The sequence below is a fragment of the Euprymna scolopes genome, chromosome 1 (assembly GCF_053919585.1).
Source record: "Euprymna scolopes isolate OS-2025 chromosome 1, ASM5391958v1, whole genome shotgun sequence".
Lineage (NCBI taxonomy): Eukaryota > Metazoa > Mollusca > Cephalopoda > Sepiida > Sepiolidae > Euprymna > Euprymna scolopes.
The window spans coordinates 100,730,953-100,837,821 of record NC_136482.1 but is presented as its reverse complement, the minus strand read 5'-3'; the positions used below and the strand labels follow the sequence as shown (position 1 = coordinate 100,837,821).

Sequence of the window (106,869 nt, the reverse complement as noted above, 5' to 3'; positions counted from 1 at the left end):
GTAATGTAATTTAAATGTTGTCCGTAGCTGAATATTTGATGCTTCGCCAGGGCTATCAAAGGTATTTTTTTATTATGACACCATCACTAGATTGGTTGTTTACTACAGCTTAAGAGAGGCCCATCTACCCTTGAGAGAAGGATAGGCTGCACCACCTAGGTATAGTAACTAATAAAAAAAAAAGGAACCTTCAAGTCACCCTCAAATATGGTCAATCACTTTAACCAATACAAATTTAATCATTTTATTTTTCTTTCACATTTGTCGTCATAAAATTACACATAATATAATTCAATACAGGATCGAGATGAAAAGAAGCCCTGATCTTTTCCATTTGTGAAGCTTCCCTCAGTCTAAGAGATAATTTATTGTGTAATTTGTTAGAAGAATTTAATAAAAACAAGTTTATGGTGATTTTAAAACCATCATTATTCAAAAAGTATAAGAATAAATCAAGCATCTTAATAAGAAATATTTTTTTGAAAATCCTTATTCAATGTTATTAGCCATTTATTTGCAACTAGCCGTCCCTACCCGGCACTGCTCAGTAGTGTATTTATTTACAATTTGTTTGGTTTTATTTTTTAAAATTATGTCGTTTCATCTTTGTTAAGTTGGCAGGCATATTGAAAAAAAATTACGACCCAAACAAAGTATTTTCTGGAAGGACTTTAATTAAATTTCATTTTATTTTTTTAACAATATCTTGCAATAATCCACAAGAAAAACTGACCAGAATCAAATATTGATTTTATATGGAAAAAAACTATAGAGAAATGATAAAGAGACCAACTTTATATATTAGTGTCAGAACAAATTTAACCATTTAATAGTTTTATTTTTCATATTTAACTAGCTTTACAAATTCACATTTTTCTAGATTCAAACAATCTAACCAGAGCTGAATGGGTGACTCAATAGTTCCCTTTTTTTCTCTCTAGAATATTTTTTTAAATGTTGATTTTGTATTATGTCACTTTAAATTTTTGTACCTATAAAACTTATTAAAAAAGAAATAGTTTGAAACTATTATTAATTAAACTGGGTGTTATTTTCATACATAAATTACAGTAAACAATGTGAAGGAGTAATCCGTGTCACTCCCAGTCTAGTATTTTAAACTATACTACACTATGTTCCTCCTCCTAATACTTTTTCAGACTAAGTACAAGAGTCTTAAATAGTATAGGCATATATAATCACCATTACGGTATAAATAAAGAATGGATGTCACAAACGGAATCTAAAATAAATGTTTAATGATATGACATTTCTCAACAGATTATGAATTAATGTATTTATATAATGTAAGGTTTTAGTGTGAAATGTTAAAGATGAAATACAAAAGTGTTAAAGTAATGAAATATAAAAATTACTGAACATATTAAAGTGCATATCACAAAGTTCACTAATAGTTTTACACATACAATCAAAATAAAATTCACATGCAAATATATTACAAAAAAGTTTGTTAACTTTTGATATTCTTCAGAAATTTTTGGCATTTGTTTTAGCATTTGTCCAGAATTTTTCCCTTCATAAAAAAAATAAAAAATAAAGAATTTATATGATGAATGTATCAATAGCAGAAAGAAAATATCATACACTAAAAATCACATAAATTGATCAGGTAGTTTTATTTTAAAAAAGAAAATCATTTTTAAGTTATTTAAGTGATTTTTAGTTTTTACAATGCCTCCTGTTTCCCATGTTAATGACTTTCTAAAATCTAAAATTATTTGGAGTTATCTCCCTTGTTTCTACAGACTGTTTTCAAGATATCACAAGCATTGTTTAGCCATAAAATTTGATTTTTTTTCTATACAAATAAAATTAGTTGGTCTATTTATGATTTTCCATTACGGGTATGTACATCATACAAATTTTTCTTAAATTTTTGTTTATTGAGAAAGGGGGAGGGAAGAATTCTGGACAGATACGTTTTTTTATATGTTATTGAAGATTCATTAAAAAACTGCAACACAGTTGAATAGCTACCACATACCAGAAAGGTGAACGGCCTTCAATATTACAACATTTAGTACATAAAAAAAAAAAAACGAAATTAAATACAAGTCATAAAAATATAGAAACATCCAAGATCTGCGAACGTTAATCGTTTACAAGCAATTCTAAATTGAAACAAAATTATAAAAATTTTCTTTTCTAAATTTCAAAACTCTCCACGTATGCCATTAGGTTCATTCATCATTTTTGGGTCATTAATGAAAGGGGAAAGATTAAAAGCCCGATTGGAGAAAAGATAAATTGAGATCCTGCTGAAGTAGATAATACTGGTCTTCATTGTATCAAGCATAATGTGGAACTAATTCACTAATTCACCATCCCATGTAGTCACGAAGAGTTCAAAGCAAAGCAAAGGCATTTTTCACCGAGTGAAAATCTTCAGAATCCATCTTCTTCATTGTCTACTATAGCTTCTTTTACTGAGTTATAGTGTTCTCCGAGACCATATTCATGTCGATGATATCTACAACATAAAAAAAGAATTGGGGAAAAAATTGCATAGAATAAATCTGTAATTTTTATAGAAAGCATTTGAGAAGAGCAGATATGTTATCTATGTCTGTTTAAAAAGTTAGATATGTGTATATATTTTTATATTTCTATATGTATAGAATTCACTCCTAATCTAATAATCAATCATTATCAATTTTCGAACTTAAGGGTGAGTAAGGTGGGCTATATTTAGTTTAATTTAGTTTCATGTAAAGGTGGCAAATAAGGAGTGGAAGTTCTTCATGAAAATTCAGATGCCTGCTTAACCATAGATGTTTAGATATCAATAAATTAAATATTCTTCAAATTTCAGTTCCTTTTAAATATTCTAAATGGTCTTTAGAAGGCAAAACATTGGCATAATCGCATATATTATTTTCAGATTTGCATTAAATTTGATTCATGGTTGTTAGAAACTAATTATGCACGATCACCTAAATTTCAATTTCTTTTTAAGACACCTTAAGCTTGACACCTTAAGCTTAAACCTTAAACTTTAGACATTTTCTAGAATTAAAATCATCTGATGGACTCTGATCAAAATTGGAATAAAAATTCCTGACATAAGTCTAGTATCATTATATTTTCATTTTAATCATGGTAAGGAGACATAAAAGTGGCGCAAAACTATTCTGTTCCATTCTGGGATGGGTTGTAGTTCTTTTCTGTTTGTTCACAAACTCTTTCTCGAGTTTAGGAGGAAATGTGTGTGTGTGTGTGTGTGTGTGTGTGTGTGTGTGTGTGTGTGTGTGAGAGATGATAGTGGGGGGGGACCTTATAACTGTATTTATATATCACTAATCATGGATACTTAGTGAAATGGATGGTACTCCTGCAGTATTTTACCCACCGATTTCACGATCTTAGCCGAGCGACGAACGCTTTTGGCGTTAACGCCGACGAAAGCCGAGAATTCGGAGCTACGGTGCAAGAACGCTAAAAGTATGTGAATAGCAACAACATTACAAGGAAAAGATATTACACACACACAACAAAATGGATAAAATTATTCACAAAAAATTTGGATAAAATAAATCACAAACACTTACCGTAAGTTTTTTTTAAAGTAAAATAAATTTATTTTGTTGAATATTTTTTTTTTTTTTTTTGGTTCATTTTGTTTTCCGATAGCTTTTTTTTTTGGGGGGGGGGGGGTAAGCAACAGTAATAAAGACTTCAATGTTTTTTTTTTTCTTGTTTGTTTTTAACAAAACGTTATTAAACAGTAACAACAATGTTTTTTTTGTTTTTTTTTCCCCAGTAATGTTTGTAGGGGGGGGGGGGACAACAATTACTGTTTATCTTTAGTTCCGACTGGAAGATTTTCTACTGACTGTAGAGGCAAAGTAGGGAGCAAAGGGTTTTCAGAGGATGTGGAAAGAAGCTCCTTCCCAAACCGGGTAGCCTTCCGCGATTTGATTTATTATGGAGACAAAAGGGTTGTGTCCAAATTTTTGTCTCCACATAAATTCGCATAAATATGTTTCCAACAACTCCCGTTTTTTTTTTTTTTTATCGCTAAATTAAATAGCTGAAATGAAAGGCTGTGTATTTTTACTTTGAACAATAAAATAACTGAAATGAAACGCTATGTGTGTAATTTCAATGAAAATTATTCGTCTGCTGCGCGTTCGTTTGAAGCGCCCTGATTGGCTGATAGAGTATCGTACCGCTCGCCATGTTCCGGCGTTTTCCGACGGATGTCGATCAACGCTCGGCTAAGATCGTGAAATCAGTGGGTAAAATACTGCAGGAGTACCCAAATATGGACTGATAATCTAAATGTGCCAAGTTTGAATTCTGTTCATTTCATAACACCATTTTCAATATGAATGTTAGTTATTTTCACATGATCCCTTCCATAAGTATCTGCATCTAGAAAGAACTTGAGAAAACCAGACCAATAGCAGAATTGAGCCAGTCAAAAGTTGCACTATGTTAATTCATACAAAAATTTTTATTCATAACTTAAAAATTATAGAAAAAACAAAAAAAAAGTAAGGTTCTAGACTTATTTTTAAAAACCTTTATTCACCTCAAACTGCGAATTATGTGCCATACCAGAGCCCACTCATAAATATGACCCCACATGTCACATCAACAGGCTCATTCCTAATAGACTGATTAAAATTTAAACTAAAAGCAGATTGATCGCTTAGGTAATTAAAAAAAATTTTAAGGAGTGTAACTTTAAGAATTACATTTTTTCTAACATAAATAAATTATTTATAAATTTCAAGACAATTCATCAAAACCTATTTTAATTTCTAAACATACTTTCAACACTGAAATGCATATTTACACCTTTGTTTTAAAAACTCAAAGAATAAATAATTAGCAATCAATCTCACTTGAATGCTTTTCAATTGCGCAAGCTATGTTTTTGTTTTTGAAACTATATATTATATATTTTTGCCAATGCTGAGAAATATAATGCGTTTTGTCCCTCTCAAATTTATCAAGTAAGACATTAAAGATATCCACATTGGCCTAATGATTATATGCAACAAATGTCTTAATAAAAAATCCAGGATTTATCAGTTGAAAAATAAATTTTTCACCATTTACTATTACTTCAGGACAAGCTTTAACAACTGATGGTACTGTTTATTTGGGATTTTTTTTTTTTTTTAGATCAGTAACTATGAATCCTATTTTTCCTTTGTCATTTTCAATTGCAGCAATATACCCTCCACCATAAAATTGTGTTTCTTTGTGAAGATACATTTTATCAACTAATAAAATCCAATTTTTAGAAAGATGACCCTTTTTCAACAATGATTTTACTGCTGTAATTGATATCACATCACCTCTTTGAATTCTTTTCAAATAAAGAAAAAATATGGTAATGAAAATTTCTCCAGAAGTAATTTATAACTTGCCTTGATGTATAGTGCAGTAGTAAGGCATCACATAATAGGTCTGAAGAAAATGGACGACGACCTTTTGGTGTTGTCTCTTTTGTAACTGGTTTAAAATTGAGTATGGCTCTTCTTCCACTAGGTTTTTGATATAGGTTGAAAATTTAACATGGTAAATTTTGTAAGTTTAGCATTATTTCCATTTATATATCCATTGTGGTAATCGTATAGAGCTTCCGGTAATGTCACTAAATCGAGTATTGAATTGATTGCGAGAAAAAGAATCTGTGTAGGCATTAAAAAATATTTTAGGTTAAAAATTATTGCATGAGGAATCATTTTGAGTTAATATTTATTTTATTTTAAGCATCTAAGCATGAGAAATACATGATTTAAATATGTAAACATTGCTTACAAATTAATAAATGCTAAGAACTGAAACTTTTCGTAGGGAACCAAATATTTTATCCATTTTCGTTAAGATCAGATTTTCCAAAAGGAAAAAAAAAAACGTGGAAACTTTTTTATGATTGGTATCATATCTGCTAGAACAATCAAATGCCATACATTTATTAACCATTTTTTGTTATCCAAAAATTTCCCCAAAAATCTTTAAAATTCAATAAATGCAATTAACATGTTAGCAAAAATATATAGTTTCAAAAAAGAAAAAACATCACTTACGCAATTGAAAATCATTCAAATAAGATCCCTCTTGAAAACTAATTATTTATTCTTTTAATTTTTAAAACAAAAGTGCAAACATGCATTTTAGTGTTAAAAAAAAGTTTAGAAACTAAAATAAGTTTTAATAAATTCTCTCGAAATTTATAAATTATTTATTTAAAAAAGTGTAATTCTTAAAGTTAAACCCCTAAAAAATTTTTTTAATTATCTAAACGGTCAATCTGTTGATTGTTTTTAGTTTATATTTAAATCAGCCTGTAAATGTGACATGTGGGGGCCATATTTATAAGTGGGCCGCAGCCATAACTACAGGGGCATCCACATGGGGAGTTCTGCAGCAAGATGTTTGTTCACATTATATTTAAATTTCAGCATGAAGGGGTTAATTTCCTGAGACGCCCTTACAGGGAAATGCCGATGGGGTTGTATAGGTATTTTTTGCAGATGACAGTACTTTTCTTCTAGGGTACTGATTTTTCAAATCCTATTTCCCGATCTTGTGTCATATCTTCCTGCCGTGGAAGGGCAATAAACATACACCTCTAGGTGATTGCTCATCAAGACTAATCGAGTGCTTCACCTGCACTCAGGTGGAAAGATAAGGAAAATATATAACAACATATTACTGAATTTTCTTTTTATTAATTCAAATTTATAAAAAAAAAAAAAATGCAAAAAACTTACGTTAAGACAATAGGCAATTGTTCATAGTCTTCGCCAACCAGTAAAATTGCTCCTTCAGCTTGAATTACTTTGATTGGAAGTTTCAAAACATGAGATAAAGCTGTAATCTGAAAGATGCAATATAAAAAAATAGTTTTTAGGAGTACAACATTTTCTATATTTAACATTATATATGTCAGGCACGTTTATATATTTCTATGAACACAATTCACACCTAAACTAATTAACCAATTATTATGAATTTTTGGACACAACAACTAGATATAAGTGATCAAAATGTGAGTTATATTCAATTAAATTTAGCTTCATACAAAGGAGGGGTAAAAAATGGAGTATAAAGCTCCTCATAAAAATTCAGACACCTCTGATTTTTTGTGAAATTTTAATAATAATAGGTCTTAGATATCAATTATAAATATTATCAGAGTTTCAGTTTCTTTGGCATATTTTAAAAGATTTTTAAGGAACATAATATAGATATAAACTTATATTTTAAAATTCAAATATATGAGATTTTCATTGAATTTTATCCATAGTTATTAGATATCAATTAAATTAGATTCCCTTGATTTCAATTTCTTCTTAATGTAACTCCATGTGCACCCCACGACAAATCGCAGACTCCCAATGTCGTGTACCGTGGATTTTTCGTTCATGGTCGGATCGTCATTTTCTTGCTGGCGACTGTCGGTGGAGACACACGCGTGGTTTCACAAAAGTACAAATATGAACAAAGAAAGGAAAAACACAAACGCCAATTTTCACATATAAATTGACTCTTGGACTTGTGAGTGTAGGTGTGTCTTCTCCCTGTCCTATTGATGTTACATTCGTCTATCTCTGTTTCACAGTCAACTCTAAAATTGTCCACGACTCTATTTCACAGTCAACTCTATAACTGTTCAACTGTAGTTGTTATCAACTCCCATCCATCGTCTAGCGCATCTAGATCTCAATTGCCTGTCTCCTCTGTCTTGGTCTCTCAGGTCGCCCACCCCACCCTGGCTACCGGAAGCTGCCCTTCTCTGTTTTATCAGTAGATTTCTATTGTTATTGTTTGCTATTTCCTATCTATTGTTGATTGTAGGATATTTCCGATTTCTTTGTTTATTCTAAGCTATTTCCTATCTATTGTTGATTGTAGGATATTTCCAATTTCTTTGTTTATTCTAAGCTATTTCCTATCTATTGTTGATTGTAGGATATTTCCAATTTCTTTGTTTATTCTAAGCTATTTCCTATCTATTGTTGATTGTAGGATATTTCCAATTTCTTTGTTTATTCTAAGCTATTTCCTATCTATTGTTGATTGTAGGATATTTCGATTTCTTTGTTTATTCTAAGCTATTTCCTATCTATTGTTAATTGTAGGATATTTCCGATTTCTTTGTTTATTCTAAGCTATTTCCTCTCCCTTTGTCTATTCCCCCCCTCTCAGCACTTAGTGGCTCAAATCCACCCCAGGACCACTTTATAGTATCACCTTAAGACCCCTTAAGCTTATGTAGTAATTTTAGATATTTTCTAGAATCAAAATGAGGTAATGGATTTTGATCAAAATTAAAATAGAATTCTAGACATAAGGTTTAACATGTCTTGATTTTAATCTTTGTTCTATTCAAGCAGTTGATAATCTTATTTTCATAATTAGTTGCTTATAGGTGATTACATAATTATATATATATATGGCACAAACACGTTGACACACCGGTTCATGCCAGATCACAGAAATTAAGCAACGTTGAGCCTGGCCAGTATCAGATGGGTGATCATTTGGGAAGACTGGGTGCTGTATGTACCACGCCAAGTTGTAGAAATCTCCAGGTTGGTATCTGAGGGTGCATTTATTAACTGGAAAAGATGCACCCCCAGTCTTTGTTAAAACATGCATCTAGGAGAAGGAAACTTTGATGTAAAAACCTGCAGTTTACTGTATATTCTGTCCTGTGGCAGTCATCTGCACTGACAAAGGTTAGCAGTAATACCAAAAAGTATAGTTGGTTCTACACAAAGTCTTCACTTCTCTAAACAAATCATCTGTGTGGATTTCCGAGCAACTTAGTTGTTGTGGTGGAAAATCATATGTCAAAATCGACGAGAGAATCCATCATATATATATATATATATTTTATATATATATATATATATATATATATATATAAATAAAAGGCACTTTGTGCGAGTTCATTTTCTATGTACATCGAAATGGCTGGGCTGATATTTTTAAATTTCACACAAATGTATTTATGTGTCTGGGAGTGTTCTTAGATAGGCTTTGTATCAGAATGCCTCCAATAAGTATTAAAAATCGATAATCAAAAAAATCCAATTAAAAAAATGAATAGTCTGATTTTGACTAAAATTAACACTCTTATTCAGCTTAACATCACAAGTTTATTTGACAAGGTTTATTACCACATAAGCAGCAGGACCTAGTGTATAAAATCAACAGTAGGTTTTTTTGATAAGACAGGAATGCATTGAAAATTAATGTTTCTGCTCAAGCACAATTGTACCATGATACATGACTTTTGTATTTTAAACTTTAATTAAAGCCATTATATAAAAATAATTTTATAAAATCAATAGGTTCTCTACAGTGCAATGTAGACTACAACATATTGTGGACTAAGTCACTACGGGGAGGCATGTGAAGCTTACTCTTAGAACACAGCGGTGGGTTCCAGGCAATCAATCGATTTGATTGAAAAATGGTCGACTTCATCGATTTCAATGATAATAAAAGTATTGGAAGTAAGATACATTCATTGATCCTTATTTAATTTTGAACAACATTGGGTCTGCTTGCTAGTATTATATTAAAAAAAAGAAAATATTAAATTGTTAAAACTATATGAACAATATATGTTTGTGAAAGTCATGTCAAGATAGCAGTGAAGTGGAACATGTCCAATGACTTTGAACATCCAGCCAAAAAGAGGATAATATCCAGATTTCTATTTTCCACATGAGGTGATTTGATTTTTGATTTACGAACAGAAGAGCCACTGATAATTCCAGTGAGAGAGAGACAGAGAGAGAGAGAGCTTTTGACAACATTTAAAAATATTGAAGCAACTATTTTGACTTTCATAACTTTAAAAACAAAATAGAAATAGAATCTAAACATAAGATCATTTTACCACCCTACAATATTAGAAAAGAATTATCATGATTTTTCATAAGAAAAGAAAGTTCCTAACAAAAATATATAAAAGTAAAAAAATAAAAAAAATTTTTTTAGCAGAGAGTTGATATGCAAGGGGGATAACTCACTTCCATTTGACCTCCCCAAGTAGTTGTTGACGCAATGTCCTGACAGTATTTCTTGTACTCTTCTGTAATAAAGTAATAAACAAAAAATAAATAATCATACTAAATAAATAATAGATGAGCTCGAGTAGAATCATTATAAATTAACAAAGAAAAGAAAAAGATGATTGTCACTGAGATATAACTTATCATTTCATAAAGATATTTATCTCTTCTTTTGTTTATTTGAAACATAATAGGCATTTATTTATGAAAATTAGATGTTTTAATTCTAAAAGTGTTATGTCTGACAATAACCACTATTAGCGATTTAATTGCACAACAAAAAAGATTAAGTATAAAGTATGAAGTATGAAACTTAACATTTATTAAACAAACAGGTTGAATGATGATTTTATCTGCTGCTGGATATTGTGGTTGTTCTATTCCATAGTCTAGTAATTTAAGAGAAGAAGTTATTAAAGTAGAAAGCTTTCCGGCATCTATGAATCTCTACATTGAAGGGGTGGAATTCTGCTTGTCAGGTTAGCCAGGGGTATTTACGCTAAGGGGACACAAGTGCTACGAGTTCGCAGAGCACATTCCATTAAAGTACTTGTAAAACAGGTATAGGAATGCAACATTATGGCGATGGGACAGGGGTTAGAGCTTGGTTGATAGTGCAGAAACTATTAGATTGGAAACTCTTTTGGGGATCCTTTCTACAGATGTGGCAACAATACTCCATGTAGCTTTGGTGGCTTTATATAGGTACAAGATACTGGCAAGTGTGAGTAGTTTTCTAGCATAGTAGAGGGAGCCCACTGTCTTTGCAGCAACCTTGGCAATGTTTTCAATGTATTTATTCAATTTCATCTTTCCTGTAAATGTTAAGCCAAGAAGTTTAAATGATGAGCTTTCAGGTAACGTATTAATTAATGGCAATCGGTGGTCGAGAAGTTTTCTTGTAAGTGTTAAAGAAAAGAAGCTGAACCTTAGTAGCACTAAATGTTACCATCCATTTATGTCCCCATTCCACTACAAAATGGATATCATTTTCTAAGGTTTTAGCCATTGTCTTTGGTATATCGATGTAATAAATAAAAAAAAGAAAGAAAATTCAAACATAGGCAATTAGAAAAAAGTGTGACCCATTGGGTCAGCCAGTCAGCTCAGGTTAGATTGTTTGAATTAGGATAAAACAAGCTGTAAAACCAATTAAATTTTAAAAAGTAAAAAAGTAAGACAAAATCCAAAGTTAGTTTTTATTTTCTCACTACATCTGTCACTCTGTTTTCAGCTACACATTAAATAATGCTATTACTGTGGTGCTATTTCCTTTTGGACTATTCCAATCTAAAGTTTTATCATTAGTTTTATTATCTTTGACTATTACTAGAGAGATAGAGAGAATTGGAAGCTAAAGAGATAGACAGCATATAAAATAAGAGGAGAGGTGGGAGTCAACACAACACATGGTGAGAGAGGGTGGAAGGAGAGAGAAACGCAGTAAGAAATGAGTCACCTGTTGAGTTAATTGAAAATTATAGCTGATTATTATGTTTCAATATCTCCAATTAGTCTAGATTGCACACAGATATGAGTATTCTTGTGATAGCATTCTTAGACTAACTACTTCCATGCTGGCTCATGATAAATTGGAAGTGAGTGTTTTGATTGTGACACTATCACTACAAAGCCAATGAGCCCCCTTTATTCAGTTTGGTTTGATATGATCCCGCAAAAGGAATATATATCATTTGAAGTAGCTGAGCAGTCTTGCTTTAGTTTGAGTAATAATCTGGAAAGTTGCTGTACTGAACCATTGTCGTATTCACAGCTGGATTGCTAGTGTGAGGTTTGTGTAGCTTTCAACATCTCTCACCAGATGGTTCCACCAGTCGGTACTTATGGCTTAACGAGACAATCACAATCTTGTAAGACCTGGATGTACTCATATTCATTACATTACTTTCTACTGTGCTAAAATTTCCTGTGAAATTTAGCTTTAATATCTTCTCTATTTTCTTACTCAACCTTTACCATTCATGACATTTGGCACACTAATATTTCTAGTTCAGGGATACTGCTATTGGAGAATGAGGACTTATCAGGACAGGAATTTCAAATGATTCATATGGGACTTTCACAGGAATGTCTTTGGTATTTTCCATGATCTCTGTAGTGTGTTTGGATCTCAACTGATTCCAATGTCTTTTACATAGATATTTCACTGGAAAAGGCAACAGCCTATCAAACAGAGTATATTTTTCTTGCAAATATTAACTCTGCAGATGATAAACATGATATATTCAGTTTGGCATGCTTTTGTAAACTGCCAAAAATTTCTGAATACTTCTTTCATTTGTGTCCATGCCTTGATTCTTCTTCAGAGTTCATTCGAATGTATCCACAAATTTTTCTGCCATTCCATTCGATCTTGGATGACAAGCTGATGTTGTCACATGCCTAATGGATAATTATTTACAATATTTCTTTACCCCCCCCCCGAACTGGGTTTCATTTATGTAAGTGTAAACGGAACGCTCTAAATTAAATCGTTGATGAACGACACATGAGGCGACTCATTCTTTTACACTGTATATCCCCATGATGGCTGCTAAAATAAATCCACAGTAACCTTGTGAATTCTGAAGATACTATGACTACAGGAAAATATTGTCAGCAAATCAAGTATATAGAGCAAAAATGTTCAGTATTGTTCAACAGAAAAGGATTGATCCTACTGTAGATCAATGCTCCACAACACATCACTTTATGGAAACTTAAAAAATTGGGTTATGAAATCCTGCATTACCCACCGTATTAGTCTAATTTTATCAACCACTGACTACCACTTTTTGTGAGACCCCCCCACCCCACCCAAACAAAACAGAAACCAATACAGTTTTCAAGAATTTATTGAGTATTGGAATGTTAGAATTTTATACACCTGGACGTATTTCAATTTTTGAGATGAGGATTGATAATTTGAATTATTAAAGCTACTATTCTCAGCTTGGTTGTTATTTTCACAATGTTCCAGCAGATGAAACCTTTGTTCGGCCTTATTGTTAAACTCGGGAAACTATAAGGAATTTCAAACTGAAGCTGTTTAAAATTTCATATAGTTTCCCTGAGTTCAACATAATGATTCCCAAGTTAGAAAAATCTGAAAAGCTGAAAAGTCAGAAGTTACATAGACCAAAATGTTGTGAAAATAGCAATCAAGATGATTTAGTTGCTTTGTTTTATGGCATCTCAACCATTTTTAGGGTATTTAATGCCGAATCAAGTCATTTGGAAGAAAATTTTATATTTCAAGCTTTTTTATATTTTCAAATATTTATTCATTGTGCTTGATTTGGTTGTTTTGCAGAGGTAAATTGTTTTTGTTTTTGACTGTGCAGAACATAATTGAGTTTTGCAAAAAAGATTTGTAAAATCAATGTTTGATGCATTTTAGGTCAGAAAGCCAAAATCTTCAGATCACCTGATCTGGTGGCACCAGTAACTATCAAGACAAGAATACTCCAAATAATGCAATGTTTTCAGTTTGATTAATGAAGTTGATCTGCATTTAAAGTTAGAAATCAAAAACCAACATTATTTTCTTACCAATGATTAAGGTTTATAAATTGATTCCATGGGTAAACTATGATCATCTTTATTCGCGGATAATTATATGAGAATAAAGAACAGAAGATTTTAGATTTTACCTTCAGTATAAAGCGAATCTCCATCAGGTTTTGTCAAAAAGGGCATAAAGTCATCAGGATGAGCCAGCATATAATTGGCAGCATCGCAACGAAGACTTTCATTTGTGGCCTGAAATTTAGAAATAAAGTATAGATATTTGTTGCATCAAATAACAATTTTTTGTGTTATTATGGAAAATATATAAGGTCAACAAGAACATTCTTGCGGTTTTCAACATATCTCAGCTCAAACAAAAATTTATTGATCGAAATAAGAACCATCGAAATCGACACACTTTTGTCAACGCAAAACAAATGTATTTATGCCAGTAACGTAAAAAGCTGGTATTCTGATTCCTTTGAACTGCAAGACTTTGGAATTCCATCCTTGCTTCCTGCTTCCCTGGCTAAACAAACATGCAGAAGTTTAAACTTTACATAGTCTCCCGTAGACATAATCCCAAATAGTATCCAAGTGGCGATATGTCTTGTTTGGGGTGAACAATTTAAAAACAAAAAGAAAAGAAAGAAAGAAGAAAAAAAAATTATCATAAACCATCTTATAAGTAATCAAAACAATTTATTCCATTGATCAAATCTAGTACTTCCATAGTGTTCTTAATTCCATCCCCTCAAAGTGGCTCTTGATTTTGTCGGGAATCGTCAGGCTAAAATGCATTTTATGATATGTTATTGGCTTATTGGATATTATAGTTATTCTGATTTTGAATACTATCAGATCTATTGTAGTCATCTTTGCACTAATACCATTGAGAAAGGTATGCACCTGTAATTTATCTTCACCTATAGGTAAAATAGTATAGCAAGATTAGATGTTAGATGTGTAAAAATAAGTTTAAAGAAATGGAAAATTCCATGCCTGGTTAGTTTAAGCAAGATGAAATTTTCCATTCAAAGTAAGGTTAGAGCTAGGAGGTCAGGAAACTGCCTTACAAACAGGAAGCTAAAGAAATATTTCTTTTCTGCTCCACATGAGAATGTAGTCAGTGTTTGGGACAATTTCTACCATCTATTTTATGTCCTTTTATACTGGAGAAGAAAAATAAAAGCCCAAAAGCAGAAAAGTAAAATGAGTTTGTGTTGCTATTATTTACAACTGCTGCTTTAAATCAACATACATCACAACAAGAACAATTATGAAAAAGAGGAGAGAGAATGAGCGGCTGCTATGTGTCGTCTATGCAATACAACTCCAGCTACCTACATGATAAACAATCATCCAGATAATTTGCTGGGATCAAAGAATTAGTCCCCATAGGACTAAACCTAAATAACCAATAAATATTAACTACCCATGCGGGGTCGCAGAAATACCTGGATTAGGACCCAGGCGCGGGGCGAACCCCCTCGGAGCTGATGGACCCGTAGGCCTTCCCAGGCCATCCGTCTAGGAGAAGGAAAACTCTGAAACTAAACCTAGGGGACGACAACCTTCCTAGAGCTGGTGACTCAAACAAATCACCGGTTGGCAAACCTAAACTGCTTAAGGAGGAGATAGACTCTGTCTATCGCCCGGCTTTCATACTTCTTCTTTGCCTATTGGCCAGGCGTAGAGGTACTATCAACAGGGACTCGTCTGAATCCCCCAGTGGTTGACCTTGTTTCCTGACTAGGGCAATGAACGCCGCTTTTCCCCACTCCCGCCACATCCCATCCCCCTAAACTGGACACAGTGGGGTGCTTCAGTGCCATATATGTCGGTGCAGTTGGACTGGGCTGGCTTTGCCTAATGGATTGAGGGTACCGGATTGACAGTTCCTGGCTGCTGTTTCCGACTGATAGTACAGGTGCCCTAACTCTTTGGTAGCGCTTAGAGCGGCTGCTCCATCAACAGTTGTAAAATATCGGGATGTTTGTAGTGCCATGTCGCGCATGGAAAGGGACCCTGCACTCATCCCCGGTGGGCTTTCCTGAGGCCACAATCCTGTGGGTGAGGACAGCTGATGGTCTACTTGTATTGCATGTCTGGTATTCTGCACAACTACTTGTCCAGCACCCCCTCACTCATCCACCCTAACTGAAACTTTTAAATAAAATAAAATGAAATGACAGCTCAAGCAAAAGTTACGTTTAAACCAGGACCAAACTCAAAGAAAACCAACCTGCCTCCTCCCTTGAGGCTTGCATTTACTAATATCCGCGGGCTTAGAACTAACTTAGATGATGTTGAGTCATTTCTCCTTGTAAACACCCCGGATATCTTAGCATTAAGTGAAACTAACCTTCACTCCTCCATTCCCTCTAACCACTTTAACATGCCTGGTTATCTCCCACTCTACCGTAAGGACTCGGACAGACATATGCATGGACTTGGAGTCTATATTCGAAACACCCTCCCCCTAACTAGAGAAATAAAACTAGAATCAGAGGGCCAGGCCTTTATGTGCTTCAGACTAAATATGCAACACAATATTAGCTACTTGTATTTTCTCTACCGCTCTCCCTCAAACCAAGACTGTACCCTAATAAACAAAGTCTCAGACAGCATAGATATAGCACTCTCCCTCGATACTAGCGCACAAATACATGTATTTGGTGACTTCAATGTCCACCACAGTAACTGGCTAGGATTCTCAAATCACACAGACGTAGCTGGTAGCGCAACTCATAGCTTTTCTATATCTCATTCCCTATCTCAGTTGGTTACATTTCCGACATGTTTCCCAGACCAGCACGATCAACATGCCTCACTTCTAGATCTCTTTCTGACAACGGTTCCCAATGACTGTACAACAAATGCCCACAGCCCACTCGGGAATGCTGATCACGCTGTGATAATGGTAGAAATCACCCTAAATTCTCGCCCTAAAACTGAAGACCCACTTCTCAAAACAACGAGGTATTACAAAAAGGCTGATTGGGAAGCCATCAGGGAGCTCATCAGAGATGCCCCATGGCAAAATATCTTTACTCTTCCAGCGGAACAGTGTGCAAATGAGACAACTGAATGGTTCAAAACTGCTATTGAAGCACATGTTCCCGCACGGAAATACTATAGCAAGCCCCACTCTCCCCAATGGTTTACTTCTGCTTGTGCAACTGCCATTTGTCAAAGGCAGCATGCGTTCCGCAGATTCAACCGACATAAGTCCAGCTCAAATAAATAGAAGTTTATAGAAGCTAGAAATAATTGTAAGAGAGTGATAGACACAGCTAAGACAGATTACTCTGAAACCACCAGAAAGCGCATCGAAGCACAGAAATTAGGAACCCGGGATTTTTGGAAAATCTACAACAGCGTAGTTAATAATGGACAGTCAATTATTCCCCCACTAACAAACAATCATGAGGTTGCTTGCACGGCAACTGACAAGGCTAATCTGCTTGCCAGTCGGTTTGCCTCAAACTCCACACTGAACTCGGTACACCACTCACTCCCTGATTTTCCTCTGCGAACAGACGCCACACTTGACGATTTGAAAATCACCCCTTCTCAGGTACATGCTATTATAAAAAACCTAGACACCTCAAAAGCATGTGGACCAGATCTCATCCCGGCTGTGCTATTAAAAAAATGCTCTGCCGAGGTTGCTCCAGTTCTGTCCAAACTTTACAATAAATGCCTTAACGAATCTTGTTTTCCCGACTGCTGGAAAACCGCCTCTGTGGTACCAGTCTTCAAGAATTCTGGTGAAAGAACTGACCCACTAAATTATCGCCCCATTAGCCTCCTCCCACTTTTCGCCAAAATATTTGAGTCCTTAGTTAATCAAGCCCTAGCCCAGCACCTAACAGCTGCTAAACTCCTGACTGACAAACAATATGGATTCAGGCAAGCCCGTTCAACAGCAGATATCTTAACTGTAGTTTCTGAACGTATATACCGTTCATTGGATAAAACAAGGGAGGGTAGAGCGGTAGCCCTTGATATATCTAAGGCTTTTGACAGGGTATGGCACGATGGTCTTCTAAGGAAAATTAGATCATATGGAATCACTGGAAGAATTCATAATGTAATTAAATCCTTCTTAAGTAATAGAAAAATCAAAGTTGTCCTTGACGGACATACATCCAAACAATATGACATAAATGCGGGAGTACCTCAGGGGTCTATCCTTGGACCTCTATTATTCCTGATATTCATAAACGACCTCCCTGATAATATTGTTTCGGAGATGGGTATATTTGCCGATGACACCACTCTCTATAACAGATATGAGGGGAAAACAAATGAACACATATCCAAGGCAATGGCAGAAACACTAGAGGACGACCTCCAATCCGTAGTGGAATGGGGACAAAAATGGTTGGTCACATTCAATGCTGCTAAGACTAAGCTTGTTTCCTTCAATAACTACAAGAAACCTTCTCTACCACCAATAGCAATGGCCAACAACACATTGCCTGAAAGTACTTCTTTTAAACTCCTCGGCCTAACGTTTAGAGGGAATATGAACTGGAATAGATACATTGAGAGCATTGCCAAGGCTGCTGCAAGGAAGGTTGGCTCCCTCTACCGTGCTAGAAAACTACTTACGCCTGCCAGTATCCTATACCTCTATAAGGCAACCATACGCCCATGTATGGAGTACTGTTGTCACATCTGGGCTGGTGCATCTGCTGCTTGTCTCTCGCTCCTGGACAGGGTTCAAAAAAGAGTCGCCAACCTGATAGGTCCTGAACTGTCATCTAGGCTTCAACCTCTGTCCCATCGACGAGATGTTGCATCCCTCTGCCTGTTCTACAAATACTTTAATGGTGAATGCTCTGACGAACTGCAAACACTTGTACCTCCCCGACGTAACTACCCCCGACAAACCCGACAAGCTACTAAGTCTCATCCCTTTACAGTAGAGATCCCTAGGTGCAAGAAAGCCTTTTACTCCAATAGTTTCTTCCCCAGAACTGCGTGTCTTTGGAACTCACTTCCGGGATTCTGCTTTCCCAACTGCAATGATATGCAGAAGTTTAAGTGTAATGTTAACAAACATCTTTCTACTCTTCTCCCCTCGTAATGACCCCGCTAATTAATTCCCTAATAGTAGCCCCCTGCTTCAAAGTGGCACTGTGCCTTGTTTGGGGTGAAAATTGAATAAAAAAAAAAATTTTTTTAAAATAAAAAATAAAAAAAGTCACAACTTCTGTTTAATTAACAGTATACAATAAATCACTTGCGTTCTAGTGCCATTAGATAACTCAAAGGGTGCAGATTTTCACTTAAATAGAAAAACTGATACTTGTACAGTTTAATCAAGACATTAAAAAATGAAAATATTGAAAAAAGGTTATATTGTACGTATCCGTTTTTAACTGAAGATCTCTGAAAAAAAATTTCACTTAGTTTGATAGAGTAGTTTGTTTTTTTTTACAGCGGAAAAACACGCTTTTATGACAGCACGTTGAAGGCAAAAATCTTGGAATTTAAAAACTTTGTTTGAATTTTAGAAACGCCACGGGGAGATAACTCAGTTTAAAGCACTGACACTCCACCCCTATCTTTAATACTAGCTTTTCTTCCTAAAAATCGAACCTTTTGCTCAGTATCATAACAAATTGTTTTTTCGCTGTAAAACAAAAACTACTTGATGCAATTAAGTGAAAATTTTTTTTTTTTTTTTGGAAAACTTTATTCCATAACGAATACGTACAATTTAAACTTGTTTTGATATTTTTCATTTTTTAATGTATTGATTAAACTGTACAAGTACCGAAAAACTAAACTCATCATTATCATATTCAAATTATCGTCTGTTTTACATGCTGGCATACGTATAACAGCTTTAAGAAATTGACTTCCAAACTAACCTAGTTCTACCCAAGTCTTTATCTCGTTTTCTCACAAGTCTGTCCATGTTTTCCTGAGCCTGTGAACTTAACCTGTTATCATAACTGTTCCACATCTACTGACCTCTAAGAAAATTTTCAACCATTCTTTTAACATTACCACACCATCAAAGTCTTTTACTCTGCATACATCTTATTCTGTCCAGATGCAATCTTTCTTCCCAGTAATCAGAACTAAGCTAATCTTTGAGATTCACTAACAAAACATAAATAATGGTTAGAATAAAACAAAATTAATGAAATTCTCAAATTAAAAATGAAATCCAATTGAAATGAATCAGGATTATATGTGAGGGTGGATGGTTATTTGATATAATCAAACTGTGATGAGGATATTTGTTAACACTTGGCAGGACTAATAAATTTGACCTTGGAAAGTTTTCATACTATTTTATAGCATTAATATTCGAAATAGTTCATATGTATTTATAAAGGACTAGCATGAATACCTGGCGTTACCCGGGTGGACATGAAGTTTGGTTTGAACACAGCTGCTAACTTCATCGTTACACCCACAACAATTTCAAAAACAAAAGAACGGATAAAAACACAAAAATGTAATTGCCCAGAAAAAGAAGTGCGTGAAAATCCCCCCACCAGATATTTCAGAAGAAGGGATACAAAGATAAGAAGTTATTCTCCAGATATTGAGCACTATTTGATGACTATGTACAGTCTCTTGCAACGAAAACAAACTGAAAATAATTCAGTTTTAAAAAATAACAAAGTAGAATTTTTTTTAACCAAAATAACCTTTATAAAAATGATTAGTTATGACTTTATGTGTTAAAAGAAAAAAATTAGCAGTTACGATGTCAAAAAATCACATTACATTAGTTATTTCTAAAAGCATTGACAATCGATTGCATTCCTGGGATTTTAATTTCCATTAACTTTTAACACTTGCCTACAAGGTTCAACTCTAGCCTTTTCCTAATATCATTTTCACTTATCTAGTCTGCCTTACTTACATGAGAAGGGGACAGCCCTTTTTATGTAACACTAACAGACGTTTGAGATTTATATAATAGATTAGTAAAAAAAGATTATTAACAAATTACTTACTTTAATGTTACGCTGAGAGAGTTGATGACAGACAGCATTGTACAAACTGAAAACGGAAAAGAAATGAGATTCAGGTAAATGTTGAGTAAACAGCATTAAATAAAAAAATAAGTTTGGAGATGTAGAAACAATTATATATTATAACATACTATTAATGCTATATGCTATTAACTATTGATAGTTTTTCATTTTTTTTTAACTAATCAATGAACAAAGTATCTTGCACTTCTCAAAATAAATAGGCCAAAACCTTGCCTGCTGATATTTGTCTTGGACCAGTTTTTGTTTGCCGAGTGATGCATCCAAGTTTCATCCATTGTCACATATTGTATGCAAAACAATCTCCTTTTTGTTGCATTGAAATAGTTGTAAACAATGCTTTGAATCATTGACATGTTATTGTTTTGTGATGGACACTGAGCAAATGCAATACCTACTTTTAAGAAAACTTTGTTATTAACAAATGTGCATGCAAAATGGTAATATCTTCAACTCTTCCGCTATTTCATGCAACTTTTATTTAGGATCGGTAGGTACCTCCACGGTGATGTGTAAAACGTCAGTAGTACATATTTTAATAGTGACATCATCATTTCATGTTTGTGTTAATTTCTATGGATAAGCATTCGTGTCATAATTATTAATGGAGTAAGGGTTTTTTTTTTGCTAGGGATAAAAATAATATAAAACTTATCTTTTGTAAAACAGATACATTTTTATTAACGAACTACACAGACTAGAGTTAATAAAATAAAATTAATTTTAACGTATTCTGTTGACACATGTATTTAAAAATAATGTTCTTTACAAATCTCCGTACATTTTTGAAAAAAAGCGCCAAACATCAATTTAAATAATAAATTTAATTTAATTTAATCATTTAAATAATAAAATCAAAACAAATTTTTTTAAGGCTGATTTTGGATTTACAATTTTTATTATCTCAATAGTCTTATATTCTTTTATATATTTTTATATATTTTTTTATTATTGGAAACATGTTATTAAAAAAATCCATTTAAACTTCATATCGCAAAATATTTGAATTTAATATCATTTAAAGCTTTTTAAAAATAATTATTTTTTAGAATTGTTTTTTTTTTTGTTGTAATTTGAATAATTATATTACTGAGAAAAAAATTATCCAGAAAGTGTTGTTTTTTTTTTTAACATAATATTGAATTTATGTCCAATTTTATTTACAACTTTGAGGTAACAGGATTTTATATATATATAAAAATTACTACTTTTTAATTATTTGATCTTTTCAGCTTTAAAACATGTTGAAACTTATCAACCCACATTTATTTTGCTTAGTTTTCGGACCATGAAATATGGGGAGGTGTAGAACACCTAAAAAAATATATTTCCGCTAATATATTTAAAAAAAAACTACTTTTAATATGTAAGTTTATTTAATAATGATTGAATATTGAAAATTTCAGGAAAATATGATTATTATGTGATTTTTACTAAATTTTTAAAACATGGTGTGTGAACGGCTTAAAAAACGTCACTATATAGGAATGTTGTTTTAAAGCGTCGATAATGTAAAAACGATTTTTGTCTCGCATTTTCATTATTTTTGTATGCTGTAAAAAATTTAAAGAAAATATTAGCATTTGATTTGAAGCTTTTTCTATTAAATGGTAAAAAAGTTAGGATGATAATATTAAATTAAATTACAATTACATCGTGTTACATATGGGGTGGGGGGTTAAAACTGTGGCGCACGTTGGAGGTACCTAGGGATCATTTTTTTTTTTTTACAAGGTAGTCACCACATCAAGGCTAGGAAGCCACTCGGGGATAAGGGTTATTGTGTGTACAGTACGTTAGTGTTGGAGATTTGATAAAGTGTCTTACTTAAGGAGGCGGTTCATCAGGAATTTGTTTACATTGAACTTGAAGACATCCAGGTTGTAGTCAGGTGGGAAACAGGCAACCGGAACAGAGTTCCCCCAATATTTCCTCTTGTATCAGAAAACACGCTATGTGATATACGTATATCTGTACGTGATGTTGCCAAGCTAATCAAAAACCTTGATTCCAGTAAAGCAACTGGCCCTGATGGTATTCCAATTATAGTACTCAAAAAACTTCAACCTGAACTAGCGCCCATACTTACAAAACTGTTTAAACGTTGTCTTAAGGAGAATAGTTTCCCATCTCCCTGGAAAATCTCATCAGTATGCCCTGTATTTAAGAATTCAGGTGATCGCTCATCCCCCTCTCAGTACAGGCCAATAAGTCTCCTGTGCGTCATGAGTAAGTTGCTAGAATCTGTATTAAATACAGAAGTAATCAAACATCTCAACAAAAATAACCTTCTTAGTGACACTCAATATGGTTTCCGTTCTGCTAGATCTACAGCAGATGTCCTTACAGTTATATCGCATAGGATTAGCAAATCTCTCGACGGTGGCAATCTTTCTAGGGCAATTGCTCTTGACATATCTAAAGCCTTTGATAGGGTATGGCATAAAGGTTTACTTCATAAGATCGCTAGCTATGGTATAGCTGGAAAAGTCTTCTCAATTATTAAATCATTTCTTTCTGATAGATTCATAAGAGTAGTAGTTGAGGGGCAAAAATCAGAAGCTCACAATATTAATGCCGGTGTCCCTCAGGGATCCATCCTGGGCCCAACTCTTTTCCTGATCTACATTAATGATCTTCCAAATCATATCCTTACATCATTTGTAGACATTTATGCTGACGACACTACCATTTATGGTACCACATCTAAGACAGTAAACGAGCAAGTTCTCTCCAATTCTCTCTCCTCTGATCTTGAGCACGTAGTACAATGGGGAAAGGAGTGGCTGGTTACTTTTAATGCATCTAAAACCAAGCTTCTCTCTTTACATCATCAACATTCTGATCCACATTTGTCATCAATTGAAATGAATGGCTCTCGTCTTCAGGAGGCCTCAAGTTTTGACAAGCTTCTGGGCTTGACCATTACTCCTGATCTTAGATGGAACACGTATATCAAGTCTGTTGCCAAGGCCGCTGGAAAAATGGTGGGATCTTTCTATCGATCCAGTAGATATCTCACTGCTGATGCTATTCTCTATCTATATAAGAGCCAGGTACGTCCAAGGATGGAATACTGTTGCCACATCTGGGCAGGAGCTGCTAGAAAGAACTTGTCCTGCCTTGATAGAGTTCAAAATAGACTTCGTAGCCTCGTAGGAGATGTCCTTTTCTCCTCCTTGCAACCTCTATCTCACAGAAGAGATGTTGCGAGTTTGTCTCTGATGTATCGTTATTTTCATGGAAAGTGTTCAACTGAGCTTCAATCTATGGTCCCCCCTCGCCAAACTTTCACAAGAAACACTCGTCTAGCTGTAAACACTATCAATAATTTCCCCCACTCTTTATCTGTGCCTAAACCTAAACGTAGATTCCATGAACAAAGCTTCTTTCTTAGAACTGCACGCCTGTGGAATTGTCTTCCGTTTTCCTGCTTTCCGGCTGACTACAATATGGTTTTGTTCAAGTCTAAAGTAAATAAGTTCTTGATGAGCCGTTCCATATAAGTTATTAAATTTACCAAATTTTCATTACTAATGATTACTATATTGACCAACTTCTACTGTACACTCTTTAACCCTTATCCTTGAGTGGCCTCTGGGCCTTGATAATGTGGTGATGCCTTTGTAAAAAAAAAAAAAAAAAAAAAAAAAAAAAATCTACGTTTTGATTTTGGCACAGATAAGGAGTGGGGAAAATTTTTCACAGTGGTTTCAGCTAGGCGGGTGTTTATCGTGAAAAATTGGCGAGGGGGGACTAGAGATTGGAGTTCAGACGAGCACCTGCCATGGTAGTAACGATAAAATAAAGACAAGCTTGCAACGTCTCTCCTGTGGGAGAGAGGTTGCAGGGAAGAGAAAAGGGCATCACCCACTAGGCCACAAAGTCTATTTTGTACTCTGTCAAGGCAGGATAGGCTGTTTTTAGCAGCTCCTGCCCAGATGTGGCAGCAGTACTCCATCCTTGGACGTACTTGGCTTTTATACAGATAGAGAATTGCATCAGAAGGTGAGATATCTTCTGGAGCAGTAGAAGGATCTTACCATTTTTCCAGCGATCTTAGCAACTGACTTGATGTACGTGTTCCATTTCAGGTCAGGAGTAAAGGTCAAGCCCAGAAGCTTGTCAAAACATGGAGCTTCCCCCAGACGAGAGCCACCCATTTCAATTGATGCCAGATGGGGATCAGAGCGTTGATGATGTAAAGATAGGAGCTTGGTTTTAGATGCATTAAAAGTAACCAGCCACCTCCTCCCCCACTGTACCAGGCGCTCAAGATCAAAGGAGAGAGAATCTGAGAGAACTTTGTCATTTACGGCCTTTGATGTGTTGCCATAGATGGTCGTGTCATCAGCATAGATGTCAACGAATGATTTAAGTATGTGTTTTGGGAGATCATTGATGCATATCAGGAAGAGAGTTGGGCCTAGGATGGACCCCTGAGGGACTCCAGCATAAATATTGAGGGCCTCTGATTTCTACTCATCAACCACTACTTTTATGAGCCTATCGGAGAGAAATGATTTAATGATTGAGAAAATATTTCCAGTTATACCGTAGCTGAAAATCTTGTGAAGTAGGCCCTTATGCCATACCTTATCGAAGACCTTCGATATGTCAAGAGCAATTGCCTTAGAGAGGAAGCCTTTGTCAAAAGATTCGCTAATCCTATGAGATATAACAATTAGCACATCTGCTGTAGATCTGGCAGAACGGAAACCATATTGCATGTCACTAAGAAGGTTATTTCTGCTGAGGTGGTTGACTACTTCTCTATTTAATATGGATTCCAGCAGGTTACTCATGACACACAGGAGACTTATTGGTTTGTACTGAGAGGTAGATGACTTATCACCTGAATTCTTAAATACAGGCCATACTGATGAGGTTTTCCAGGGTGTTGGGAAGCACTTCTCTTTAAGGCAACACTTAAAGAGTTTTGTAAGTAGGGGGCAAGTTCTAGTTGAAGCTTTTTCAGCACAATGATTGAAATGCCATCAGAGCCAGTTGCTTTACTGGAATCAAGGTTTTTGATTAGCTTGGCGACATCAAGCACAGATATTTGTATGTTGCAGAGCGTGTTCTCCGTTATATGAGGAAATACAGAGAGTTGATGGCCTTCGTCGCATAGGGTAGAATTAGCTGCAAAGTTCTTGGCAAATAGTTTGGCCTTATCTGATGCTGACGAGATGCCCTCAGGTCCATTGATGATGGTTGGGATAGAACGCACGCTTCTGTTCAGGATCCTGTTTGCTATTTGCCAAAACTGGTGGGAACCAAGCTGCTGCTCAGCTACTTTGGATTTAACGGACTGAGCATATAGCTCTCTTGCATTTTTTATTACTCTTTTGCAGTGGTTGCTGGCAGTCCTGAAGGCAGCTTTAGTCTCAGTCCATCTATTACGTTGGTAGCTATGGAAAAAGTGATTTCTGTATGCGATGGCAGCAGCACATTCTGGGGAAAACCATGGCTGGCTGTTAGGTTTTTGTTGGAATTTTTTGGATGGTATGAATCGGTCTATGCCTACAATTAGTCATTCGGTCAGGACTGATACTATGGAGGATACATCCTTTTTAAACATGGAATGCAGGGGTAAATAAGTGTACGGAAGCTATCCCAGTCAGTGGTAGAGTATCGATATACAGTACGGTGGAGAGGTACATCTGAAGACTTATTGCATTTCGTTTTATCTTAACTGATACAACCGAGTGGTCGGAAGATCCCAGAGGAGACAGAACGAAACTTGAAAAGGTTAAAAGTTTGTAGACTTTCTGATGTTTTTCACTAACAAAACATAAACAAAGGTTAGAATGAAACAAAATTTGTGAAATTCTCAAATTAAAAATGAAATCCAGATTAGTAAGTGATCAGGATTATATGTGGAGGTGGATGGTTATTTGATATAATCAAACTGTGATGAGGATATTTTGTTAACACTTGACAGGTCTAATAAATTTGATCTTGCATCATTTGTGTCTGTATGATTGGGTTTCCATTCAGTATACCACCACTTAGCAGTTGTTTCTGACAGAGCAAAGTACTAATCACGCTATTGTTTTTGCTTGAACCTTACTTTTTCTACTAGAAAACAAGGTTAGTTTAAAAGTCAATTTCTAAAAGCCATCCAACACATGCCTGCATGTAAAACCAAATATGATGATTCTAACAAGTAAGCAATTCTTCATTAACACACAAAATACAAATTTTTTTCAATCTTTTGATAACGTGCAACAGCAAATTCACTTACATTAGCAATACACATGAAAAAATTTAAATGGCTCAAAATATTTCAATATTGGTATATATATAGAAAGAGCTTGATAAGGTAAGAAAGAATCTTTTTAAATTTTTAAAATCCAATTAAAATCAAGGAAGTTATGACTATTTTTATGCCCTGTGCGTTTGGATATTTTCCCCTCTTTAAGACCATATGCGTTTTGTCACATTTTTTGCACTACTTTTTCAGTAAAAATGCTATATCTTTGTTAAAACACAAGACTAAGCAATGAAATTTGCCATATAAATGTATTTTTGTGCAAGGAATCTGAATATGCTACTGAAAATCTCCAGAAATGAATGGTTTCCAAACAATCTGCAGTAAATTCACATAAATATGCTGCGATTGCTTAAAAATGCCATGTATTCATTAAAAGAAAAGAAGTTAGAGAACTCAAAGTTTAGTTGTAATGCATTTTATGTGCCAAAAACTGAAATCGAAATCTAGGATTGGTTAAAAATGAATATATTGCAATATTTCTTTGGTATTATTGTAGATTAATACCTTCTGTTATCCCTCCCCATCTGACCACCTCTCCAAAATATGTGATTCTACCTTTATAGAAAATTGCATGTGAACAACTTGAAAAACTTTAATAAAAGATAAACAAAAATTATTTTAGAATTTAATGTAAAATTATTTCCCATTTTGAATCATTCGAGCGCTTTAAGGCAGTTACCCCTTTTTCCTATGATAGATAAATCCTGGGTGTTTTTTTTTTGTTTGTTTGTTTGTTTTCTAAAAGGCGATTATGCATGGTTTTAAGAGGGTCTTTGTGCAATTATAAGAAGGTAGGGAGGTTGCCACTCTGACTTTGGGTCTGATAGGGCTAAGGAAAATTATGTGTGAACATCCTGAAGACTTGATAGAAACAAAACAAAAACAATTTTAGAATTTAGAGTGAGGGTTGGTTTCACATTAATGTAAAATAATTCACCATTTCAAGACGATCCTAGTGTTTTAGGACAGTTGACCAATTTATTTTTTTTGGGGGGGGGGGAGATTAATCATGTGCACTTTTCTTCAAACGTTTTTATGCTTTTTTTTTTTACGTTTATATGAGCTCACAGGGGAAGTTTGTTTAGTGGGGAGCTCTGCCACTTGTACTTAGCGTTATTGTTAAGGCTAAAGGTTTTAGGAGGAGGCTTGCCACTCGTACCTAGGATTAGACATAGAATTAAGCGTTTTTTTTTTAAGAGGGTGTTTGATACCCATTGTAAAACTTTACAAGAATTATGACAAACAGACAAAAATAAATGTTATTTAAAAACGTGACGTCCCTCTAACAGAAAACATGATGCTTGGAAAAATATCAAGTATTTAAATTCTATTTAAATATAAAAAAAGAAACAAGTTTTTGCTAAAGCTGACAAATTGTTAAAAATTTTGAATTAATGTTATTTTGATTTTTAATTGCATTTCATATTCTTTCCTACCGTTGTTATTTTTGAACTGAGCACCTCCTACAAATATTTAAATATTGATTATTTTTATTATTTTTTTTTTTTAATAATCGGGTAGTTTAGTTTCCATTTGATAATAATTCACTGAAAACATTTTTTAAAGGGACGAAAATTAGAAGTGCGTTACCGTTCGTAATCGTACACGTAAACCAAAACATCATATTTCACATTTTCACTTGTTAAAATATTTAAAAATTTACTACTACCCAATTTTTTAAAATATTTGTATTGTTGATAACAAAATAGCTCTAACATGTAAGAATTTTTTTTTATAACAAGATTTTCAATTAAAAAAAAATCGATTTGGAATAAAAATAAACAACAAAAATAAACGTCTGTTTACGCCATGTTATCGCTGCTGCTGCTTATATAGCTACCATCACTAATACTAGAGAAGTCTTGATTCAAATTCATAATGATTTTTTCGGATATTATGCTTTTAAATTGCTACATACCACTAGAGAAAACACTGTCCAATCATCTTTTTAACAAACATAGTAAAAAGATTGTTTTATTTAATAGTGAGTGTCCGAAGAAATTTTTTTTCAAAATTTTCAATACTCACCATTTTGAAATCTTTTTTTTAACACAACAAAAAAACGAGTGGTCAAATGAATTCCGGACACTCAAAATTATTAAAAATGACATCTCTTTTGGCTAATTTCCAAATTTCATTAAAATATTCTTTACAGAAACACGGTACGAATGTTTAGAAATCAGGGGGGGGGGGTCGTTACAAAAACTTACCGAAAATGCTGATTTATGATGTTCAAATTTTTATCACTTTATTTGCTTAAAACTCTAAAAATATATAATGTGTGTTATTATTTACTAATTCATTTGAAAGTATATTCATTTCTGAACAAAACGGTGGTATTTTGAAGACTTAAAGTGCTTTGTTTTTAAAATATGACTATTTTAGCAGAAGCCCCTTGAAATCTGTGATTATCCAAAGCGTTTTAACGGCCATGTGTATTGCTACTTAAATAAATATAATTTGTAAACTAACAATTTGATCGGGCTCACATTTGGACATGTATCATTTGAAAGTTTAGTACTTTAGAAAATCATATAGAGTTTTTACTATTGGAGCCATCTACATGTCAGATTACAGCATTACTTTTTCCAAGTTGTATATATAAAATCTCTTTGGACTATTGTCATTATCAACATCACTTATATTCATATTATTGTGAAATAGAGGTGAGGTGGGGGAAAAAAATGTAGAAATTGACCAGGACCATATGTTCTACTAGGTGTGGTCCAGGATCAATAATTTTACATGTACAGTATGATTTTTGGTAAGTGATATACATCAAATCTCTTCAGACTACTGTCGTTATCAACATTAATTATCCGCATATTATTGTGACTTGTGTGTGTGGAGGGGGGGGGGGGAATTAGGAATTGATCTGACCATTTGTTCCATTCATTGTTATCCAGGAGCAATAAATGTAAGACTGATAACTCTGATAAATAAAATACATTCTCTTATTATTATTAAACACTAAACATATTAAAACATTAAAACAAGATAGCGGAATGGACTATGCAGTTGTTAAAGTGAGGGCTGGAGGAGAGAGAGAAAGAAACAAGAAGAGAAAAAGATTGAGAGACCAAAAGAGGTAAAAGTTTTAAGATGTTACACACACAGTTTTCTTCTATTTTGTTTTTTATGGGCCTTGGAATTTGAGGAAGGGGTAATATTATAGTATCTGTTCTATTGTCATGAGACTATATTCTCAGCGACTACTTTCTTTTTTTTTGGGGGGGGAGTATTGTAGTATCATATTTGCGAGGAGGTGACTGTCGTTCATTAGTTAAAGATATGGACTGACGACCTAGATGTCCCAAATTCGAATCCAGTTAGTTCCACAAAAATCACTTTCACTTAGGATGTTGGCAACTTTCATGTGGCCCCATCTATAAGCACCTGATGCCTTTCTGGTAATAATTCTGATTGGAAAATTATCAAGGAAACCAATTCCAACAATAGAATCTTCAAATTCATACCATATGATGATGATGAGCATACTCACAGGCATTACCTTAATTTTAATTAACAGTTAACACAAGATAATCACAAAATAATATTGATTGAATGTACATTTATTTGTGGTGTGAATTTAAGGAAAAGATGTAGTAAAAAATTAAACAGATCTTACCAATTTCCATCTGAAGCAATCTGAAAATTAAAAATATATTTTTTTAAATTGACAAATAAACAAATTTCAAAGTTGTTATTTTTATATTAATTTTTTCTGCTTATTATATAAATGAGAATATTCAATTTGATATGCTTATATTATGTATATAATTATTATCTATAGTAATAAAAATTACCCATAAAATACTACAATCAAATCTCTCTCTCTCTCTCTTATTTAGTGTCACTTTTCCTTTGTCCGGGGTTGAGATGTATTTATGATATTTCGCAAGCTCACTCTCTAGTTCTCATGGTTCAATTGTGTCCAAATTTCACCATGAATGCTTTTGTCTAATCATCAGTTTCCAAGTCTTCCTTGGCTAGCCAGCTAGCATTCTTGTAATTCAAGACATATATCTTTATGCTTCTTATATGGTTTATCCAGGAGGTTAAACATTTCACATGATCATATCAGTGCCACCAATTCATCCTTAGGATAACATTTATACAGAACAAATGTAGTGGTTTTAGCAAATACTCTAACCTAAAGTGTTGGGTTGAGTCAGATTTCACATTGCAGATACATCTAATCAAGGAACTTGCATTCTGCTAATATCATAGACTAGTAGGACCAGCAGAAATTCCATGGAATAAGAAATATATTTAATCAACAAATGTTTTGATAAAGCTGATACTTTTTTGCGTTGTGCAAAAAATTAGTTTGTGGACAGAAAAAACAATAACATGCAGCAAATATAAGTTTATTAACATTTCTATGAATATAATGTCCATTGTATTTTAAATATAGAACTGACCCAAATGGAATAAATTAATAAGTACGAATAAATACTCAGAAAGTAATATTGTGCTACTTAGTCAAATACAAATAATAAAATAACATTGTAAGAGACAATATTTAATTTACTCCTTCAGTTAACATTGTCTGGCACCTCTTGCCAGATAATGTTATTCCCTTCTTTTTTTTTCCTCCAGTTTCTTTCAAATGTTCTCTTTTTTCATGTAACGTTTTGCTGATTTTTTTTCGGTGCAGACCCGCTGCAAGTTTAAATTACAAGTTTTGTTTTTTTCTCACATCATTACAACAAAGAACATATATTATGATAATAATATTCAAATACGAGGCTATATAAAAGGGAGGTCACTCTCATATTCTTATCCAAGGTTGCTAAATTGACCTTTTTACAACCAAAGTTTGCAAATGTGACCTGTTTTAAAGCCTTTAAAAATTGTATTCAGCCTTTTTCAAATCATAATGGATAGACTAAGAAAGGAACAAGCAAAATATTATAATTCTGATAATAGATATTATACTGCTTTAAAATCAAAATGAAAGAGAAAGATTAGAGACAAAATAATTCCGCTATTTATCATGCAATATTCCTACCTGGTGAAACGTTAAACCAAGTTTCTTCAAGATACTTTTCAACTTTTCACTTTCGATATGACGCACTCCATCTAAATTCTTAATCTCTTGTTCTTTAATACGACGTTGGCGCTCTTGTTCTTGTGCTATCTTTTTTTCCTAGAAATTCAAAAAGGAAAGAAAATTAAAACAAAAATTAAACTGTTCATAGAGCTGCTTTCTTTTTTTTTGTTTTAAATTTTGGTTGTTTTGTTTCTTCGAAAAAAAAAAAAAAAAAAGTTTTTTCTTCTTTTCATCTGCATTTGACCAATAGTGGTTCCAATGGCATAATAGTTATCACTAGACACTTTTAAAAAAGCTGATTAAGTTCAAGTCCTTTAAGAACCTTAACATTTTCATACTTGATAACTTTGGGAAAGGTATGAATCAATTTTGTTACATTCAAACTTTGAAGAGAATAAACAGGATTTTTTAATTTTAATAGAAATGGCAACTCATACTATGTTGTGGACTGAAGCAACCCATAATTTTTTTCACTATCTTTACATCATCAATGCTCTGATCCCCATGTAGCATTAATTGAAATGAATGGCTCTTGTCTTGGGAAGGATCCATGTTTTGACAAGCTTCTGGGCTTGACCTTTACTCCTGATCTAAAACGAAACACGTACATCAAATCTGTTGCCAAAGGTCACTGGAAAAATGGTGGGGTCCTTCTACTGCACTATTAGATATCTCACTGCTGATGCAATTCTCTACCTATATAAAAGCCAGGTACATCCAAGGATAGAGTATTGTTGCCACATCTGGGCAAAAGCTGCTCGGAAGACCTTATCCTGCCTTAACAGAGTTCAAAATAGACTTCGTAGCCTAATGGGGGATCCCCTTTTCTCTTCCTTGGCAACCTCTTTCCCACAGAAAAGACGTTGCAAGCTTGTCTCTGTTTTATTGTTATTTTCATGGCAAGTGCTCGTCTGAGCTCCAATCTATGGTCCCCTCTCGCCAAACTTTCACAAGAAACACTTGTCTAGCTGAAAACATTAATTTCCCCCACTCTTTATCTGTGCCTAAACCTAAACGTAGATTCCATGAACAAATCTTCTTAGAACTGTACGCCTGTGGAACTCTCTTCTGTTTGCCTGCTTTCCAGCTGACTACAATTTTGTCTTCAAGTCCAATGTAAACAAATTCTTGTTGAACCGTCCCCTTAAGTAATCTAATTTACTAAATTTCCACTAACGATTACTACAATATTATATCATTGACTACTGTACACTCATTAACCCTTATCCTCGAATGGCCTCTGGGCCTTGATAAGTGGTGACTCCTATGTAAAAAAAAAAACAAAAAAAAAACCTACTATCTAAGTTCAATGTTCAATTTATTTATTTATACTTATGTAAATGTGCACAATAATAAAAGCCTAGTGGGATTCTAAAGCCCATTGATAACAAGTCATTTATAGGAAAAATGTCTAGCTCAGGGTTTGACTACCCAGAATTTGATTTCTCCACTGGAAAAAGTTACTGAGTCTCTAAACAGAGGTTCATGCTGAGAGATGAAATCACTCAAAGTACTTGAAAAATTGATGTCTGTCCAGATACAGAATCCCCTAGGCAGTAAGTTTTTTTTTATGTCCATAGATAAACAATTTATGATTTTCTGATAGTCTACTTCAAATGATTGCAAATATCTATATATATTCCAGCAAGGAAACAGAGGAGTGGAGTTCAGTTTCTGTGGTTCCCAGAGGCAGAAAGTTCTTTGATCACTAAGCTAACTGGCTGTGTTCAGTTGCACTGCTGTCTTGATTCAGTAAAGATTCAGTTCTGATTGCAAAGTCTGTCATTCGATGGGGAAGTATCAATGCAATTTTGAAAAATAACATTTTGTTAATTGCTTTAAGCTAGAGTTGAGGTTTTGTTTAGAAGGAGAATCCTTTTGTTGCAGATTATATATGTTGATAATTGTTTGTGTGCATATAGAACCACAATAGTAAATCAAATATGGCAATTCAAATTGGCAGCTGATTTCAAATTAATTTTTTAGTGAACGTATTCATAAGTTGAAGCAGGTTTTCAAGTGGATTTCTAAAACTGTTTTATATCAACTTATGGTTGAGAAAATTTAGTAATCCTCTAATTTCTAGAAATAAAAACAGCTACATTGCCCCAAACAGGATTGGAGTTAAGACATTGCTGCATTAGGGAGAGTAGAAAGTGGCCCTCGTATTTACTTTTGGAAGCCTTGTAACTTCTCTTATTTTTTCCTTTAGTTCTCATATTCCATAAGCGATGTTTCTGACAAAGTGGGAAGAATTGCTGTTTTCTGGGCCAGAATCACTCCATATAACGGTTATTCTTGGCTAATTTTTGACCTTGAAGTACTATTTTTGTTTTAGTATTTTACATCAAGTAGCTTCATGCCTTGCCTGGAGCAATTTCTATAAAAAAAAAGCATATTGAAACTGTATTATTATTAAGGTCTTTCTAAAATGCTAGGATTTTAAAGTGAAATATTTAATTTTGAATTTTCTAATTGTCAGATACTACAATAGAAATATCATGCTCCATTTCAAATGGCTACTTACAAGGCGCAGCTAAACTTACTTTCACTTGAACAGCAAAAACTGCAGAGCAGCATAATTTTAACATACAATGCCATGAACGGAAAGTTAATCTACCTCTTGATGAATTTTTCACCTCTTGTTATTAATGATGATGATGATGACAATGATATTACTATTAATATATATTCACACTACTAATATTATTACAAGGGTCATTCCAAAAGAAAAGCCTATTTATTTTCTCAACTTAAAAAGGTGACGAGCTATAAAGATGAGAATGGTACGATTAAAACAAACAACCTCTTGTGCTCCAGAATTTATTTTTCCATATAGTCACCGCCATTCTCAATACATTTTTGCCAATAATGAACAATGCTTGTGCATGGGTGTCTAGAGCAGGCTTTCTCATACAAGGTTCATTTCAAATGTAAAGTCTCCTATTCTTTTAACTCAAAAAGTTGAAGAGCTACAAAAATGAGAGTGGTACTAGTAAAACAAATGTTTTTTTTGTGCTCTAGAATTTATTTTTCTACATACTTTTGCCAGGAATTCAATGACACATTTCTTCTTCTGACACACATCTGTGATAAGGGTTGCTTTCTTAGAGTCTCACTCTGTCAATATCTGAAACAAAGAGATGAAACTTTCAGGTCATGAATGCATAAGTTCAGTCATCATAACAATGCAATTTGTAATCCCCTTTGATCCATTTGGGTAGAATAAAAAAATAGGAGGCATTACTTTTGGAATGCCCCCTTGTATTATTAAGAATGTCATTCCCTTTTTTCATTTTCAGATAGATTGAAAGTCATACAGTGGCATATCATAATAATAATAATATTCATAATATTAGCAATAGTATTATTATTAATAACTAGCATTTCAGCCAGCATTGCCCGGGTGTTTGGAGATGTATGTTGAGCAAAAAAAAAAAAAAAAAAAGCGGTCAATTTTTTCAACTTTGACCCCTATTATGACCCCCTTAACATTTATTGTTTTGGGCTCAAATCAGGTTAAGTTAGATCCATGTCCAAGGAACCTAAATCTAAAATATCTAAAATTTCAAGTGTTTAAACCCAAAATTGTCGGAGGGGTTTGGTAGAGTCAAATCGTTGAACTTTGACTCCTTAACAGCCAAATTTCTGGCCGAAAACCGATCACAAAGATTTTCCCAAATCTCAGTACCCTGTATATCAAATTTTGAGTCTGTAGACTTAAAATTGACAGAGTTATTGCATAGGAAAATGTACACACACACACACACACACATTCACTTTTATATATATAGAGATAATAATATCGACGTAATACCAATAATTGTAAGAGAACTAAGTCCTGAAGAACTTGGAAAAAAGACTAGGAGAAATTGGAATCAAGAAATTAGAAGACTGAGACTATTCAGCGGATGGTAATGCTAAAAACAGCTTAAATTTTAAGGAAAACCCTCGAATGCAGAAATGAGGAAGAACCATATTTTGACAAGATTCTGAGACTGACCTTCATTCTTGATCTAAAATGGAACATATACATCAAATCTGTTGCCAAGATCGACAGAAAAATGGTTGGATCATTCTACCGCTCCAGTAGATATCTCACTGCTGATGCAATCCTCTACCTGTATAAGAGCCAAGTACCTCCTAGGATGGAATATTGTTGCCACATTTGGGGAGGAGCTGCTCAGAGCATCCTCTCCTGCCTCGACAGAATACAAAACCAACTTCGGCATCTGGTGGGTGATGTCCTTTTCTTTTCTCTGTGTCCTCTTTCTCATGGAAGAGATGTTACCAGCCTCTCTCTACTGTTATTTTCATGGCAGGTGTTCGATTGAGCTTCACTCTATGGTCCCCACCCTCCTGATAAGTCTTTCGTGTCAAACACCTGACTAGCTACAACAGCTATGAGAAATTTCCCTTACTCTCTGTGTCTAAGTCTATGCGAAAATTCCATGAGCAGTTTTCTACTTGTCTGTGAAATACAATACCACAAAGCTGCTTCCCAGCCAACTATGACATGGTTGTTTTCAAGTCTGTGAACAGGTTCTTGAAGAGCTGTCTTCTAAAATAAATTATAAAATTTCCATTACAGTATGTGATAACCCTTATCCTTGAGTGGTCTCCAGGCGTTGATGAGTGATAACTATATGAAATTATAGAAGACTGGTGTTATCAATCTTGTAAATAATATAATGTGTGTTCAAAACTCTGAGCTCAAAATAAGATAACAAATACAGAGTTACAATATATACAAAGATTATATTTATTTATGAACAATGTAGAAAAAAACAAGAGAGCATGTGTGTGGTGTACACGTATAAGCATGCAAGTTCTTGAAATGTTTGTTGTATGTTCATTGTGTGTAAATGCGTATGAACAGGTAAGTTACTAAATAATTCATTGTGAAAGCATGTGTACCAAGTGTTCAGATAAGTTCGTTAATGTTGTAGGCATGTGTAGTCTTACCTTAAAACGAAGGTAACGCATGTTGAGACAAATAGAATGTGCGTTTGATTACATTTGCGGTTTGAGCGAGAGAGAAAGAGAGAGATACAAGAATACAAAACAGGAAGTACAGATCCCCTCTATCGGATAAATTGAGAACTACAGTAAGAGCAAATAACCATTGCGTTATTGATGAATGTTTGTGTGTGTGTGTGCGCGACAAAGTAAAAGAAAAAAAAACCTAAACTACAAACACTAACCAACCACATGGAAACTACAACAGAAGTAAAACAAAATGATGGAAAGAACACCACATGGAACTGAACCAAGAAAAATGAAACCACAAAATTAAAGACACCTCACCCCCCCCCCCCCAAAAAAAAAAATGATGGTGTCGACACTGACTGGTGCCACACCAAAAGACCCAGGAAGGAAAGCACTAACTAGACCTCTATTGGATGAGTGCAAAGAGAACTGGAACCTTAGAGGTGTATTACCACCTAAATTCCAGTAAAGACTAATAGCCATTGCCAGCAGGAAGTTAATGGCAAGTGGCTGTTGCGATAATGCAAAATTATTTACAAAGGTTATCAAAATAAGTAGAGAATACTGGAAATCTGAGGAGATTGTTGTCACCCAGACTCCAGAGAACACTACCGGTTGTTGTCAGTGAGTAATCTTTGATAATGGCCTGTTTGAAAACTCCTATTGAGTACAAATACTAACAATATTAATCATGTTACCAATTTTTTCCAGGGTAAAGCCAGACATGTATCTGCTAGTACAGACATGTATACATACCCTTCTTTTTTGAGCTTTCGAGCATCTTTTCACTTCTGTTGACTCCACATCATCTGTACTTAAGTTTTCCATCTTTTTTTCCAGGTCATCATTTGGTTTTTCTGATGAAGAAACTTCATTAAATTCTGCTAATTCCTTTTCATGTTTCTCTTGAAGTTGCTTTTCCAATTTGGCAATTTGTTCTGTGGACTCTTTCTTTCGCTTTTTATCACCTTTAGGAACGCCATGTTTGATTTTCTGAATCTCAGCTGTAATAAATAAGATTAAGATTAAATTAGACATTAAAAGAAAAAAAACTAAGAAAATTTAGGTGCTTGTGCATTATAATTAGATATCAAAATTATATATATATTAAATAAAAACACTATGACGTAATTACATGTCATGTCGAAATCAGTAAAAATTTCAAAAAATTACGAAAACTGATCAAGTATAAAAATAATTGCAAGAAAAAATAAAATTAATTGAATAATAAAGTTTTATCAGTTTTTTTCCATTGTAGCCAATTCCATATGACAAACTGATTTATCTCCCCTTGTTTTCAATCAAATTAGAAATAGCAGATCGAGAATATACAATAATAGCAAAGTTTTCTAAAAAAAATAGTTCTAGAAGATCTTCTACATATGCAATTTTCATAATTTTTTAAACTAATTTCAACATGGCACACCAGTACGTAAGTGTTTTTACTTAAAATAATTTTTTTTGATATCCAATTATAATATGTAACAGATTGAGGTCCTACGACAGTGTGAGATTCTAACAAAACAACCCCTGTCATAGACTTGCATTAGAAGTAGAGATGCATCATTGAATTCCTGGCACAAGTGCATCAAGAATGATGGTGACTATGTAGAAAAATAAATTCTGGAGCACAAAAGCGTGCTCATTTTACTAATACAACTCTCGTCTCCATATCTCTTCAACTTTTTGAATAAAAAAAAAAAAGGTGACTTTACTTTTGCAAATATCCTTGTATATACAAGTTTTATTTATTTTAATATTATATTTCTCTTAAAAAAGTCTAAATATGTTATTAGTTTTGAAAAACATTGCAACCATTGTTATGTGATCTTCTTCAGGCGTGTCGTTACATTTTAACATCAGACCCAACACGTTGTATCTGAGACAGTCGCAAAGGAACAAAAAAAAAGGAAAGAAATTTGACTTAACTTTTTTTTCAGTTTAACAAATGATACTATTCAAACCACATCTGCATCTTGTTCTTTAGAGTTCCTCTCGCACTGACGTGCTTACCAAAACTGTCATGTTGAATATGTGCTTTAAAAGTCTCTCATATCACCATGTGGTGGAAGGTAAAATAGTTGTATGCAAAAATGCAAGGTTCATTTTTAAATAGTAATGAAAAAGTAAAATTATTGGTTTGCATAGGTTGTCTTTAGACAGAAAAAGTCAGAACTGCTTTGCCTTTCTCCGTTCATAGTCAGAGCTGCTTACATAATGACTGCAAATCTATGCGCACCTATTTCGAATTAGTACCAACATTCAATATTGTTTCCACACATTATTTTACTGTGGAAAAAAGAAGACTAAAAGAAATACCCGCGACACACATTGGGGGGGGGGGAAGAAAAAATGTAAGCTAAAACTTAATATTTGTGTATGTATTTTTTTTATAGAAAAAAAATTTTTAAAAATGTCCCCACCCCCAAAAAAAAACAAAAATGAAATAAAAATATAAGCTTACTTAACCCACATCTTCCTATCAGGTTGACAAGAAAATTCTTGCAGTTTTTAACTTTTAAATTTAGACGAACATATCTTGGCTAAAACAAAATTTATTGATCGAAATTAGCACCATCAGAATCGATACACTTTTGCCAATGCAAAACAAATGTATTTATGTCAGTAACATAAAAATCTTGCATTCTGGTGACAATAAAGTAGCTGAAGGAGTTTTTGATATTGCTTAAGTTTTTGAAGCATTTCTCACGCAGAAAGTTTTCGAGATGCTTGAAAAAGTGGTAGTCAGTAGGTGAGAGGTCTGAACAGTTTGGTGGATGAGGCAGAGTTTCGTAGCCAAACTTGCTCAACTTCTGCAGGGTTGGTTTAACAACGTGCAGTGGGGCATTGTCATAGAGAAGAATTGGGCCTTTTCTGTTGACTAATGCTGGGTGTTGTTGTCAAAGTTTCTAATCCATTTCATCTATTTGTTGACAGTACTTCTCTGCTGTAATGGTTTTGTCTGCATTCAAAAATTGTAATAAGACTGGTCGCAGACTACCAAACAGTCAGCATGACCTTCTTTCGGTGTAACTCTCACTTCGGAAGTGTCATGGAGTGTCGTCAGAGTCTAATCACTGAGCTTGAACATTGCCAGTTGTCGTAAAGAACCCACTTTTCATCGCCAGTCACAACCCGATCAAGAAATGGGTCATTCTTATTGCATAAAAAAAAAGGAAGATGACAATTCATAACAGTATTTTTTTTGGTTGTCGTTCAATTCGTGAGGCACCCATTTATCAAATTTTTGTCTTTCAAATCTCTCAAGTGGTTGAAAATAGTCGTATACGTTACGTCTAATTCAGAAGTAAGTTCTTAAACAGTTGCGCATGGATTACCTTCAACTAAGGCTCTAATTGATCGTTGTCAACATCCAATGGCCGACTACTATGCTAATCACTTTCGCTGCCACAAAATTTTTGAAACCACTATTGTGCTATGCATTTAATAGTGGTTCCTGGGTCAAACGCTTCATTGATATCGCGAGTTGTTTTTGCAGCTTTTCGGCCTAGCTTAAATTGAAATGAGAAAATTATGCAAATTTGCTTTTTTTAAATCTTGTATTCAATATTCTGAAAAGAAGACATAATTGTTTTAAAACGGTTGTAATTTAAACAATTACATTTAAAATGATATATGGAGGAAAAGGTATTATTATTAAAAACTTATTCAAAAATACATCATTTGAAAACAAAATTAAAAATTACGCAAGAGCTTTTTTATCAACTTAATATTTTGATTTTCCTTCAAAATAATGCAAAAAAAAAAAAAGAAGAAAAATGCCCCTCCCCGATAAAAAATAAGAATAAAAAATATAAGCTTAGTTAACCCACATCTTCCTATTTTGATTTCCCTCCAAAATACCGAAAAAAAAAAAAAAATGATTCCACGTCTCTCTATTTCTGCTGTCTCGGGAGTAGGCGCTCATTTTATCTTAAATTTATACAGGAAAGTGATCACCCACTCTAAAATCTAAAAGAAAAAATCTTATTATTTTAAATCCCTATTTTTCAGATATTTTTTTAGATTGTGTAAATGTAATCACCTCCAAAAAGTAGAATCTGATATTTATTTTTGTGTAAAATATGATGGATGTGACAGTAAAAAAAAATACTGAAATGCATGTGTAGGGTAATTGAAAAGATGTTTTTTTTTTTCCTATTTCATACATAATACTCAATTGATTATGGTGTTCAGCATGTCATAATCGTTTTTTTTAATTAAAATTTTTGAACTACTGCATGCCATCCTTCTGATAAAATTACATGGGTTGTGAGACCATGATGTAGCAGCCGACACCCGCTACCAACATAGGCAATAGCTACTTCTCAAGACTTCGAGATTTGAAATCCATTTTCTCCCTGGCTTGTCCAATCACATGTGACAGAGAATATAAAGGGCAAAATCTGAAACCATTAACCCTCTTTGGTCCTGACCCTGCTGGGCAGTAGACCAAAGAGGGTTAAGAACGCGAGTACAAGCTAATATGGCTCTCTTCAAACTCACATTTGTTTCCACGTGAGGTACCCAAACGAACATTCTTTAACCTGCTAAAAAACATAAACCAAACACACACACCTACTCTTTCTTACTATGGAGACTAACCCTTTGCCCTGTCTCTACTATCGGATGCACACGCCTACACACGTATATACACTGAACACCTGTCTCTTTCTTTCTCCTTCAACAGGCCTGACCTTATATCTAATTGTCGGATATCTAATCTTTGTCTCCACATAAGGAACTCTTCACGACTACTATAAAAACATGCGCGTACGAACACTGAACTCTCATACTAATCCGTTTTTCTCTTGTACGCATGTACACGCTACTAACGAAAATGACAAATAAAGTTGTTTATTAATATAGAATGAAACATCATCTTGTCAAGTTCATAGTTTTCTACAAGGACAAGGAACCATTTTTTTTAAGCATAAATACAAGAGTAAAGAAAAACAGGATTTTTATTACTATACACACCAAACCGAAAAAGTGGTCAACAAACAAATATATAACAAATAAATGTTACCAAAGGCAAGATAAGTTACTCTTCTACTTAACTGAATAAGTTTTTAGTGTTTTAACTTATTTTAAAGCGTTTATTAAGAATGAAATTGACGATTACTTTTTCCATGCTAGTTTTCATTTTTATGTTTCTCGTGCATGGTAAAACTAACTTTAGCTTTATTATTATTATTATTTTATTACCAGAATAAAGTTTGAGAATAAATGATGAGATATCGCCATCCTAAACAGTTTCTTTGAACATGTGACTTAGCATAATGTATAGTCTATTATATAAAAGGAACTTCTCTTCTATTATATAAAAGGGACTTTGTCTGTGTGTCTTTGAGTTCGTTCCCTATGGACTCAAAAATGGCTCGACCGATTTTTATGAAATTTCACATAAATGTACTTTATGAACTTGGCGGTGCTTTTAGATAAGTTTCGTGTTGACATGTCTTCGATAAGTAACGATAATCGCTAATTGAAATAATCTGATGAAAGAAGGAACAGGCGATTTTGACCAAAGTTAACGTCTTACACGGCCTAACATCACAAGTGCATTTGAGAAGTTTTATTATCCCACAAGCCGAAAGGCCCAACATGTAAAATCAACAGTAGGTTTTTTGATATGCCAGGGGCGCATTTGAAATTAATGTTTCAGTTTACAGCACAATTTCACAATGATGTTTTCATTTTAAACTTAAATTCAAGACGTTATGATCACACAACTAGTAATAAAAGGCATATAAAATCAATAGTAGGTTCTTTAATAAGTCAGAGGCGTGTTTGAAATGAATGTTTCTGTTTAGAGCAGAATTGAAATATTATACTTGACTTGTGCATTTTAAACTTTAATACAAGCCAGAAAGTTATAAAATCAACAGTAGGTCTTCTATAGTGCAATGTAGACTACAATATATTGTGAACTTAGTCACTGTGAGAAGCATATGAAGCTTCCTCCAGGTGCATTGCGATAGGTCCCTAATTAGAGCAGAAAATCAATCAATTTTATTGAAAAATAGGCGGTTTCATCGATTTCGATGACAAAAAGAAAATATGGGAGTATGAAACAATACATTCGTTAATCATTATTCAATCCCAGACAACGTTACACTGCTAGTAAATTTTTAAAAGATTATGATATGAACATTTGAGGTAAAAACAATGTAGTATTATGCTTTAATAAGGAAAAATACGTTTTAACACTTTTTCGTCTTGAACGATATAAAAATCAATCATGGTTTCATAAGTAATACAAAAACATGGAACGTAAACACTGCAATGAAACGAAATAAGTCTTATGGTGAATTAAAAATAATTTATTAATAAAAAAAAAAGGCATTTATAATAACTGCAACTTACCATCGCCGTCGACATTTAAAGGTTTTCGAGTATGCAGAAAACGAATATCACATTTAAATTTGAGGCAGACATGTAATTTTCTGGATATTAAGACGCTTATTGTCCAATGTAATCTATTGTTTTCACTGGCACCCATGTTTTTCCCCCAACCGAACAAGTACTAATGCGCATGCGGGTTACAAAACACCGCCTCCCTGTGTTAAAAATGGCGATGGCCACTGAAATTCATTAATACATTTGAAAAAAATGTCTCAATATCAAGAAAAATACTTGTCTGCTCCAAATTTGAATGTGATAATCGTTTTCAGCAAACTCGAAAACCTGCAAGAGTCGTCAATTTAAAGGCGAGTGTTAAGTTGCAATTAAAGTAAAAATTTAGGAAATATTTGTTTACAATTTTTTTTTTTTTTATAGATAATTTATAAATACCTCTTTATGTTAGCAATACTATTCTGGGGATTATTAAAATTGGTTGGAAATCCTACAGGGAATTTAATGTTCAGCAAATATAAAACTAAAATTTCCCTCCAGCTAGGACGCCATCTTGTAAAAATCTCGATCATGCTAGCATATTTACACATTCTAAACGTGTTGTTCTTCAGATTTCATGCGTTAACTGTTAACACGAAATGGCGGCGGACCTGAACGAGAATCGCCCCATACTTTTAACCGGCATTTTATAGTTGGTATTTTTGTTTTTTTGTTTAACGATCTAACTCAGAGTAATATAAACATCCCAACCTCCCCATGTTAAGAACGGCCTTTGGAATAAACACCAACCTCGAAAACTATGCTACATACTAAAACCTACTAAAAAAATTGGGTAAAACTATACAAACACCGTGACAGCGAATTAACCCTAACCCTAAACCTAACCCTAACCCTAACCCTAAACCTAACCCTAACCCTAAACCTAACCCTAAACCTAACCCTAAACCCTAATCCTAACCCTAACCCTAACGCTGTCACGGTGTTTGTATAATAATACCAAAAATTGATGTGGAGGAGTGATTTTGAGAACCATTAATTCTCGTTCAGGTCCGCTGAAATGGCTTATAATTTAAAAATCTTTTTAAAAAATAGAAAGCCATGTTATCGCATTATGCACATTTTTTTTTATTGTATTCTGTATAGGATGGCGATATTATCATTAACCCGTTTGAATAAAAACTAATTTATTTTAAAGGGGTTGAGAGAAATGATGAAAAACATTTCACTCTAATTAATTGACGTAGGGTTAAACCTCTATAGACCTACCGATGTGCAGTAAATTATAAACACCGGTTTGAAAATCATTCAAATTAATTTAACAGTGCAACACGTGCGATGGGAGTGCGAAAAATTGTTTTCTACTTGAATATCTTTAAACTAAATCGAAATCATGATACGGCGGACGATTATAAGTAATTTAGAAATAATGAAAATAGAACATTTCAACGAAACCTTGAAGCTCTTTCTTCTCTTTTCGATGTTTGTTTAGTAATTCTTCGAGGGATTCTGGTTGACGATCTTCCATGAGTGTTTTGACAAAACAAAATAAAAATAACGCAGGAGCTCTTATGTGGAAGGTGAACAAAAAAGGATTCACCCAGCGATCAAGCTTGGTTTTTTAGTACCAAAGAAATACCCGAAATGGTAAGTCTCACTCCCCTCTTTCATTCCGTGAAACAACCAATATAACTTATCTTTTTCTTGTTAATTAAATGTTTAATATACATCAGTTGCGTATTCCAACATACGTAATATATATTTAATTAAAGTATAATTTATTTTTAATAGCATATCCGTTCGTTTCTTTCATATTAGAAAAAGATACCACTCAATATAGTTCGCTATTTTAAAGATGGGACTATCGAAAGCTTATATTATTATTAAAGATGTATTGATTTTTTTTTTTTTTTTATTCACAACGTTTTGGTTGATGTAACCTCATGCCTTTTTAGGGTGCGCCTTTTCGAACTTTAGAATCTTTATATATTGATAGACTTCACTTTTTCGGTGTGTATTTTCTTGGGGAGGGGCAGGGTGAAAATGAAAGCATTTACGCAAAAATAAATAAAATCCTAGAGTAACTTGTTTTATTTCACGTCGTAAGTAGTTTTCAAAAATTTATTTATTTCACATCGTATTACGTATGGTCTGTAAGCTATATTTAAAAATGTGTAAAAATTTACTACGCCAACATATTTGCAAAAGAAAAAAATATTTTTAATGTGCGTAGATCAGTTAATCACCTGTTTTATAAAGACTGCGAAACCTTGTATATAAATGCGTGAAACCTTTTTATTTATTGACCCAACCTAGGTTTGCTTTTTAAGTCGCAGTAAAGTGGATTCTCTTGTATTGCATTTTTAACATGCATAACTCGAATGACGAAGAAAATATTCGAAGATCAAGGGTGGTAACTCTTTCATTCGAACGAAAACTAATTAATTTCTTCTCTCAGAAGAACAATTTGATTGTCTCACTACATGTAATTAATGATTACCACCTAGAAGATTTTTAGTATTTATGGAGTGAGTCCCGATTATTGACAGAGAATCTTGAGTTAGCCCCAGAAATAGCCGAAGAAGTTTACAATTTGATAGTCGCGAGAAAATGGCAGACGACACTAAATGTATGAATGGTTAAGGTTTTAAAATTTTGGTACGCACGTATACGGACTATACTTTTTATTTTATGTGATTTATTTTCAAATTAAATTCAATTTTTAAGGTATCTTTTGTTCATTAAATTGTAAAGTGCAAGTACAGGCAAAAATGTTGGAATAAAGATAGGGGGACCTAGTTTTGAAAGCCGATTTATCATAATTATTTTGTAGGTTTCCAACTACTTTTTGATTGTATTTGAAAGATTAAAGACTAAATTTAATTTCCAAAAGGAAAAAATATTTGTACACGTGGAAAAAAAAAAAATGAAAAATGTTTTCTCGGCGAGCTAATTCAGCTAAATATTGAAGTTAAATTAATTGTAAAAATCCTTTGAAAGATAAATATTAGTTTTCTGGGTTTATTTCAAAGATAATTAGTAAAATCCTAAGATATTGAATTAAATTTAAAAAAAAAAAAAACACTTTGTACAAAAAATAACTTAATTAGCCCCCAAAAGCGAGAGATTCTCGCTTTGTTCAACCAAAAGAAAACAAAGTCCTCGTCACGTGGATTATACGGAAGCCTAGCATCTTTAGACAGTTGAAAGGTTGTCTGAAAATGACACGAAGTAGTTAAAGGGAGGTAGGGGGTACTGTTTTTCTTTTCTTTTTTTTTTTTGTCTTCCAGATAATGATATCCTCTCATGAACGTTTGTATAATTTTTACCATTTTTTAATTTCATTCTTTTTCTATGTTCCTGCTTTTAAATTTAAAAAAATTATTTTTCAAGATTATATAAAATTTATGTTTGAAAGTTTCACATTCATGCAAGCAATGAAAATATTAGAATCGTACATATAAAAATCATGCAAAATCGGTAATTAAAAAAAGAAAAAGGTAGAAATATGTTTTGCAATTATAACTTTTTTGTGTGAAAATATTAAATAAACAATGTTTAATTCAATGATAATATAGATAGTTCAAGAAATTAATTTTTCTCAAAGTTATACTGAATTCATTAATACAGACTTTAGGGTCTTTTTTGTAATGTTCCTGTAAAAATGAAATTTGTTAAAAAAAAATTTTACAATTTACGATGCTTTATTTTCATAAAAAAAAAAAAAGCAAAAATAAATTTGTGCATTTTTTTTTCTACTGAAAACCATAACTTTAGTATAGGTATTTTTGTTTAAACAAAATAATAATTTCTACTAAGATTTAAGTAAAAATAATGTATTCATTATATTTCGTCATCATTATTTGATAAATACTGAAAATTTCATTAAAATTGGTTTATTTCCTGATTTTTGGTGATTTTTTTTTTAAGTAAAGGGAGGGGTCAAAATGTTTATACATTTTGAGCATCGGCATTCATTTTGCACGTACCTAGTAAAGTGAAAGTACAGAATAGTTACTAAACTCCTTCTCCCCCCCCCTCCCATGTTAAGAATGGGCGGTAATGTTGCTAAATAGGGTTGCGGTGATATGAGAAAAGTAAGGCATTCAAAATATTTCCTATCTTAAACATTATTACATGAGCAGTCATTTCGTGTAAAAATTTAACTTATTTTACCCATATAAACTAGAGAAAGGCACAATTAAAATATGTAAACATTTTAATCATGTAAGAATCAAGATGGATGCCATCAACAATTTCGTAAGCATGAAGCAACCTTGACCTTGCGATCAAAAACTAAGATCGAGTGAAACGAAACAAAATGCAAGAAAAAAAAACATGACAAATCATTTAAACAACTTTTATTTTAAATTAATTTTTTTTGTATATATATATAGATATATATATAATTTAGAATGACAAAGTTAAAGGTTTTAAAATTTGATTAAATTACTCGTCATTCTAAATTATATATAAAAAAAAGTAATTTAAAATAAAAATTGTTTAAAAGTTTAAATTGTTATGTTCTGACTAGTCAGCTTTGCCTCGGTTCGTTTCGAAAAAAATGTTGTTTAAATCATTTGTCATTCTAAATTATAAAAAAAAATAATCTAAAATAAAAAAATTGTTTAAAAGTTGTTTAAATTATTTATGTTTCTTTTTTATTTTTTTTCCTTGCATTTTGTTCTGTTTCACTCAATTTTGGTTTTTGATCGCATGCATGCTTACAAAATTGTTGATGGCATCCATCTGGATTCTTACACGATTAAAATGTTCACATATTTCAATCATGCATTTCTCTTGTTTATATGGGTAAATTAGATTTTTACTCAAAATGACTTCTCATGTAATAATGTTTAAGATAAGCAACATTTTGAATGCCTTATTTTTCTCATATCACTCGAAAACCCTATTTAGCGACATTACCGAATGATCTTCTAAATAATGTTTTAGCACGGTTCGTATTCTACATAAGTGCCACCATTTTTTAGTCCCTCCAAAAAACTAAAGTTGAAAAAACTTTCTCCAAAAATAATACTTGCTTAATAATACTTAATGGTTGCTTTCAAATCCTGGTACTTTTACAGAATTTGAACTAAACTATTTGTTTAGGTTAAGTTTGACGAAAAATCAGTTTGATTCAAATTCTGTAGAAGCACTCAAATCGTAAGCTATTTTTGAGACTAACTGGGAGATAATTCGTCAATTCTCTGGACTGATTCCTTACTTTCCATTTCTGTTTGTCATAACTGAAAATAGTCAGTGTCTCTTTCTCTCTATCTAAAATTTTATCAGAATGATTAAGTAAAATCCACTAAATTTTCATAATTAATCCTATGAATCTTTCTAGAGATCACAAAGAGAACAAAATAAACAAATTCAAAGTGTGTTTTGGTTTTTTTAAATGAAAAATTTTTTAAAATTGTTTTAAATAACCTTATAGCAAAGGTATGCAGTTTTATGTTTCTTTCAAAAACATGTGGTTTGGGGTTCAAACAAGTTTTGTGAATGCTGATATTTTTAAAAGAAACTTTAAATATCTAAATTAGTGCTACTAGATCAGGTGTTCGGAAACACCAGCTTCTTAACCTAAAATGCACCAAACATTGATATATATTTTTCCTTTCTCACAGCTCTATGACATCGTTTCCTATCTTTTCAAGGATCTTGATATTTTTTTAAGTATAACCAATATACTGTCTCCAGGATGCATGCATTTTACAGAAGACACACAATCCTCGGACAGTTGGCATAAACTCGTATCAACAATCAAGATTGTATATTTTACATACACCTTTATTGAGCATCAGCAGAGATAAAACAAACTGAAAAGGAATAAAAAAAATCAACAAAAACATTGCTTTAGAAATACATAAATACAAAATGAAGACAGCGCAAAGACGTGAACTTTAGTAAGATAAGACCATAAAGAGAATTTTTTAATCAACTTCCAGAATAGAAAGTATTTGAGAATAAAAAAAGATACTCCTAAAAAGGAAAAAATTAGAAATTATTCTGAGTAACAGCCAAGCTACAAGATGAAGGTTTTATACATGAGGCAAAAAAGTAAACAAAGTCTGTGTAGATAAAAGAAATAATACTAAAAAAATAATACAGCATTATTTAATTCCATCCTAGGAGAGAAGAAATGTATTAATTTTTATTAGTGATTCCCAAAAGATGTTAAAATTTTAAAGGGATAGAAAATTATGCCATAGAGCCGTAAAATAGAGTAGGGACAAGCACCAGAAAACCTCTGCTTATATTAAAACTGGAAGAAACCCCTATGTAAAAAGGGGTCTGCAAGGAGATATAAATGCTAAGGAATTTGTTCTACACTAGACAGAACAGTCCTCATGTACCACCAGACCCCTTCATAATGGCACACATCAACTTACTAGGATCGCTATTGATGATCTGTTTGACTTCTGCAACAAACTCTAGCATTATGGTGTAAAATCATCTAACACGTGTTTTCCTCTCTGATGCTAAAGAACTACAAAGTTTTCTTCATTTTCTTTTTATACTGATTATACAAACAACTCCATGCTCCTCCCACAAACTTGAAAATTCGAAATTATTGTTATATTTTTAATTTTTCTTGTTAATCGTTTTATGTTTGAAAACACTGACGATTTTTTCATGGTTTTTTTTTTTTTTTTTTTTTTTGTGAGGGAGTGGGATAGATAATCAATTATTCCCACACACACTAAAATAAAATGCAAAATAATCAGTGATTTTTAAGCAAAAACAAACAACAATGTAAAATTTAACAACTAAAAATGGTGAAGGAATACTTTCCACTTCCTGTATTTTGTGGCAGTATTAAAATAGCATTACAAGCGTATGCTGTATTTTCGTGGACATCAGCAATATTACATACCTAATGTGCTTCAACAAATCATATCTTTTTTATTTGTTGGTCAATTTTTAAAAGAATTATATTGATAGAAAGAGAATAAAATAAGCATTCCAATGATGTTAATTAATTTCTCTTTTATGCGTTCAATATTTTTATGCTCCAAGTTAAAAATGAAAAAAGCAGTAAAAAATGATGACAACAAAATGGGAAACAGTTTTTTTCAATGTTTACATTTTATATGTTATGTGTGGGGTTAAATTTGATTGGATATGGCTGAAATTTTACAGGCTATATAAACATAGAAGTCCATCTCTACTAGTGTTTGATTTTCATTTGTACAACCACAGGAAGCAAAGTTATGACCAAGCAAAGTTGACAAAGAATATTTCAAAATTGATAAGATAAATTGGCATATATCATCCATTTTCATAAAGATAATAGTTTCAGAATTATTTTCATGTATGATATGTAAATATTTGATAATTATTAATTACGCAGAATTTTCTTTAAAATGTTATCTTTTATAGAAATCAAATCCGCTTACAGAAAAACGGTCGCTAAGTGCATCGTGCGCTGAGCTTACTAAAGTATTCTCTTAACAATAGAAAACTGTCTTACTAGACTAGTCATTTTTATTCTGAGTTTGTCAATTTAAAAAAATTATTTTCAAGTTTTTCAAATTTGATTTCCAAACAATACTATTTTGTTGTTTTTAACGCTTTTAGTACACATGCACTAAAAGCGTTAAAAAACAACAAAATGTACTAAGTACATGCGTTTAACTTTTTACTTGTACTTAAGGTAGAATTGTGTTTTTAGTGGTCAAAAAAACGAAACAAATATATAACAAATAAAAAGTATTTATGCACTTATGCTACCATGTTGAAATAATGTTATTATTTAGAAACCTTAACATGGAGAAGGAAGGGTGTTTTTTGTTAACTATTCTGTACTTTCACCAAACAATTAAATAAAAAAGATATCGTGAAACTTGAATTTATTCTTAACTCATTGTCAAGACCATTTTTTCAATCTGTAAAACAAACCAGTTTCTTTTTTAACTGAGAATATCTAAATAATAAGAATAATAATAATAATTAGGCGTTTGTAAATTTTTACCTTGTTTCCACCTTAACATATTCGTTTTCAGCATATCCTAAAACCTATAGAAGTAATCATTTTAAATGTTTAGGTGGAAACAAGGTAAATTACCATTTTATTTCTTTGTTTACATAATTGAATTTTCAGTAAAACAACAGAAAGAAATGACCAAAATTATCATCAACTAGTTGTTGCTTATCAGGATTTCTGGTACTGTGAAAGTTACATTGAGGATTCGAGTATGATTTATGGTTGCATCTCAGAAAACAGGGGTATATTTTGGTATGCACGTTTGTGCATAGTTTCTCGGGATTGCGTTTGCGCATACCAAGATGGCACTCAACGATAATATAAGAAATGACATTGCTTAATATCCAGAAAATTACTTATTTGCAGAAAATTTAAATGCGATATTCGTTTGCAGCATACCCTAAAATCTAAAGAAGTAATCATTTTCAATGTTAAGATGGAAACAAGGTAAAAAATTACCGTTTTCTTTCTTTGTTTACATAATTGAATTTTCAGTAAAACAATAGAATAGAAATGACAAAAATTACCATCAACTGGTGAATATATAGTTGTTGCTTATCAGGATTCCTGGTATCCTGGTACTGTGAAAGTTACATTGAGGATTCATGTAGAGTACGATTTATGGTTGCATCTCAGAAAATAGGGGTATATTTTGGGCCAGATAGAGAGGATTTACAAAATTGAAAATTGGACTGGTCCCAAAATGCACAAGTTCTGATCAACTATGGGAATTTCCATCTTTTACAGAAATCCAAAATCTATATGAAAAATTTTCTTTGGTTTATTTCTGAGGTTAATTCATATCTACTCAATTTTTTTTTTCTTTGAGGGGAGTAGTAAATACCGGCTATGAATGCTCTTTAGGCATTCAATAGCTACACCCAAGATTAAATTTTCCTTTGGTGAGGAGGCAGGAAAATGCCTATTCTCAATAAAGCTATATTTAAATACCACTATAATACTTAGTTTTGTTCATAAATAGACACCCACTGTATGATACCGTGCCCAGTTTAAAAATTGAAATTTGTACATCTGAATTTATAATTCATGGCTTATGGTAAAGAGGAACATCAGATTTGATTGCATAATCAAAAAGAGCACACAACTTTACATAAGACTACCAAGTTTCATGAGAATAGCTTGAAAGATAAATAAATAGTGGCGTAATTACTTAATTTCTTGAAATGTTGAGGTCCGTAATTATTAGTTATTAATTTAGCCCAAAATATCCACGGAAAAGCCTAAATTTTGACACTTAGAATTCTCATAACTTTTGAACTATTGATGGTATTTGTATAATTCAAACGGTTTTAAGAATCTTTTACATAGCTCTTTTCATGCAAGTTGATAAAATAACAATTATCGAAAAAGAAAAAAATCAACTTGTAATGCTAATTAAAATAACTCAAAACGATTGATATGCCATAATCACCCTATATTAAACTGAACATAGTAAATATTTGTATGTATTTTTTTTCTTTCATTGTTTTTTAATACTAGTGTGTCTCAAGGCCAAAATCTACTCAAGGATAATAGTTGATGAGATTATCAGTTGGATTATAAACAATACTATGAGAGGATTGAAAATGATGGATGGAATGAACAACATTTGATTACCTAAGAGGACTATTCAATAAGTATTGACATTGGACTTGAAGATGACTATATTGTATTCTGTAGGAAAGTAGTCTCATGGCCTTTGAACCAGCCTTTTTTCAGGGTTGGAAAAAACAATGCAAAGACCAGCTGAAAACCTAACTCAGCATGATAAAATAGGATATCAACTGATCCTGGACCATTGCCTTTATTGTGTTCACCACTGGAACCATGGTTGATTAACACTCATCTTTGCTACTGTGACAGACTATAATACCTGATCAGCATTCGTTCAGGACACAGTAAATTCTCTGGATGGAGCCAGTCTAACTGCTCTAGGATGAATGTCAAAACAAGTACTTTTTAAGATAAATTTATTAAGGAGAGACTGTGATATTTTATATGTAACCTTGTTTTTAATATTTTCACAAATTAATGAATAAAATTATCTGCTCTATTGCATTCTTCTTTCTTTAAGAAAAAATAATCCTCCAATTCTCTTTGTCTTTAATAGCATGGCCGCGTGAAAGTTCGAACAACAGCTGAGCAAGCTGAAGTTAAGAGGAAAGAAAAAGAGAAAAAACTTCAAGCCTATAATGCTGCCTTGGAGAAAATATTTGAAAAGGTAAGAACCAACAATTGAGTTAGAATTGGCTGGGCGAGAATGTGGCCTAATGGATATCCTTTCTGCCTATGGAATTAGTTATGCCAAGTCAAATCTCATCAAATCTATTGTAGTCATTTACGTTCAAAAAACTGTTAAAAAGGTATGAATCCATGACACTCACCCTTAGATATGAGTAAAAATAACTTAGTTCTTATTTAGAATTTGACTTTAAAAATAATACAGAAAATACCAACAAATCTTTATGATGTACATACCAGTCATGGAACACAGGTGTCATATTCCAAAAATTAAGTAAATTGATCAAGTATTTTTTTTTTTTTTCACCCTAAATAAGGCATGATGCCACTTGGATATAAGAAGCTACTATTTGGGACCAAATCTATGGGATACTATGTAGGGAATCTCCTAACAAGATGTCTGTTCACACTTCAATTGAAAATGTCAGAGAAGCAGGGACCCAGGAGAGAATTTCAAAGTGTAGCAGTTCAGGGGAAGAAACTTTTAGAGTAGAAGGCTTTCCGACATCTAGGGATCTCTACAGTGTAGGGATAGGATTTTGCAGCTTGTCAAGTTAGTCAGGGTGTTTATGTTGAGAGGGTACAAGTGCCTTGAGTTCATCGGAGCTCGTTCCATTAAAATACTTGTAAAACAAGCACAGGGCCACAACATTTTGGCAATGGAAAAAAGGTTAGAATTTGGTTGATAATACAGGACATTAGGTTTTAAATTTTTTTTCTTTTTTTTTTTTTTTTTTTTAAAACTTGTCCAAGAGCGAGAGATTAGTGGCAGATACACTAGCCCCGATGTGGTAGCAATACTCCATGCATGCGTGAATGGTGACCTTTAGAGATATAGGATAGTCTCAGGTGTGAGCAACTTTCTAACACGGTAGAGAGAACCCACCTTCTTTGCAGCAATCCTGACAATGTCTTCAATGTATTTGTTCCAATTCACGTTGCCTGTGGATGTTAAGCTGAGGAGTTTGAACAATGAGCTTTTAGGCAGTCTATTATTAGTCATGGTAATTAATGATTGAGAAGGTTTCTTGTAATTGTTAAAGGGAACAAGCTTAGTCTTGGCAGCATTCAATGTTACCATCCATTTATAGCCGCATTCTACTAGACTGGAGATCTTCCTTTAAGGGTTCAGCCATTACCTTAGATTTGTTTTTGTTTTTTTTTGTTGTTGTTTGTTTTTGTTTTTTTTAACTAAGAAAATCAAATTTTATGACCAGCGACACCATACAACTGTCAATCACCATGTTCTTAAAAGAAAAAAAGTTCAAGGGTGGACAACTCAATTTGACAACCGAGATTTATGGACTATGCTATGGCTGCCAAAAATTATTAATGGCTAAAAATTGTAATATTTTATTTTTTTAATTAAAAACCTATTTAATCAGTTTACGTAAGTTTTGGAAAAATGACATCTTTGTTACATGACAAGTACATACATGAGAAAGATTTTTCTGTATTTTTTTTTTTTTTTTTCAATTAAGTATAATTCTAATTCAGCACCAAGAATTTGTATTCAACAATAGGTATTGTTGCTAAATATCCATGCCGGGTGTACAGAAAGGGTCATTTGACAAAGTGTGTACGTGACATGAACACACACCTGGTCAGAAGAAAACAATATGATTGATTATCAAAAATAAAATAATCTTTGGTTGAAGTTGAGCCATCTGACTTGAGGAAAACAAATATGGTGGGTTGTTCAAAATGAAATAATTGTTGATTGGAGCCATCTGACAAAAATTAGTGACAGAAGTAAACTCCCATGTCACCAAATAAAACATTTTGGTGATGTGGTTACATTTACAGGGAGAAGAGGGATCATAAATTATTATATAATAACAACCCAAAATAGATATCAGCAGTTGGTTGGTGATTTGGGTCCAAGAAAAACCACCTGTTAAATTCCTGTATGTGTTTTCCTTCCTCACTGACCCACACTTCTTCACTAACATGGACTATAAAGATGTACCATTATATTCTTATATTTTAGTGTGTGATTATTATTTGAAGCACAGCAGAAATACTACATTGTTTCAGCATTAAATAGCACAGAAAAGGTTTAATTTTAATCAAATAATTTGAAATAGATGAACTGTAATACAAAAAAAAAACAAGGTCAAAATATGCTTGAAATCGTTAAAGATTTGAAAGAGTAAAGAATAGTAATCTTAAAAAATGATTTTTAACTAATAATTTTTCAAATTAATCAACTTAGAAGATTTCTGAAAATTATTCTTTTGTTGTTTATATATATTCAGTCATTGATTGTTTTATTTTGTGATACCAGAAATAATCTGCTGGAAAAATGAAACTTCTGATTAGAGTTGACTTAAAAAAAAAAAAAAAAGACAACTTCAGGAAATAATAAATAAACTCTTGCTTTGACTTTTAACTCCTACAAAAATTGCTGACTCTATTTCCTCACTTCAGAAATGGGAATAAGCTGAAAAAACATTAGACTCACAAGTCGGTTAGAAAAATTTAAATCTATCTATTTGGTATTTGTTTTCAAAATAGTAACCACTATCAGAATTGGATTAACAAAAACTGATACCACACAAAAATATGGCTTTAAATTAATAATTTATTCATTCAGTAAACATTATTATCATGTTTTATGTTTTTTGCACAAAAATGAAACTAAATTCTGTACAATTTAGCATAAAAAATATGGATGTGTTGAAAACGAGTTTATATATATATATTTTTTTTATTTTGAGAAAAGAATGTGGTTAAAAGATTAGGTAAAATAAATTATTTTTTTAATTGAATGTATGTGGAATTGCTTTAAAATTTCAAATCTTTTATTTTACTGAAAGATTAATTTTAAAGATTTTGAATAAAATAAGAATAAATAAAAAATTACTTAAATTACAAAAAAAAAAAATAATTTATCAAAATCTCTATATCTATAAAAGTGAAATTGTCTGTGTGTGTACATTTTCCTACCAAACTACTCTGTCAATTTTCAGCCTACAGATTCTAGATTTGACATAAGGTGTATTGAGATTTAACAAAATCTTTTTAATTAGTTTTCTGCCAGAAATTTGGCTGTCGACTGGTCAAAGTTCAACAATTTGACCTTCGAAAACTATACCAAACTCATCCGCTAATTTTGGGTTTAAACACTTGAAATTTTAGATGTAGGTTATTTGAACATGGATCAAACTTTTTAATTTGATTTGAGCTCAAAACAATAAATGTTAAAGTGTCAAAATTGGGGTCAAAGTTGAAAAAAATTTGACCTCTGCGGTCTCTACCAAATTACTCTGCCAATTTTTGATTTAAACATTTGAAATTTTACATAAAGTGTATTCAGACATAGGGCAAGCTTTTTAATCAGTATTTGGGCGAAAATTTGGCTGCCAAGAGGTCAAAGTTCAAAAGATTTTAGCTTTATGGTCTCTAGCAAACTATTCAGCCAATTTTGTGTCTACATATTTGAAATTTTACATAAAGGGTATTCAGACATGCAGCAAGCTTTTTAATCAGTTTTTGGGCAAAAATTTGCATGCTAAAAGGTCAAAGTTGAAAGAGTTGACCTTTGTAGACTCTATTAAACTCCTCTGTCAGTTTTGTCTAAATACTTGAAATTTTAGATGTAGGTTACCTGGACATAAGTCAAACTTTTTAATATATATATATATATATATATATATACATATGCACATAAAGTTATGAACAGTACATAGGTCCAAGCAAAGCTGGGCTGAACTGCTAGTATAAAGCAAATAGATTAATTTATTTTCAACATCCTCAGTCATAATAGCCATTAAAAGGAACAGACTTAACACGGTACTGCATTTTATGTTACATATAGGTATTGTTTGAACTTGGCAAACAAACAAAACACATATTTTCAGATTAACTTAGTCCCAGAATAATGATTTGCTCATTAAAAATTCAAAGCAATTTATATTTATTTCTTTAATCCATTAGTAGCCGAATTAATGGAAACTTTTAGATGTAAAAATGTAGATAGTTTTGAGCATCCCATTAATGGAATGCTGGCAGGTAATAGGTTAAAAAAATTCATGTAATTATTTTTACAGGAAAAAATACAGAGAAATGTCTAAATGACTAAAAAATCTTTTTTCTATAAAAAAATAAAATTGTTTTCAACGGCAATTGAAAAATAAAACCTAATACAACATGATCAGTATTTTCAATATGGTAAAACCAGAAATAAATTTATAATTGTATTTGTATAGATGTAATTTTTATCTAGAAATTGTTTGGTAAATTAATTTGAACATTTATTTTATTATTTTTTTTATATATTCTGACCATTACTTTCCCTGTTTGGAATAAAAATGAATAGTTATACAATATTATACATTCAGTCCTCTGCAAAAGATGATATGCTAGTGGTGAATTAATTTGCATATGCCATATTGTTGATAAATGATTAAAAGCAATTCATTATAAATTAAAACTTTTATCTGAAGGGGGAAGTGTTATTAGAGCTTAATTTATTTTCCCTAAATATAGATAGAGGTTTTATCTGTCAATAACAGAAAAAGAAATGGAAAGATATAGGAAAATTCAGAAGGTCAAAGAACTTTTCAGAAAGAATGAGAGGGTTTCAGAATCATGCTAACTTAGCAGTTTTTGGTTTGTCAACATGGTGAGTTCAACTTTAGCGCTGGTGTGATTCCAAGGTTATAAATCAAAACAAAAGAATCCTCTTTAAAACCTCCTAATAAAAAAGGTAACTTCTTTTGAAATATCTCTTTCACCAAAGATACCATAAATTAAAAATTTGGAGATTTATTTATGTAAGTAATTAAACTACTTTTCAGTATACTCTGACCTCCTCTTCTTCCTCCTAATACCCTTATCCATTTCCTTGCCACAAGGTTCACCAACTATGTTGTCAGCTTAAGCAAAAGTATATTTTTTTTTTGTTTTTCGTTTATATTAAATGTTTTATTTGTTTTCATGTGTGTTAAGTAAAGATTATATTTAAATTTATATCTTTGTCGTTCTCATTTAATTTCTTATTTTGTCACATTTAACACACACGGTTAACACTTTTTCAAAAAAATTTTTGTAAGACATCTCTAAATATAAAGGTATAGTCCTTGTCTGCTTGTTGTTCATAAACTCCTATGTTTTTTTTTTTTTATGTAAACCCACAAAGCCATATATATTTTGAAAATACATTACTCAGGCTACTTGAATAAATATATTTCATTTTGATCAAGGGGGTGTACAACATTATTGCTTGGTCTGTGTTTGAAAGTTGAATGACCCAAAATCAACAAGGATCTTAGTGGAATTTGAATGGAATCAATCCTCAAGATCATTAACTCATTGAGTCTCGGGCTATCTAAATTTTTTACTATTGAGTTAAAACTTTGTGTAATGACTAAAAATGGGTGAGAATGCATAAATTGAAAGGAAAAAGTTATTTATTTTATTTAAAAAACAATATATTAGCTCTCCTATAAATACACTGGATACATGTGATATCTTTTAAAAATCAGGAGGTTTTCCATTCAAGATCCACATTATGGTAAGAAGTAATGTAGTTCACACCAAGTTACATTAATTTTTTTCGACAATAAGTTAGTGGATTACTATTGCAAGATTCATTTCTATAATATTATCAAACAAATAGAATTTTAGCAAATTTCACAAGAATTTTTTAGAGGGTTCTAACAACTCTCACAGAGAAGTTGATGATGAATATAGGTGAATTTTATCTAGTTGGATTGCTGAAAATACATTTGGTCCCAACAGACATATTATTTATCTCATTGCCAGGACATTAGACACAAAGTCAGGTGTGGTTTTAAGAAGCCAGTGCACTCTGGCCTACAAAAATTGACTGAGCAGGCCTGTCAGCATTCCCTAGCATTTCAGGTGATTAGCTATAAACTAACTGCTTGTTAGACAGAAGGTAAAGCTTGGGAGAATGAGCTTCCTGAGACTGATCAGAACAATACATCAGTATGACAGCAACAAAGCCACTGTCAGACTTTATATAAAAATTGTCTGATATAACATTCCAACAAACATTGTATTAGAATTATAAATCATTATTTTATTTTGTCTGAGATTATATTTATTGTCATTTTTGCCTTTAAAATTCAAATTATATACCAAAATTCTACATTTCTTTATATCGCATCATAATTAGTAAAAATTGGATATTAGATTTGTGGCCTTTATCGATTGACGACATCATACATTAATATTTTTTGCTTGTAAAGGCCGTTGTTTTGATCATCCAGTGGTAGCAGGTTGGAGCTGAACTGTTGAAAATGCTGAAATCAAATTCATCAAAAGTCAGTTCTTTCTAGCTGAATGAAATTCAACTCTATTTTTAAATAAATAAAACTCTGTGACAATTTGCAGCAGGACAGTTGCTACTTGACAATTTACATACAGAAGATACAGTGAGAAGGCAAGAGAGAACAATAGACCCTTATTTTCTGTTCTATACGACTATGTCATTTTGTGTGTCCAATTGGTTTCCCTGTTGTGGACTCGTCTAAGCATTTTCTCTTTTCTGATGGCAGCATTCTCCATCTGGATGTCTTTTCTTTTCTTCAATTCTCACATTTATCATGATCTGATTTTTTTCATCCTGCCAGAAAGTACATTCTGCCTTGGAAAGTACAGCTAAACCAAAAATAGCCATTATAAAAAAAAAAATAGCTAATCTATCTGACATTCAATATATAACAATTTGAATTCTAACAATTGTGACTTGAAAAATGTTTTTTCCGCTTTTTTTATCAAACCATGTAAATATAATTTTTTGCCTTCTATTAATAATTTAGATCCTTTTTATTGACAAATATAATGTGTTGTAGGTAAACAAATACAAGCGTTACCATTTCTGCAGACGTGGAGGTACAGTATTTAGATTTAATTTTCTTCTTGTAGAATCCCTTTCTTTTCCTTATTTATTTATGAACTTGGGATAAACAAGTTTGAAATGTCTCTGACTTGACAAATTGGTTAATTTTTTTCTGTAGTTACTATTTCTGTGTTGATTGTTTTTTTTTGTTTTTTTTGTAAAATATTGTAGAATTGCAATGTGTTCTATTTGATTGATTCAAATGTAAGATGTTTTCTGGGCAGTTAAAATGGCTGATCTGATTGTCTGATGTTTTCAGAAGTTATCGCAATGCCTCTGTTAACAATTCGCCAATCCTAAAAAGTTGAAATGTTAGCTAATTATGTCCACTATTACTTACTGCTGCTAATTTTAAAGAGTTGATTTTAATGAGGCCCACAGTTCTGGAAAAATTCAAATACCCCCTGGTTCTGTGAAAATTTCCTTTTTCTTTTGGAGTCATCCAGCACAAGTAGGCATAGATAAAACTTAGATTTTCTCAGTTTTTTTCCTAGTAGCTATATATATATAAAATCACTTTTCTATACAAAACGGATGCATCGACCAAAATTTTAATGATAAATGTTAAAAATCAACTAATAAACTAGTCCTCAAATTTCACTTTCTTTGAAGAGTTTTCAAGGAATTAAAATGTTTCACATTTGTATTAAATTTGATCCATAGTCATTGAAAAATATCCCTAAATTCAATTTTTTTTTCTCAAGATGCTAAGACCTTAAATTTTAGATATTTTCTAGAATCAAAATCATGTAATAAAGATTCTAGACATTTAGTAGATATTATAATTATATTTTGATATTTGTAATAGGATGTAAAAGTGGTGGATGCTTCTTCGTTATAATACTGAAAATAAAAATATTGAATTTCAAGTAAAACCAATAGTTTCTAATTAATTGTCATGTCTCAGTAATGAACATATCTAAAAATTATGAAAAACAGTAAGGTAGAAAATTAATCATTAATGAAAACAGTTTTCAGAGACAATTAGCAAAAATTGAACTTTGCTAAATTGGCCTAAGATTTTAAAGTTTTCAGAAAATAATTACCTCCTTTGTTATGATTTTAATTTTTTTTTTTTTTTTTTTTAAGCAAAACTCAATTTTTCCTAATTGTCTTCAGAAACAAATTTTATCAATAATTAATGTTCAACCTTATTGTTTTTCATATTTTTTGGATATACTCATTACTGTGGCATTGTAAGTAAGAAGATACTATTCCTTCTCATTGAAATTCAATATTTCGATTTTTGCTATTACAAAGAAGTGCCATGTGGTGCAAACTGTATTGAGGGATTAATTTTACCTGTCTTAGGTATTCTTCCAGTGTATTTTAAATGGCTTCCCTGTATATTATTAATTTAAACAGCTTAACATGACTTTTTGGTAAATGGAAATGAAAAGAACTAGTCAAACTTTTTTTTTTTTTTTTTGTACAAACGAGTTACCACTTGTCAAAAGCTACATAAGGATAAATGTTAATGAGGTAGATTGATGTGGATCAAACCTTGCCTGCATCTGATTTGATGAATTAGTTTTTCTTAGGAATATTTTGGTTTTAGTTTTCCATTCAGATGTTGCACGTTTTTGTAGCTAGCCATCAAATCACAAGCTGATATTTGATTAGTATCAGCTGGGTCACCTGTGTGAAGAAGGGGTCTGATATTGCAAAACTTAATGTCAACTTTAATAATCTTAGATTTACAATATCACTAAGGATGTGGCTTGGAGCATCAGAGCAATGTATTTTTGCAATATGCGATCTGCTTTTCTTATGGGCATCTTAGTTCATAGTTGTTGCATAATTTGTTTTTAGCTGTAATAAACATAGAAATAGTGATTCCTGTATTAGTTTAGATGTAGTGTAGTTGATTCTAAATTCTCTGTAGCAAATGCTGAAGCAGTGTTGTGAATTTCGCATCATCCACTCTATAATTAAAAGCAATGTGTATTTTGCATGTGTGTGTGTGTAGTCTGACAAAGTTGCTGGATCGTCGATACGATTCGGTAACAGAAACATGTGTAACTAAACAGATAAAATGGTAATAAAATAAAAAATATATGTTTGCTCTGCAATAGTATTGAGCACTTTTTCAAGTTTTTACTAATTACCATTTATATATATATATATATATATATATATATATATATATATATATATATATCCCATCACACAAAAATTGAGTACAAAACTACCTGACGAATAAGAAAAGAGAGAACTCAAATAGAAGGTCAAATGTCCTCCTCTCCTAGCTTTCACTTTATTTCTATGAGACATCTTTCCTTTTTTTTCTTTCTGCTTTCTATACTAATTTATACAGGTTTTCTTTTCTTTTTTTATATCTTCTTTACTATAATCTCATTGACACACTAATTCTTATTAGATTGTCAAAGTTAAATGATGTGGAACCTATCCAATACCAGATGGGTGATCATTTGGAAAGTCTAGGTGCTGTGTGTCATCTTCCTGTGACCGGAATAAATATACATATGGCTGGGGATTGCGCGTGGATTTGATATACCCTATAAATTTATTCCTTTTGCGGAAACCAGTTTACCACACTAGGTATTGTCAGTTCATTTTTAAGTAAACTATACAAAAACTTTTGTTTCATTCCCAAGGGAAATCAGCAAAGTGTTCTACTATGCTCTACTCAAGTGTTGAGCACTATTGAAGTAAATACTGAAAATAAATATACGTAATATATCATACGAATGTACAGGTTATATAAAAAAAAAACTAATTGCACTTTGCCAGTGTTCACACTAATATTTACATAAAAAACATTTTTCTTTTTTAAACTCTCCATTTTTAGACATTTTATTTCTTATTTTTTCTTTTAACTTTACTGATTGAGACGTTAATGAAGCATAATTTTTTTTTTTCCTCTAGCATTTTTAACAAAGAATATAAACTACTATCATAATAAAATTCTGCTTCTGTGGATTTCAAAAAATGCTAAAAATGTAAACAAAAACTAGTTGCATTTTTAATAAACTTAAGCAAAAAACGATTAAGCCAGTTGGGTTATTTTGGGGATATTTTTGCTAATGACAGTTCAGTTCAAAATCCTCATTGGTCTTTTTTGGTAACATTTTTATAGACTATTAACAAAGAATTTTCAAGCCATCCTTCTACCTCGGAAGACAATGACTATTTCTTGAAAGAGTGTCTATGTGGTCATGAGAAAAGAGTGTGTGTATATTTGCTTGCCTGTTTTTATCTGTATGAGATGTGTTTTACCATATTAAACATATTGGCATCTTCTGAGATTAGCATAAGATAAAAATAACCGGTAAGTGTCGCATATCAATTAATTTAAATAAACAACTTGGAAATAGCTTCAACATCTCAGATTTTCAATTTTCAATAAATAACAAAATTATTATTCAAAATTGAACAAAGGATTGTTTATTTTATACATTCATTGGAAGAGTTTTAACCTTTTATATTGATATCCAGGATACTGTCCCTTCTGATAACAATGACAATAATTATAAATATAATTATTTTGTGTGTGTGTGTGTGTGATATATATATATGAGAATGCTCAGTAATAGTGTATATATAAATCTAAGTTGGAAGAGTGTACATATGATTAAGTCATTACAAAAATAATAGCCAATTTCTAAAATTATTCATGACAAATTAGCAGTAGAAATTTCCAAATTAGTAAAAATATGACCCTTGAGCAGTTATTCATCTGTCATCGATAAAAAAATTAATCTCCATATATAATGTTTTGATTGCAGAAAATTCACCTCTAGACCAAAGTACCATAGGTTTGCAACAACAGATGCCACATACAAATTTATTATGTCTAGACTATTAGCCACTATCTTATGTCATTTTAGAATGCCATTTTAGACACATTTAGTTGTTATAATAGAATCCTACATTTCATCCTGGGAGCAACATCATCATAATCGCAACCATCTTTAGAGGAAGTACTTCCTATTTTTCCCTCTTAATATTAAGTCCCCCTATTTCCCCCAGTTATCACCAGGAGGAATTCTGCACTTTCGACAAATATGGGGTTTCACTCTTCGTAACTGGATCATAAACTCAGACATAACAATCTTTCTCTTTTCTGATTCAAAAAAATAAAGTCTCCCCAGACTAATTCCTCTCAATCTGACCATTCCTATATTCCAGAATTATGGTATCTACATGCTAAATGAACGCTAATGTACCATTCAAATATGATGTCATAATGATACCTACTTTTTGCCCTCTAAGTAAATTGCTGCGTTGATTTTCTTACATTTTTAGAGCATAAGTTTAATATCCTCTCTCTTTCTTGCTCACTTTCTACATTTCTTTTTATGCCAAAGAAAAAAAAAATTCCACAGCAATACCAAAGAAAAAACAAAAAACATTTATTTCCTCTCTCTTTCATTTGCTCGCTTTGTACATTCGTTCCAGTAATTAATTATATTTTTTTTTTCAAACATGGTTAGGTTTTTTCTTTTTTTTTTAATATGTACTTTATTTAAATATACTTTATTTAAACCTGTGCAATCTATTACGATCGTCATCAAATTAAAAATGTTTCTGCAATATCATTTACTAGATTTTTGACATTGCGCTCACATTAACTTTTTTCTTTATTTTTATGGGTGGGGGTAAATTTGTACATTAGGTCCACCTCCACAATTTTCTTTAGAATGATGACTTAAAAGTTTTCGTCTATGCTGATTAAGAAAATCTCATTCAAATTTTGTGCTTATAGAGATATAAAGACCTGTATTATGTACTGTAAGTCACTGGCTGCCAGGGTTGTACACATGTGCAATAAACAAATCTACTTCTCTCCTACTGACACTGCCCCCCCCTCCTATTCTTTTCTTTTTTAGCCTAAATAAATATATAGTTATTTATGATTTGCAAATACATCATCAAGTGATCCATATCTTAATAATTTTCTATCACTTTCACCCTCTCTCACTGTATGTTTGACCCACACTTCCATTATTATTGTATACATTATCTATCACTTTTCCTTCTGTCTCTCCCCCTCTCTCAACAATTGAGGGTAACAATGAAACAGCATCACAAATAATAGTGCTATTTAACATGTAGTTGGAGAGAGAAGAAAGAGGCTAACTATGAATTTTGTCTTTTTATTTTTTATATTTCACTGGCTTTGCAAACTCGCTTTTCCTGAATCAAAGAATGGGTCACATTTTTTTTTCTAGTTTAAATCAAAATTAGCAAAATATTAAAATAGTTTAATATTTTGATTTGTTTGTATGTTTTCTTTTTAATTCTTTGAAGCGCAACAACCAAGTTTTAGATGAAGAAGGGCTCCAGTTAAGTGCAGAAGTCCTTTTGGCTAACCCAGATTTCTACACATTGTGGAATTTCAGGAAAGATATTTTTCTATCTTTTAAGGAATCAAGGTAATTTTTTTTTTTTTTTTTTTTTTTAATGTTAATTTCTATGTAAAGTTAGGTATGTTTATATGTTTGTATATTTCGATGCCAAGGATTTATTCCTAAAGTAATTAACTGATCATTATAATTTTCGAAACACAGCTGATAGATATAAGAGTAAGTAATGTGTGCTATATTTAGTTTTATGAACAGGAAATAAAAAGGAGATGAAAGCCTTTCATGAAAATTTAGATGTCTCTAATTTTTGTAAAATTTTAACAATGAATATTAGACATCAATTCATGAATATTCACCAAATTTCAGTTGCTCTGAAGTATTTTAAAAGGTTTTTAGGAGGCATAATATCAGCACATTCCATTTGAAAATTCAAAATGGTATTGCATTTAATATCTCATTATTAGGCACTAATTAAGCAAGATTCCCTGAATTTCAATTTCTTAAGACCTCTTAAACTTAAGCCTTAAATTTTACACATTTTATCAAAATCAAGATCATGTAATAGATTTTGATCAAAATTAAAATAAGGATTAGACATAAGTTTTCCATTTCGCATAATAAGTGTTTGCTAATGAACCAGGAGACAATCTTCTGGTTAGATTTTATAAAATGGTACTTAATGCAACAAGATTTAAAAAAATGATACTTAGTGCTCCTTTGCTAAACACTGATCATTATAAGATAAGGTTCAAAGGTAAGTGGAGTAATTTGGGGGAAAAATGGCACCCTCCCATACATTTTGGTGTAGTAACTAATGGAAAGAGAGCATTTGTGTTGTCCTCAACTGTGATCAATCATTTTACTTTATTTACTTATATCTAGATTTGATTCTTCATAACGAGACGTGAAGTGGTGCAACACTGTTCTGTCTGAGATAATTTTTTTGCCTGTTCTGGGATGGGTATTTTTCTATTAATTTTATAATAGTAATCTTTATCTTCCAACTAGTTTCTATTGAGACTTCATGAATTCTCAAGCCCCCAAAAAATTGAATTTCTGCTTGACCTTTTCTTGCAACCCAAGTATCCGGGTTAACAGTAAAATAAAAAAAAATGCCAAGAAGTTTTAATGATGGAAAAGAAGGTTTACTGAACAAAAGATACAGAGTGAACAGCAAATGAGATCTTAGTTCTCTCTCTCTCTCTCTTTTTAACAGAAGATTCTATTTTCTTAATTTAAAGACTGTATAACATGTTGAGTAGAGAGAAGATAGATGGTATGAGTGGCTACTTAAGAAATTTTTCTCTGAATCATTGTCTGAGTAAACCTATATGTCACCATTTCTGACACTTCTGAGCCAAAGATTGAATTTGCTTTAGTTTTTTGATAGATGAAAAACTTCAAAAATGTTTCAGATTTTTCTTTGTTCTTGCCATAATTCTAATATATTTAAAAATTTTAGATTTCTCTGAATGTAAATAGTAAATAATTGAATAAATATCAGAATTAATTTACATTATTTCTATCCTTCAGACTGTTTTCCCTATCTTGGTGATTATGTTTACAACGTTTCAGCCTTCTCCGGCTTTCTTCAGACACCTTTTATTCACTTCGTTGGGATAGAATTCTCTCATTTCTTGTTCCATGCCTGTTTTAGATATCTCATATCAGTTATTTGTGAATGTTGTAAATAATAATACTTAATCTCTGATTGTCATCATATTTGGTTTAATGTTCATTTTGCATGCTGGCGTGTATTGGATGGCTTCTAAAATTGACTTTCAAACTAACCTATCTCTGGCCAGATCTTTATTTATCCCTCTTTATCTCAAAGTCCATCTTTATCACTTTCACTTATGTTTTCCTTGGCCTATTCTCTCAACTGGGGTGTGTTGTAAAGTACTATTAAGTTATTTAATAGTTTATATTAATTTTTTTAGTTTATATTAATTAATTTAATAGTTTATATTAATTTTTTAGTTTATATTAATTTCTTTTGTTAAAAATGTACTTATATTAAAACTTAACAATAATTTTTTTGAATACTCCAAAAATTTTAATCCGTTATACATTTAGATTTAACTTGGCTATACTTTGTATCAAATCCAGAAAAAAGCTGATAAGTCTGAAGAAAAAAAATGTCTTTCATTGAACATTAGTTCAGTTTTAACCACTAGATGTTCACACATTATTTTAACCATAAGAATTGAAGACGCTATAATTAGTTATTTTATTTTGTCGTCTTTAAATTTAAAAAAAAAAAAAAACTCAACATTTAAAAATGTTGATACATGTTTAGTAATCTTTTAAATCAATGCATTTAAGGTAAAAATATTATTACATACTTATGTGTCATGGCAAAATTAGTATAAATTCGAAAAATTATGAAAACTGATTCAGTAGAAAATGTGCTAGATATATTTTTAACAAATTGTCATCTGCAATTATGTTTATTTTAAAAATGGCAGACTTTAAGTCAATTTAAGTTAAGGGAGATATCTCGGTTTGTCATACTGAATTAGTCACACAGCTCTTTCACATTAAAATGTATGATAAAACTCAATGATGCAGTAAATTCTATTTTTTTTGTAGTTATTTTTCTATTGAATCATTTTTTGTAATTTATACTAATTTCATCACGATATGTAAGTATGTAATGTTTTCACCTGAAATGTGTTGGTTTAAACGATAAAACATAAACAAACATCAAAATGTTTGCAATTAAAAATGTTGCAGTAGGTGTAGATGATTGAATAGGATTCAATGTAGATTTTAGGATAATGCTTGAAAGCACTCTTTTTTTTTTCCCCCCAGATCCCCAGAAGAGCTTCAAAAACTTGATGAGGAAGAGCTTCGTTTTATTGAATCATGTCTTCGAGTAAATCCCAAATCCTATGGCACCTGGGACCACCGTACTTTTATCATGAACAACATTCCACAGGCAGACTGGAAACGAGAATTGTTCTTGTGCAACAAATTCTTAGAATATGATGAGAGGAATTGTAAGTATTAATGTTGCTTTGTCATCTCGGCAGCTGGTAAGCCATCTTTAATCGCCTCTCAAAAATAATGATCACAAAAAAAACTTATGATTCAAATCTTTTTTATTTCTACTGAGTTGTTTTAAAGAAGGTCATGGCAAGTGTGCGTCTAAGCTCCAATCCCCCTCACCAAACATTCATGAAAAACACTCGTCTAGCTGAAAACACTGTCAATAATTTCCCCCACTCTTTATCTGTGCGTAAACCTAATCGTAGATTCCATGAACAAAGCTTCTTTCTTAGAACTGCACGTCTATGGAATTGTCTTCTGTTTTCCTGCTTTCCGGCTGACTACAATATGGTTGTGTTCAAGTCTAAAGTAAACAAGTTCTTGATGAGCCGTTCCCCTTAAGTAGTCCAATTTTCCAAATTTACACTTCTAACGATTACTGTGATCTTGTCCCTTTGACTACTGTACATTCTTTAACCCTTATCCTCGAGTGGTCTCTGGGCCTTGATAAGTGGTGATTCTTTTGTAAAAAAAAAAAAAAAAAAAAAAAAAAAAAATTTACAAATCCGGAACAAATGGCTTGGATTGAAGTCTTTCTCATTACATATATATAGAAGTATCCTTGAAATGACCCTATGCAATCATTTACTTCCAATTACTCATTCAGTCATTTAGTCAACATTAAATCCATTCTTTCTTGTGGCACCATGTTTGTGTGTGTTGTCTTCCTCCAAGGACTGAGGCTATTTTGTTATCTGAAAGCAAAAGCTAACTGCTCACTTCTTATATGAGTTATGCAATTAATTCAAATAACATGTTCCTAGAAGAATAAAGGATTTATTCAGCCAGATGCTCATCTCGTAGCTGAACGGTGAAAAAGAGTGGGGTGGAAGAGAAAAAGAAAGTTATATTTTAAGTGTGTTGTATAATATTAGTTTGTCAGATTCAATTTTAGTATGTCTTGTCTTGTCTCATTCACTCTCTCATTAAAACTAACTATCTTCTCCCAGAAATTCTATAACCCGTAAACAGAAGACGTCATATCCATCCGTTTTCATTGGCCTCTGGTCCTTACAACTCGACATAGTCAATTCTGTGACCCCTTTGTCTGAAACATTTCCTGTTTTCTAACAAATATCTCATCAATAGGTATCAACTAATAGCTTCTAGTAAACATGCTACTATCAATTGGATATATGTATTTATCAGGAATGTGAGACCTTTTGTAAATCGTAAACATGGGAATTTCACTTTATCTTAGAATTTAAAAACGTTTTTTGTTTTTTAAACAAGGTCTTATTTCTGTCAAATCGTTAAACCAGTACATCCTATTTTTTGTCATTTGGAAAGGGGCTACTGTGAAATAGGAGCATCCTAAGTGGGGAGTTGTACATCGAGACACTTATTCACATTACGTTTAAAACTCTGTATCAAGTGAACTTGTACAGTCAGGAAAACAGGAAGGAAACTCCAAAGGGTATTAGTTTAAGGAAAGAAGCTATAAGAGTAGAATGCCCTTCAGTATCTGGAGATCTCTACAGTGAAAGAATAAGATCTTACTGACTGGCAAGATGATCAAGATTTTTACATAGAGGGGTCACTAGTGTAGCACACCTATTGGAGCACATTCCATTTAAGTACTTGTAAAACATAGTGATGCAACATTGCAACGGTGAGACGGAGATTAGTATTTGTTAGTGTTGGACCGATTAGATTAGTCTTTTTTATCTGGGACCCTGTCCAAAAGGGAGAGACTAATGACTGTAATGATTGGTGTACTAGTCCAGATGGCCACTCACATCCCTAATGATGATGATGATTGCAACGTCTTGTCAGACGAGTGCCACTTCCTCAGATAAGAGCCCAAAAATGACTTCCATCGCCACAGGACCATTTTAATAGACAAATGCGTGAGGGAGTATCTATACACAGATGATGTTACAGAGTCTTAGCTTTGTACGACAGCTAGTCTCTCTCTCGGTTCAAAATGTTGAGATCCAGCGACAAGCAGGAGCAAGATAGCCAGCAACAAATCAAACTGCAGACCAGCTTAATACGGGTACTGGTCTCCCGCTTTATGGTTTTTTAAATTAGAGATTTGCTTCTCCTAGAAAGGTTGCCTTCACCACAGCTTACGGGAGCCCTCTCCACCCCAATGTACACATACATACACACAAACACACACGGTACTAGTTGGCCATTGACCCCCAAAAAGGGTTCATTCGCCCTTTGGAAGGTCTTATTTTTAATCCTTCAGGGAGACTAGCCACCCTCCTCACCAAACAAGTCTGGTGGGGGAACCAGTTTAGTCGCCGGTGACCCGACCATGAGGCAGGTAGTACTGGGTTACATGGTACCAGTAGCATATGACATGACCTGACACAGTAATAATAGGTATATATATACCCACAATCCAATGGAAGGTTGATGACTTCTCAGGAGTAAGCCCTTGTTCTATCAAAATCAAATTCTGTTTCAGTTTTGGTATGTGACAAAACAGTAACATGTAATACCATCATTTGGAAAGTATTTAATATTGATACACATTAACTATTGTAAATGATTCATTGTATATGATTAATAGAAGACAAGTTGCTATTTTGTTCATAACTGTGAAGAGTCTTCAGTTTCATATAATTAATAGAATATTAGTGGATAAATGACAATAGATTCAATGTTTTGAATTCAGCATGACCAATATTTTAAATTTATACAGAAAAAGAAATAAAATTTCATTTATTGAGTAAACAAATATATTTTTCAAGTAAAAAAATATGAGAATCCCTTTTCTGATTTTAATTTATTTGGGTCATGAATTAAAAATGTCTCATTATCAGACATCTGGATCAGATTATCTAATGTTTTAAATAAATTGTAGTAAAGTATATTATTATTTTGCCAATAACATGATGCAATAACAAATGAAAATTGGCTAGAAGCAGAGTTTGATAAGATCAGTTTTTTATATCTGACAAAATAACTATACATGTTCGATTTGCATGAAATTTCACAGTTGCTTATCTATTGTCTTCCTTTCTTAATGTAAAAATATGTGTCGGCTAAATATATTTTTAATAAATAAAAGTAATGTCAAATTTGTATTTATGACTTCATATTCAATTTTGGAACAATTCATTTTAAAATGGGTAAAATTTGAATTTTTAACATTCAACAACATCAGTTACACCACAATTACTTTTTTGCATTTCATCTTTGATCAACTGATCTAATTTGTTAAGATGGGTGCGGAAGGTAATAGTATATGTAGATTGTTACAGGCATGTTATTATACAGATATTTCAAAGAAGACAATTTGATTGCTCATGCTCATTAAACACTGGATTTCTTAGCATTTTAAGAATTAAAATAATATTGGCCGATTTTTTTTTTTTTTTTTTGTACAGAGGCATCACCACTTATCAAGACAAGAGGCCACTCAGGATAAGACTTAAAGAGTGTACAGTAGATAATTGGACAATAAAGTAATCGTTAGTAATGGAAATTCGGTAAATTTGTTAACTTATATGGAACGGCTCATCAAAAACTTGTTTACGTTAGACTTAAAGATAACCATATTGTAGTCAGCTGGAAAGCAGGAAAACGATTTTCTGATTTGTATTATTTGGCTTCTTCAGATTATTCTTTTCATGTTGAGCGTTATTCTCAACATTTTGGCAAATGTAACCTTTCACCTTCAGGTATATCTTGTCAAACTCCAGAATTTTTCTGTTAAACTCTGAACTTGAAACAGAACCCTTTATCCAATTTACAGGAGTAGCATACTCTCATTTCGTCAGCCTTGATTGAGTAGAAGTCTTAAGTAATTCACAATTGTTTTATTAGTATTACCCGCACTAAAGATTGAACCTTCAACCTCCAGAAGAGTATCACTTACAATTGAATTTTACCTCATACTTTATCCATTACGCTATGGGATTTTGTGACTATTGTATGGAGAAAAGATTGCATGAACAGCATTGGCATTATTCTGAACTTGCTGGAATTTATAAGGATTTGATAAAGAAGGAAAAAGTAGAAAGAAAACAAACAAATAATGAAACCATGTTTATTAATTGTTTTATTACTGAGATACCAATGGAGGAGTAAAGAAATCTAAAAAAAAAAATCATGCAATTTTATCTTTCAATATCCTTGGTCTGTTATTGACTTCAAGTTATGAGTGTCTCATCGTTACCACTTATTCATAGGAACACCATGAGCCCGCTTCCAACCTCCTAAGGCATTAGGACATATTAGTTTTAAAGAGACACTTTATTAATTGACTATTATTTATTATTATTCTTTGAATAAATATTTTCTAGATTGCAGAAAAATTATACAATGAATGATTTTTTTTTCTCTTTTCAGTTCATTGTTGGGATTACCGTAGATTTGTTATAAAGAATTCCAAAAATGTTTCCATTCAAGATGAATTCGACTTTACTACTGACAAAATTAGCTCCAACTTTTCCAACTATTCTTCATGGCATTATCGAAGTAAACTTCTTCCATTACTACAAGGTGACCCTGAGCAACCTGCAGGGGTCAAAGAAGAGGCATTGCTTAAAGGTAACGTTAACTATTTTTGTCAATTTCTTTTTTCTTTTCTTTTTTTCTTTTTTTTTAATATATATATTTAATGTATTTGTAACTGGTCCTGGGTATGACCTTAAAGTACATCTGATGGGGAAGCATAAAATCAACTCTGTTGCCATTGCTCACAGACCCACTTTTATTCAAATTGGTAGTACCTGTCAGCATCCTATATGTAGATTTTAACATAAAATAAGACAATGAGGGTTGACATATCATTAAAAACGTAATCATCCAGCGTTTTTTTTTTTTTTACCTTATTTAATTTTTTAAAGTCATTTTTCTATATACTAGACATTAACTGTTGAATTAAACAAAATGACAATTCAATATTGGGCTATAGATTTGGCCATGTTAGTACAGTAATTTTTAAAAATGTTTCCTGTATGTTGAAATTTATATTCTTCACTGTATTATTAATATTTTTTTTTCTGTTTAGAATTTGAAATAGTTCAGAATGCCATATTTACTGATCCTGATGATCAGAGTGCCTGGTTTTATCATAAATGGCTTTTAGGCAGAGGTAAGCGTTCCTTTTATTATGTTCTCTTGATCATAAGTACTTTTTTTTTTTTTTTTTAACGATGCACATAATCTTCTTAGAATAGCTTTTGAATGTATATGATCTGTGCTACTCTTGGATATAAAATGTGGATATTTTTTCTCGTACCTTTTCAATTTTTTTTTTTTTTTTTTTTAAGGTGAAATCACATTGGACTTGCTGCATGTTGTGGTTATACGAAAAAGTAAGCGGGTTGTGGTCAGTGTAACCAAACCTATTCATTTGGTAAGACAATTGTTGGTTTAACAATTTGGTTCTTCTCCAGTAATTCTCCTATATTAAAAAACAAAAATAAAGTAAAATCTGTATGATTTACATATCAGTGATGAGAGAAAAAAATATCCTGTTCCAAAAATTACCTTAATTGATTGAGTGGTTTTATTTTTAAATAAGAATGTCAAATTTTATAGCTAACAGAGGGAGGACTGTCTTGCAATGCCATCTGGTAAACCGTCTTAAAAAAAAAAAGTGAAATAATTCAAACTTGCAAGATTTTTGTTGTAATGCCTACAAATTCCCATTAAGCACTTAAAAATGGTTTTCTAAATAAAAATAAAACTATTTGATTAATTTAACTGATTTTTGGATTACAATACTTTCTTTCTGTCATGGAAACATACATCATACAGACTTTTCTTTATTTTTTGTTTTTTAATGGAGAATTCTGGACAACCACCAAAAAAATTTTCATTAACAAACTTGGTTATATCTAATATTCTTAGACAAATAATGACATATGGCTGTATCTACCTGACATTGAACTCCCATCTTGCCCTTCGTTTTACTTTTTCTCATTAATTTCTTGTAAATTTTTTGAAAGATTATTCGATGAAGGAATTAATGTAATTACAAAAATTGATAAGGCATATTACAAAATGTTGAAATTTAAATTCCATAAATACTTTCAAGTTTCTTTTTCGGTACTTATACAGTTTAATGACGACATTAAAAAATGGAAATATTGAAAAAAAATTTTTTTGTACGTACCTGTTATAGACTGAAGTTCTTCGAAAAAAAATTTCACTTTCTGATCAAGTAGTTTTTTTTTTTTTACAGCGAAAAACAATTATTTATCACGACTACGTCAACGTGGCCATTTTGGAAATGTTATTGCAGCACCCAGGAATTCCCTAAGGGCAGGTAACTTTCCCCAAGGGCAGGTAACTGCCCTACGTAGCAGAATACCTCCATTTTAGGCTAATCTAGCCCTTTTTTTTCCACCAGAATGAGAATTTTTTTTTTTTTTTTTTTTTTTTGCGAAGACAGATGCCATTTTTGGAGTGTTTTTTTTTTTTTTTTTAATTTGTAACAGAAGAAAATAAAAAGAATAAAATATTAGGAAAATTAGAAATGTGCAACCGAAATTTTCGAATTTAAAAAAAAAAACTTAGGGTTTGTATTACTGTATATGGATATGTTTTTAGTGTTTTTATTCAATGTAACATGTTTATTCAGCTCGAAAAGTATACAGTGTTTACCGATGTATTGGAAAATTCAAAATGGCGTCAGAGTCTCTCTTTAACACAGTAACTTCAGGAAAACACTACTGCGCATGTTTCGAAAATAATCGCGTAAAAAATTTTTCAGTTCTTTGCATTCTTCAATTTCTTGGCATATTCAATAGTATTCTGCTTTAAAAATGAAAAAAAAACGGAAAAAAATTGCAGATGTGATGTGCGTGTGCGCATCTCATTCTGGCGAAAAAAAAAAGGCTAGATTGCGAAATCTGGCCTAAAATGGAGGTATTCTGCTAGGTACATTTCCAAAATGGGCACGTTGACGTCGTCGTGATAAATAATTGTTTTTCGCTGTAAAAAAAAAAAACTACTTGATCAAATGAAGTGAAATTTTTTTTCGAAGAACTTCAGTCTATAACAGGTATGTATAAAAAATTTTTTTTCAATATTTCCATTTTTTAATGTCGTCATTAAACTGTATAAGTACCTCTTTTTCTTTTAACAATGCAATAAACAAAATATTCTATTTTTTAATTTATAAAGGAAAATCAGTCTCTTTATTTCTATGTCATCAATAACTTTCTTCTTACAAATGAATATTTATCAGTTTTTCTTGTGGATGAAATGCAATTTGATTTAATTTCTTGCTGAAAATATTTTAACCAAGTGGAAATTCTTTTCAAATGACCGCCATCTTTAAAATAAAAAAGGACGTAATTCTGCATTTCTTCATACAGAGTTATTTTCCTTTGATTGGAACAAAACAATATTTTAGAACACAAAACCTAGGATAGTCTTTTAAGACAAGCTTCAAATAAATACACTATGTACAGCTAGTAATATATATATTTATATTTATATATATATATATATATATATATATATATATATATATATATATATATATATATAGATAACAGCTGTTAGATTATGTTTCAAAATTTTTTAGATGTGGAATGATAATTTGTATTATTTAGTCTATTGTTCTCATTGTAGATTCCGTCAATATAATTTCTGCAAGGATTTGTGGTGTAGACATATATGTGCTAAGTAATAATCAGTTCTAACTGACAGTCTTCTAGAGGTTGAAGATTCAATCATCAGTGCAAATTAGTGTTGGGACGATTCCTAATTTTTATACGATTCCGATTCCGATTCCAGGAAAATATTGATTAACGATTCCGATACCAAGTACGATTCCGATTCCTAGGGAATTATTGTTTTGAAATATACCAGGTAGTTTTATACTTATGGTCGGTAGTTCCCAAATATGTTCCCTAACTTTGGAAGAGATATTTTATGTCTACACCGTCGTGTTTTGGTTTAAATAAAATTATTATATAGTAAACTAAACGGAAAACTTAGCAAAATTTATTTTAGAGAAAATTTATTTTACTTAATTGGAATACAGAAAAAAAACTCAAAGAAAATAGAATTTATCCTTCAGAGAAAAAACAAATAAAATAGAATTTATATAACAGAACAAAAACAAGAAAATTAGAGAATAAATACACACGATTCATTATTTTGGTCCTCATAATTAACAGATTTAATGAATTAATTAAAAAAATATAGCGGAAGAGAAAGAAAATATATACTAATTATATATAAAAAAGATAAATATTTAATTTAATAATTTATAAATGAACGTGCGTAATGAAAAAAAAATAACAATATACCATGTGACATGGCGCCGTAGATACAAAATAACCTTTCCAAAGTTAACGACCATATATGAGAAATACTATTAATCGAAGGTTTTTGTGTTTCATACCAAAAAGGTAGGTATAGCGAAAAGTTACAATTAAAGGAATTTCAAAAACGATTTTTTATTTGGCTATTGATAGTTGTATTTATGACGGCAGTTCTTCAGACCTCCATAATTCACAAGGAGTAGTTAACACCTATTATTTTTTCTTACTTTTTCATTGCTTTTACACGTTGTTTCTAACGTGAAGAATAAGTTTAGCCAAACTAATTTTGAAATAGGGTATATCAAAGGAACACATATAAAAATGATACCACTATAAAAAACAAATGAAATACTAGAGAAAATTGAGCAAACATAATTACCAAAATTACAGAAAAAGATTAAAAAAAAAAAATGGTGAAGTTTGTTGAGTGAAATTAATTATTGAAAGAAAATTAATTGAATTAATACAAATGTTAAATAAAAAAATGTCACATTTCAATATTTTTTTAATAATTAAATTCTCAGGGTTGTCGAAATTAAAAATTAAGTGATTTTTTTTTTATTAGACTTCTTTTGAAGCTTGTTACCTTGAAAAATACATTTAAAACCCTGTTTTTTTTTTTAAATAAATTGAAAAATAAACGCAATTAAAAAAATTTAATTGATAATTGAAACTTTAAAAACATATTAAACATTGAAAAATTACTTATTTCACAAATTAACGTCCAATAAAGTAGATCCAGTCTTCATACAAAAATTTGGTTATAATAAATATATCTTTCCCAAACTTAAAAATTAAATTTTTTTTTTTTTTTTTTTTTTTTTTTTTTTTTTGAGAGAGAGAGAGTGCTTTAAAATCGCCGGGGAGTGCCGCCTAAAATTTTAAAGAAGTAAATTTTAGGAGTTTAGTGTCTTTCAAAGACGGTTATCATAATTTATTATCATCATTTAATTTCCTTTTTTTCCTCCCCCCCCCCACACCTTTCCACGTGGTTCAGTAGTTAACCAGTACTCCTGTTGCTGTCAGTCAGCTATCTTTACCTAAGTTTTAATTTCTAGTTAAAAGAATTTTTCATGAATAGAATCAGCATTTTTAAAAATTATTTTTTTAGTTGTATATATTGTATTTACTCTTTGAAGTTAAGGAGGGTTAAAAAAAATGGTGACACCTAGATGGTGACGTAGGCAAAAAAAAAGGAAAAAAAAAAGACACTGCGATTTCGACCCTCACTAATAAAACTGCTCTGAGTGACTAGTTGGTAATTTTTTGTTCCTTTTCTTTTTTATTTTGCTCCTCCAATTTATTTGGATGCTTCATAGTTAAATGTTTTAACATGTTGGTTGTGGTCATGTTAGATGGTTTTATTCCTCACGATATTTTAATTTGACAGACTTTGCAAATGGCTTTCAACTCATCATCTTCATCAACTTCAAAAAGTTTCCATGCAAGACTTTTTTTGGACTTTGGCGTTGTGCGTTCTATCCCAACCATTATCAATGGACCAGAGGTCATCTCGTCAGCGTCAGACAGGGCCAAACTATTTGCAAAGAACTTTGCAGCTAATTCTACCCTATGCGACGAAGGCCATCAACTCCCCATATTTCCTCCTACAACACAGAACAAGCTAGGTAACATACAAATATCCGTGCATGAGGTCGCCAAGCTAATCAAGAACCTAGATTCTAATAAGGCAACTGGCCCTGATGGCATCCCAATTATAGTGTTAAAAAAGTTTCAACCAGAACTTGCTCCCATACTTACGAAATTATTTAAGCGCTGCCTTAAGGAGAAGTGCTTTCCAACTCCCTGGAAGACCTCATCAGTTTGCCCTGTATTTAAGAATTCAGATGATAAGTCCTCTCCCTCTCAGTACAGACCAATAAGTCTCCTGTGTGTTATGAGTAAGTTGCTGGAATCAATATTAAATAGAGAAATAGTCAACCACCTCAGCAGGAATAACCTTCTTAGTGACACACAATATGGTTTCCGCTCTGCAAGATCTACCGCAGATGTGCTGACGGTTATATCCCACAGGATTAGTGAATCTCTTGACAAAGGCTTCCTTTCTAGGGCAATTGCTCTCAACATATCAAAGGCCTTCGACAAGGTATGGCATAAGGGTCTACTTCACAAGATTTCCAGCTACGGTATAACTGGAAATGTTTTCTCAATCATTAAATCATTTCTCTCCGATAGGCTCATAAGAGTAGTGGTAGATGGACAAAAATCGGAGGCCTGCAATATAAATGCTGGAGTCCCTCAATGGTCAATCCTGAGCCCAACTCTTTTTCTGATCTACATCAATGACCTCCCTAAACACATACTTAAATCATTCGTTGACATCTATGCTGTTGACACGACCATCTACGGCAACACATCAAAGGCTGTAAATGACAAAGTTCTCTCGGATTCTCTCTCCTCTGATCTCGAGCGCGTGGTTCAGTGGGGGAAGATGTGGCTGGTTACCTTTAATGCATCCAAAACCAAACTCCTATCCTTACATCATCAACGCTCTGATCCCCAGCTGGCATCAATTGTGATGGATGGCTCTCGTCTGAGTGAGGCCCCGTGTTTTGACAAGCTTCTGGGCTTGACCTTTACTCCTGATCTGAAATGGAACACGTACATCAAGTCTGTTGCCAAGGTCGCTGGAAAGATGGTGGGATCCTTCTACCGCTCCAGAAGATATCTTACTACTGATGCAATTCTCTATCTATATAAAAGCCAAGTACGTCCAAGGATGGAATACTGTTGCCATATCTGGGCAGGAGCTGCCAAAAACAGCCTATCATGCCTTGACAGAGTACAAAATAGACTTCGTGGTTTAGTGGCGGATGCCCTTTTCTCTACCCTGCAACCTCTCTCCCACAGAAGAGACGTTGCGAGCCTATCCTTGTTTTATCATTATTTTCATGGCAGGTGCTCGTCTGAACTCCAATCCCTGGTCCCCCTTTGCCAATCTTTCACGAAAAACACCCGTCTAGCTGAATCCACTGTGAAAAATTTCCCCCACTCTATATCTGTGCCTAAATCAAAACGCGGATTCCATGAACAAAGCTTCTTTCTTAGAACTGCACGCCTGTGGAACTCTGTTCCGTCTGCCTGCTTCCCTCTGGACTACAACTTGGATGTCTTCAAGTCCAATGTTAACAAAATCCTAATGAACCGCCCCTTAATTAAACACTCTATCAAATCTCCACACTAACGTAATGTACTTGCAATAACCCTTATCCCTGAGCGGCTTCCGGGCCTTGATAAGTGGTGATCACTGTGTAAAAAAAAAAAAAAAATCCGCTAAAAAAGACAAAAAGAAAAAAATATCAAGGGATGGGGCGGTAAATTGTACCAACCGGTAGTTAACAAAAAAAAAAACTTATAGAATTTAATTTTTGAAACCAATGTATAAAAGTTTACATAATGAAATGCAAATATGCATTTTCTTTTGAATTTTTTTATGGTTGACTGTGTTCAATTCACACATGGTTGATGCGGTTCAATATTGCTAAACTATAAGTCTTAAGTAAAATTCTATTTATAAATACTTTTTAAAATGAAATTATTTAATTAATCGTAAATATTATTTAGACATAAAAATTAATTGATTACAAAACCTTTTAAATATATATATATTAATTTCTTTTTCGTTCGGCAAAAAACTGCGCAAAACACTTTTAATTTTCAATTTAAAATTCTAGAAAAAAGATTATATTATTCTGCTTTTAATATAATCAAATTCAGGGTTTTATCTTTCTGGAGAAAAAAATTAAAAAAATGGATTTTATTTCAATGAAATTAAAAAAAAAACTTGACTGAATTACCCTTGAATTAACGAAGGGGTTATTTAATAACTTTAGGCTTGGAAGAGATAGGTATGGGGTCGATTTTTTTGAAACTTCAAAAGAAGCCGACTACTGTCAAAACTTTGCGAAATAATACAACGTGATCAATTTCATTTTAGAGATATTTCTTTCAAAAGCCTTCTTTTAAAAAAAGAAAAAAAGTGCATTGTTCTATTAAACCGTTTACTGTTTAAATAATTTGACTTTGCTCGTTTTATTTGAAGAAAATATAAGTTGAAAAAGCATTTTCATTCAGTATTAGAAGATTTATCAGTAAAAAAAAAAACAATCGCCAAAAAGATAAGCGTTTTTTTTTTATTTTTACTCGCAATGTAGAGACCTGCGTACTTCTTTTCAAGTTAACTCTTTTGTAGTTTTGATCACAATAGATCTGAATAAATGAACCTTGTAAGGGAGGGGCACTAAGCATTGCCCTGTTAATAATGAATTTCTTTGATTTCTTTTTATAACATGCTACATTTCTCTCTTGCGGTTAGAAATATCAGGAAATTTTTTTATTTTTTTCAACATCAGACTAAAAGAATCGTAATGAAGGAATCGGAAAATTAAGGTATTTTTAAACGATGCGATTCCGATTCCGATACCTCCCAAAATACACGATTCTTACGATTAACGATTCCGATTAATCGTCCCACCACTAGTGCAAATAATACTAAGAATGCAATTATGAATTACTTAAGACCTATACTTGGTCATGGTTGATGAGATGAGTGCAAGCTAATTCCATGGATCAAATAAAGTGTTCCTTTCAAAATTCTGTACAGATTCCCCAAGTTTGACAAGATGCACCTGAAGAAGTTTGGACTATGGCCAGTAGGCATTTTCTGTTTTTGTAATAATCATTTTTCATTCTTGTTAGCTCCTTACATCATGTCTGGGACGATTTCCATTTAAAAAAATGTGCCCCCCTCAACATAATCCTGATAAACCCGCTTAGCAACAAGATCTCACCTCTTCACTGTTGAGGTTCCTAAATGCCAGAAAGCTTTCTACTGTAATAGTTGAACAGCTAGACTTTGGAATTCCCTTCCTGCTACCTGCTTCCCTAACTGTATTGATATGCAAAAGCTTAAATGTAATATAAATCAACATTTTGTTAATCTTTCCTAGGCCTGGTCCCAAATAGTAGCCCCTTGATTCAAAGTGGCAATATGCCTTGTTAGGGGTGAATGTGAGTAAAAAAAAAAAAAAAAAAAATGATAATTATTGGCAATTTATTAAGGAATACATATTGGTTATTATGTATGTAAAATTTCATATAAAACACAACAAAAAATAGCATTTTAAAAGTGAGACGGATAAATCAGTTATTGTTATTAAAATTGGTCTTAGTTTCTAAAAAAATGTTTTAAATATTAAATATCTTTTTCTTTTCTAGGTTAAAACTCCATACAAACTTCAGCTTGATGTCAATGGTAATACAATCACAGATCAATGGCGGAATCCATTTGATAACGATCTACATTCACCTGTTTGGATATCCTTTTATATTCATTACTATTTTGGGTTGAACATATTTTCACTGTTTTGCAGTTGATAAAGGAATCTGAATATTAACTGTGATGAAACGCTGTTGCACCTATCCTCTTTGTGTACGTAAAACTATGCAGAACTTTCATGAACAAAGTTTCTTTCCTAAAGTTGCCTACAGTACCACTGAACTGCTTTCGGGCTGACTATAACATTGCCGTTTTCAAATCCAACGTAAACAAATTCTTGTTGAACCCTCTTCTAAAATAGTCAACTTCTGACCAGTTAAAACGATTGTTGCTAACCTCCCCATCCTGTGTTTCACCATCTACCTGTCAAACTCAATCTTTTCCTTGAGTGGCCTGCAAGCCATGATAAGTGGTAACTTGTTTGCAATATATATATGTGTGTGTGTGTGTGTGTGTGTCCACTCATCAGTTTTTGATCTCCTTGCAAAACAGTGACATATTTGTAATCAGCAGGTTACTGAGGATGTTTTTAGTGTTTATATTTTGATTGCAAAGGAGGAGAGGGTGTGATAACAGTGAAACTCCCCTCCCTTTCAAATATGTCCATTTTGCATGAAATTTAAGCCATAGGTCTTACTTTATTTGTATTTGTGACAACATTCACTCAGTTGGCACGACTTTTGAATGAATCCACCATGTTTCAAATAAAGGTTGACCGAGCATGGTGGCCTATTGCCAGCAATGAGACAAGTGACAAGTCTTTATTCCACCAACGAACTGCCTCTGGGAGGAAACTGGATATTCTCCTACATTAAAGATTGATATTTTACTTTGTCCAAAAGGCAAGTAAATAGGAACCAAAAAACGTGCTTTATTTGTGCCCCCACAAACTTAAGTACCCTCGACAAATAAGAGAGGCAATAAAATCATATCTCTTCATTGTAGAGGTCCTCAAATGCCAGGTTTTCTACTCTAATGTCTTCTTTGCACAAATCATTTGCCTTTAGAATTGCCTCCCTGCTCCCTTTTCAGACTTTACCAACATACAAAAATTTAAATGTAATGTGAACAAGCATATATCTACACAACTCCTCATTTAGAATGTCTCTATAAATCAGGCCCCTAAATTATGGTAGTCCCTTATGTTTTGGTGACAGTTGAGGGTAAATTGAAGTAATAAAAAAAAATTATGTTCACCCCTCTAAACTCTGTGTAAAATAACAATCTATCTTCAATTCATTGTATGCATTGAATTACCTAAAAGAGTTGATATGCCATAAAACAAATAAACCAAACCTCCAGCTTTGAAGAGAGGAATCCCAATTTTAAGTAAAAAGATGTATCATAACATTGCATGACGAATGAGCTACAGAAGATGCATGGGGACATGTTTCTGGCATAAAACATCCTCAAAGAAGTTTTTCACCCCAGCGTCAAGTTATGGTCTTTACGGGATGGAGCAAAAAATGTTCCATAGTCACTTATTAGAAGAAAGGCAGTATTCTCTGTTTGTGATTCTGCTTTATGAAACTGCTTACAAGAGATAGTGACAATGTTAAGATTAAAGTCTCCTTGGACAAAACATTCAAACGTTATATAAATTTACACATCTTCTAACTGTCCTTTTGATAGGGCTTATTGCAATTTGCTATTTTTTTTGCTAATAAATTTGATTTGATATCTTAGAACTCATAAATTGCCCCTTATCTTTATTGACAGCTGTTCATCTAGTTGATACATACTAAGTAGATGCTCAGTAAATAAACAGCTCTCAGCAATAACTATCATCTCTGTGATGTTTCAACAGCAGAAACAGAATTATTTTGCTTTTTTCTTTCTCTAGTTGTGATGATAGCAGTAGCCATCTTCCTTTCTTCCCTGCTAGCTGTCAGAATGGATGACAATAAAAAAGAAAATCACAAAACGCCTACAGCATTCTTGCTCGATAGCTCTTTCATGTTTTATTCTTCTGTCTAGCATTTTTTATATATTCTCATCACTGAATCCTATCCATTCGCTGTCTTGAGAGAAAGATTTTTATAATGTCTTATTTCAGATTTTGATTTTTGTCCAGAATTTTCCCCCTATATTAATAAAACAAAAATAAAGAAAAGTCTGTATGATGTATGTACCCATGACGAAATGAAAATCTCATATTCCAAAAATCATGTAAATTGACCAAGTAGATTTATTTTTAAATAAGAAAATCAAATTTTCTAAGTAACAGAAGAGCAGCTGCCTTGTCCACCATTTTGAAAACAATCTAAAAAAAAAAAAAAAAGAAAAACAGAAGATAGATAACTCCTCGACAATAATTCAAACTTGCCAGATTTGTGTTGTAATACCTATGAATTCCCATTAATTGCTTAAAAATGATTTTCTTTATAAAAATAAAATTACTTCCACAATTTACATAATTTGTGGGATATGATGTTTTTGTTTCGTCATGGGTCATACAGATTATTCTTTATTTTTTCTTTTCTAATATAGGGTGACTTTTGGACAAGAACACAGATTTAACTTTTAGTGGAATTTTTCACTTTCTGTTTAATCTCTTGGGAGGATTCAATTATAACATTATTTTTATATATTCAGTCTTGTTTTTTGTTGTGATAAGAAGAGTACTATTTTATTATTTTTTACTGTTCGTCTTTTATTTTCCTATCTGTGGAGAGTTTTTTGTCCTTAACATTCTTGACATTATGTTGCTTCCTGATGGTATAATGTCCACTGATGATACATTGGAGATTGGTGTGAAGTTACTGAATGACTCTGAAACAATAAGTAGCTGCCTTCTCACCATGAAGAGCTCCATGAAACATGCCTATTTTCATTCCACAACAGTTAAACCAGCAGCCATTTTCAGGTTTGTTTCCTTGATTTTTGTTATTTCTTAATTTTTGTTTTCTCATTTTAACATTGATTATCTTTTTTATATAAACCACAGCTATTTGTTTGTGTACAGCTTAGCATCTACATCGCTTGACCATGTTTGTTAAAAACTTTGGAGGTTGAAAATTCTTGACAATGACTAGCTCTGCCGTATTTTACTTTGCCAGCAAGCCGACTATATCCAAACTGCTCTTATTTGCTGGTAGTCCAACTGTGCCCCAAATGTTGTTGTCCATCAATACCTCAACCTAAAATCTTTTCTATCTGTCTTGTTGCAACATAATCCATGCCCTTTCTGTCTCTCTCTTTCTCTCTGGTTGGCACAAATATATCTGTTGACAGCAACTATCAAGGAGAAGATGGTTGATCTCTTAGGTCCACGTGGTCAGCTTTAGATGGTGGGATTGCAATTGGTCAGCCAACTCATGCGACTTTGCTCAGGATTGCTGTGTATGTGCCAACATGTTTTAGGGTGTGGTGCAGGCCTGTGGAGAAACCAGCTCAATCTGATCAAGATTAATACCGTTGCAACTAGAACAGTATTGAAGACTAAACAACAAATTCCTTTTGGTTACATTTCCTGTCAACTTTTATTGCATGAACAAAAAGAATTTATTTGTTCTTTGAATCCTTTATGAACATTTTAAGAATTTCATTGTTTTTGTTCAATTTCACTTAAATTCTATTACTTATGAATGTGTTGTGAAATATTGGAAATTTAATGGTTTCTTTTTGTTTAGGAGCACAAATAAACCATAATACTCGACTTTTGCCTTTAAACAGGAATTCAAACCAGAAATGTTTTTCCTTCCAATGGGCACTTTATATTTATGCTTTAACATCATTTTACAATTTTGCAATAGTCCTTATTTTCATTTACTTACAAAAGGTTAAAATGTCTGACATTTTTACTATATACTGAGTGTGAAAATTTCAAAGTGAATTTAAACCATTTAAAGTATTGATAAGTAATTTCAGGCTTGTTAAAATTTAAAGGCTGACATTAGCTATCGTGGTTCTTTTGTGCTTTGAAACTAAAGAAAAACAAATTTCAAACTTGGTCTTAGTTATGAATTTATTGACTATTTTAAAATGTTGTACCTATCAACATTTATTCAAACATTTTAAAACTTATATTTTTGTCATTTTTTTATGGCATTATTTTCACTTATTTTGAAATTTCAGCTCCGAATTAACTGCTGCAAAATCTGCTATTCTGGAACAAGAATTACAATCAATCCAAGAACTCTTGGAGTTGGAAACAGAAAACAAATGTGAGTCATAACTATTCTTTGTTCTTTAGTCGCATACCTACACAGTATTCCAGTCAGGTTGTTAACAAAATATATTGGCTATTTTAATATTATGAAGTTTTATACGTTTATTGGGTTTTGTTTTTAACGTTTTATAAGTTTTATTATTGCATTAACATGGCTACCCAGCATTGCTCAGGTTGATAATTTGTATAACTTATATAGATTGCAGAAAAAAAATAAAAGTAAAACTAAACAATCTGCTTAATACTCTGATTTGAAAAATTTACATTAATTTTGAACAAATTCAGAGTAAAATAATTATAATAATGTTGAGGATCAAACTGACAATCTCTCTCTCGATAGCAAGTAGAAAACTTGATGCTATAACTATATAAACTACTCCTGTTTTTATTTCCTTTTCTTCTTTGCAGGTCAGTGGCGAAATTGGAAAAACATTTTTATTTCTTCCCAATGTTATGGGTGGAAGGCATAGTAGATTTGATTGTGACTGTAAATATGCTTCCACTTTTGTATATTTCTAATAAAAAAATAAAATATCTATCAGGATATTAAAAAAGTACATTTTGGGACAAAATCAATGCCCCATTTGAGGTTTGAATTGAAAAATTCTACCACTACAAACAGTACATTGAGCAATTGACTTATGGGGCAAGTACTATGTGATAGTAGTATTAACTAAATACTTAAAACATGCATACCTTCTCTTTCTGAGAGAATGTAAACAAAAAGAACATCAAGACTTGCTTTTCTTCTTTTTCAACCACATTTATTGCTGCTGCTATCTTGAAAAATGCATTCACTTTTTTTTTTTTTTTAATTATTTCTGAGGCAAATAAATTGTTTTTTGAAAGAAGCTAAATCAAAATACATTGTCTTAAGAACATGAACCAATGTTCTGCAAAAAGAAAAGCTAGTTAATGAGAATCAAATATTGGTCTTGTATGAGCAAAGATTTGAGAAACAGACTAGCTTTACTTTTTTATATTAAATTACATTGACCAGTGAATTGTTTTGATGTAATTATTGTCAACTTTACTAATTGGCATGCTCTGCTTAAGTTGTAAAGGCTATTGCATTACTTTCACTAATGCCTTTAAGTTTGAATTTATCTTTTTATGTATTAAGTAGTAAGATAGACACAATTATCAATCCTTAGGAGAAAGATGATTAAAAAGAATTTGGTTTTCAACTCCTCTACTAGCCTCTCTCACATATTTCCATTTCCAACATGAAAAGTCCTAAAATAAAAAAACAATCATAAATCCAGTACCTCGACTCTTTCCATAATTCCCTACTACTACTACTACTACTACTACTACTACTACTACTACTACTAGGTCTCCTTTTTTTAACATTAAGGGTCTGTGTTCCAACCTTATTGAGATTGAAATCCATTTACTTGATCCTAACTCAATCTGTGTGAAACTGGAATTGGCCAATCAATTTCTATCAAAGACTTCAACAAGATTCCAGTTTCTAAGAACTTACTGTCTGTGGTACACATTACCATGGGAGTTTACAATATGATTGTTTTTGAAGCCAATCTCAATAAACCACTCCCCATAATTAATAAAATTTTGTTTATTCTTTTTATAATTGCTAATCCACTCATAATATTCCTTAGTCTTCAACTGATAATCCGATATCTTGATAAGCCTTGATAAGTGCTGACTCATTGGTAAAAACACAAGCACATACCAACTGTAGTTATCCTGAAATCCTACAACTCATAAGCAGTAGAATTGTGTGAAGAAATATAGTAGCCAACCATTAGCTGTGAAGAGGACACTTGAAAGAAAAAAATGATTATACACTAAACTAGCATCAGAGTTTTTACTAATTTATTTGTGTTTAAAATAGAATTTGGCTATGCATTTTCTATAAATCCATCTTGCTTGTAGGTGTTCTGAGGTCAGTCATCAGTGATAAACCGGCCTTGCTGCAGATTTTAAGCTTTAATTCATCAAATTCAGTCCATCAGCAACCGAAGCATATCTCAAAAGACAAAAAACATACCACATAAACATTGCAAACCAAGTGGCATGACAGAAAAAGAATGTGATATAGATGCCCATTTCCTGTCTGTATATTTTATTTTAAAAAATGTATTATACAAATTGTAATTTAATTATATAGGTATTATAAATAATAATTTGTGTTAATGAATTCAATATTGTTTTGTCATTTTTATTTGCTGAAAACTTTCATACAAAAAAAAAAAAAAGCATTAAAACTCTTGAATTGTTGCTCTCTAATGTGAATATCTAATTTGATTGTATGATTTTGTTTTGTACCCCCACAGGGGCTATACTCACAGTTGTACAGCTTATGAAAGCTCTGGATTCTACACGATATGATACAGAAATAAAAGATAACCTTGAAAAGCTACAAAGTATAGATCCTAAACGAGAAAGATATTACATTGATTTTGGTAAGGATTGCTTTTTTTTTTTTTTTTTTTTTTTATGAGAAAAAAAATTATAAATGTTTGAGAATTTTTAAAATAATAATGTATGACCTTTATTCAATGTAAATTTACCCAGTCCACTGAGTGCTGAGAACATGCATTAGTTGCATGGAGAGAAATGATATGCAAAAATTTTAATTGAAATTAAAAGGAAAATATAATTTGAACACTTGAGATGTATGCAGAACAGGAGACTTGATGGTTAGCCATTTTGAAAGAATAGATGCCGGTTCATGAACACAAACAATTATCAATATACACAATTTAACATGATCTTATCTAATCATCATGAATTGTTCTGTTATCAATCTTCAGTTGCATTACTTAAACTGAAAGTCTGTTTTTATCAGTAAATTTGTGAAACACGTTTTCCGATACTTTCACTTGATTTCCTTATGTATTGAATACTCAATGTACTTAAATGTTGTTTACACATATAATAAAGAAAGATAACAGATTCATCCATAGAAATTTAGGCATTTCTCCATTATGAAGCACAGATGAAAATCGCATTCCTAGTAAAAATTATTCGATATGCGTGTATATCTGGCAAAAATAAGTATCTTCATCAAAAATTAGAAAAAATTATTGTGTAGAATTTATAAGATAAAAATCAGTTTTCGTATTTTGCTGATCTGCCATTCATTAAATGACAAACTGATTTATCTCCCCCTGCCTTACAGGATTTCAACTCTTAGGAATGAGGGATTGTCAAAAACTGCAACTTACTGTAACATTGATTTTTTTTTTACTTTTAATAAAACTTCTATTCTATCATTTTTTTTTTCTAATTTTTGGTTAGGATATTTATTTTTGCCTGATACGTAAGTATATTGAATAATTTCTACTTGGAATGCGATTTTTATCTTTGCCCGATTATGAATAAACACTGAAATCTATATTATCTCTTCGTTTTTTTTTTGGGGGGGGGGCGGTATTTAGTTATTCATCCATTTACAATTTATGCTATACAGACACTTATGTTTCAAGAAATGTGACAAAAATTTTATTTTGTACATTCAAATTTGGTAGCTTAAGAATCAGTTTCAACAAAATATTTTATAAGTCATCACAAAGAAAATAATGGTGGCTTAGAATTTCCAAGGAAGTTTTTTAAAACTTTTATCTAATTGATGTGTGCATAAAAGAATAACCAGATTCTTGCTACACAATTTAGATTTTATCTTGCTTGAAGTTATGCTTACATTTAGAAAGAACAAACTTGTAAAATATTGAATTATCCAAATAATTTTAAAACTTGTATGATTAATGAAATAAGGAAATCTAAATAATCTGTTTTAACTGGCAAATTCACAAAGCCTTTGTGAATATATAAAAAAAAGTTTGATTGGATGTCCTGCTTGCTGCTCGAATGGTACTCGAGAAGCGCTTGTAGAGTCAAGTCAGCTTAGTAAAAACCGAATTCCATGCTAACAATGTAGGTAGACTTATTGATGAGCCTACATAAAATCTTTGCTTCTGACCTTGAAATTCCTCCTTCACATATAGCTGAAACAATGTCGAAATTAGTGAATAAAACAAACGAAATAACAATATTGAAATATTTACAATACTAATGCTCATAGTATTTTCAGTAGTAATAGTAGTATACAAAGTATAGTGCTTCTTCATTATTATTTTTGAAATCAAAATATTAAATTTCAAGTAAAACCAATGGTATCTACTTAATTGTCATGTTGCAGTAATGAACATATCCAAAAATTACAAAAAAACAATGTAAAAAAATTAATTATTAATGAAAAGTTTTCAAAGACAGCAAAATTTGAATTTTACTAAAAAAAAAATAAAAAAATAAATAGTTTGAATCGTAACAAGGGAATTAATTATTTTCTAAAAACTTAAAATCTTAGGTCAATTTAGTAAAACTCAGTTTTTGCTAATTGTCTTTGAAAACTGTTTTCATTAATAATTAATTTTCTACCTCATCATTTTTCATAATTTTTGGATATTTTCATTACTGCGGCATGACAATTAAGTAGATAACATTGGTTTTACTTTAAATTCAATATTTCGATTTTTGAATCTTGCTCTAAATAATGTAGACACACACAAAATATTATTAGTAGTAATATTCATACAAGATGTCACCTGTAATTATCGTCAGTAATAACTACAAAATGTGGTTATGTTCATGGAACTTGTAGGGAGATTTTAACAATCATGATATAATATTGGTCAACAAAATACTTATAAAATAGCAAAATAATAGAAAACTAATTCACTGAGAAAACTTTTTCTACACCAGCAACAGGTTCACACCCATTCACCTTTCATATATCAATGATTTTTTAGTTTGCATTGTTTTTTTTTCCGAATATTTGAATAATTCATGACTTTCTTTTATGAATAATTCATAATTTTTTAGCACTTTCTGACAATGTCATACTTATTGTGTGTGAATATATGGCACGTTGACACATCTGTTTTCATTAGCTCACTGATGTTAAGCAACATCGAGCCTAGTTAGTAACAGATGGGTAACTATATGGGAATAACAGATGGGTAACTATATGGGAATAACAGGCGCTGTACGTGGGAGAACAGCGGTACCTCCCTACAAAACCCCTCCGACCCTGAAGATTCTTTTAACAAGTACTTCAATATAACCTGCTCAAACCACACGTGATGACATGAAAAAGCTAGCCCACCCCCACCCCCACGCTCACCCCCACTCCACGTGCATGAATTTCTGTTATCAAGTATGTGATGGAGCAACATAGATGGATAGATGTGCTTGTTTAATGAAATCAATAATTAATAGATTTCCCTACAAACATTTATTTATGAAAATCTGATAGTTTTTGTTTTCTATTTTTGGAAGACCTTAATAACTTTGTACATTTCTTCAGCTCTCTTGAATGCTAGCCCAAATGATTTGCCTTTGTGTCACTTATATAAATCTATATCTATATTCTATGCACATACCTCCATTGTCATTGCTAGTTTAGTATTATTAGACTGAGCTAGTGTTTAGAAGAGATGGAAATAAATTATTGGTTATTTTAGCCTTCCACAATTAAAAAATGTCTGACTTTTATAAATGTTTGTCAACCTATCAAGATAGTAATGTGTGCTTAAATTAATTTGTATATCTATGCAGATGTAGATACATGTATGGATAAATGTTTATTTAAGGATCCTAAATTCCACATTATTAATAAAGTAAAATGATCTGATTCATTTAAAACAAATTTATTGATAATCCTATTTTTCAGCCTCCCCCCCCCAAAAAAAAAAGGACCTTCATTAATCTGAAGACTAATCTTAAGTTCAGTGTAGAGAAAAATATTTAAAAAAAAAATTTTTTTTTTTTTTTTTGCATATTTCCCACCCGGACTTAGAGTTAGTGTTAGAGTTAATAAAGACCTTACTTTTCTTTGTAATGGTGGAATTTGGGAGGGGTTTATGATGGTAAAAAGCAGAATTATTGATCAATATTTAAAGTGAACTAGATCCTTTTTATATTAATTTATTGTCTAATATGGAGCTTAGAACCTAAAGCAAATATTTACAGGATGGAACAATAAAATTATCGCACTAAAGAAAACAACACTACAGTTTTATTTTAAAACTTTTATTGAAAAAATTAGATCAGATAACTTGATTATGTAGTAGAGCTGACATCTATTCAATGTACCCGTCTTCAGTCTCAATCACTGCCTCAATACAAGTTCAGGACTGGGAGCATGCCTTTTCCACAAGCGACAATGGGAGCTCGGCAAATACTCAGCAGATGGTGGTGATCAGGCTGGCTTTGGTGTTGTAGGAGGTTATGTTGGTGATGTCATCAATGTATGACCAAATGAAGTAGTCCAGATTCAGATTAGGTGAGGAGAAGGGGGCCAGTGAGAGAAAGGTACAAAGTCATAGCACTCCTGGAGCCAAGCCTTGGTCTCTTTGGACTTGTGGGCCAGTGCCGAGTCCTACTGCCACACTCAGGGTTTGCCAGCGACCACCTGATTGACCCAAGGGATCACCACACTCTTCAGCACATCCAGCCCCCATTTGAAGCCACACCAAAGATCATAGCCATGGCCAGAAACTTCGTTGAGCTGTGCCCTCAAGCGTTGAACTGTCTGGATTTGCATTTTGAGGGTGCTGGCAATGGTTCTGTTGTCATAACTTAGATGGGTAGAGAGCATGAATTGTACAGCAGCACATCTCCAATCTCACTGGTTGAACATTGTCTCACTTTCAGACATGGTAAATGGTTTTTATCACTCTTGAGATTTGTACATAACTGGCCAACTAGTAACTGGTTTGCAACAAAAAAGAAAATCGTTTTTCATCAAACAGAAATGGAATTATGTCATCTTTTCTATGGCTACAATTTTATCGTTCCACCCTGTACTTATCTTTCACCTTTAATGAACCATCACTATCAGGTTGTGATTCCCTTTTAAAAATTGTAGGTATATTATCTACCTTTTAACATGAATCTTTAGATCATAGTTAGGAGACAAATCATTCTGAAACTGTTATTTTCTATTGATTCAGCATTCCAGTTGAATTGAATGTATTTAGCATGACACCTTAGCTGATAGAAGTCAAAAAACATTCCTTCCCAAATATAAACAAAACGCTATTTTCCAATTGTCTCAGAATAACTGTTCCTTTTTTCTTTTAAATCTAAAATTTATATTTACTTAAAAAAATTTATATTTACTTTAAAAAATTTGCAGAAGATTTACTCTTTATAAAAAGAACAAAAAAACAGAGCGTATGATAAAAGAAATTTGAAAAAAAAAAACATCCAAAATGTATAAATTTCTTTTCTTTTTTTTTTTTTTTTTTTCTACTTTCAGGAAGTAAAGTGCTTATTGAGAACAAGATCAAAGCTATGGAACTGAATGAATCCATGTTGCAATTGAGCCACTTAGACTTGACGGCTGCCTACCATATGGAGCACTTGCTTACCCTACAGGATCTGGATGTTTCACACAATCAAATCACAAGCGTCAAGAACTTTGCTTATCTACAGTGCCTCGAAGTGCTTAACCTTGATGATAACCAACTTGAAAATGTGGAAGGCTTGGAGTTCCTTCCAAGCATCGTTTCCCTTTCTCTCAGAGGAAATCGTATCCTTTTACTTTTAAGATGTTCATATTCCATCAGTTGACATATTCAAAGTTAAAAAAAGAAATGTTAAAAATCGAAGATCATACTTCTTTACAATCACACCTTCGTGGAAAAAAAAAGAAAGATTATTTTTCAAATAGGTTAATATTTAGAATGAATACTCCGATATAGTAATTTCCCAGATTACGACAACACATAGTTACATTGTTATCCTCATCATCATCAATTTTTATCTGTTTTGGATAAGTATACTACTTCTCTAAAACAGTAACCATTTAAAAAGAAAGGAAAACAACTCTTTACAAATTTGATCCTACCCTATAATCTTCTGTTCCATTTTTGCAGCATAAAATTGAATGTAACACCAGAACTTTTTACATTTTCAATAGTTTCTTTTCTTTACTCATTATTTTTGTTGTCCAGTGTATGTATTGTACAGTACATTAAAACTCATTACTTATTGCTTCTCCAAACTTACTGTATAAAAGAAATTCCAAGTGAGGGCAACAACACATAATGCTGTCATATATAAATACTCATTACAATTCATTATTTATCTCTACTATTATATAAAAGGAACTTTATGTATGAGTTTGTTCCCTCTGAACTCCAAAACGTCTGGGCTGATTTTTATTAAATTTCACACAAATGTACTTTATGTATCTGGCAGTGTTCTTATGTCAAAATATCTTCGATAAATATCAAGTTCTTATGTCGAAATATCTTCGATAAGTATCAATAATCAAAAAATTTAATGAAAGGAACAAGCAATTTTGACTAAAGTTAACACCTTATATAGCCTAACATAGCAAGTGCATTTAAGAAGTTTAATTCGCACACCAGCTGAAAGGCCCGGTATATGAAATCAAAAGTAGGTTCTTTGATATGATAGGTGTGTTTGAAATGAATGTTTCTGTTTAAAGCACAATTGAACCATGATACTTGACTTTTTCATTTTAATCTTAAAGCCCTTATCACTACACAAGCAGAAAGGCCGCACATATAAAATCAAAAGTAGGTCCTTAGATATAATTTTTGCATTTTAAACTTTAATTTAGGCCTTTATATATAAGAATAATTTGATAAAATCAATAGTAGGTTCTGTACAGTGCAATGTAGACTATAATGTATTGTGGACTAATTCACTACAGAGAGACACGTGAAGCTTCCTCCCGGTGCACCATGATTGATCTCCATTCAGGGCAGGTAATCAATTGATTTGATTGAAAAATGAGCAACTTCAACGATTTTGATGATAATAAAAATATGGGAGTGTGAAACATTTCATTGGTCATCATTCAATCCCAAACAACGTCAGGTCTACCTGCTAGTATTGTGTATAGCAGGTAAATGACAGTTTATTTATACTAGGAGGGTCTGAATTAACTTGAAAATCAACTTATGACATATCATAAGAACAGAACTTCAATATAAATTGAAGATTGCTTGTAGACATAAATTCTCAGGATGTAATCACATTTTTATAACAAACAGGTAATTTTTGTGTTTTAATTTAAAATCTTATTACATGATTAGATTATACATGTTGTCATATCTTTTTATTATACTATGGCAATGCATAATGACGTTTTAATGTTTGAAATTTATATTCAGTATTTTGTGCATCTGAATGTCAAATATTTTGCATGTAATTGTTAATTAGTTACTCTTTATTCTTTACTAGCATTTCAGTCCGGCATTGCCCCGGTGTTTGGAGGTGTATGTTGAGCAAAAAAAAAAATAGTCAATTTTTTAAACTTTGACCCCTATTATGACCCCTTAACATTTATTGTTTGGGGTTCAAATCAAGTTATTAAGTTAGATCCATGTCCAAGGAACCTATATCTAAAATTTCAAGTGTTTAGACCCAAAATTTTCTCAAAGATCAAATTGTTGAACTTTCACCCCTTAACAACCAAATTTCTGCCCAAAAACGGATTACAAAGATTTTCCCAAATCTCAGTACCCTGTCTATCAAATTTCGAGTCTGTAGACTTAAAATTGACAGTTATTGCGTAGGGAAATGTACACACACAGATACACAGACACATTCACTTTTATTTATCTATTATTAACCTTTTAGGTATATCTTTAACAATTAATCCCATTTCAACTTTTAATGAAAAAATTTCATCAGAAAGACTCTAATAATGCCCTTATTATTTAACCATTATATGTATTATCCTATTTATTCTTAAAATGTCATATATCTGTTATTTGTAACTTGATTAAAGTAATTTGTTACTCTATTATAATTTCCCATGCAAGGAAACATAAAAATCAATGATCCATTTTTAGAAATGTCATTGATTATTTCTTGAGGGACAATCACCCACCCTCATGTTCTTCTGTCCAATAAAGTAATTAAACCTAAGAATTCTAACTTATTTTTAAAGATCTTTTAGGCTTTTTATTAGTCCAGGCACTTTTCTTCATATTGTTTCTAGTTTTAATATTATATTACAATTCTCATATCTAGCTACTGGTGTAATATTTTATATTGGTTATATTTACCTGGTGTTGGCTATTAGTTTTCCATTATTTTATTTTTCATTCAATCTCCACAGATTTCCCATCATCCTTTTCATCATTTCATCAAGTGAAGCAGTTGTTCTCTTGTTGGCATGTAAATAGTTGCTTAGTAGAAAGTGATGTCGTTTAATATGGTGACGGTAGCAGTCAGAGAGGTCTTGATCTTTTCTTTTTCCTTTTTATGGCTGAAATAATGGAAGCAATTTTTTTTTTTTTTTTTTTTTTTTTTTTTAATACTCATTTTCACCCCAAAATAAGGCATATTGCCACTTGGAATGCAAGGGACTACTATTAGGAATTATATCTAACAGGGCACTGTAGAGAGTTGAGCAATGAGATGTCTGTTCACATTACATTTAAACTTCTGCAGGTTAGTACAGTCAAGAAAGTAGGAAACAGAATTGCAAAGTTTAGCAGTTCGAGGGAAGAAACTCTTAGAGTAAAAACAGTAAAGGGGTGGGATTTTGCTGCTTGTCAGGTTAATCAGAAGTATGTATGTTGAGGGGGCACAAGTTCTATGAGTTCATCAGAGCATATTCTATTAAAGTAAAACAGATACAGAGATGTAACATTGTGGTGATGGTATAGAGGTTAGAGCTTGGCTGATAGTGCGGGACCTATTAGATTTGAAATTTTGTTTTGGACTCTCAAAGAATGAAAGACTAGTGATAGATGCACCAGCTCAGATGTGCATGGGTGAATGGTGGCTTTGTAAAGATATAGAATGCTTTTTGGTATGAGTAATTTTCTAGCACAGTAGAGAGAACCCATCTTTTATATTGCAGTCTTGGCAATGTCTTTAACGTATTTGTTCCAATTAATGATGCCTGTGAATGTTATGCCAAAGAGTTTGAAAGATGGGCACCTGGGTAGGATGTTATTTGTCATGATAACTGTTGGTTAGGAAGAGTTTTCTTGTAATTGTTAAAAGAAAGAAGTTTAGTCTTAGTAGAATTAAATGTTAACATCCACTTACAAACCCATTCCACTACCAATTGAAGGTTGTTTTTTAGGGTTCATGCCATTGCCTTGGATATATGTACCTTCTTTTTTTCCCCTCATGTTTATTATAGCGCATAGTGTCATTAGTAAATCTGAGACCATCTGAGACACAATTTTATGATGGAAATCATTTATAAATATGAGGAATAATTAAGGTTCAAGGATCATCACCCCACCAGTGGCACACTTGCATTAATATCATGTTGTTCATATGTATGGCAATTAAAGACAACCTAGATTTTCCTCTTGTCTAGGGAGAATCACAAATAACTCCATTACTTGCTCTGGGCTATGATTTACATGCAGTAATGTACAGTAATTCCCTCTACATTAACTGCACCTCCAAACCAACACCCGTAGAATTTGTAGAAACCTTGAAACCCGTTTTTGGTCATTTTTACACCTAACTCCAAAGAAGCAGGAATTCACAAACTTCTTTGCTGTATACTTCGTCCCATGCTGTCATTTCTTATACACATAGTTCTACTTCAAACTTGACTTTTCATGGAAAATCCAGTCTTGTTTAAACTAATCTCATGTAGAATTGTATTTTTTAACTTATTTTTATGCACACAGCATCTAATTTTGCTACAATATTAAACAAAAGAAAAATGTTGAGCATAGGCTAGAAACGTACATAGACAAAGGAAGTCTTGTTTCATCATCATCAGCTTGACATGCTAGCATCTGTTGTATAACTCTTAGAAATTGACTTCCAAACTAATCTATCCCTGGCCAGGTTCTAACTTACCCCCTTTTCTCTCAAATCCATACTTATCATTTCCTCCCATCTTTTCATTGGCCTTCTGATGACCTTACTACCTCAACTGTTCTAGATCTCCTAACTTCTCATCCACGCTTTCAATGTCACCATACCAATGCAATGAAGTCTTCTGTTCTTCACACATCACTCTACACTCACCAGATTTAATCTTTTGAGGTCTCAGATTTAAACCTATGACTAACATTACACATCCATTTTATCATTTTCATATCATTTCTCCCTATGCAATGCATGTCTTCAACCCTCACTAGCCAGATTTCATTTCCATACATCATCGTACTGTATGTACATGCTTGCCAAACTCTTTTCTCTATTAATGGTGATAATGCTCTGCTGGTTAGTAATGACAAGTTTCCTGAGTTTTATTAATGCAATGATGAAGTCTTATTACATTCTTCAATAACCTTTTTGATTTTCCTTTTATTTAATTAATAATGTCAAATTGTTTATATTCAAATGTACAACTGTTTTTTTTTTCTTTTCCCTTAACCCTAATTTTTCAGTCCTCGAAAAGCTTGAAGTTCTGAAGCCACTACAGCAATGCAAAACACTCGTGATGCTCTGCCTGGGTGGTAACCCTCTGGCATGCGAACCTGACTACCGAAACGAGCTCAAGCAGCTTCTGCCACAGCTGAAGATAATTGACGCTGTCAGCATGACTTGAACCTTGGATTCACTCTTCTAAATTCTTGAGCAATTCTGTGATTATTAAAGTCTCCGTTGTGGTGCACAGAAAAACCATTGTTGAGTGCAATCCAAAAAATCTATTCTGTTGAGCACTTCATTTCTGTCACTCTGCTTTCTTGTGATCTCTTTTTATTTTGGATATTTTCATACACAATCGATTATTATAATTATCATCATTATATTTAAATTTACTGACACAGGCTGAGGGCCTTCATATTGAGGCTATATGCATACCATGAATCAATTATAATTAAGTATATTATAAAGACATATATATATATATATATATATATATATATAGCATGGATTTTTATTTATGCAAATATTTTGGCTACATATGTGCAGGCATTTTTAGCTATTACCTTATTTTGTTTTATACTTATTAGACTGAGTTGTTAGAATGAAAACAAAGAAATCAATCTGATGAAGTTAAGCCAAAATAAAGCTATAGCCAAAATATCTGCAGATGTATAGCCAAATAAGAATTTATACTAAATATATAGCTGTACTGGTTATTGAGCACTATTATATAAACACAGTAAAGTTTCACAGAATTAATTTGTGTAAACAAAAAAAATTATCAAAATTACTATATATATATATATATATATATATATACACAGTTTAAAAAAATTAAAACATATCTTGGAGATATTTTTAAAAATTTATTTTAATAGTGCTCAATATAATATAGGGCTTTAATAATAATACAGAAATATGTTAAGTGGCAATGTGAATGCAATAGAGTTTAAATCTCAGATCTCGTCTGGCCGCAACTTTATTTAGATTAGTAATTTGAATAAATTAGTGGTTTGATGACATTTGAGATTGAAACACTACTGCATTTATGATACTTCATTATTATTATTATGCTCTATTATATACTGAACTTTATTGAAATAGACGCTAAAAATATCCTGAAAAGTCGCTGTATTATGTTGAATGTTTTTATTTGTGCATGAGCAAAATTAGGGGCATATCTTTTTTTCTTTTTTTGATTTAAAAAATTCAAATGATTGATATACTAAAAATTATGACACGAGGAAAAGGGAAATGTTATTAAAATGTGAGAATGTAAGATTTTCTGTTTAAAATAAATATATTTAAAAAAGGATCACCATTTATTATATGTTATAAGGAAGATTGCATTGACTGAAATGTTGGTGATACAATTAATAAAAAAGAATTAACCATTTAAATATTGTTTTTTTTTTTTTTAATTTAATGACATATATAAACGCTAAATAAAGACCAAATTTTAATATAATGTATTTCAAAAATAAAAAGTAAAAGAGCCAGCTGACTGGTTTCGCACCTCACCCAACAAAGCTGACATATAATTACGATTTAAAAAAAAAAAAAAAATGGAAATATGGCGAGGGACACAAAAAACAAAAAGCAAGGGGTGGGGGTGAAATTAAGCAAGGAAAAAAAACTATATTGTCCTAAAAGATTTTCTTTTTGCTTACAAAATCTTACTTCATCCTTAGGATTATGTCAATAAAATGATGAACATTTTGGGTGGCATCTCTAAATTTGTCGAGTTAGACCCAGTGGATACACTTGATTATACTGTATCCATTGAGACCAAGTGGCAAAAACGTCAAATTGGTAAAAAGTGGAGCTCTTCTTGCCTTTATTTCAAATTTTGAACAGATGAATTGGTTCTATATGTCCTCACCTCTTTGGCTTACCTACAATCCAAAAGAACAGGATACCATTGAGGCTTATATTATCAATGATAGGGTCTTCCCAACACAAGTTAACCAAATAACTTGCAACTATTTTAGAATCTATTTTAAAATGTTATAGTTCTTTTTCCATTAAGGATTCTTTTACATTTGCTGATTTTATGAAGAACTTTAATTATTGAAAAATTTATGTGTTCTTTTGATATTTCTAGTCTCTTTACTGGTATTCCACTTTTGAAGACTATTAATATGGGTGCTGGAGCACTATACCATAGTCAATTTCTGACTTCCCCTATTCCCCAAAATATTTTCATGGAATTAATGATGTCGGTTGAATTCTGTTTCAATAATATCATGTATAAACAATTAGATTGTGTAGCGATGGGTTATCTCTTGGAACCATCTTTGGCAAACATTTTTGTGAGATTTAGCCCTGGTGCACAAGGTGCAAAATCAGTCAGTTGGCTCTTTTAACTTTTTATTTTTTTTAAATTCATTATGGTAAAATTTGATCTTTATTTGGCTATTATAATATTCTGTACCCCAAAAGATTTTCATACATATAAACATTAAATTCAAAACTATAATTTCCAAAAGCAAAACTGAAGCTTAACATTAAATATATTCAATAGACTTTATAATTAATAATGTATTAAATTCAATATTATATCATTCTTTGAATTAATACAAATTTCAGAGCAAATTACTTTTACACGTGTTTCTAGAGAAGTCTAAAGATGTATATGATTGTCTATGTGCCATTTTTCTAAGTTACTTTTTAGATGTGTCTTCTTTTCAACTTTTTGATGAAGGGGGTGTTACAGTAAACAGCCTGGATTAACTGTTTACTTCGACTCTTCTAGAAAATTTGTTTTGTTCTTAAATCAAAGCATGATGTAAGCTTGATTTTAATACTTTATTCATAAGCTTTATCGAATATTTTAAATATTAACTACTGGGCTTAATTTTGCTTTTTTAAATTTGTTAAAAATCAATCTAAATTCTAGAAATTTCTTTTTAGTGAACATCTTCAAAAAATCTTTGTTTTTATTTCCATTTGTCCAAGTACTCTAAGATATTTTCTTCATTTCATCAGAAAAAAAATGTGAAAAGTCAATACTTGTGAGAGAGAGAACGTGAAAAACTACTGAAAAATAAATTCTAAATTCTTTGCTGATCTTATGCAGTTGAACCTGTTTGACACAATGTTTGCTTCTTAAGTATACTTTGATGTGCACATAAATCTATATAATAACATAAGTTACACATATTAAAATATTGAAAGACAAGTCTACTATTATGTAGAACTATATATGTTGTTTGTATTCTAGGTTTTATTTCTGTTATAAAACAACTCGACCAGGGAAAGAGGGAGTCAAGTGGTATAACATAAATGTGAACTATAGAATTGGTTATATTCAAATTCTGTCAGATCTTTTGCATTTACATATTCAATTGTAATTAAAAAAACTAAAAGCTATGAATGCTCCCTCTCCAACTATGAGTAAAATATCAATCTGTATTTAATGAATCATTTCCAGTACATATTGTCCTTTGGCATTAAATGAATCAAAAAGGATTGGGATGCTATCAAACTGCACCACACACTCAAAAATTGAAATTATCCTTCAGAATCATTGTGAATATAAGGGATAAAAGTAGCGGAAAGAAACAATGCAAAATTAAAATCTTCAAAAACATAACTCAGATAATTAACCCTTTTTTTTTATTTATTTATTTTTTTTTTTTTGCATGTAGACAATCTAATAATACTAAAACTCTTCTAATATCATTTACTTGGTTGTTTTCACATTGATATATTAGATGGTGGAAGGAATAGATCGAGGAAAAGTAGTAATATTAGCAGTAGTGTAAGAGAAGGAGATTAAGAGGATGACCCAAATAAATGACATCAATATATAAGAAAAAGAAAATTAAAGTAGTAATAGCAGCAGTGGCAGCTGAGGAAACTAATTGTATGCATGGATGTATCATGTAGCAAGAGTGACACATGCGGTCGCAGATCAAGTTAGTATTCAAAGGTTACTCATTGAAGAAGTACATGTGGTAACAATTAAGAATATATTGAAATAAATATTAAACAAAAATGGACCACATTTTCTTTTTTCTTTTAAATATCATTTACAATGTTTTTTTTTTGTTTTTTTAATTAACATTAAATAAATAAATTTATAAAGATAATAAAATAAATATTTAAAAAAGATGCCCAACTTGTATTGTTGTTCATCAAGTGTTTCATTTGGACATATTGCTGCTATGGTAATGTTTTATTTATTGTCAGTAGCCTCAATTATTTTTGTGTTAATTTTTAAGTGAAATTTATAAGAAATAATTTTTATGATCATTTTTTTGTGGTATTCTTGCCTAAACATGAATCAAATATACTTTTTATCTATGAATCTGTGATTTAACAAAATAGATTTGTTTTTATTTGAGTGTGTTTACTTTACAAACACACACACACACGTGTATATAAATATGTGTTTGTAAAGCATATATATAGCATATGTATGTGTTTCTAAAATATGTATGAAGGAAAAATGTGTGAATAAAGCATGTATACATAAGGTAAACATGTAGATATCATCATCATGGCCTCCGTTTAATTTTGAGAGACAATGGATACTCAACCTCACCAAGAGGGTGCATGCATGTGTAATTGTGAAGCAAGGTTTATGCAGTTCCCATCTCTCCCGCATCAGCACTGCCTAAGATAAACAGACATATACAGCATTTTGTATATCCAAATAGTCACCCATCTGGTACTGACTAGGCTCATCGTCATTTAATTTTGATAATCTAATGAGAACCGGTTTATCAACATGTTCATGCAGAGTGTGTGTGTCTATAAATAAATATATGTAGGGGATTTAAAAGAATAAGATCGAGTCTTTAAGAGGAGATTTATTGGGATAATGCAAAGCTCAACAAATTGCTTTGGAGCTTATATAGAATATAAAGAAAATAAGAAAACGACAATAAAAAAATATATACTAATGCATATAGATTTATTTGTTTATTCAATAAGGACGATATATCCATTAGGGGTGTAGGATAAGTAAAACTCTTTATACCATAGTATTTCGAAGCCTAATGCTTCTCATCAGAAGCGGAGAGAAGATTAACATTAGGGATGTGACTATCTATATATATATATATATATATATATATAAATAAAAAAAATTTTTGTTTCTTTTCTTGGAGGTAAGCTTTAAATTAAAATAAATCACAGAAAAATATTTTTATAATACAAATATGTGGTTTATTTCAAAGATTAAGTTTTAGCATTTATAATTTAAATATTTAAATGTAATTTTGAGCTTAATCTAAAAGTCTAATTTTCACAACTTTATGCATTAAATTAGGTTGTATTTTGGCAATAACACATCAAATATTGTCTTCCAAATAGTGTATTGTGTCTGGTTTATCAACGTGGACATGAGACTTTACATATCCCCAAAGAAAATAATCTAATGGGGTTAAATCACATGAACAAGGTGACCTGGTGACAGATCCATTGCATGAAATTATTTGTTCATCAAATGTTTCTCTCAGCAAATTGACTGTATCGTGCACTGTGTGGCATGTGGCTCCATCCTGCTGAAATCACATGAAATGCTAAACTCAAAATAACTGATAGTTACAAAATCTACAATTAAAGAAAATAGAGTTATCAATTGAAAGTTTATCACTGCTAAAAGAAATATAATAAACAAAGTATAAGCAAGGTTTCTGTCTAATTCTGGTGCTGATGAGACTTTATTCAAATAAAAAAACTTTGTATTGTCTCGCAAATGATCGTAGACTTATTAGTTGCCAATTTTGAGTTCTTGGTACCTATTTTTTTTTATATATACACACAGTAGAACCCCGGAATACAGTGGCCCTAGGATACATTTCTTAGAGGTTACGATGTGGAATACGTTTTTCCAGCCTCTGGTTACAATATTTGCCCCGCCTTACAGTGTTATTTGATTATATACTTATGCATTATATACTGTACTGTAATTTGTTACTAATTTTTAATATGTACTGTATAAAATTTTGCTTAGGTCCTTACAGCAATTTCACCTTACGATCCCAACCCCAGAATGGATTAATGTCGTATCCCAGAGTTCTACTGTGTGTGTATTATATATCAATTAAGCTACACAGCATTCTGCATTTCATCCTTGTAGGCTAAAATTCCCTATCGAGATGAAATGTAGAACATTCTGATTAGCATAATTGCCATATATATTTTTTCATAGCTTACTATATAGCTCTACTCATGTATTCAGCACTGTTGAAGTAACCACTGAAAAGCAATACATAAAATATTATATCTCCTTATAATATTTTATGTGGATACATGAAATCCCATGTCTGTTTAAATGTATGTATGTTTGTATGTCTGCCTAAAATTTCAACAGAGATGACGGATTTTCACAAGATTGGTATTGTTTTAAAGCTTGACCTTTTGGATGACAAATATCGAAAACTGGTTAGAAAGATTAATTCCTTCGCTTTTTTTCACCGATATTTTCGAAAGTCATCCCCTCTTTTTGATTGACTAGGCTTAATTTAAACCTTTGTCATTTCCAGTTTGGTGATGGACGCAACAGCAAAGACGTCATGTTTTTTTTTTTTTTCACATTCTTTTCCTCCTTCGCGGTAGGGGTTCGAGCCTGCCTGCCTACTACCATTTTTTTTTTTTTTTTTTTTTTTGCTCAACACACCTCCAAACACCTGGGCAATGCCAGGCACCCAGGCTAGTATATAATAATATACAATCATAATAATATACAATCATATATGTATGTATGTATGTAAAGTGCTAGTGATACTTACTCTGCATTGCTTGGGTGGATAGAAATTTCTTTCTTTTTTTTTTATTATAATTTAGCATATTAAGTATTCTGTGTAATTTTAATTTCTTTTTTTAAAAATACATAATTGATGTTATCTCCACCGTTATTAATATTTTTATCTGGTGTTGTTCCTCCCTCTCCTCTTCTATAGTTTGTAGACCACATAGTTTTGTCTTTAAGTAAATAAGTGTGCATCCTGTATGATTTTAATGCATATGAGTACATCTGAATCTTTCCTGCTTGATTATGATAGCCATAAATACTGACTGGTAGAGTCACCCGGGACAGATGTCGAAAGGTATGCAAACCTCACGCTAGGAGCGCCAGCAACTTACCAGATTATTTTTTGAGACTGTAACAAAACTTGCTCTGCTACTTCAACGATATATATTTCTTTTGTGTGAAATATTACCATACCTTTGAATTTTATGTATATGAATAATTCCATAGTGTTTATTCAAAATGGAGTTCATGGTGAAAAAGTTTTACAAGTACAACTTTATGAAAAAAATGGTATGCTTTAGTATAGTATTTATTTAAGTAAATAAAAGAATAACTTTTTTTTTTAAGTTTACAAAATTATAGTATTAAATATAAAATAATAATATAAATAAGAAGTAGCTTACATTTAGATCCTAGTGAACTTTGAGTTAATAGACATTCAGTAAAAAATCAAAGATGGTAAACAAAAAAGCATATCATTATGCTCGATTTATCATCCGTTTATCATGCTTGTATGCAATGGACAGTTTGTTTTTTTAGAAATTGACTTCCAAACTAACCTATCTCTGGACAGGTCTTTATTTATCTGTCTCCTTCTAGAATTTATTCTTATCACTTTATCCCATTTTCTTTTTACTCTTTTTCACCCCAAATAAGGGGTATTGCTATTTGGACGTAAGGGACTACTATTTGGGATCATATTTACAGGGGAGTTGAGTAGCAAAATGTCTGCTCACATTACATTTGAACTTCTGCAGGTTACTACAAGGAGAGAATTCCAAAGTCGAGCACTTTAAGGAAAAATAAAAAAAATTATTAGAGTAGAAGACCTTCCGGCATTAGGGATCACAGCAGTAAGGGGGTGGGATTTTGCTGTTTGTTAGAAGTATGTATGTCGAGGAGGCACAAGTGCTATGAGCACATTAGAACGCATTCTATTAAGGTACTTATAAAACAGGTATAAGGATGCAACATGGCGGCAATGGGCAGAGGTTGGAACTTGACTGATAGTGCAGGATCTAT

The 106,869-nt window shown here is 32.0% G+C and overlaps 2 protein-coding genes across 4 annotated transcripts; one reads left to right on the top strand and one right to left on the bottom strand.

The window, feature by feature from the left end:
• Window positions 1-1,811: 1,811 nt before the first annotated feature.
• LOC145260370 (deubiquitinase OTUD6B-like) lies at window positions 1,812-44,877 on the bottom strand. Its single transcript, XM_080118354.1, has 9 exons — window positions 44,746-44,877; window positions 37,690-37,937; window positions 31,903-32,040; window positions 30,517-30,536; window positions 20,573-20,618; window positions 13,724-13,832; window positions 10,029-10,090; window positions 6,753-6,859; window positions 1,812-2,491 (listed from the first exon to the last, which is right to left on the bottom strand). Exons 1-9 carry the CDS (start codon window positions 44,816-44,818, stop codon window positions 2,407-2,409), a joined length of 888 nt encoding a protein of 295 aa, XP_079974480.1. The 5' UTR covers window positions 44,819-44,877; the 3' UTR covers window positions 1,812-2,406.
• LOC145260241 (geranylgeranyl transferase type-2 subunit alpha-like) lies at window positions 44,798-99,140 on the top strand. Of its 3 annotated transcripts, XM_080118082.1 has the most exons (13): window positions 44,798-44,937; window positions 53,394-53,504; window positions 65,670-65,794; window positions 68,540-68,727; window positions 73,085-73,285; window positions 73,749-73,832; window positions 74,011-74,096; window positions 82,261-82,359; window positions 85,021-85,187; window positions 86,399-86,487; window positions 88,793-88,921; window positions 93,784-94,056; window positions 98,879-99,140. In XM_080118082.1, the coding sequence occupies exons 1-13, from the start codon at window positions 44,935-44,937 to the stop codon at window positions 99,037-99,039; spliced, it is 1,716 nt and encodes a 571-aa protein (XP_079974208.1). In that variant the 5' UTR covers window positions 44,798-44,934; the 3' UTR covers window positions 99,040-99,140. The 3 variants fall into 3 exon arrangements, with proteins under 3 accessions (XP_079974208.1, XP_079974264.1, XP_079974352.1); XM_080118138.1 differs by lacking the exon at window positions 65,670-65,794 and having other exon boundaries at window positions 82,261-82,361; window positions 85,023-85,187; XM_080118226.1 differs by lacking the exons at window positions 44,798-44,937; window positions 65,670-65,794 and adding an exon at window positions 45,929-45,948 and having other exon boundaries at window positions 82,261-82,361; window positions 85,023-85,187.
• Window positions 99,141-106,869: the final 7,729 nt, after the last annotated feature.

What these genes read in the sequence shown, in the direction of transcription:
- LOC145260370 (XM_080118354.1), bottom strand. Translation starts at nt 44,818, where the DNA reads ATGGAAGATCGTCAACCAGAATCCCTCGAAGAATTACTAAACAAACAT. An exon ending in TCTCTCAGCGTAACATTAAA is followed by an intron (nt 13,833 to 20,572) that starts GTAAGTAATTTG and finishes TCTAAATTTCAG; the next exon opens with GCCACAAATGAAAGTCTTCG. An exon ending in AGATTCGCTTTATACTGAAG is followed by an intron (nt 10,091 to 13,723) that starts GTAAAATCTAAA and finishes ACTTTATTACAG; the next exon opens with AAGAGTACAAGAAATACTGT.
- LOC145260241 (XM_080118082.1), top strand. An exon ending in AGAATATGATGAGAGGAATT is followed by an intron (nt 68,728 to 73,084) that starts GTAAGTATTAAT and finishes TTCTCTTTTCAG; the next exon opens with TTCATTGTTGGGATTACCGT. An exon ending in ATCTACATTCACCTGTTTGG is followed by an intron (nt 82,360 to 85,020) that starts ATATCCTTTTAT and finishes AACATTCTTGAC; the next exon opens with ATTATGTTGCTTCCTGATGG.